The 117,601-nt window shown below is 41.8% G+C and overlaps 4 protein-coding genes across 5 annotated transcripts; 3 read left to right on the top strand and 1 right to left on the bottom strand.

Moving 5' to 3' along the window:
* Positions 1–12,161: 12,161 nt before the first annotated feature.
* On the top strand, positions 12,162–43,544 carry LOC124233817 (DNA replication licensing factor MCM6). Its single transcript, XM_046651041.1, has 17 exons — positions 12,162–12,329; positions 16,240–16,386; positions 18,158–18,268; positions 19,390–19,639; positions 22,090–22,255; positions 22,533–22,678; positions 23,491–23,641; positions 25,865–26,006; positions 29,989–30,130; positions 31,105–31,212; positions 32,240–32,395; positions 34,196–34,324; positions 35,547–35,708; positions 37,326–37,461; positions 38,048–38,203; positions 40,281–40,420; positions 43,119–43,544. The coding sequence occupies exons 1-17, from the start codon at positions 12,223–12,225 to the stop codon at positions 43,233–43,235; spliced, it is 2,466 nt and encodes an 821-aa protein (XP_046506997.1). The 5' UTR covers positions 12,162–12,222; the 3' UTR covers positions 43,236–43,544.
* Positions 43,545–44,157: 613 nt separating this feature from the next.
* Positions 44,158–51,624, top strand: LOC124233811 (protein CDV3 homolog). The gene is given in 3 exon segments (XM_046651031.1): positions 44,158–44,208; positions 48,534–49,322; positions 49,324–51,624. Coding segments are annotated over 3 exon segments (963 nt in total). The 3' UTR covers positions 49,447–51,624.
* Positions 51,625–55,273: 3,649 nt separating this feature from the next.
* LOC124233808 (lactase-phlorizin hydrolase-like) lies at positions 55,274–99,744 on the top strand. 2 transcript variants are annotated; one of them, XM_046651027.1, is made up of 17 exons: positions 55,274–56,056; positions 66,282–66,361; positions 69,165–69,248; positions 72,566–72,668; positions 73,202–73,280; positions 77,273–77,996; positions 80,698–81,343; positions 83,676–85,226; positions 85,918–86,186; positions 88,237–88,527; positions 90,455–90,653; positions 91,382–91,584; positions 93,437–93,546; positions 95,072–95,206; positions 96,751–96,974; positions 98,166–98,393; positions 99,047–99,744. In XM_046651027.1, exons 1-17 carry the CDS (start codon positions 55,417–55,419, stop codon positions 99,265–99,267), a joined length of 5,787 nt encoding a protein of 1,928 aa, XP_046506983.1. In that variant the 5' UTR covers positions 55,274–55,416; the 3' UTR covers positions 99,268–99,744. The 2 variants fall into 2 exon arrangements, with proteins under 2 accessions (XP_046506983.1, XP_046506985.1); XM_046651029.1 differs by lacking the exon at positions 55,274–56,056 and adding an exon at positions 66,059–66,149.
* A 4,541-nt stretch (positions 99,745–104,285) lies between these two features.
* LOC124233813 (UBX domain-containing protein 4-like) lies at positions 104,286–115,092 on the bottom strand (the record flags this gene model as incomplete). The annotated part of the gene is made up of 7 exons (XM_046651033.1): positions 104,286–104,946; positions 107,286–107,488; positions 108,253–108,384; positions 110,162–110,264; positions 112,696–112,823; positions 113,544–113,729; positions 115,042–115,092. Coding segments are annotated over 7 exons (942 nt in total), but the record flags the coding sequence as incomplete, so codon positions are not given.
* Positions 115,093–117,601: the final 2,509 nt, after the last annotated feature.

The following is a 117,601-nucleotide window of genomic DNA, read 5'->3' as shown; positions in this document are numbered from 1 at the left end:
TACATACATTTGTGGGCATTGGTGAATGACTAGGCTGATTAGCCAGAGGCCGGCAAAGCGAAAGATTAGAAATTTGGGAATAAAGAGGCTTATAAAAAAGGCATATGGATGGATCTATGGGAGGAGGTACAAAATGTAAAGATCTTATCACATATTAATGCCCAACAGAGAATATCCACCACAGAAGAGGCACTGGTAGACAGAATGCCTTGGCCACTTGATGTCAGCCAGCCTCTGTCATCAGCCACTACAAGGCTGGCACAACAGGTTCATGAAAGAGTAGCCAGGCGGCAGAGATAGAGGCTAGGGACCCATCATGAGCTTCCACTCACCAAGGCTGATCTAATTACTGTCATTGTTGAATGTCCTATCTGCCAGCAACAGAAATCAATGCTGAGCCCCAGTATGGCACCATCTCTTGAGACCAACCATTCACTTTTTAGCAAGCTGATTACATTGGACCCTTTCACCCTGGAAAAGGTAGCAATTCATCTTGACTTGACTCAAACACATCCTTCAGGAATGGGTTTTTCCTTTCTTGCTGCAAGGCCCCATTCAGAAGCAGTATCCAGGGGCTTACAAAGTTTGATCCACCAACATGGAATCCCATGCTACAACTCAGACTAAAAGTTCCACTTTATAGCAAAGCAGTAGGCACAATACCATGGGATCTACTGATTGAGGAAACTGGCTCCTGGTTAAAAAACCTATGTGTGATGTTTCAGGCCTGAACATAGGCAATTACAAAGGCTTTATCTGGCAGGCCTTATGGGGGAAGCTGCCCTCCCCACACCAGACTTGATGCACAGCCCATGCATTGCAGTCTCTGAAGGGAGGGAAGTCAAGGACTCAGACCCCTTTGGTGGTCATACTCTACACTTATTTACATTCCTAGCCCAGGCATCTTCATGCCTGGTCTCTATCTGAAGCCTTGGGCAGAAGTCTCCTTCAGGCACCTCTGCTGAGACCTCCTTATAGAAGGGAGGAGGGGGAAACCTTGAAGACAATTTTTCCCACTCCAACTGGGAATCCAGTACTTTTCCACTCGTAGCCCTCCCCCTTTACCCTACCCTCCACCTCAGGGTCCATAAAACTACCAGAGGCTTTTGTTTGAGACTTCCTCAACAGTGAGATGACCCCCACATCTGCACTGACCCTCCACCACTCATCATTCCATGTGGGAAAATGGAACAGAGGAGTCTGCTCTCTCTGGTTTTAGCCTCCTGCTTATACCATTGCAGTAATTGACTGAAGGCTTAACTCTTTCATTTTTGGTTTATTGCTTTAATCAGCTACTCACACACTGACAGCTCAGCTCCTTCTCAACTCAGCTGAACTCCTGACACTGATCCTAATACATACTGCACCACCCAGAAACTTCAAGCTTTATAGAATGATAGAGGGGCCTTTTGAAGGCTCAACCAAGGGGCCAGTGAAGATGATGTGCAAGAAGGGGGCCCCACCTCCAGGACATGGTACATACCTTAAATCAACAACCACTATAAGGTACTTGGTGCCCGTTAGATAGAATACCAGCATCCAGGACATAAGAGGTGGAAGGAGTGGCCCTGTTCACTATCTCTTCCAGTGATCCACTTGGGAAATCTGTGCTTCCTTCCCCACAGCTTGAGACTCTATGGATCTACAGGTCCTGGTTCCCAGAGTTAACATTTCTACGAGGAGACGCAGTGGAGCCCCATAAACTTGAAACTACAGCTACAGCTCCGTCATTTTAGGTTCCTCATGCCAGAAACCAGGAGGCAAAAAAGAGTCATGATATTAGCAGGTTTATTTGACCTGATAGGCAGGAGGAGGGAGGGAAGCTGTAATAAAATGCAGCTAGGGAAAAATGTTTGATAGCGGATGATCCAGCAGTGCTTCTCCTCAAACACCCACTAACCAGTTTCAGCCATGGCCTGAGAAACGTATAGTGACCAAAGGCTCAGGCCCCTCAGAGGTCTGTGTCACCCCCACCAGATAAGCCATCTAAACCAGCAAAGGTGCTGGTTGAGAGTGAGGGGAATCTAGAATGAGTGGTAGAGGAGGAAGTCATGATGAGTATCAGTTGTAGGCTCCAGATCAGCTCCAGCTGCAGTGGCTGTAGTCATCTTACTAACCTTTCTCTTGTAAGTCTCCCCAGGCAAAGAGCCAACTAGGATCCTAGAGATGCTGTTCTCAGATGCAGTGGAGTTACTCTGTGAAGGAAGTGGATCTGAGAGGTGCAAGGGTGGGGTACAGTGGATGCTATGTGCCACCCAAATACCCTCTTCAGGACCTCATTTCCCACAAGCCACTGGCAGTGTTGGCTCTTGAAGGGTCACGGCCATATCCCTTTCTGGGAATTGCCCTTGACCAAAAGGAGCTGCTTCACCTAAAGTTACACTTCCTCCCCAAGGGCAGCCTGCATCCAACGACCGATTGATGCTGGGGTCAAACACCCAGTTCCCTTGCCTCTACTGGGGACAACTCTGAGGGGGCATCTGACCTCCAGACCTCCCTGTGGGATTGGCTGAGGTCTTTGTTGCAACCACATCATAGTCCAACTTCTTCCTTTACCCAGTCGTGCTTTCCTTATCTCCACTAGGTACTGATCCTGAGAGCATTCCCCTACAATTCTCCTGCACCCAAATCTCTGTCTCAGATTCCACTTCTGAGGACCAAGACAATGAGGAAGATGCAATCCCAGGGTTAGCACCCTGTGTCAAATGCAACAGGAGAGAGTACCCTTGTATAAGCCACAATGGAACAAAGAAATCCAGGTTTAGTGCAATCCACTGAACTATATTTATTGAAAGCTGGTAAGGTGCCCTAGGACATCATTAGAGTATATGTAAAAACTAAATGTGGTGTCGTTTTTCCCATTTACATTGGCAAGGAGGAAAAAAACTGCAATGGTACTACCATAATGCTGGCAAGACTGTTCAATTTTTCTGGAGGGCAGTTTGGCAACATATATCAAAAGTATTAAAATGTTTTCCCCTTCTACTCATTAATTCTTCATCAAAAAGTTATCTAAAGATTTAAATTAAATTTGTAAAAATATACTACATGGATGGACTTCGTAGTAATCTAGATAGCCATTAAAATAACAATGAAATATATTTATCAACTGAAAAGACATTGATGATATATTGTTGAGTTGTTAAAAAAAATACCTTGTACAATAGTGTGTTTCCCATGGAGAGATGTACATAACCAAGATATTAACAAACAATACTTCTGTGTGATACAATTTGGGGCAGATTTTTGTTTATCTGTATCTCTGCTTTTCCTCAGTGAATGTGTATTACTTGCAATTGTTAAAATTATAATTTACTGGGGCCGGCCCTGTGGCCAAGTTCGCATGCTCTGCTTTGGTGGCCCAGGGTTTCGCCAGTTCGAATCCTGGGCGCGGACATGGCACCGCTCATCAAGCCATGCTGAAGTGGCATCCCACATGCCACAACTAGAAGGACCCACAACTAAAAATACACAACTATGTACCAGGGGTCTTTGGGAGAAAAAGGAAAAATAAAATCTTTAAAAAAAAATTATAATTTATCATAAAATAAGGAATCAATAATTTTTTGCCTCCCAATAGATTATCTCATTTTACAGAAAACATCCTAATTAGAATCCTCTGTTTCTCCTTTCTACTTTTATATCATGTTATACTTTATGTATTTTGGTATACTTGCATATTTCCACAATCTGTAGTTGTATTCATATCCTACCTCCATCATTAGGGAGTAAGTTTCTAAGAGCCCTATCTACAAAGTGGCTGCCCACTGCAGGACACCCAACATGCTGACGACTGAGGACAGAGTGCACACACTGAGCCATAGCACAGAAGGAACCGGGAGCAGCACAAAGCACTCCAGCCCTTTGTTCTTGTTAATTAAAAATCTAATGACAAAACCCACACACGCCACACCACAGACATTCTAGTTGAAGTCATGCCAGGAATCACACTAGCCGTCTTTTTTTTTTTTTTATGTTCCGCAGAATTTTTTTTATTTCATTAATCACCAGCTGTCCTTGCTACCTCCCACATACCGTGCAACCCAATGCTTTCTAAAAGGTTGCTCAGGGGGCCAGCCCGGTGGCGCAGCGGTTAAGTTCGCACGTTCCGCTTCTCGGAGGCCTGGGTTCGCTGGTTCGGATCCTGGGTGCGGACATGGCACAGCTTGGCAGCCATGCTGTGGTAGGCGTCCCACGTATAAAGTAGAGGTAGATGGGCATGGATGTTAGCTCAGAGCCAGGCTTCCTCAGCAAAGAGAGGACTGGCAGTAGTTAGCCAAGGGCTAATCTTCCTCAAAAAGAAAAAAAAAAAGGTTGCTCAGTCACACAGTCCTCTCTGTAACTGCTGAAGGGAGCATGGGCTCATTTTGGTTTTGTGTTTGTTTTTTTGTTTCATTTCATGTAATTACTTCAGAATAACTTGGTAGACTTCCATTTAGATCAGAAAAATGTTTCAGTTGGTTCCATCTGAACTGCTCGTAAGTGCATCTTGTTCTGAGCTGCCTGTCAACCCACCAGTCTGCTATGCCTCAGATGAGTCTGCTGGGGCTGAGAAAAGATGGCTGACTAACCCAGGATGCCTGCGCAGCCTGCTGCAACTGCTCATGAAGAGTACGAATCTCTTTCGTCTTGAAGAATGGGATGTGAAAGTTCCTTTTTCAATTTCAAGCAAAGGAGATGCATTTTATCTCTTTGCAAAATACTGGGTAATTATTGGGCCCTAAACTGTAACAGAAACAGTTTAGCTGGTTGAGTCTCCATGTCAAGAAGTAATGAATTATATCAAGTCTTCAGTGTGCTCCAGCGCTCCTGGCCCTCTAGAATGAAAGCTCCAGACAGGCAGGCACTTTTGTCTGTTTCATTCACTGCAGTATCACTAGTACCTATCCTAGTCCTGACGCATAGTAGGTACTCATTAAATATTTGTTGCCTGATTGAATAAATGAATGAATGTAGCAAAGTTTGGGGATGGCTGAGATTTTAGGGGCACTAGGTAGTTTCTGTTGCCCAAATAATCGTTCCCCATTGGCAGACAGTGACCTCTGATTCTAAGGTCAGAACTTAACCCGTTTGCCTTCAGGTTCTTATTTATCTTAAAATAAAAATGCCGTGTGCTTTGCCAAGAGAATAAATTGCTACAATCTTACTGAAAAGCAATACGGCAGTTTATGAAAATGTACAATGTTCATTCCCTTTCACCTAGGAGCAGCCGTTCAGAAATTTATCCTCCTGGGCTGGCCTGGTGGCGCAGCGGTTAAGTTTGCATGTTCCACTTCTCGGCGACCCGGGGTTTGCCAGTTCAGATCCCGGGTATACCAGACATGGCACCACTTGGCAAAAGCCATGCTGTGGTAGGCGTCCCACATATAAAGTAGAGGAAGATGGGTATGGATGTTAGCTCAGGGCCAGTATTCCTCAGCAAAAAGAGGAGGATTGACAGTAGTTAGCTCAGGGCTAATCTTCCTCAAAAAAGAAAAAAGAAATTTATTCTCCAGAAATGCACACATTCAGAGATGTTTATTGCACTGTTGTTTCTAATGGGGAGCAAGGGGAAGAAGGGAGGGAAAAAAAACCCTAACCTAATCTGAATATCCATTGGTAGGGGATTGGTTAACAGCAAGAAATTTAACCCCTGGCTCTCCTTTTCTGTCGATCAACGATTCTCCGGGCCCCTGACTCCCCCTCTCCTCTGGGGTGCTTCTGAGAGGCAGGAGCTGGTTCCTCAGCGGTTCGTCAGTGGAACCGGAATGAGCAACAGGTGAGCCTGGGAGGATCTGAAGGGGTGCATAAGAACGTCTGATATAGTGAGCATGTTTTTTTAAAGAATGTTTACCTTTTGGAGATACATATTAGAATATTTACCAAATAATTTGGCAGCAGGAGAAGATGGTGGGGTTATAGATCCAAGATTAAACTAAGTGGTAGATACATAATTCTCTTTTCTCTCCTTTTTCATATGTTTGAAATTTTCCATAACAAATTTTTTTTTTTTAAGATTAGCCCTGAGCTAACTACTGCCAATCCTCCTCTTTTTGCTGAGGAAGACTGGCCCTGAGCTAACATCCATGCCCATCTTCCTCTGCTTCATACGTGGGATGCCTACTACAGCATGGCTTTTGCTAAGAGGTGCCATGACCACACCTGGGATCCGAACCGGCAAAGCCCAGGCCACTGAGAAGCGGAACATTCGAACTTAACCCCTGTGCCACCAGGACGGCCCTAAAAAATTTTTTTTAAGAAAATGTGCTCTTTGGTTTCTTAGAAGATTTTAAGTCTTCCCAGATTCCCAGTTTTAATCAATCAATAAAAATGTCTGACATCGAGATAACAACCTGAAAAGAAAACCAACTAAATAAGGCAGAAAACTCCATGTGCCAACCGGGTGATGTAATATTTCCAGAGTTCAGAGAAAGGAAGGAGAACCACAGGCTGGGAGGTCAGAAAGCCTCACAGAGGAGGTGGGACAGTAAGCAGACAGGTTTAAGAATATGGACACGGACCCTGTGTTAGTAAGGGGTCTCTGGGTCCGGGGCATGGGTTCCCAACAAATCAGCCCTATATGCATCCTCACAACACAGGCCTTAGGGAAATGCCTTCCTGGAACATTGGCATTTGCTCTTGGGCCTCCTCAAAAACTCTGAAATTAAGACATGCCTGGGCCATAGTTTCTCCCAGGCACATGTCATACCATTCTTGCTCTCTCCTCCCAGGTGGCACTGATGTTTACAAGGCCTTTCATAACATCCGTCTTCCACCAATCTCCAACTGCTGGTCCTAAGTACAGCTGAGTTGCAGAACACACTCACTTCAGCAGACGGTGATGTGCAGTGTGATGGGCTAACCAACCTTCACTGGTACAGAATACACAGCATAGTGGCCTATAGCGGCTCTCTTTGGCTGAGCACTCATAAAAGTACTCAAAGCAAGGTTATACATGCACACACACACACAGGGTATACCATAATGTACTTATGTTATATAAGTACATCTCTATGGGAAATAATTTAGAAACAAATAGTTACAATGAATCAGCCCTGACTAGGGTTAAATAGAATATAATATCTAATATGTGCCAGGCATATTTACATATATTATGATGCACTTTATATATACAATCTCATTTAATCCTACAACGACAGCCCTATTAGCAGTTACTATTATTATCCCACAGATAAAAATCCATTGCACAGAGAGGTTAAGGAATTTAACCAAAATTTCTTAAGTTGTGGAGCCAGGATTCAAGTCCAGAGTTCAGGTGCTTAACTGTTTAAGCTATGCCATCTACTCGGCATATAAAACGTCCTTCCAGATATGACTGGATTCTGGTGCAAAGTTCTAAGCGAGCACTCCTTTATCGTGTAGAGAAAAAGATTTACCCGTATTTACCTTCTGGGGAGAAGTGGGATTAGCTAAGGCCAAGGTTCTTGGAGAGAGAAGGCCTATACGCAGGAAAGCTGCTAGCCCATCTGGTGCCTTTGTACAATATGGAATAAAGTTCTCCTTACTCCAGGGTGAAGGGCCGGGCTGGTAGAGTTGGACTAGACGTTAGCAGCGCTGACTTTGCCTACTACGGGTGGTGACCCTGGCCATATGAATGAAGGAGGGAGTAGCAGGAGGCCTCCCTGGAGCAGGACACTCACACATTCCATCACAAAAGTTGGGGGCCGTGTAGTCTCCCTTATTCTGGGTTGCCAGCAGGAGGGGGTAACTGCTGACTTGGCTGGCTGTCTTTCTCCCTTCACCTTTGCTCCAACAGCCAATGGTTTCAAAAGCACCAAAGCTTGTGTCAAGGGCCTCTCAATCCAGATAGAGCAGAGCAGGTCCCTTACAATCCACTCTCTCTTTGCAGCCCAGCTTAGTAAAGAGTGGCCGCCAGTTACTTACTCTGCTTCCTCACCTTCACTCGCCTTTACTCTCCTGCAATCCAACTTCTGCCCCTTCCACGTTCCTAAAACACCTTCCACCATGTTCAGTCTCTAGCCTCCTTGACCACTGTGCAGCGTTCACCACTGACAACGATTAGTTCTAGAATCTTCTCTTTTGGCTTTTCAGATTCTCCTCCTATTTCTCTGGCTGTTCTTTCCCAGTCTCTCCCATGGCATGTTCCTCCTCAGCCTCCCCTTAAATGTTGGTATTCCCCAGGGTTTCATACTTGAACCTACCTTCTCTTTCTTCAGAGGTTCTCTGGTGATCACATCTACTCCAAGGCTTTCCCACCATCTCTTCTGAGGATTCCTCAATCCGTTTCTGCTGCCCAAATCTTTCTGAAACTTGAGAAGAAGAGAAAAAAACGTTAATTTCACCAAAACCTGGCTTATATAATTTTTTAAATAAAGTGCTTTCAATTTATAATGTTCTTTAAATATATTTTGGTCAAAACTTTGGAGCTAAAGACTTAGGTCATTCAATGTCCAGGAAGGTCCACCCCATAACTCACTTAGCAAAGTCCATCCTCACTGTAAATCAATCAGGTAAATCATACTTACTGTTTTGTTAGAAAAAAAATCCAACTTTGTTTTTCACTTCAAACAAACATATTAATACTTGTTTCCAAGAATAGTCTAACAACCACTGGGAGACAAAATATGGAACACATTTTGTAAAACAGATGATTAAAAGCTGTCAAATCAATATTAAAATAATATAGATATACTATAACTTATCCATTTTTCATAATAGCTATAAAAATATGAGTAAATTTATATACAGTTTCTCATTTCTTAACTTATAATAAGTAAGGTATAGTTAAAATGATGTTATTATGATTTGAGAAGTATGAAAGTTTTACATTTTTTTTAGTAACTGCGTATGTGTGTGTGTGCCCACATAATTCTGGTATTCAGCTTTGGGGAAAAATTAAATAAGTGTTATATAAAAATAGGTAAAAACTGCCATCATTTCCACTGCCCTCACTCCTACTTTTCATAGACATCATGATCAAACTTCTCACATGGAAGTAACTAAAAAAGAAGGCAAATGACTAAAAAGGCTAAAAGCTCACTGGTCAGCAGCTAGCATATAATTTTCTTATTTTGTTCATAAGAGGTAGGATATATTAAATATTTTATAAGATGAGGATTGACTGTATTTGGAAGAAAATATTTCATAATATGATTTGATAGATATCTTACTGAATATTGCACACCCCCTAAAATAAAGCACATAAAAATTTAATCTGCTGGCTTTATTCAAACTAAGTCGAAGTCTTGGTAATCCAGGAAAATATTACAATTAGATTAAAAAGAATCAGCATCATTAACCTGTACTGCTACAGCTGTTTGAAGGAAGGCTCCTACCTGGCCAAAGATATGTCTCAGGAAAAAGAGCCCTTACCTTTTAAAACTTCATTCTGAAATATCTGCATATGAAATCATATGATATCTAGGATTCACTTCAAAATCCTAAGGGAATGGTGAGAATTGTACTTTACCTCTATGGTCTTCTTCCTGAAACCCTAACCACAGTCTAATCATGAGAAAAACATCAGACAAATCCCAGTTGAGGGATATTTTGCACAATATCTGAGCAATACACCCAAAACTATCAATGTCATTGAAACCAAGGAAAGTCTGAGAAATCATCACAGACCAAAGGAGACCAAGGAGATGTGACAACTCAGTGTAATGTGGTATCTGGATGGGATCCTGGAAGAGAAAAAGGACCCAATTAGAAGAAAACTAGTGAAATCCAAATAAAGTATGGAGTTTAGTTAATAGTACTGTACTGAAGCTGGGTCTTTAGTTGTGACAAATGAACTACAGTAATGTAAGATGTAACAGTAGGGAAAAATGGGCAGAGAATACACAAAAACTCTGTACTATCTTTGCAATTTTTAGTAAATCTAAGACTATTCTAAAATAAATTAAGATGATAATAATGGAGACGGGAAAGCAGATGGGGTGTGTGGCTGGGACAGGATTGGCCACACGTTGATGGTTACTGGGGCTCTATAATGGAAGTTCATTATACTATTCTGTCTACATTTGTGCATGTTTGAAATTTTCTATTATAAGAAGGTAAAAAAATATATACATTGTGTTGAGGGTCGTCAAAACCATCCTCAGGTTCAGTGATTTGCTAGGAGGACTTGCAGGACTCAGCAGATAATTGTACTCACAGCTATGATTTATTACTGTGAAAGGGTAGAAAATAAAATCAGCAAGGAAAAAAGGCACGTGGGGAGTCCAGAGACCAAGCACAAGCTTCCTCGAGTCCTCCCTCTATGGAGTCATACAGAATGTGCTTAATTCCTCACCTGCAACAAATTGTGGCAACACACATGTCACCTTGTCTATCAGGGAAGCTCATTAGAGAAGCCCAGCAATTTTTACTGGGGGCTGGTCCCCATAGGCACCCTCTACTTAGCACATGCCAAGATTCCAGACTCTCAGGAGATATTCAGCATAAACCACACTGTTTGTACAAACATTTTAGACACTGTGAGCCACCTTTATCATTTAGAGAAAGTGTCTTATCAGTGTAGGGAACTGTTTACCAGTCAGGTTCCCAAAGGCCAAGCTTGCAAGCAGGCCTTTCTAAGGATAGCAGTCTCAGGCCTAAACACACACACACACCCCCCCCCCCCCCCCCCCCCGCAAGGAATATAACTCTCTGGGACACAGCACAGAGAGGTTTCATAACTCACACCCTTCTCCTGCTATGGAAGGTATCCCTACTTTGAGACCTCATCTCCTATTCTGGTCCAGAGGTGCATGTCTGAAGGAGGAAGGCAGGACCTGTAAGGTGCAGAGGGCTGAGAATAGGAAGTCCCAATTTTCTCAGTGGGCAAAGCTGCAAATTAGCCTGGCGCTCTGCACTCTTGTTCTTTGATTTTTTTTCCTTCTGTACATGGTACTTTAGTTCTGAAAAATCTACCCTGAGGAAAGAAGAGGAAGAGAAGGGAGGAAAGGAAAAATAGGAAAGAAAAGAATGAGGCCTTTTGAGAGGATGAGGCAGAATCTGGTTAGCAAACTGCTCCTGGATATCTCCTGGACCCATTCTTAGGGCAAGAGTTTGTGAATATCATGAAGCTTGTTGAGTCTGAGGTTCCTAACACACATACAAGCGGTGATGTACAGCAGGCAGGCAGACTGTGAAGCTGGGAAAGGGCTGAGGGATACAGGGCCACAAATGAGGTACTACACCAGAGTACACCAGCAATGAGTATTTTTGTTAAACCTTGTAAATATCTTGTGAATAGTGTATTTGTATGTGTGTGTGTGTGTTAAAAGAATTACTATAATTTCTGTCACCCTGTTTGGCATTAAAAAAAATTTTTTTTTTAATAGGCTAGAGGCCTCAAAAAATGGAAGTGGTCCAGGCTTCTCTTAATCTCTTGGAGGCCCAGGAAAGAGTACTGGTTGGTGATACACACTGAGAAGTCATCAGCACCGAGACGTGAGCGGAAGCCAAAGGAGTGAAGGGGGTCGCCCAAGAGAGCTCCTTTATGGGAAACGAGGGCTCTAGGACCAGAACATTTAAGGGACTCGCTGAAGGAGAGGGGTGCACAAAGCAGGCTCACCAGGAATGCCAACGAGATAGGAGAAAAATCAAGCGAGTGAAGTCGGGAAACGGCCAAAGAGTGGGGGAAGGAAGATCAGGGGCGCGCAAGAGTGCGTTTAAAAGAGGAATTATCAACAGTGTCAAATATTTCGCTGATTTTCCCCGGTCAACACCAATGAGAATAACTGCCAACTCCCCATCTCCCCGGTACTGTTTCTACATCTCTTGAGGCTCTTTTAGAGGTTTACCCGGTGGTTTACAGTTTACTTCCTCCAGTTAGACCACTCAAACAGGAAGTCTAAATCTTATCATTTTTCTCTCCCATAGAGCCTTACGCCTACTGCTCAATTAATATCAGTGGAATGATTTGAAGAACATTTGAGAAAACACACAACAAAGATCCGACCTTTTCACTTGCTCCAGATGCCAAACTCCCCAAAACACGACCACACTGCGCAGGCGCAAAGGCAGAACCCCGGCCTTTCTCCATATCTTTGCATTTGGCGCGAAATCCCCGCTCCGTGGGCGGGGCTGAGGGGGAAGCCGAGCTCATTGGGCAGGTTTGGCGCGAAATCTCCCCGGCTCCTGCGCCACGATTGGCTCCGGCGGGCCCGGTGGGAGCGAGGGGGCGGGGCGGCGGCGACGCGCGCAAAGCGACGGCGTCCGGGGGGAAGCGACTCGTGGCGGTCGAGCGTGGTGGCCCCTCCGCGCTCGGCAGCCATGGACCTCGCGGCGGCAGCGGAGCCGGGCGCCGGCAGCCAGCACCTGGAGGTCCGCGACGAGGTGGCCGAGAAGTGCCAGAAACTGTTCCTGGACTTCTTGGAGGAGTAAGTCTGCGGGCGCCCCTTCCTCGCGGAACTGCTCCTCCCCTCTCTACCCCTCCCCACTTCCGGAGCCCGGGGGCCCTGAACCCGAGGGCCCGTGCGTCTTCTGGAACCGAGGGGTCGCGCGCCTTGGAGAGCGGCCCACGCCCCACTTGGGGCTTAGCCCTGCCGCCGCGAGGAGCCAAGGACGGCGGGGCTGGTTTCCAGGGGTAGAATCCATCTCGAGGCCTTCTGCACACTCCCGCTGCGCCCAGTGTCCTGTGCTAAGCGCTTTAGTCCCATCATTCCGTCCTCGCTGCCTGTAAGGCCAGTGGTCGTGTAGCCCCTGGTGACCTGCGCGGACACTGAGGCTCGGCGACGATCAGTAACGAGTCCGGTTAGGCCACACGTCGGCAGGGTGGAGTGGGAGGCCGAACTGGCCTTGGGATCCTCGCAGAGCCCGGATTGGACAGCTAGCGACGCCCGTGGTGCTGGGGGCTCGTGGAGATGAAAGTACAAGGGCGAACCCTGCGGTTTGACGGATGCTGGGTGAGGGCGAGCCCCGCCCTGCTGAAAAGTAGCTGAACAGACGCCCTCCATCCCCTGCTTGCTTCCTTTCCTTCCAGCCCCCATCCCCACTTTTTTTTTCAGTTGCCTTCTAGGCTCCTGGCCTCTCGGAACCCCCTCCCTGGCATTCCTCCACTGCCACCAGTTATTTCTCTTAGATGGTGCAGATACATCACTGCTTTCCCTAAGATAGACTCTCCTGCCTTTGGGATGAAGTGTAAACACTTTGGAATGTCTTAGGAAATTCTTCTTTTTAATTGTAGTAAAATATACATAACATAAAACTTAGTGTTTTCACCTTTTTCAAGCGTAGAGTTCGGTGGCGTTAAGTATATTCACTGTTGATGCAACCATCACCCCCTTCCATCTCCAGAACTTGTCTTCCCAAACTGAAACTCTGCACCTGCTAAACGATAACTCCGCATTCCTCCCACCCCAGCACCTGGCAACCATCAATCTACTTTCTGTCTATGAATTTGACTACTTTAGGTATTTCACATACTTGGAGTCATATGATATTTGTCCTTTTGTGACCAGCTTATTACTTAGCATAAAGGCTTCAAGAGTCATTCATGTTGTAGCATGTGCCAGAATTTCCTTCTTAAGGCTGAATAATACTTCATCGTGTGTATATACCACATTTTGTTTGTTCATCCTTCCATGGACACTTGAGTTGCCTCCACACTTTTACGATTGTGAATAATTCTGCTGTCTTATGAAATTCTGATATACATAAAACCATCATTTAATTTATATTTCCCCACCTTTGGCAATGTTATTCCCTGCCTGATAGCTGTTCATCCTAAAGACTCATACCTCCTTTGTGAATCGCTATAAACCTTTCAGGTAGCGCCAGTCCTTTCTTCCCTTGTGCTCCCAAGATGCCATTTTCCATTATCTCTGGTAATACGACATTATGTCTTTACCTGTCAGTCACTTCACCTTGAATGTGAATCCCACCCTTAACCCCACCTGGGCACCGCACCATGTTACAAAGATCCTCAACTAATGTTTCATTTTGACAAATTATATAATTGCCCTCGCTACCTTGCAGTTTACCATGCAGCTAGATGCTGGGGATAATGATGAGCAAGACGAATAATCCCTGTACTTTGTTGGGAAAATAATGTTAACTCCCTCTCAAAATAACCAACTTTGATTTGCCATTGCGTATGGAATAATGTCCAAATTCTTCACAACTCCTCTTTCCAGTTTCATCTTCCATAGCTGGCCTGTCATCATCCACACTCCTCCCATGCCTTTTCTGACTTTGCCACATACTTGCAAACATCTGTAGCCTGTCTATCCACCACTTGTTCTTTCAATTTTTTTTTTTTTTCCTCCTCAAAGCCCCAGTACATAGTTGTATAAGTCTGTCTAGTTCTTCTATGTGGGATGCCACCATGGCATGGCTTGATGTGTGCTGTGTAGGTCCACACCCAGGACCCGAACTGGTGAATCCCAGGCTGCTGAAGCGAAGTGCACGAACTTAACCACCACACCACTGGGCCAGCCCCTTCTTTCAAATTTTAAAAGTCTTTCAAGGCTGAACTCCAGTGCCACCTTTTATATGCAAGAAGCCTTTCTAGATGTTCCTGTTAGGCACAATTAGTTTATATTCCCTTATCACATTTCTTTACCTCCTCCTTTTTTTCCTTTTCTCTCTTTTTCTTTTTTTTATTTTATTATGGAAAGAACACTTAACATGAGATCTGCCCTCCTAACAGATATATTTTTTTAGTTTCATTTATTTTATTACTTTTTTCTTCTTCTCTCCAAAGCCCCCCAGTATATAGTTGTATATTCTAGTTGTAGGTCCTTCTGGTTGTGCTATGTGGGACGCCGCCTCAGCGTGGCTTGATGAGCACTGCTAGGTCCGCGCCCAGGATCCAAACTGGTGAAACCCTGGGCCACTGAAGTGGAGTGCACGAACTTAACCCCTCGGCCAAGGGGCCAGCCCATCATTTATTTATCTTTATTATTTTTTTTGGGTGAGGAAGATTCGCCCTGAGCTAACGTCCACTGCCAGTCTTCCTTTTTGTGTGTGTGAGCCACCGCCACAGCATGGCCACTGACAGATGAGTGGTATAGGTCTGTGCCCAGGAACTGAACCCAGGCTGCCGAAGTGGAGTGTGCCAAACTTAACCATTGGGCCACCGCGGCTGGCCCTTAACAGATTTTTAACTGTACAGTATGTTATTGTTGACTATAGTTACACTGTTGTGCAGTAGATCTCTTAGAGCTTATGCATCTTGCTTGATTGAAACTTTATGCCCGTTGATTAGTACCTTCCTCCAGCCCCTGGCAACCACCATTGTACTCTTTGATTCTATGAATTTGACTATTTTAGATACTTCATATATAAGTAGAATCACACAGTATTTGCCTTTCTGTGATTGGCTTATTTCACTTAGCTTAGTGTCAAGTTTCATCCATGGTGTCACATATTGCAGAATTTCCTTTTTTAAGGCTGAATGGTATTCCGTTGTATGTGTCTACCACATTTTCTTTATTCATTTGTCCTGGACATTTAGGTTGTCTTGTACCCCTCTTTAGTAGGAATGTCTCCTAGAGAGTGTCAACCCTAGGGCAGGAACAACATTGTCATTTTCAGGTTCAGGTACCTCTGGCCTAGTGCTTTGTAGGTAGATGTTGTTCAATAAATATAAGAGTCAGAATATGCTGTAACGAAAGAAGGAGTTGATTTTGCCTCAAAACTAATTTGCATGTTGTGTTAAAAGAAGAAAAAGCAAATATGTTTGTATAATACTGCTTTTGGAAACAAACACACCAGCTTTATTTTGTGTATGTGTATCTTTCTGTTTTCCTGAGATACTGGGCAGTGAAGCACCTCATTTCTGTATTTATTTTTATTCTGGTTCTTAAATCAGCAACTCATCTGTCAGTTTTCCCTATAAAAATTGAATCTTTGGATTTTTAACCTGAATGTCTTGATTTAATATTTTCCAATCTTAATTATACATAAGAATAATAAAGAAATAGTGTTTGTTGATTAGAAAATATTAAATCAAGACATTCAGGTTAAAATCGGAAGACCCAGTTTTTCTGTGTTCCAGGGTCTGCACAAAGCACTTTGCAGGAGTTCCCTCATTTAACCTCCACAGTAAACTTATGAAATAAGGTGATGTCCTCATCTGTTTTGTTTTTTTTAGAATTTTGTTCCAAAAAGGAGAGGGGCAGCTTTAGAGGGCATAAGTAACTTGCCTTGAGTTACAGAAATACTAAAATGGGCCTGTCTGATCCTAAAGCTGATGATCTTTAGCCAATACACAGAATTATTCAGGCCTCCAGATTCTTCTTTTTACTGCCAATTCTTCACTTTAATCTGACTTGCATGTGTCTGCAGGTTCCAGAACAGTGATGGCGAAATTAAGTACCTGCAGTTAGCAGAGGAGCTAATTCGTCCCGAGAGAAACACATTGGTTGTGAGTTTTGTGGACCTGGAACAATTTAACCAGCAACTTTCCACCACCATTCAAGAGGAGTTCTACAGGTATGGGTGTATTCATCTTCTTTGCTTTAAATAGGCATTGAGCCTGGGAGGCCAGCAGTTCATGTACTGGAAATGTTCATTTGTGAGGCAGACGGGCGGCTGTCACAGAGGCCTTTGATAAGCCAGTGATCATTTTAGTACTGCTCTGAGCTAATTAGGCCTTTGTGGAGCTGAATATTTTTCACATGCTACTGTTGAAAACCTTTGCTTTCTATATAGTTTTCTCAGGTTTTAAGAGGAGAGCTCACCTTGTATCAGGCATTCAGTGCTGTTGCTGTGTCATTCGTTTGGTTCTCCTCCTCCCCAGGAATAGGTGTTTTGAGAAAGTGTGCATGTGGGTCCTCTTCTGCATCAGGGATGTCTTTACAGCAACGACGTTGTTGTTGTTCTCTTAAAGTTTGAGATTTTTTCCCGATTATAAAAGTAATACGTGTATATTACAGAAAATAGAGAAAAGTAGGGAGAACAGAATCATCTGTACGTTGTAATGCCACCACCTGTAGATAACCACAATTACAGATGTGTTGCAACAGAGTTCCAAGAGCCTTCCAAGTCTGCAAGAGCAGAGTTTCCTAGAGATCTCCTGGCCCATTCTGATGTATTTCTGTGTGTATGTAATTATTGGGATCAGACTGTAGGTAGAGCATCCTGCCCTTTTCACTTAACAGTATAACATATTTTTCCATGTCATATAAAATCTGTTGAAAACATTTTAGTAGCTGAATAGTATTTTTTTGGGCAGAAATTAGACATTATATTTAATAATTTAGGCTTTCATTTTGTTTTTAATTGCTATATAAAGCAAGAAACAACCTTTTACACAGATCTTTGTCTGCATTTGAATTAAATAAACAATAAATGTGACAATCTCTGTAAATAAAATCAGGTTAAAATAAACATGGTGGACAGCTGTGAAAGAAATGTTCCAGGACTAAGGAGACGTAGTCCTGTTCCTTTGCTTGGTGGACTGGGAGATGGAGGACTTGTCTCAATGTTCCTAGTCCTAGCTGACCGTCAAGAATAGTTGGAGAAATAAGCAGCAGCATTTACTGTGAAAGTACACGACAGGAAAAGTTGTACTGAGAAGTGAGAGGGAGGTAGAAAATCAGGGCTGGTGGTAGAAACACCTACTCCCATACCTCATGCACAGGCCATACAGCAGTTCTGTCTCCTGAAAGCAGCCAGTTTTTCAGAGGACTTCCAGATCCCACTGCTGAAACAAACGAACCTACAACAGCTATTGGGCACTTATATCAAGAGGACATGCACGCTTCAGTCAACCAGTTAAATGGAGCATTTCTGCCCATTTGCTCTTATATCAGTAGACAAGTTCCTTCTCTGCCCTCATCTGTTTCTTACCAATCAAGAATTAAACCTAGAAAGATAGACTAGGCCTTGACACCAAATGGGATGCTGCCTTTCATTGTAAACCGCCCAGATTATCCAGGTAGGGTCATTTTGGACAGAGGAGTGGCCTGCAGTGTGAGTGTTAAATGATTATTTAAAGATAGAAGATATTTGGGTACAGCATTTTGTCTTTCATGTTTCTGTTGTCTTAGATCTGTTTGTGATGGGATAGGAGAGGTTTGAAAGAGGCTCCTAAACCTGGGCTAGATGATCGAAGTGTCCTGCATAGTTAAATTTTAAGACTTGGTTGTAACCAGATGAAATTTCTTAGTCTCAGCTGTTGGCAAGCATGAGAGGGGAAGGAGGCCTTGGTAAGCCTCTTGAAGATGTCAGTTGATGTGTGTTTTTTTTGTTTGCTTTTCAGAGTTTACCCTTACCTATGTCGGGCCTTGAAAACTTTCGTCAAAGATCGTAAAGAGATCCCTCTTGCTAAGGATTTTTATGTTGCGTTCCAAGACCTACCTACCAGACACAAGTAAGAAACCCTTCTTTGGAAGAAGAGGAATTCACCAAATAGTATAGCCATCACTTAATTGTCAGAAAACTCAAGAGGTTGCAGTCTTAGATCTGTAAAGAGTTATACCCAATTATCCAGAAAGTTTCGTTTTGGAGAAATATATTTTTCTAGGGAAATGGGATGAGAAGTGAAGCAATTTCTGGGGATTGTCATATTTTAGGGCACCTTGTAGGGGACGTTTGGGGAAAAAGTTAGGCGAGAAAACACAAAAACTGAGAACAGTCAGAGAAATTCATGAGTCTATGGAAATTTTTGCCAGACTTAAATGGCATAACTATTAAATAGTTTTTCCCGTTAGCAGTTATCTAAAGAATAAATTTACTGGAAGAAACTGAAGTGATATTTTGAAAACTTAAACTTTCTGAAATTACTTATAAAATTACCAAGTTATTTATATAAAATGAGTTTGTGAAGTAAAGGAAGTGTTTCTGAACTTCTGAGTATAAAATTTTTTCCCATGATAACTTTACTATGAAAGTAATACATGCTTATTTAGAAATTATACGTAAGCAAAAAATCTATTTGCGTATAAAACAAAAATGGAATCATCTTATTTTCTGATTGTGATTTCATTTGTTTGGTGTCCTTTATTTAGTTTTTCATGTTCGTCTGTGTGTTTTGTTGTGAATAGCATATATATTGTGTGATTTAGGAATGGGCACATTGACTGAATCAGTCCTGTAGGAGATTCCAAAGAGTACCTTGTCTCTTTTGTTTTCTGTTTGTTTGTCTGTTTGTTTTGAGGACGATTAACCCTGAGCTAACATCTGCTGCCAATCCTCCTCTTTTTTGCTGAGGAAGCCTGGCCCTGAGCTAACATCTGTGCCCATCTTCCTCTACTTTATATGTGGGACGCCTACCACAGCATAGCTTGCCAAGTGGTGCCATGTCCGCACCCGGGATCCGAACCAGCGAACCCCGGGCCACCAAAGCGGAACGTGAGCACTTAACTGCTGCGCCACCGGGCCGGCCTCTGTTTTTTTAAGCATAAATTATCATTGAATAGTCTCTCATTAAAACAGAAAAACTTCTTAGTTTGGCAATGAACATTTGCTAATGAAACATGTGTCTTTAAACAGAATTCGAGAACTCACCTCATCCAGAATTGGTTTGCTCACTCGCATCAGTGGGCAAGTGGTGCGGACTCACCCAGTTCACCCGGAGCTCGTGAGTGGAACTTTCCTGTGCCTGGACTGTCAGACGGTGATCAAGGATGTAGAACAGCAGTTCAAATACACACAGCCGAACATCTGCCGAAATCCGGTTTGTGCCAACAGAAGGCGATTCCTCCTGGATACAAATAAATCGAGATTTGTTGATTTTCAAAAGGTATTTATTAACTTCTATTTAGGTCACATTCAGCCTATGCTAATAATTCATTTCTAGGCCCTTGCAATAGCTTACGTAGACAATGTTAAACTCAGTTTTTATGTAAGTCAAGTCAAATGTGACTACAGATTTAAGCCAAAAACTCTTAATGCAAATTTCAGTTACCAATATATAAATGTGTTTTAACCTATAATAACTTGGATTGGAAGCTCCTTCTGACTATGACAAAATGTATTTGTCAGAGAATAAACAGTAACCATTATTGTGATGATGATGATGAACTAGAGTTAAGAAAACTTTGGAGAAGTAGAGACTTGTTTTATAAGACTTCAAGTTGGTGGTTAGGAGGGAGGAAGGCATGAGTAAGTGGAGGGGCAAAAATGGACATGTGTGTCAATAGCAATAAGGATTGTCAAGATTGAAGTAGAGGAGCCAAATTGGAGATACTCTGAGAGATGATTTGGGATGAGGCATGGGGGACTTGGAGCCTTAAATCTCTGGTTGAGAAATTTGGACCTGTCTTAATAAGCAAGGGGAATATATTTTCAGGGGATTTTTCTTTTTTAATGGAAGATTAATGAGTGTAGTATTTAACAAGAGGCTAATAATTACGCACTCATAGTTACCTGGGCAAGAGGTGGATGGTAGCAGTTAAGAAAGAAGGAGAGGGGGCTGGCCCCGTGGCCGAGTGGTTAAGTTCGCGCGCTCCGCTGCAGGCGGCCCAGTGTTTCGTCGGTTCGAATCCTGGGCGCGGACATGGCACTGCTCGTCAGACCACGCTGAGGCAGCGTCCCACATGCCACAACTAGAGGAACCCACAACGAAGAATACACAACTATGTACCGGGGGGCTTTGGGGAGAAAAAGGAAAAAATAAAATCTTTAAAAAAAAAAAAAGAAAAGAAAGAAGGAGAGGGGACCGGCCTGGTGGTATAGTGGTCAAGTTCATACCCTCTACTTCAGCCTGGGGTTCACAGGTTCAGATCCTGGGCACAGACCTACACACTGCTCATTAAGCCATGCTGTGGCAGCATCCCACATACAAAATAGAGGAAGATCAGCATACATCTTAGCTCAGCGACAGTTTTCCTCAAAGCAAAAAGAGGAAGATTGGCAGTAGATGTTAGATGAGGGCCAATTTTACTCACCCAAAAAAAAGGAATGAAGGAGGGGGAGCCAGCCCTGATGGCCCAGTGGTTAAACTTTGTCATGCTGTACTTCAGTGGCCCAGGTTGGCTTCCTGGGCGCAGAACCGCACCACTTGTCTGTCATGCTGTGGCAGCAGCTCACATAGAAGAACTAGAAGGACCTACTGCTATGTACTGGGGCTTTGGGGAAGGAGGAAAAAAAAAAGAGAGGAAGATTGGCAACAGATGTTAGCTCAGGGCAAATCTTCCCTGGCAAAAAAGAATAAAGGAGGGGGCATCTCAAATCTCAGCAGGATTTAGTAATTCCAGGATTTGCAAAGAGGAAAGAAAAGTTGCCACAGCTCAAGCACACAAGCATGAGGGAATGCGTACCAGACTGAAAGAATTAATATTAAGTTCACTTGTTAATCCTTACTTTGTTTTCTTATATTAATCCACTTAGTTTATAAGAAGTATATACTCCCAACAATTTTGGGTAAGAGATGCTTTATATTTGAAAAAGAACATGATATAAAAACCAAATACAAAGTATGAATCTAGATTGGGTCTTCATTTGGAGAAAAAGAAAAAAACAGCTGTAATAAAGTACATTCTTGACAGCTTGGGAAATTTGAAGATGGACTAGCTAATAGAAAACATTATGGAATTAAATATTACTTAATTCTCCTGGTATGCTAATGGTCGTTACATAGAAGATTGTATTCTCAGAAGATGAGTGGTAAAAAATTTAGGGGTGAAATATCTTGCTGTTTACAACTTCTTTCAAATGATAGAGTAGACATATGTGTGTGTCGATGTAAGTAATGTTAATGGTTGCATTGAGGTAGGGGGTATAAAGTATATGAAATTTTTCATAAAATTTCCCTACAAATTTAGAGGAAGATGGAACACAGAACAGATATTTAACTACATAGTCAATTTGAACAAAGAGAGAAAAAAGAAACTTTTTTTTTTGAGGTAATGTTGATTTGTAAGATTATATAAATTTCAGGTGTACATCATTATGTTTCAGCTTCTGTGTAGACTACATCGTGTTCACCACCAAAAGTCTAGTTTCCATCTGGATGGATGAATGCTTAAAGAAACAACATTGTTTAATCAGTAAAAGTGCACCATTAGTAAATAGTTAAATAGATTAGATGTAATCTTTTGCCTATTTGAAAGGAGTTTGAGGGTAGAGAGTTGTTAAGATGAAGGTTGGCACGTGTTGAATATGTCCGTATTTGTGGCATTTAACTTAGAGTGTATGGCATTTGAAAGATAACTCCTCTCATTCTTGGCCATCTCTTTGTCTTGATTATAGGTTCGAATTCAGGAGACTCAAGCTGAGCTTCCTCGAGGGAGTATCCCCCGCAGTTTAGAAGTGATCTTGAGGGCTGAGGCTGTGGAGTCAGCTCAAGCTGGTGACAAGTGTGACTTTACAGGGACACTGATTGTTGTACCTGATGTCTCTAAGCTTAGCACACCAGGTCAGTAATCTATGGGTGAAATTTAACAAATTCCCAGTTGCCTGAACTGCAGAAGAGCTAGCTTCTTGAATCTCCCTTGTCTTATTTTTGGCTACCAATCAGGGTGAGCAAGTATGGTGAGAGTAAAAACAACTTGATTTTGCTACAGAAAGTACGGTACTGAAAAATTTCAAAGGCTAAATTAAATCGTTGGATTTATGGGTTTTATTTGAGCAATTTTGGTTCTCAGCACCTTCAGTATTTGAGCTGTGAAACAACCTATCATTCGATCTTTTAGGAGCACGTGCAGAAACTAATTCCCGTGTCAGTGGTGTTGATGGATATGAGACAGAAGGCATTCGAGGACTCCGGGCCCTTGGTGTCAGGGACCTCTCATACAGGCTGGTCTTTCTGGCCTGCTTTGTTGCACCAACCAACCCAAGGGTGAGTCTTCTTAATGCAATGGCAAAGCTTAAGAAAGTCCTCCCCTGAGGCTGCCACAAGTTACAGGCTTCTGAACATCTGAGTTATCCAGTCAGTGTTAAAGGCAGAGGTTTGGGTTGAGATTTGATTCTTTAGTTTTAAAACCACATCTTTCCATGTCTGTCTTTCTGACCTTGAGGAAAAGTCTTATTTTCATACATAAGAGCTCAATGCTTTAAGAGCATTGGTACAAATCATCCAGAGTGTTTTGTTTTGCTTTATTTTTTAATTATCATAGTTCCTCTGTCATGCTCCTGGAGAAAGCACAGACAGAAGGATTTAGTAATCTGGGAAGTAAAGTAAATGGCTGTTTCTGAGAGTGGTGGACTGTTAGTATTACAGTTGTTCCGAACTTGATTCTGTGTCCTGAATGGGAAAGCGGTGAGAAGGGGTTTGGAAAATTGTCCAGTATTGGGAAAAGGAGGGGTGAAGGTAATACTCTGTTACTTCATTTTCATCTTCATATCAATGATTACTATTTTATTGTGGCTCATCTCTTGAGTATTCAAATTCATTTAGATAGCAATACAAAACAGTGGTGATACCTTTTTGGTTGTTGTTTTTAATTCACTGGACAAACGACAAACTCTTTGGCATCTTAATTAACTGAGGCCTTAATAATTTGGGGTTTTTTTTTTTTTTTTTAAACCTTTATAGTCAACGGATTCTGAAGTTGACTTCCCAGGCTATGTTTTGTTTGTAATGAAGTTCCTTCTCCTGTCACATTATTTGGCTGTATTCTAATACTTTTTTCTTTCTTCTCCACCTCTCAGTTTGGAGGGAAAGAGCTCCGAGATGAGGAACAGACAGCTGAGAGCATTAAGAATCAAATGACTGTGAAGGAGTGGGAGAAAGTGTTTGAAATGAGTCAAGATAAAAATCTGTACCACAATCTTTGTACCAGCCTGTTCCCTACTATACATGGTAAGGGTTCTGTCCATTTGTGACACTAACTTGAAAGCAAAATAATGAATATAAAACAGCAACAAGTGATTTCTTAAAGCATACAAATCAGATCATGAAAGCTTTTTAGTGGGTTTAGAAGGGATCTTAAAAAGTCATTTACAGAAGGACAAATATATGATTCCACTTATAATACCTAGAATAGGCAAATTTGTAGAGACAGAAAATAGAAAGAGGTTACCTGATGGGGAGGTGAATGGGGGTTATTGTTTAATGGATAGTCTCTCTTTGGGATCAAGAAAAGTTCTGAAAATGAGTAGGAGTGATGGTTGTAAAACATAGTGAGTGTACTTAATTCCACTAAACTGTACACTTAAAAATAATTGAAATGGTAAATTTTATGTTGTGTATATTTTACCACAATTTTTTAAAAAGAAAAAAAAGGTCATTTAGTCTTCTTTTCCTGGTTTCAGGGCAGAACTGCACTTAAGTATTTTCCGATATGCTAGATTAATGTCCTGATCTTATTTTTCTTTTTAGTTTTCAGAGATGGAGATTTCATGGTGCTTCTTGGTTACATGTTCCTTTTGTGGTTTCCTCTTTCATGTTTTCTTGGCTCTTGGTTGCTAGCTGCTCACTGTCATTAAAATCCTCTTGTATTGAAGGATATGACTAAATTTTCATGCCTTGTGCTTTACCCTTGTTTTTTTCCATGCTTATCTTCCATATTCAGTTGGAGTTATGGTAAGAACTCAGGAGATAAGTGTATTTCTCTTAGGTATATATTTTTAATCATTGAAAATTAACCTTTTTTTTCTGTCTAAATATTTGGTCAATGAAATTGAACTAAAATCCTTTATGTTAGTAATCCTTTATAGATTTTATTGTGTCCTTCCTTATAGTAACTAGGTGTCAACATTTTTATGCTGCTCCACTCCCCCCCATAAATTAATCCGTTGCTGTGTAACAGATTACCCCAAAACTTAATGGCTTGAAACAACAAACATTATCTCATACAGTTTGTGGGACAGGAATTTGAGAGAGGCTTAGCTGGGTGGTTCTGGCTCAGTCTTTGATGAGGTTGTAGCCAACACGTCAGCCTGGACTGCAGTCAGCTAAAGGCTTAACTGGAGCTGGAGAATCCACTTACAAGGGGGCTGACTCACACAGCTTACCTGTTAGAGCTAGTTGTTAGCCGGAAGTCTCAATTCCTTGCCTCATGAATCTCTTCCTTAGGGCTGTATGATTGTCCTCACAACACAGCAGCTGGCTTCCCCAAGAGCATGTGATGCCAGAGAGCCAAGCAAGGAGGAAGCAAAATACTTCTTGGGACCTAGTCTCAGAAGTTATACACCCTCACTTTCACCATATGCTAGTCGTTAGTAGCAAGTCTCTAAGTCGAGCCACACTTAAGGAGAGGAGAAATAAGCTCCATCTTGAAAAAAGGAGTATCCAAGAATTTGTGGACTATTTAGAAACTACCACACCTCTGACACATTTGTTTCATAGGTCATGAGTCAGAGAAATATTGTTTGTGGAATGGATTTTTGATCTTCTACTTTCAAAGAGTAGTTTGTGTAAATGTGCCTAGCACTTTGTTGATGGAGTTCACAGAAAGTCATAATAATTAACACAGAAAATTGTTTCTTTTAATAGCACATTTCTAAAGATCCAGTGTTTCTGTTTTTGTTAATTGTGCATTTTCTTCTTGTATTGCATTTGTAAACAGTCTTTAGAAGCAGCTGCAAATCACACTCGGCATCTTATTTAATCCATATCCTTTCAGTTAGCATGTATTTACATTCAGCACTGGTCACTGTTGGTGATACAAAAGATGTAAGTCATGGACCATACTCTTGATAGAACTACAAGACCTGCCATTAGGAAGAACTAGCAAATGTGGTAGGCTGTGGTGGACATAGTTTATTTATGGGGAGAGTTGAGGACAACGACATCGGGAAAGGCCTTGTGTAGGAAGTAGGACTTATGGACAAGGAAAGACTCGTAGAATGGTGAACTTTCAGCAGCTGTGACATCTGTGGTATAGGTGAAGACACTGGGATGGTGGTTATGTGACTTTAAGTTCACAGAGCAAGAAACAAGATTAGAAGGCAGGTTATTTTTATTCCAGTCTTAGGCCTTGCTTCAGCTGTCTCTGCTCTTTTGATTGGTAAACATGCCTTTGTAGTTTCCTGTGAAACGGTTTAACTTCATGTTGAAAAATACCTTAAATTTTCGTTTCAGGCAATGATGAAGTAAAACGGGGTGTCCTTCTGATGCTCTTTGGTGGTGTTCCAAAGACAACAGGGGAAGGGACCTCTCTTCGAGGGGACATAAATGTTTGCATTGTTGGTGACCCAAGTACAGCTAAGAGCCAGTTTCTCAAGTAAGTGTTTGCTTGAGGTAATATAGCAGGAAAACCAAAGTGCATCGTTCCAGGCCTTCTGTGCTCCCAAGAATACAGTCGCTGTGCCTTTACTAGAGCAGGAGTATATATTATGACTATGTCAAATACATAACTCTCTTATATTACATACAACTTAATTTGTTTAATAGAATGTAACATTTTACAATGTTTTGGAATAGGGAAAAATTGCCTGTAATCCCAATCCCACATAGACTTCTTTTATTCTTTGTATAATCCTTGTATAAAAGTCTTTGAATACAGGAATATTTTTGGGTTTTTTGGTGAGGAAGATTGGCCCTGAGCTAACATCTGTGCCACTCTTCCTCTATTTTGTATGTGGGACACCACCACAGCATGGCTTGATGAGCAGTGTGTAGGTCCATGCCCGAGATCTGAATCCACAAACCCTGGGCTGCTGAAGCAGAGCATGTGAATTTAACCACTATGCCACCAGGCCACCCCCAGGAATGTGTATTTTCATGGTTGTAAATCATAGCATACATATTTTAAATTTTCACTTAACCTAAGTATTTTTTCATGTTTATTTATGTTCACAATTGTTTTTTATTGGTGCGCTGTAACTTACAAAATCATTTCCCTAGCCTGTTAGTAGACAATTTAACAGAGTAGTTCATTTTAATAATTATAGATATTGATACAGTGAACATCATAATGTGTATAAATTTTTTTCCCCCTTTGGGTAAATTCCTAGGCATAGGATTGCAGAGACTAAGAATACAAACATCTTTCATGGTCTTAAACAGGATGTGCTTTCCAACAGCGGTGGTACAAGGATGAGACAGTTTATGCTAACCTTATCAGCATGAGTACCTCTTTAGCAATTTTTGCTTATTTTTAGAAGCTATAATAGTTACTTGCTTACCTTTCAAACTTTTATGAAACTTAAGAGGTCAAAATAATAGCAACCAGTTTTTGAGGACTTTCTGTGTGTGTGTGTGTGTGTGTGTGTGTGTGTGTGTTATGTCTTATCCTAGCAGCACCCAGACAGGCATGTGGTATTATCTTTTTTTAGGCAGGCCAACAAAACTTCTCTTAGCCTCAGTAACTTGCCTGACTTTTCATACCTGATAATTGATGCTGAGCCATGAATATTAGAACTCAGATATATTTGACTGCAAAGCATGTGTTCTTTATACTATATCAAGCTACCTTTCCTTTATTTGTTTGGGAAATTGTTAACATGGGACTGTTCTAGAATATAGAATATTTTTCTTTGGAATTTTATAAATAAATACTGTTTCCTTCAAGTATGTCAGGGACTGAGTTCCAGATTTGAAGATCTGTGAATAGTCCTATGTTAAAAGGAATTCTTTTTTTTCTCATTTCCTCTGCTCCCGCCTCCCCCTACCACCACCACAAAAAGATGTACTACAGTGTTGCTTCTGTTAACAGTATTGTATCGTGCATGGTTATCTTAGACAAACATAACCTTTTGTATCTAGTGGGGTTTCTAGTATCTTTATTGCAATATAATTTACATATCATAAAGTTTACCCCTTTAAAGTGTACGGTTCAGTGGTTTTAGTATATTAACAGAGTTGTACACCAAACTAAGTTTAAAACTTTTTCATCACTCAAAAAGGAATTCTGTACACACTAGCAGCCCCTCTTCATTCTCTCCCCCAGCCATAGGCAACTGCTACTCTACTTCAGTGTCTCTATCTGGACATTTCGTATAAACGGAATCATATACTATGTTGTTTTTGTGACTGCCTTCTTCCATTTAGCTTAATGTTTTCAAGATTCATTCTTGTTCAGCATGCATCAGTACTTCAGTTCCTTTTATTCCCAGTGATATTGTCATACGTATATTACCATGTGTAATTCATCAGTTAATGGACATTTGAATGTTTCTACTTTGGCTTTTATAAGTAATGCTGCTATGAACACTGGTGAATAAGTTTTTACCATTTTTTTGTGTGTGTGTGGTACAATATATATCAAATTTACCATTTAAACATTTTTATACGTACATTTCAGTGGCATTAAGTACATTCAAGTTGTGCAGCCATCACCAACATCCGTCTTCAGAACTTTCTCATCTTCCCAAACTGACACTCTATTCTCATTAAACAATAACTCCCCCTTCTCCGTCCCCTAGAAATCACCATTCTACTTTCTGTCTCTGAATTTGATTATTCTAGGTCCCTCATATAGGTGGAATCATACAGTATTTGTCCTTTTATGACTGGCTCATTTCACTAGCATAGTGTATTCAAGGGTCATTTACGTTGTAAAATCTCTCAGAATTTCCTTTTTAAGACTGAATAATGCATTCTTCATTGTATGTATTTATCATATTTTGTTTATCCATTCATCCATCAATGAACATTTGGGTTGTTTCCATCTTTGAGCTATCGTAAATAATGCTGCTGTGAACATTGGCTTACAAGTATCTGTTTAGGTACTTGCTTTTGATTCTTCTATACTTTAAATTCAGTTCTCTTAAGTTTGGGTCCTTGATCCATTTTGAGTTAATTTTTGTATATGGTGTGAAGTCGGGGACCAGCTTTATTCTTTTGTATGTGGATATCCAGTTATCTCAAAATCAAGACTGTTCTTTTGCCCCATTGAATTGTTTTAGTACTCTTGTCGAAAATCAGTTGACCATAAATATGAGGGGTTATTTCTGGATTCTCAGTTATATTTCATTTATCTTTATGTCTGTCCTTAGGCCAGTACCGCACTGTCTTGATTACTATAGCTTTGTAGTAAGTTTTTAAATCAGGAAGTGTGGGTCATGCAACTCTTCTTTTCTTCCCCCCAGATTGTTTTAGCTATTCTGAGTCCCTTGACTTTCCATAGGAATTTTAGAATCAGCTTGTAAGTTTCTACAAAGAACCCAGCTATGATATTAAGAGGAATTGCATTGAATCTGTAGATCAGTTTAAGGTGTATTGGCTTTTTCACATTAAGTCTTCTGATCTGTGAACATGGAATATCTTTCCATTTATTTAGGTCTTTCATTTCTTTCAGCAGTGTTTTGTAGTTTTCAGGGTATAGGCTTTCACTTCTTTTGTTAAATTTGTTTCTAAGTATTTTATTCTTTTTGATGCTATTGTAAGTGGAACTGGTTTCTTATTTTCATTTTTGGGTTGTTCATTGCAAGTGTATAGAGATACAATTGATGATCTTTGATCTTGCAGAACTCATTTATTCGTTCTGTTTTAGTGAATTCCATAGGATTTTCTTATAAGATCATGTCATCTGCAAATAGTGATAGTTGTTTTTCTTTTCAAATCTGGGTGCTTTTTTCTTTTTCTTGCTTACTTGCCCTGCCTAGACCATTCTGTATAATGTTGAACAGGAGTGGTGAGAGCAGGCATCTGTGTCTTGTTCCTGATCTTAGGGGGAAAGCATTCAGCCTTTTACCATTAAGTATGATGTTAGCTATGGGTTTTCATAGATGCCCTTTATCAGGTTGAGGGAAAGTCTCTTCTATTTCTAGTTTGTTAAGCTTTTATCATGAAAAGGTGTTGGCTTTTGTCACATGCTTTTTCTACATCCATTGAGACAGCTCTTTTACAATCTTAACATGGCATATTACTGATTTTTAGATGTTAAATCAACATTGCATTTTTGGAATAAATCTCACATTCAGCTTTTTCTTGTTTTGTTTTTTAAGCTCATGGCCTTCTAATAGATTGTTGTTGCTAAACTATTTACTATTAAAGACTTCTTTTAAAATTGATGTTTTTGTCATGTATGAACTTCATCTTCCATTTGACAGGAATGGATTTAAATCTATATCAAAGGCCAGAGGAGATAAGGCTTTCTACTTGATGTATGGCATCGGTCTTTATGAATTGCTTAAGCTTAATGCCTGTCTCAAATGTTTTTTAAGAAACTTAAATTCTTAATTGATATAAATCCTGTCAGCTGACATTCCTGGAAAGGAGGCTTGTAGTCACATATTAATGAATATGATAACCTTGAACAGGCACGTGGAGGAATTCAGTCCCAGAGCTGTCTACACCAGTGGGAAAGCATCCAGTGCTGCTGGCCTAACAGCAGCTGTTGTGAGAGATGAAGAATCTCATGAGTTTGTCATTGAGGCTGGAGCTTTGATGCTGGCCGATAACGTAAGAACATTTTACACTCTTGGATATAAAGAAAGCAGAATAGCCCCTATCAGTAAAGGCGTATAAGTTTCTGTTAAAAAGATGTCCTTAAAAAAAAGTATTTTTAGTAAATCATAGTCTGATTAATCTAGAATTTAATTGGGATTGTCATCATTAATCAGCACTTTTGAACCTGTCTAGATTGTATTGCTTGCCCTGAGCATGTGTAGTTGCTGTGACTTGTACTTCCCAGCAATTTTTCCTTTCTAGACTCTGACACCCCTTTGAGTATGTCTGTTGCATTTTACATGTATTTGACATAGATCAATTAGCTCTGTGAATTTATACAAGTTGTAGTTATACATGCTTGTAAACATTATGTTCCAACTTCACCCTTCACTTTCCAAGCCTAAAATCAATGCTGAGGTGACCCAGAATATTTTGACCTTGAGATTTACACAGTGTTTTGTTTTGGTTTGGTTTGGGTTTTGGTGAGGAAGATTGGCCCTGAGCTAACATCTGTTGCCAATCCTCTTTTTCCTTGAGGAAGATTGTCCCTGAGCCAACATCTGTGCCAATCTTCCTCTATTTTGTATGTGGGATGCCAACACAGCATGGTTTGATGAGTGGTGTCTCGGGCTGCACCTAGGATCTGAACCCGCAAACCTCGAGTCGCCAAACCAGTGTGTGCGAACTTAACCACTACACCACTGGGCCAGCCCCTACACAATGTTTTGATGTTGAGTAAAAGTGCAATGAGTGACTTTCTGTTTTTCAGTCTTGCTGTTAGTTTAAAATGAGTCAAAGCGGGTAGTTCCTTCTACCTCGGAGATCTATTGAACTATCTTACTCTAGTAGAGAGAATTGGGATTGTTTACTTGCCTATCTTCCAGTCGTTTAGAGAATGGAAAGGTCTCTGTAGTAGCAAACTTTAAGCTTACTTGCCATTTGACATCTGAAAGACAATTTCTTAGGCTAGATTTGTTTGGTTACAGGGTGTGTGTTGTATTGATGAATTTGATAAGATGGATGTGCGGGATCAAGTTGCTATTCATGAAGCTATGGAACAGCAGACCATCTCCATTACGAAAGCAGGAGTGAAGGTAGGTGTGTTCTTCTGTTCACTGTACTGTGCCTTAGCCTTGTAGATTAATGCAGCTCCAGAGACATTCACTGGCTGAAATGCATTACTTCAATATGAAACCTGTTCTTTGAAATAGAAAACACAGCCCTGAGGATTATTAATCCAAATTATAGGTGCTACTTAGGGTACTGTGAAAACGTATTGCTGTGACAGAGAGTAGAGGTGAAGTTTTTAGCACTTCTCTTCTCAAAATTTCCACAGAGCTTCTGTGTTCTTTAATAAAGCATGCTTCCAATTGTAACAAAAATAATCAAACTTGACAAATTATTTAATGAAAATAATAAGTACAACATTGTAACCAGCATTAGAGAGAAACAAAAATTTTTAAATAAAATTAATATATTCAAGTAATTAAGGAAAATTTAAGCAGTATACTAAAATATAAATTAAAAAGAGAAATCTTCCCCTGCAACTCCCGGCACCAATAGATGCTCAGAAGTACCTGCTGAGTTTATGCCCCTTTCAGGAATATCTTATACATAAATAAGCATAATATGTACAGTTTTATTTCTTGGTCATTTAACTTCATAGTCTTATTTTGGCGAGCTTTCTATATCAGTACATATTAGATCCACTGTGGTTTTTTATTACTCCATGGTTTTCAAGTGTAGGTACCCCAATTTGGCTTATTAGACTCTTACAGAGTGACATTTGGGTCCTTTCCAGCCTTTGTATTACGAACAATCTTCTAGTAAACATCCTTGAATACATATCTTCCTGTACCTAGCTGCAAGATAAATTCCTAATAAGAAATGGCTGGCTTAAAGGGTATGCACATCATACCACCACCATCCTGTGGGAGTGCCTGTTAGCATGCTATGTATTATCACACTTTAATTTTGATGGTTCAATAGATGAAAAATGATATCTTATTATTTTGGTTTGCATTTAGTTAATTATGAGTGAGATTGAGTATTTTGTCATGTGTTTATTAGATATTCCAGATGTCTTTTTAAACCTGTCATGATTCTTTCTTTTGTGGTCAGGCTACTCTGAATGCCAGGACGTCCATTTTGGCAGCAGCAAACCCAATCAGTGGACATTATGACAGATCAAAATCATTGAAACAGAATATAAATTTGTCAGCTCCCATCATGTCCCGATTTGATCTCTTCTTTATACTTGTGGATGAATGTAATGAGGTAACCACGTGAGCTGTCGCTCTTAGCTTCTTTGTTATTTCCAATTTGAGTAATTGAGTGAGACAAGGCTGGAAGTTGTATTCCTGAACAGCTGGTGCATGTATTTGCATTGACCTTTCATTTCTCTCAGAGTGGCCCAAGATTGGGCAAAGGATTTTTATTAAGCAATTCAAAATAAAGTCACTTGAATTACTGGTGTGTGTGTGTGCACACGTGCGAGTGTGAGGAAGATTGGCCCTGAGTTAGCTGACATCTGTTGCCAATCTTCCTCTTCTTGCTTGAGGAGGACTGTCACCGAGCTAACTCTGTGCCAGTCTTCTATTTTTTCCATGTGGGACACTGCCATAGCGAGGCTTGACAAGTGATGCTAGGTCCATCCATATCCGGGATCCAAACCTGCAAACCTAACCACCATGCCACCGGGTTGGCCCCTGTTTTTTAATTCACGAAAGAAAAAAGAAAACATATTACAATTAATTCCCAGCTATACTTTTTTAAGATTTTTATAAGAATTTTTTTCTTTCATTGGGTGTGGTGGTTTTTGGGGTGTTTTTGGTTTTTGTTCAAATCATGAGTCATTTGTCCTCCTGTATCTTCCCATCAAGTTGTTGAATATGTATCACATTTTTTTTCTTAATTATGTAACTTTTAAGATTGAATGTAAAATTGTGGATTTGCTTGAATTCTAACATGTTAGTATTAGAGATATTTATACTTAGACTTAAATATTTAACAACATTGCACAGCTCAGATGTGCGCAGAATTACAGAATGACATTCTGTAGAAGCTAGTATCATAGGCTCTACTTTTAATTGTTGAGCATGCATTAGGCACAATGCCTACCTCTTGCTTACAGTGAAACTTTAAATGTTAGCTAAATAAATAAGAGTTGCCTTCCATTATGTGAATGTTTGGAAAGTTAGTCTTTTATGTTTTGGTTTGTTTTTTCTTCACAAATCCATATAACTATTTGACCCAAACTCCCCCATCCCCCATAGTTGAAACTTGTCTGATTTTCATATCTTCCTGTTTGTACATGATTCATTAAATTAATTTTTAACCTTTTGTTGGAAATAATTTCAAACTTACAGAAAAGTTGCAAGAAGTAGAGTAGTGCATATAGCACCCATATACTCTTTATTCCGTTCACATATTAACATTTGGCCCTATTTGCTTTATCATTTGCTGTCTATATCTCTATGTTTTTTCTGTACCATTTGAGAGTAAATTGCATATTTTTAGTATGATTTTATTTTTTTCAATGTTAATAACAATTCTATGATGATTATCTTCATATATTCATAAGCTGCAATATAATGTAGTGGCTCAGAGCCTGGACTCTGAAGGTAGACTGTTCAAATCCTGGCTCCATCACTTACTAATTACTATGTTGGACAAGTTACTTAACCTCTCTGGGCCTCACTTTGCTCATCTGTAAAATGAGGATAATATTACCTACCTAATAAGGCTTTTGTGAGGGTTGCATGAGTTAATGCTTCTAGATACAAGGCAACAGTGCCTGGCATACACTGGTGGCCCTAGAAATCTTAATTCTGCTATTATGATTAAAGTCAGTTAATTCCTTCAGGAATATTCTTAGAGTAGAGCAAAGGTATGCATCTAAAATTTTGATTTTAAATGAAACTGGTACCAAACTTTCCTCAGAAACTTGATACCCATTAACACATCTTTCAGTGACATTACAGCTTGTTTTTAGCTGTAAATAATTTCTTAATGCCTGGGATAGTCTGAAGTGGATATTGCTGTGACTGATCAAAGTGATTTTCTTATTTGAATTAGGTTACAGATTATGCTATTGCCAGACGTATAGTAGACCTGCATTCAAGAATTGAGGATTCGATTGATCGTGTCTACTCCCTTGATGATATCAGGAGGTATCTTCTTTTTGCAAGACAGTTTAAACCCAAGGTAACCTGGGCTTTTGTACTGTAATAGGGCATGGTGGGCATATGAAAGTGGCATTTTCACAAAAAGCTTATGTGGAAATTAGCTGAACCTGTACTTGGTTGGGTTTTTTGTTTGTATGTGTTAAGAACAGCTTGTTTCTTCAGAGAGAGCTGAGAAAAGGGAATTTTAAAAAACTGAATAATTCTATTGCTTTTACTTGTTAGGTGCTAATAGAAAGATTTTTATGGGTAAAGAGTTTTGAATAACCAAATAACATAGGACGTCCTTTTATTTCAACCATTATTCCTAAGAATCTTAAAACTGTGTATGTGCTTAAATCCATAGTCTACCGAATGCTCTCCAGTCTGTGTGAGGAAAAGCTTGGATCCCTCCGGGTCATTGTGAGGAATGTGAATTACTGTTTTACAGTAATTGATGTAGTTCATTGGGTTGAATCTGCACTGGACCCAGGATACTCCCTTGGGCATTTATTTTTGGAATAAACCTCCGTAATGCATCTGTTTTGTTTGGCATTTTTCTGAAATAGAATATGAAAAGAAAAGATTCTGGTTGAGTTTTTTGGACTATGGTCTAGCTTGACTTTTGGGAGTTACCTTAGATTTTAATTATCCCTCACCTTCACTTGATTATCCGTAATATTGGGATTGACCCTCACTGTCCCCAAAGAAGCTCAGTCATTAAAAACTAAGGGTGATGGGTCCCTTCTCTGTGAGAGGCATTTGTTTCCCGTATGTACTGTTCCCTCTGTGACTTTGGCATCCTTCCTTGATGTATTGAGTTCCTTGCTCTGAAAAACTGAGGGTTTTTTCCTATGCCTCACTTTGTTGTTATTATTCAACAAATAATAAAATTTACTGAAATAGGTGGTGTATATATATATTGACTTTTTCTCAGAGACAGCATGGGTTAATTAACTGAGCCTCAAGAATAGCCTGAGCATTAATTTGTTTAATGAGCTTTGGCATTTTTTAGAAATGGCCATTTGCTTAAATACTAACCCTGCTGTCTTCCTATTCATAAAATTGACACATGGAATTCACAGGCCCCTTTAGTGTTAATTTATTTTTGAAAGGCATTTCAGTCTTATTTCTTTGTCATTGACTTCAGAGTTTTGACTCTCTCAGTTCCCCAAAGTGTCTCCACCTGGAAGGCTCTTAAACTTATGTTTAACGCAGCTCTCATTAAGTGGAAGTGCTCTCACTTGAGTGATGTTCTGAAACAGATTTCTAAAGAGTCAGAGGACTTCATCGTGGAACAGTATAAACGTCTCCGTCAGAGGGATGGTTCTGGAGTAACCAAGTCTTCATGGAGGATTACAGTGCGACAGCTCGAGAGCATGATCCGCCTCTCTGAAGCAATGGCTCGGATGCACTGCTGTGATGAGGTCTCAAAGTCACTTTAACATAAGGAGGAGGAGAAACTGACTTGTTGGCTTATAAGCATGTATTTAATCTTTGGTATAGGACATACCGGCTTTCGCTGCAGATGTATTTTTGTATAACTATTGAGTGCTCATAGGATGCGTGACTCTGGGATTTCTCCCTTTGAGAAGGTTGCTGTCGATCATTTATTGAGTGCAGTAGTTAGATTAATAGTAATGAGATAATGATGTCAAGGATTATGAGTACGTATAGAAGTGATTTACCATTCATGCCATTCATTCAAGAAAAATTAGTTTAAACTCTACAATGTGCTAGGCCTCTGGGCTGGGGATACAGATAGGATAAGGTAGCCCCCAGCCTCAAAGGGAACTCTCCCCTTAGGTTTGTATAGTGTTTGGTTATTAAACTGTCCATGTCATTGGGTATTTAGAGAGCAAATGCGGAGCAGGGTAGAAGGGCATTCAAGCCCTCATCTCTGCTTCAAGCAAAGCAGCCCTGCTTTTACTTAGCTTTATATATTAAATAGTGTAAGATTTTATTTGAAGAAAGAGTTGGCTATTTTTCTTTTGATAGTATGATTGAGGTATAATTTACATCAAAGAAAATGTGTAGCTTTGACTTTTAACATATACCCTTGTGACCACCGAGCTCAAGATAAAGAACGTTTCTATCATCCCAGAAAGTTCCTTTGTGCCCTTTTTCAATCTTAGCCCCCTTCCCAGAAGTAACCAGTGTTCTGATTTCAATCACCATTTCTATCCCTATAGATTCAGTTTTTGTCTTTTTTTCTTTTTATTTAATTTTTCAAGTTCTCTGATATGGTGCTTTGCTCTTTACAAAGTACTTTCACGCTGTCTTATTTGATATTTTTTGATTCACCTGACATTTAATGGACATCTTTGTGGGATAAGAGATGAATAAGAGAGCCCCTGCCTTCCATTGCTGATAATCTGGTGGGAGCAAGACATACATTTAATTAAGCATGTGAAATACCAGAGGGAGGATATTATTATGGAGTGTCACCAGCAAAGAGTGCAGAGATTAATTCTTTCCTAACGAAGGGGAAGGGTTTAGGGAGGTGCCAACATTTAAACTTGATCACTGCAGGGTATGTAGAATTTTGATAGGCTTTTTTAGAGTGAAGGTCGAAAGTTTTGCAAGAGTGAAGGGTATCTGGAGGAATATAGTGGGATCTGCAGAGAAGGAATAGGTCATGGTGGAGGGGAATTCGTAAAAATCAGGCTTCTTTAAAATTCTTTAAAAACCATGGTTCTATTCAAAATATATTACGATACACATCTAAAAAAATAAATAAATAAAACAAACCATGGTTCTTCATTTCTGCCATTTGTACCCTTTTTTTCATTGTGATGTTTCCTAAGTTGTGTTTTATAGAACTAACCTGTGTGAGAGGAATCTCTAATAGATTTTTCTTTCTTTTTGTCACTCTTTTTCACCATTCTGGTGAATTTATGGTGCTATCTCATATCTTATGTGTGTGTGTGTGAGAGCAGAGGGTGTGAGAAAACCAAAATACCACTATGACTCTGTATGGAGAAAATCTGTTTGGTCTGTCAAGGAGAGTGACTTACTGATTTGCCGCTTCTTGGTTGGTTTAGGTCCAGCCTAAACACGTGAAGGAAGCTTTCAGGTTACTGAACAAATCAATCATTCGTGTAGAAACACCTGATGTCAATCTGGACCAAGAAGAAGAGGCCCAGATGGAGGTAGATGAGGGCCCAGATGGCATCAATGGTGAGTCGTTTGTTCATGACTGTTCTGGAGTTAGGGACCAGAATGTCCTCTGAGACATCACAGTAAAAGTGCACTCTTTGGTGGTTATGAAGTCTGTCTAGCAAAGGGAAAAATGGATCTTGAATTTTATTAACTGTTTACAAGTTAAAATACAATTAAATAGCTGATATAAAATATATATGCTTAAAAGACTGAAAGAAAATATACCAAAATGATGATAGTGGACTTAATTCCTTTGGGCTTATTTGTATTGTTATTTTGCTTTTGAATTAAAAACTTTCTCAAGTACGTTAGAACAGACACATAGCAGAAATTTAAGTTTTGTCTATAATGTTGCAAATGCACTTTTAGATTATGAAATCTTTCTGTCTCCCATCATTCCCATTCCTTCCTAATTATTTTTTGGTTTCACTAGTAGCATTTACAAATTTGCTTCTAATTTATTTGTAAAACTACTAAACACGGAGTATGACTATATGCTTGTTTTGAAATTAGTATTAAAATATAACTAGTACATTTATAAACATTTGATAGGGGAGTGTTGGAGGCACAAAACTAATATTCAGAAGGTTAATATTTCATCTAGGTCACGCTGACAGCCCTGCTCCTGTGAATGGAATCAACGGCCATGGTGAAGACATAAACCAAGATTCTATTCCGAAGGCCTCCTTAAGGCTGAGCTTCTCTGAATACTGCCGAATCTCTAACCTTATTGTGCTTCACCTCAGAAAGGTGGAAGAAGGTGAGTGTGCTAATGCTGCTCACATGCTCAGCCCTTTGCATAAAGTCTGTTGGCACAAACCACTTCTGATTGCTACAGATTGTATTGTTGTGTCAGAAGAAATGATAAATTGTTAGACAAGGTCACTTTAGCAAAGGGTATCTACAGAGTATGCCAGCCTGGACGTTTCCCCACAAGTTCATCGTCAGGCAAAGGTTTATGGATAATTCTTGTTAATGTCCTTGGCCTATTTTAATTTGGGATTATTTGGGATAATACTGCAGAATTTGGGATCTGATAATGTATAAAGAAACACTGAAAAAATGGCTTTTTGTTTTGTTTTGTTTTGGTGAGGAAGATCAGCCCTGAGCTAACATCTATGCCGATCTTCCCCTATTTTGTATGTGGGACACTGCCACAGCATGGCTTGATGAGTGGTGTGTAGGTCTGTGCCCAGGATCCAACCTGTGAACTCCAGGCCACCTAAGCGGAGCACACGAACGTAACCGCTATGCCACTGGGCTGGCCCCTAACAAGTGTTTTTACAGATGCAAAATCACTGCTCCTTACAATGGCTTTGTTTAAAATGGATAGACTCCTAGAGTATTTATATTTCATAGGCAAGTAGTTGAACTCAAAAGCCTATATTAGCCAAGTATATTCCAATCTAGAAATTGAAATAAAGATCCTCATTTCTCCATAGGAAAGTGTAATATCTAGGCATTAGTGTGCTTCCTGCCCTTAACTGCTTTACCATGCTATTCCAAGTTTTATCAACCTGTAGTTAGCCAGAAAGCAGAAGGAAAATGATGAATTCAAGGAGTCGAACTTGAATTTCAGTTTGGTGGTTAACCATCGGGTAATTCTTATTTAAAAGTTCCAATATGCTGGCTTCCGGACATTCTGTTTCATCACAGTGTCTAATCTGCAATGGAAGAAGAGAACACCAGAGGTTGTCTTAGCTTCATAAAGATTTGAGCTCTTTACTTTCTGCCCTCACTCCCTTGGGAACTGTGGGTCAGTGGGAAGGAGAGAAGGCAGTAAAGGGGCCACTAGGACAGATGAGTTTTAGCCCCACTCCCTTCTAAAAAGATTCGGGAGCTCACATGTTCTTGTGTTCACGTTACGTCATTAGTCTCTTTCTCTCTGGTGCAACTAAGTTTTAAACATGGCAAACAGCTGATGGAGCAAGGATATGATTAGCACCCAGACGCTGTCTGCATTCCACGGATAAATTCTGCTAGGTCTTCTTCCTTGCCTTAAAAAAAGAAAAACACTGTTCACCCAGCCAAGTAAGTTATTAATTCTCAGCTGTTCTTTAGTCCAGCACAGGGAGCACAACTTTAAACCAAGGACGTCACTTCCCCAGGAACATTTGAACAAACCACTGAAGTGTAGCCCATAAAAAAAATTTTTCAAAGGCATTATCATTGTAAAACTAAAGTTTTCCTATTTTGAATTCTCATTTTATTAGCAATTCCTAAAATCAAGACTAAGTAGAGTTTTCTTTTATTATACTTTATTTCTGTGATAGTTATATTATCTAGGTTCCACCATTTCTTGTGAATTTAGAGTTCTGCTTTAGACTCTAGGCAGACAGGAGTAAATTAGTAACTTTTTGTTTTGAGTGACCACTCATGGATTTCAATTCTTGATTGACCTCAATTTCATAGTCTTCCCTTTTCCAAAGAGGAAAAGTTATATTTAAACAGTTTTTCGTGCTGTTGCTTAATTCCTAATTTATGCTTTCAGTTGCTGTTGACAAACATTCTCATAGGTGATGAAGGATAAGAAGATGAAGGAAACACCTTCTTCCTTTGAAATCTTAATAGCTTTAAGAAACTTGTTTCTTATAGTGTCTATTTTATTAGATTTTTCTCTTCGGGATAAAATAAGGCATACTTTAATACAAGTAATATGACAGGTTATTTCAGGCTTGTGCTGGAACATTGCAAATCTTATTTCAGGAGATGTGGTTTCTGACAGGTTGATGGTTATCTAATCTGTACCTTATCTTGTGTATGCAAACTCCAAGAATTGGCAATACAGTTTGCTAGGAGGATAATTTAATCCTTTTAAAATGTATTTTTTGTTGCAGAAGAGGATGAGTCGGCATTAAAGAGGAGTGAGCTTGTTAACTGGTACTTGAAGGAAATCGAATCAGAAATAGATTCTGAAGAGGAACTTATAAATAAAAAGAGAATCATAGAGAAAGTCATTCATCGACTCACCCACTACGTACGTACAGAGCTGCACTTGCTCGAGTATTAATGAGGGAGGGAGTTCACGCCTGCTATCTGTAGGTTCATTAGGTGTTCATTTATTTTGAATCAGTAGCGTCTAGTCAGAATTAGGAGCTATAAAACAAGAGAGAATTAACAGCAATTAATTGATTTATTTCCTCTGCTAAAATAAAGAGAACTTAAGTTAAATCTGGGAAGGTGGTTTTAGGGTCTTACTACTGGAGTGTTTTTAACCTTTTGTTTTCCACTCCCATTACCATAAATCTTTAAGCATCCTGACCACTCACCTATTTTCTACGTTTCGTCTTCCTCATACCCTTACCTCCCACGTTACCCAGCTTACAGTCTATGGTCCATCTCATAATAACCCTTTGACCCTCAACTTGATTCTCTCTCTGTTTTACTTGCTTGGCAATACCCCAGCCTTGGTTAGTCTAATTCTTTTTCTATACCTATATCCAAGCAGTTTAAGTATCTGGAGAAAAGCGTACAACCACGTGTCCATTCTTATCGTAAATTCATGACCACAGTTCTCAAGTGGACAGTTCTTTACTTCTGTCTTAGTGACCTCACAGTTGCACTCCCCAATGCTGTTACTTTCCCCTAGTTAGTTCATTGTCCCACTCCCTTAAAGGACCACTACATGCATACTTTCTCTCTGCTCAAATCAATTGGTCGTTCTCCATATTCAACCTGTCAGCAGCATTTGTCACAGTTGATCACTCCTAGAAATACTTTGTTCACTTGGCTTCTGAGTCACCGTATTCTCCTGGGTTTACTCCTGTCTCCTTGGTTTTTCCTCTTGATCTCTTCCTGAGTCTTTCTCTTGTCACTTTTTGGAGTACTGTGCTCAGTCCTCAGACTTCTTTTCTATTACATTTATTACCTAAGTGATCTCATTTCATTCTATGAATTTAAACCCACCTGCTGATGACTCCCAGATTTATGTCTCCAGCTCTCACCTCTCCTCTAAATTCCAGGTGTATGTAGCCAGCTGCCTACCTGCAAATTAATAGGCATCTCACACTTAACGTGTTCAAGACAGTTCTCTCCCCCTTCCAGTGTTCCCATTTACTCAGCGGCTGTAGGCCACATGCCTTAGAAGTTTCCTTGATTCCATTTTCCCCTCACAACTTTTCCTTCTAGCAGCAAACCCTGTGAGCCCTGCCTTCACTGTGCGTATTCTCACCACCTTCACATCCACGCATGCTTGGACTTCCATAGGAGCCTCCAACTGCCCGCCCTTGTATTGGCTCTCTGCCCAGCAGCCAGACAGATATTTTAACAAATCAAATTGTTTTAGTGCCCTTCCTTCCAGTTCTTCCCTCACGTTTAGGATAAAACCAGTCTCCATACTGTGGCTTGCAGAACCCTCCACAGTCAGCCCCGGGTCACCTTGCTCACCTCATTTCCTAGCACTCTTCCCCTTGGCCATCTTTGTTGAAGAATTGAATTTTTCTGTTCAAATGGCAGAGATTCAACCATCCTACAGTTCTCTTCACAGTACTCAATATATAAATTTTATAGGTGTCACATATCAGGGTTTGTCACCTGTGGGAATCAATGAGTGTATGATTAGTTGTGTGTTGGGGGGTGGTGACAACAGCTACTCAGGTCAGAATTTAATAAGTGATATGTATGAAAATAAAGCTGAACTGGGATGGTGCGTGCCCAGAGTTGTCTTCCTAGTGGTGGGCACTGTGTTGAACCAGGCCAGCTCTTCCCTCCATAGTGCCTCCCAGGATCAGTGTAAGATAAAATGACTAACACACAAAATTCACATTGGGACACATTCTAAAATCAACTGATCTAAACTGGGGTTACCTTTTTCAGTTTGACTCACCACCTGAGCTAACTCGCTACTAAAGACTAGCGAACTTGTACTGTGCTGATCAAATGTGCTGCCTTTGAGGGTGTGTTAGTACATAGAGTGAGTGCTTGAATGTGTCCAGTGCCTCTTAGTGGCATTAGTGCTCATACTGTGGGACTTCCCTACCTTCTTAGGATCAAATCACTATTCTCTGAGTTTCTCAGTATGGGTTTGGCTAGGAGTCCTTCTCATTTGTGAACATTTGAGACTGACTGATAAGAACATTGTGGCTTGAACTCTGTTATCAAGATTTCTAAGACACTTGGCATGTTCTACTTTTTTATTAGCTAATAGCTCAGAGTGAAAATCTTCCTATGTTAATTATCTTTAGATTCTACATCTAACTGAGTTATGAATGAATGGTACATGAAAGAGTTCAGTGGCCAGTAATTTAAACTTAACATATTATTAAGTGAAAGTGAACACTTTTATCAGTGATAAACATATTTAACAGAGGATTTTACACAATTTCATAATCTTAAAATTCATGCATTATGTTCATTCTTTTTTGAAATTATAGTTACAAGTACTAGGTGTAATATGCCAAGAAACCTTATTAAAGTCACAGTGTCTGTTGAGTTTACTTATATATTTCTTAATTTTTCAAAAGAGGTTTATGGTATGAAGAGGTGTATATTCTAAGGAGAAGGATTTAGCAGAACCTTGTTAATGATTTTAAGGTATCGTCCTTTTTCTAGGAGTTTCTAGTGGGGAAATGAAAGAAAATGTTAGTAGCATACATTTAGAAAAAAACTCAAGTCCTGTGTATCTGGGCACTTCTGTAATACTGCTGGAGACCTGAGGACAAATCTTTCTTTCATAGGATCATGTTCTAATTGAGCTCACACAAGCTGGATTGAAAGGCTCGACAGAAGGAAGTGAGAGCTATGAAGAAGATCCCTACCTGGTGGTTAACCCTAACTACCTGCTTGAAGATTGAGGTATTGAAAGTAGCTAACCCGAGAAACTGCAGCCTGCTGCCTCCTGGCCTGAGTCTGCATGGAGCTCTCCTAGAGAGAGGAATGCTTCTGGGAGTGATGCTTCAGGAATAAGAACAGAATTTGGATGGTTGTGTCATGTTTCTGTCATACGCTTTTATACCAACACAGGCTTTAGCCCTTTGTTTACTGTGCTGCTTTTCATGTGTAGGAGAGGGTCTGTTACTTATGATGTGTGTATCTTCCTGGGAAAATAACTTTTCAATTACCAACTGCTGCTTTTTAATCAAAATAAAATAACTGGTTCTGCAGTTGTCTATTGGATTTATTTATACTCTACCTTAATTATTGCTTTCATCTTCTTGTGAATATGAGTCTTTCCCTTTTTACTTAATCTGGGACAAGGGGGTGGAAGTATGCCATTGTGATGAGCCTTTAGGATAGGTTCCTGTGAGGAGGAGTCCTTATTAGAATTGGTATGAAGGGTAAGGGGCCTTGGAGATGACTTTCCAAGGTTAATTCCAGTTCTGTTTTATTTTCTTTAGGATAGTTTAAAAATAAGTTTATTGAAAATTTTTTAAATAATTTCCTTAACTCATGTGTCCTAAGAGTAATTTCTCAGAATTATTTTCTAACTGCTTTTTTAAGAGAAAATATGTCATTGTCTATATTACAAACCATCCCCAAATATTATGGCTTTCTTCCAGGAAAAAACTGTCACTGTTTATGATAGTAACAGCCACTGAGACTTAGCTATAATCAGCATGTTCATGACACAGCAGTTCCTATTGTTGCAGGTTTTAACAACAGATGGCATCCTGGGGCTGCAGAGCCAGTTACGGAATGTTGTTTGTGGCATGTGAGTTCACTAATGGTAACTTCACTCCACTGGCTTAAAAACAGTAAGAGTGAGGGGGACTGGAAATGGATAAAGTTGCACACTTGGCAGATGCAGGGTATAAGCTCCTGTCAAAAGTATGTTCCTAATTAATGAGACTAGGAGAGGCTGTCGGGTCGAGGAAACCACGGGTGTAGGGTCTCAGGTTTCCTGTTGAGGCAGTTAGAAGATGCTAGTAAAAGGCATAGACAAATAAGCAGGACATTCAGGAACAGGTGACAGAACATTCTAGTGAAAACCCAGGAGACAGCAAGAAAGAGCCCCTCCCTGCACTTACTCCCAGCTTGTTAAATGGGGCGAAAATGTCCTGTAAAGAGAGAACTAGCATGACAGGAATTTGAACTTTAATTTGATCCAATATTTATGAAGGAGAATGTGAAGCCCAGGAAATAGGAGTCCCTTTCTGGTGAATCTGTCCTCCCCTCCCCAATTCTGTCGTTGGTGAGTGGGGGCTCCAGAGCGGGGGGGGGGGGGGAGGGTCATTAATATAAATGAAGTCAGATTTTGTACATGTGAATAAGTGGGCTTACATTTCCACACACCCCCTTCCTCCACATATTACTTCTCAGAGAGGTGAAGTGGCTAATGGATGATGGAGCATGTCCCAGATCATTATAGAGAAAATTAGACAAATGTTCAGTAAGTGGATAGACATAACATGTTCCTGAATGGGAAGTCTTGAATATTGTAAGTTGTCAACAGATCTATGAATTTAATGTATTTTCAACCAAATCCCAACAGATGTCCATCAGTAAGGAAATGACTAAATAAATTGTGATATAGCTATGCTGTGGGATATACAAACAAAAATGAGATAAACATAGACCTTTGAAATGGAAATATCTCTAGGACACATGGAAAAGAAAATGTGCAAATATAGTCATAGGAGCACCTAAATATATAAAGCAAATATTAACAGACCTAAAGGAGAATAGACAGCAACACAATAATGGTAGGGGATTTTAATACCCCACTTTTCATCACTGGATAGTGCATCCAGACAGAATATCAGTAAGGAAACATTCACCTTAAACAACATGTTAGATCAGATGGACTTAACATATACACTACGTTTCATCCAAAAGCAACAGAATACACCTCCTCAAGTGCACATGGAACATTCTCCAGGACAGATTATATGTTAGGTCACAAAACAGGTCTTAATAAATTTAAGAAGATTGAAATCATATCAAGCATCTTTTCCAACCATAATGATATGAAACTAGAAATCAATTACAAGAAGAAAACTGGAAATTAAACAAATATGTGGAGATTAAACAACATGCTACTGAACAACCAATGGGTCAAAAGGAAAAAAAAATACCTTGATGCCAATGAAAATGGAAATACAACATACCAAAACTTGTGGGATGCAGCAAAAGCACTTAGAAGAAAGTTCATAGAGAAATACCTACATCAACAAACAAGAAAGATCTCAAACAACCTAACTTTTCACCTCAAGGAACTAGAAAAAGAAGAATAAATGGAACCCAAAGCTAGTAGAAGAAATAACAAAGATCAGAGTGGAAATAAATGAAATAGAGACTAAAAAACTTAGTTCAATGAAAGTAAGAGCTGATTTTTTGAAAAGATAAAGATGACAAAGCTCTAGCTAGACTCACTAAGAAAAAGAGAGGACTCAAATCGGAAAGGAAAGAGATAGTAAAAGTGATATGGATATACAAAGAATCATAAGCTACTGCTATGAACAATTATATGTCAACAAATTGGACAACCTAGAAAAAATGGATAAATTCTTAGAAACATATAACCTACCAAGACTGAATCATGAAGAAATAGAAAATGTGAACAGATCAATTACTAGTAAGGAGATTGACTCAATAATCAACGTCCCAACAAAAGTCCAGGACCAGATGGCTTCACTGGTAAATTCTACCAAACATTTAAAGAAGAATTAATACCATTCTTTCTCAAACTCTTCCAAAAATAGAAGGAACACTTCCAAACTCATTTTACAAGGCCAGCATTACCCTAATACGTAAACCAGACAGGGGTGCCAAAAGAAAAGAAAATTACAGGCCAATATCACTGATGAACATAGATGCAAAAATCCTCAACAAAATATTAGCAAACCAAATTCAGCAACACATTAAGAGGAGCAAACACCATGATCAAGTGGGATTTATTCCAGGGGTGCAAGGCTGGTTCAACATCCATAAATGAATGTGATACCCCACATTAACAAAATGAGAAATAAAAATTATATGATCTTCTCAAGAGAAGGAGAAAAAAGCATTTGACAAAATGAACATCCATTTATGATAAAAACTCTCAACGAAGTAGGTATAGAAGGAACATACCTCAACATAATAATGTATGACAAGCCTACAGCCAACATCACTCAATAATGAAAGGTGAAAGCTTTTCCTCTAAGATCAGGAACAAGACAAGGATGCCAACTCTCACCACTTTTATTTAATATAGTATTGGAAGTCCTAGCCAGAGCAATTAGCCAGAAAAAGAAAGAAAAGGCGTCCAAGTCGGAAAGGAAGAAAAACACTATTTGCAGATGACATGATATTATATATGCAAAACTCTAAAGACTCCACCAAAAAGCTGTTAGAACTAACTAACAGATTCGGTGACGCTGCAGGATACAAAATCAATATGCAAAAATCTGTTGTGTTTATATACACTAATAACAAACTATCAGATAGAGGAATTAAGAAAACAATCTCATTTACAATTACATCAAAAAGAATTTGTAGGAATAAATTTAACCTAGGAGGTGAAAGACCTATAAACTGAAAACTATAAGACACTGATGAAATAAATTAAGGAAGACATAAATAAACGGAAAGATATTCCATGCTCATGAATTGGAAGAATTAATATGTTGAAATGTCCATAATACCCAAAGCAATCTACAAATTCAATGCAATCCCTATCAGAATTTCAATGGCATTTTTCACAGAAAGAGAACAATCCTAAAATTTGTGTGGAACAACAAAGACACTGAATAGCCAAAGCAGTCTTGAGAAAAAAGAACAAAGCTGGAGGAATCACACTCTCTGATTTCAAACTATATTGCAAAGCTGTAGTATTCAAAACAGTACAGTATTGGCATAAAAACAGACACACAGATCAATGGAACAGAATAGAGAGCCCAGAAATAAGCCCAGGCATATGTGGGCATAAATTTACAACAAAGAAGCCAAAAATATACAGTAGGGAAAGGACAATTGCTCCAATAAATGGTGCTGGGGAAACTGGACAGCCACATGCAAAAGAATGAAACTAAACCACTATCTTAAACCATACCCAAAAATTAACTCAAGATGGTTAAAGACTTGAACACAAGACCTGAAACCATAAACCTAGAAGAAAACATGAGCAGTAAGCTCCTTGACATCAGTCTTGGTGATGATTTTTTGGATTTGACACCAAACACAAAGGCAAAAAAAGTAAAGGGGCTGGACCGGTGGTGCAGCGGTTAAGTGCAAATGTTCTGCTTCGGCGGCCCGGGGTTCGCCAGTTTGGATCCCTGGTGCATACACGGCACCACTTGGCACGCCATGCTGTGGTAGGCGTCCCACATATAAAGTAGGGGAAGATGGGCACCGATGTTAGCTCAGGGCCAGTCTTCCTCAGCAAAAAGAGGAGGATTGGCAGCAGATGTTAGCTGACGGCTGATCTTCCTCAAAAGAAAAAAAGAAAAAATAGGGGCTGCCCCTGGCCAAGTGGTTAAGTTCCCGTACTCTGTTTTGGCCACCCAGGGTTTCCCCGGTTCGAATCCTGGCTACAGACATGGCACTGCTGGTCAAGCCATACTGAGGCGGCAACCCACATGCCACAACTAGAAGGACCCACAACTAAAAATACGCAACTATGTATGGGGGAGCTTTGGGAGAAAAAGGAAAAATAAAATCTTAAAAAAAAAAAAAGCAAAAATAAATGAGACTACGTCAAACTAAAAAGCTTTTGCACAGAAAGGAAAATAAGAAAATGAAAAGGCAAACTACTGAAGGGAGAATATATTTGCAAACCGTTTATTTGATAAGGGGTTAATATCCAAAGTATATAAAGAACTCATACACCTCAATTAAAAAATCCGATTAAAAAACTGGCAGAGGATCTGAGTAGACATTTTTCCAAAGGAGACGTAGAGAAACCCAACAGGTACTTAAAAAGGTGCTCAACATCACTAATCTTAGGGGAAATGCAAATCAAACTACACTAAGATATCACCTTACACCTGTTAGAAAGGCTATCATTAAAATGACAAGAAATAAGTGTTGGCAATAATATGGAGCAAAAGGAACCCTTGTGCACCATCGGTGAAAATGTAAATTGGTGCAGCCACTATGGAAAACAGTATGGAGGTTCCTCAAAAAACTAAAAATAGAACTACCAGGCTCCCTCCTGCACGCGCCCCCGCTAGAGCACTGTCGCCGGAGCCTCTGGCCTGCGCGATCCTCTGTCCCTCCGGCTGCAGGGCGGGCGGGATCCTGCCCCGCGGGGGCGGCGGCGGCCGCCGCAGCGCGCGAGGCCCCTGCAAACCGCACCACTGCCCGCCCCGCCGCCCGCCTCCACCCCAAGCTCCGAGCCCCGGGGGCCGTGCCCGCCGCCCGCCCCACCCAGGCGGCCCGAGGAGGCTGCAGCCGTGGCCGAGACGGAGGAGCGGAGCCTGGACGATTTCTTCACCAAAAGGGACAAAAAGAAGGAGCGGAGCAGCCCGGCGGCGCCGGGGGAGCAGCGGAGCCGCGAGGCGCGGCGGGCGGCGGGAGCTGTGGGCTGCGGGGCCTCCACCAAGGCCGTAACGAAGGAGGAAGATGAGTGGAAAGAATTTGAGCAAAAAGAAGTTGATTACAGCCGCCTGAGAGTTCAGGCAATGCCAATATGTGAAAAGGAAGAAGAGGATAATGAAAAGAGAGAAGGCCCAGGTGATAAGTGGGAAGGAGGTGGAGGTGGTGGTGTAGAAAAATCTTCAGGTCCCTGCAATAAAACAGCTCCAGGGCAAGCACCTCTTGCTCCAGGAACTGTTACAGAAACCCCCGAACCGGCAACAACTAGTGATGTGTATAGGCATCCCGGGGCGAGATTAACCACAACAAGGGAAAAAACACAAGGACCACCAGAAATAGACAGCGACACACAGTTCCCATCCCTGCAACCCACTGCCAAGCATGTGGGGAGCTGGAAGGATAAAGAGATGGAGAAGAGCTCTGAAAGTAGTCAGACACGGAATGAGACGTAGGGATGAGCTTTCAAAAAGCCAGGCCCTTAAACTGCAGCTAGACAACCGATGTGCTGTGCTGGAAGGTCAGAGAAGCGGCCGCGCACAGTCCAGTTAAGGAATGGCCTGTGCTAACCCTGCTAAGATAACCGGACCACGGCTAACCACCAGGAACAGCCGTCCTCAGCCCATCTCTGCTGGCTCTACACCTGAGGCAGACCACTCACTGTAAGTGACTGGCCCTTCTGTGCTGGAAGTTTACTGCTCTCTATGTGTATCGGATTTAGGGGGATTTTCCTCGCTATAGAAATGTGTGACCTAGATTCAACAGTGTTCTTTCATAATTACTCTGCAAATACAAAACAAAAACTGCAGCCACTGGTCATTGCAAAATCTTTTTGTGTTCGGATACAGAGCCTTGGTAAGCGCTGACTCCCTAGGTTTGCTGGCACTCGTGGACTTTGTGTGGATCACAACTTCTGGATGCGAAGGTTACAGCTATTAAGTGTCGATGTGAAACTTGAAACCAGCTCTACTGGATTCGTATCAGAAATCCTGCAGAAAGTCAGCCATTGGGCTTCTGATCTGCTGTAAAAGAGGAAGATTTAAGTGACCTTAATTAACCTGTGCCCCACCCTCCAGGAGCGTTCTGTCGTGGGCTCTGGCTGTATTAGACTTCCGGAACGTACGGCTTGCAAAAGAACCAAGGTGTTCAGATAATCTGTATAGGGTTGTAATTTATAATTTAAACTTTGAGTTGTATTCTGAGGTAACCACAAATTAAATGCAACCAAACTTGGGTCCACCAAGTGGGAAAGGGCAGAATCTTGTTTCTTTTAGTAATTTTTTATTTGGGTAGTGCTTTTTCTGTGTTCCACATAAAGGCCTTGTTTTTGCTTTGACTTGGAATGAGTCCTTTGACAGAGCATGTTGCTTGGTTAGGTAAGTAACCTGAAATATGCATTAGAATTGTGAAATGTTTCGTGAATTTGCCCCCTAGAGTGGAACCAAATAGCCTTTGGTATAAAGGGCAGTGGATGCAGCGGGCTCTACTTCAGGTGCTGCCAAAGCCTTCGTGATCAGGTCAAAATGGTAGAGTGGACTGCTGTGGAACAAGCGTGGCTTCACGCCGGCCGAGGGATTCACTGCCCTGTCCTTAAAAATTCAGAGCAACGCAAGCAGAATCTCAACCTAAACCCCACTTAAGTGTCATGGATCTTGTCTGATCTTTGCCAAGAATTCCAGATACTTGTGCCCAGATTTTTCAGGTGTTGAACATTCCGTACGTGCAGTGATTGTCCCACCTTAGCTCTGTTATCAGCCTTCTGGTGTGTCTTTACGTTGTTCATTTGGAGAGTCAGGGACAAAAGACAGGTGAGGTAGCACTTCTGTTTTTCATAATTACAGCTTAAACTATCCAGTAGTTTTTAGCCCTTGAAAGGGACTGCAGGAAGCTACCCAGGATTCCTGAAAGGTCTTTCCATCTAATGAGTTAGTCTGGTCATTTCCTAGTTTTGTGTCTTTGGTTCAATAGAAGTATTTCAAAGTGCTGTGTGACCACTTGGTGCAGAGTCGGGGTTTCTCTATGATAAATCCCTTTGCCAAATGCCAGAGTTGCAGACTTGCTACTGGTGAGAGTGAAGCGAATGGGTGAGTAAAACTCTCCTGCTGGGGGAGCATTTCCCTGTAGGAGTTCAGTCTTGATGAAAGTGTCCATGCGGGACTAGGCCTCCTCGGAGGGTCACAGTATCTCCTGGCGGGACCTGCCACCCATAGCTGGGCAGTCATGGTGGTGTTCTCTGAGGTGACAGGAAGACGGCTGCCCTCCGACATGGGTGAGCAGCTGAACCAGCCAAGGAGAGGTTGGCTGAGTAAGTGAGAAGTGAGCGATTCTTGGTTAAAGTGAAGACTTCATTTGGGAACCAAAATCTTAAACAATCTCTTGGACCTTGAGCCATGTGTTTCCCCAGAAAAGTATGTATTTTTTTCTAGCGAAATTTTGTTAGGGGTTGTGTTATTGAAGAATGAACTGAGTTCAATATGTGGAACTGGTATTTAACGGTATACTGTTCCAGAAATCTGAAGACCTTCAGGAGATTTAAAATTCTAACTCGTTATAACTTTTTAAAAGATTGTGAAATTATCAAAATGCACATGAATCAAGTTTTAATATACTGTATGATGGGTGGATGAGGCTGTCCATTGTACCATTTCTTTCTTTGAATTCTCAGGCATGGTTTGGCAGTGCAAGAACTCTGTAACATTAACGAATTCAATAAAAAATAAATATATGGAAAGAAGAAAAAAGAACTGCCATATCATCTAGCAATTCCACTTTGGGTTATTTATCTGAAGAAAATGAAAACACTAACTCAGAAAGATATCTGCACCCCATGTTCATTGCAGCATTATTTACAAGAGCCAAGACATGGAAACAACCTAAGCTTCCATCAATGGATGAATGGATAAAGAAAAGGTGATACATATACAATGGAATATGATTCACCCATAAAAAAGAAAGAAATCTTGCCATTTGCAACAACATAGATGGACCTTGAGGGCATTAAGCTAAGTGAAATAAGTCAGAGAGAGAAAGACAAGTACTGTATGATCTCACTTATATGTGGGAACAGAAAAAACAAACCCAGGTACAGAGAGCAGACTGGTGGTTGTCAGAGGCAGGGGTGGGGCATTGGTGAAGTGGATGAAGGTGGTCAAAAGTACAAATTCCAGTTATAAATAAATAAGTCATGGAGAGGTAATGTACGGCACGGTGACTGCAGTTAATAATATATTGTATATTTGAAAGTTACTAAGAGAGTATATCTTAAAAGTTCTCACCACAAGAAAAAAAATTTGTAATTATGTGTGGTGATGGATGTTAACTAGACTTGTGTGGTGATCTTTTCACAATATATACAAACATCAAATCATTATGATGTACACTTGAAAGTAATATAATGTTATATGTCAATTATATCTCAATTTTTAAAAATTAATTTAAAAAAGAAGCTATGCTTTATAACTTTGGGATTGAAGGGGCTTTTTAAAACAATATGTGGGGCTGGCCCCGTGGCTGAGTGGTTAAGTTCCCTCACTCCGCTGCAGGCGGCCCAGTGTTTCGTTGGTTCGAATCCTGGGCGCGGACATGGCACTGCTCATCGAACCACGCTGAGGCGGCATCCCACATGCCACACCTAGAAGGACCCACAACGAAGAATATACAACTATGTACTGGGGGGCTTTGGGGAGAAAAAGGAAAAAAAATTTAAAAAATCTAAAACAATATGTAAACACAGAAATCGTAAAGAAAAAATTAATAAATTTAATTTATTGAATTTATAAAATTTAAAACTTTAAAAATTAGAAAGCAAAGCTACAAATTGAGAAAATATATTGTCAAGCTACACAACAGAGAAGGGATTAATATCCAGAAAAGACAAGCTACACATGAGAAGAATATATTTCCAGTATATATATATATTGAATTTAAATATATATATATCTTTTCAATTTATAATGGGAAAAAGATTATTTTCCCAAAATAGATACAGAGCACATACAAATCAATTTAAAAATCATGGAAAATTCTAAAAACACTTTAAAGTTTGATACGATTATGCATTGGTGGGTTTGAGGGGAATTTGATATTGTCGTACGCTACTGGTAGGACTGTAAATTGGGACACTCCTTTTAGGGGAAAATTTTTCAGTACCATTAGAAGTTAAAATATGACTACCTTACCACCCAGGAATTGTAGTCTTCAATATCTTCCCTAAAAAAAATCTACAAGTGTATAGGAAGACACATATACAATGACATTCATTGTGACGTCTGGGACACTGAAAGTGAAAAACAACCTAAAACCTGATCAACAAAAGAAGGATTATGTAAAGTCATAAAATGCAGCTCTTGAAAAGAATAAGATATATTAATATTTACACAATGTGGAAAGATCTCCAAGGTGTAGTATAAGGTGAAAATTCCAGTTGTAGACCAATATTCACATTGTACTACCATTTATTTTATAAACTAGTTACACAAAACTATGTTCTTCATGTACATATATATGTAATAAATATATAGAAAAATTAATAATGGTGGATAGTTCTTAGGAAGTAGCTGGAATTAGGTACAAGGCAAATGGAACTATTATTTTATCTGAATTTTAAAAAATATGTATGAGAATGCATTATTTAATACTGGTATAATTAAAATATATAATTTTAAAGAAATCACAATGATTATAAACACAGGAATCTGAAAATGGTATATTGATATGAAGCTGTCAGGGCCATCTTGAAAGTTCCACTAAGTGAAATAAACCTATTTCTATTTAGAATATATATTTATATCTCCAAGAAAATTCCAGGAAAAAGAATGATAGGAGAGGCCACGTCCTGTCATAAAGTGGAAAGTACTGCCTATGTGGTATTGCACAGGAATAGATAGTTAAGCAGTAGAAAGTCCAGAAACGTCTACATCTATGTAGATATTTCGTTTCTGATAAGGCGGCATTTCAAATAGTGGGGGAAAACGGCCTATTCAACAACATCTTAGAAATTGATAAGCCCTGCCACGCAACATACACAAAGTGAAAATTCAAGGTGGGCTAAGGATCTAAAGGTTAGAAACAAAAATAAGGAAATAATAAGTTTGACATTAGATTTTAAAACCATGGTACCACATACTGTACCTTGAAAGACTCCATAAACCAAATTAAAAGACTGGGGGAAAATTTTCTTTCTATCATATTTTAATACGTGATATCCAAACTCGATTAAGAGTTTTCATGTCGGTAATAAGTTAAAATAATAAAAATGTACAAAGGATATGATCATAAATCTCAGAAGGAAAACAAGTAGCCCGTTAACATGAAGAGCTATCCTTCTAAGCAGAAAAATGAGAAATCAACAAGGAGATAATATTTTCATTCTTCAAAGTGTCAAAAATGTTTTATGACAGGTGTGAGCAAAGCAGAGAAATTTAGGCACGCTTCTAACTGTAGGTAGGATTTAGATTTGAAGAAGCCTGTTTTGGAAGTCTATTTGGATCTCAGTCAGAATTCTAAATGGATCTGCCATTGAGTCAGCAACTTAATTGCTAAGAATCTTAGTTTAAAGAAACGGTCATCACACATGTGGACAAAGATGTACAGATACAGATATTCATTTGTAACACATTAAAATTAAGAACCAACCAGTGTTCAATATGCAAGAGGTTAAATTATGGTACATCCTTACTGTGGAATGCTATGCATTCGTTAAAAAGAGGTGGGTCTATATATTGTGATATAGACAGAGCTGCAAGAACTATCAAGTGAAAAAAGAAGGCTGAGGAACAATACATAAAGCATAATCCCATATATGTTAGATTATATTATATATTTTAAATGTTATATGCTTACATGTGTTTGCATTTGTATATGTGTAATAATAGCTATCATTGAGTTGCCTTGTTCTAAACGTGCTAAAGAATGACTTCATTTAATACTCACAACCTCCCATCCCCATTCTACAGATGAGGAAACAGAAGCACAGAGAAATTAAGTAACTTTCACCAGACGAGATTTAAACCCGGGCATTCCAACTCCTGAATAACCATTAAGCTACAGAGAAAGAAAACTGGAGGAAACCGTGTTGACAGCACTTACGCTAGGAAGGGGAGGAGGGGGAAGAGGAATTCGGAAGTTTTTCCCATGTTTCCATATCGTTTGAATCTTTTACAAAATGTGTTCATCATTTACTTACACATTTTTAAGGAGGAAAAAATGTTTGTCAAGGGACTCACTTGTTCTGTTGTGTAAACAAATTTTAAAATAATTTGTAAGTAAGACAAAAATGTGGAGAACTCTTTCGCTTCGGGCATGTTCCAGGTTCTTCTGCTTGAACTGTGAGCCGCTTGAGCTGTCTGTGTTCTCTTTTACGAGCTTTAAATTTTTCGATGTTAGATTAGTGAACCATGTACTCATTTCATTATCTTAGACAATCCAGTTAAATATTAAGTGTTAAAAATCACTTAATATTTTACAACCTCAGCTGTAGTTATAAAGGAAGGATTCCACGTACTTCCTATCAGTTCCTTGAAAATGGACCCGGCTTGGAGCTCCGTCTTTATCGTCCTCCTAAGTTTTTCATGCTGGGGGTTAGACTGGGAATCTGATCCAAATTTCATTTCAGCTGCCGGTCCTTTAACGAATGACTTGCTGCACGACCTGAACGGTCCACCAGGAAACCGGGATTCTAACTTTGTAGCAGAAGATAAAAATATTTATGTTTGTCCCCAGCCACTGCCCGCTTTCCTGCCAGAGTACTTTAGCAGTGTTTATGCCAGTCAGATCACTCATTATAAAGTATTTCTGCCATGGGAACGACTTCTCCCAGCAGGAAGCTCCAAGAACCCAGACGAGAAAACAGTGCAGTGCTACCGGCAGCTCCTTGAGGCTCTCAAGGCTGCCCAGCTTCAGCCCCTGGTCGTCCTGCACCACCAGACCCTCCCAGGCAGCACCGTCCAGAAAAGTGAAGTCTTCGCTGACCTCTTCGCTGACTATGCCACGTTTGCCTTCCACTCCTTTGGGGACCTTGTTGAGATGTGGTTTACTTTTAGCGACTTGGAGGAGGTGATCAGGGAGCTTCCCCACCAGGAATCAAGAGCCTCGCGTCTCCGGACCCTCACTGACGCCCACAGAAAAGCCTATGAGATTTACCACGAAAAATACGCTTCAAAAGGTGAGTATACCTGACCCCGACGGCTGACCCGGGCAGCCTTCCTCAGCCACCTTTCCCCATCCTCCTTAAAGCAGGACTCGGCATTTCCTGCCCACTCACCTTCAATAATCCTATCATATCTATTCGTTAGTGAGAAATTAATATTGCATTGAAGATTTCCAGATGGAGAGAGGCATGGGTGGCTTATATTGCATCATGCTCAGCATTTCCTTTGAAAAATATCTTTTAAGCACCCCTTCCCCACCGCCACTGGCTATCTTTGTGTCCCCCTTCCTTCTCCAGTCCTGCCTCCCTGACTCTGCCAGGGCTTCAGGATTGTCCGTCCTCCCTCAGCCTCCCCCTTTTCTTATGCGAGGCACCTTATCGGTTCTAGTTGCAGCTTACATTCCAGCAGGGAAGACAGACAATTACAAAGATAAAATAATGATATTCTGATAGATAGTGAGAAGCACGTAATTGCAATTGTCCATATTCCTGCTTCACAGCTAATTGAGGTTCTGATTTAGTAGGTTTGGGCAGGACCAGGACATTTGTGATTTTAATAAATTACCTAGGGGCCAGCCCCGTGGCCGAGTGGTTAAGTTCACGTGCTCCGCTTTGGTGGCCCAGGGTTTCACCGGTTCAGATCCTGGGCACGGACATGGCACCACTCATCAGGCCATGTTGAGGCGGTGTCCCACATAGCACAACCAGAGGCGCTCACAACTAGAATACACAACTATGTATGGGGTGGAAGCAGGGGATTTTGGGGAGAAGAAGGACAAAAAAAAGATTGGCAACAGATGTTAGTGTTTAAAAAACAAAAAAAAGTTTAAAAAAATAAATAAATTCCCTAAGTGAATCTGAGGTACGCTAATTGTGAGAACTATTGGATTATATACGATTTCTTGTTTTTATTATATATTGTATGTATATTTGTATAGATAGCATATAATACATATATGCATACTTGTATATTCTACTTCTTAAAGATATTTTATGAGTATATTTTCATTTTATTAAAAAACTGAAAGCATAGTTTTCAATGGACTTATTCGTTCCCATCATATGAATGGATCATAGAGTTTTCAATATTTTTCTCTTTTTTATATACGTTTATTTAATTTTCACTATTACAAATTATGTTGCAATGAACATGAATATAAATCCTTGCCTACCTTCTGATAAATTCTTTCTGATAGATTCTTAGAATTCAACTTACTGGGTCCAAAAATGTGCATTCTTTAAGACTTTAAAGCATGTTGCTAAATTATCTTCCTGAAAAGTTGTAATAGTATATACCAACAGTTATAAAATTGTTCTTCTGACCCCACACAGCCTGTTTTCAATAATGTAATTATTTTTGTCATTGGTAATTTGACAGCTGAAAACTATTATCTCCTTAGATGCTTCATTTGCATGTGTTTGATTATAGAGAGATTAAACATTTTTTCTATGTTAAAAATAAAAGCAGGAGGGGCTGGCCCCATGGCCGAGTGGTTAAGTTCTAGTGCTCTGCTTCGGCGGCCCAGGGTTTCACCAGTTCAGGTCCTGGGCACGGATATGGCACGGCTCATCAGGCCACGCTGAGGCGGCATCCCACATAGCACAACCAGAGGCACTCACAACTAGAATCTACACCTATGTACTGGGGGGCTTTGGGGAGAAGAATAAATAAATTAATTAATTAATTAATTAATTAAATTAAAGCAGAGCAAGAGAAGGAGTGTGAGTGGGGATGGGGGCCATTTCACATAAGGCTGTCAGGGAGGCTGTCCTCGCCCATCATTTGAGCAGACTGGAATGAAGGGAGGGACAAGCCGTGAGATCCAGAGAAAAGCATTCAGGCCAAGGGAAGTGTGTGAAACCCCTTCAGTGGGAGCAGGGGACGCCCAGCAGGCAGGTTAGTGAACCAGGAGTAGACCATAGGAGATGAGAGGATGCTGGTTTTGAAACTCGATTCTTTGGAAAGCCAGTCTTGGGGTCAGTGAGCAAATAAATATGTGTTGGCTGTTAATTCTACCAAAGAAGCACTGAGTAAATGAACTTTGAAAGAAAGCAAGACTGAACTTGGATCATCTCAAATAAAGGAAAATCTGTCTTATTTTGAGGGTAGATTCCACAGAATTATTTAAATTATAAAAGTATACATACATGTTTATTAAAATGTTTTGCATATTTCATTTTCAATCTTCACCAGGTTACTAAAGACGTTTCTTTTTTAAACTCATGTTTTCCTTCATTTCTTCATCTGCTCATTCCTCCTGTCCTTCATTTTGTGTTTCATCAAGATCACTAGCTTGCCGCCAATATAATACAGGATACAAAATAAATTCTCCTTTCAGTCTCCGTACTATTCCAAAAGACAGTTTTTCTTCTTTCTGTCCGTCTCTCATTCTCCCCTGCTTTTTTAGTCCAATCTCATAGCTTTGTTGTTCTTTTTAAAATATATCATTTAATATACACACAAAAGTTATATAACATATGTTGGTTAAAAGCAAAATAATAGAATAAATACCCACAGAGTGACCATTCAATCCAACAACTAAGATACAAGAGGAAATCACCTCTCATCAACTAGGATGTCTGTAATAAAAAAGACGGACCGTAACAAGCGTTGGCAATGGTGTGGAGGAGGTGGAACCCTCATACACTGCTGGTGGGAACGAACGATGGTGCAGCCCCTTTGGAAAACAGTCTGGCACTTCCTAAAACAGTTAAACTTTAGACTTACCGTATGACTCAACAATTCCTCTCCTAGGTATATATCCAAGAGAAATGAAAACGAATGTCCAGAGGAAAACTCATCACAAACTTGCATAGCAGCATTATTCATAACAACCCAAAGTGGAAACAACCCTAATGTCCATCAATTGATGGATAAACAAAATGTAGTACATACATACAATGCAATATGATTCAGCCACAAAGAGGAATGAATACCACAACATGGATGAATCTCGAAGACATTATGCTAAGTGAAAGCAGCCGGTCACAAAAGATCACATATTATATGATTTTATTTATATTAAATGAACAGAATAGGAGATTTCTAAAGTAATTAGCGATGTCTAGGGCTAGAAGAGAGAAATGAGGAGTGATGGCTAATGGGTACAGAATTTCTTTTTGGGTGATTAAAATGTTCTGGAATTAGATAGTGAAGATAGTTGCACAGTTTTGTGAATATACTAAAAAACACTAAACTGGGGGCCGGCCCCGTGGCCGAGTGGTTAAGTTCGTGTGCTCCACTAGGGCGACCCAGGGTTTCCCTGGTTCAGATCCTGGGCGTGGACATGGCACCGCTTGTCAGCCATGCTGAGGAAGCGTCCCACATAGCACAACCAGAGGGACCTACAACTAGAATATACAACTGTGTACTGGGGGGACTTTGGGGAGGAGAAGAAAAATAAATAAATAAAGATTGGCAGCAGGTATTAGCTCAGGTGCCAATCTTTAAAAAAAAAACCAAACCACTAAACTGTAAATTTTAAAGGGATGAATTTTATGGTATATGAATTATATCTCAATAAAAAATGTAAGAAAAAATATGAGAGGGTTGACAGTTTATAAAACAAAACAGGGGCCGGGCCGGCTCCGTGGCCGAGTGGTTAAGTTCGGGCGCTTCGCTGCGGTGGCCCAGGGTTTGGATCCTGGGCGTGGATATGGCACCACTCATCAGGCCACGTTGAGGCGGCGTCCCACATCCCACAGCTAGAAGGACCTGCAACTAGGATGTACAACTGTGTACAGGGGTGAGTTGGGGAGATAGAGCAGAAAAAAAAAAAAAGATTGGCAACAGTTGTTAGTCCAGGTGCCAATCCTTAGAACAAAACAGGGCCTGCCTGGTGGCGCAGCGATTGAGTGCGCACGTTCTGATTCAGCGGCCTGGGGTTCGCTGGTTCAGATCTCGGGTGAGGACATGGCACTGCTTGTCAAGCCATGCTGTGGCAGGTGTCCCACGTATAAAGTAGAGGAAGTGGGCATGGATGTTAGCTCAGGGCCAGTCTTCCTCAGCAAAAAGAGGAGGATTGGCAGCAGATGTTAGCTCAGGGCTAATCTTCCTCAAATAAATAAATTAATTAATTAAATAAATAAAACAAAACAAACTACAGCTTACATCTACCTATATATTCCTTCCTATCCCACCTCCCATTCTTCTCCCCTGCACCGCCCCAGGCCACCACTATGTTAAATATTCTGTTTATCATTGCATGGCTTTTTCTTCTCATTTGGTGTCCACCATGACTTAAAGGTCAAAGCCAAACATTTGAAATAATATTGTTTTTAATTATATAAGAGGTGGCATTTTAGCAAATAAAGCATATTCACTATGCTTTTTTAAAAATATGTTAAAGAACTAAGTTCCCATTTACTGCCAGTTAGAAAATAAGCAATATGAAATGCAGTTCTGATTTTTTTCATAGGCATTTTTAGGGGCCAGCCCCGTGGCCAAGTGGTTAAGTTCTTGCACTCGGCTTTGGTGGCCCAGGGTTTTTAACTGCTTCAGATCCTGGGCGCGGACCTAGCAGTGCTCATCAAGCCACGCTGAGGTGGCGTCCCACATAGCACAACCAGAAGGACCTACAACTAGAATATACAACTATTTACTGGGGGGACTTTGGAGAGAAGAAGAAAAACAAAACGAAACAAAAAAAAGAAGATTGGCGACAGATGTTAGGCTCAGCTGCTAATCTTAAAAAAGAAAAAAAAAGAATTTTTATCAGGGTATGAGTTACATATAGTGAAATGCATAGATCTTAATTTTACAATGTGAGTAGTTTTGACAAAGATATACACCCATGTAACTCATACCCTTATTAGGATATAAGATATTAACCAAAACCTCAGAAAATTTCCTTCCTGATCAACTGTACCCTTTCTTAATCAATCTTTACCCCCAGGAGCAACGGCTGATCTGATTTCTATCAGCAAAGATATGAATGGAATCATACAGTATGTCATTTTTTGAGTCTGTCTTCTTTCATTCAGCATAATGTTTGTGAGATTCATTCATTTTGTTGTTGTATTAGCAATTTGCTCCCTTTTTCTTTTAAGTAGCATTCACCCCAAAACAGTTGAGGGGCATTTGGGCTATTTCTAGTTTATCCATTATGAATAAGGCTGCCATGAACAGTCTTGTACAAGTTTTTGTGTGGATAGGTTTCATTTCTCTTGGATAAATACCTAGGAGTGGAATTCCTGGGTCATAGACTAGAGCTGTATTTGCCTTTTTAAGAAACTGCCCGTTTTCCAAAGCAGCTGTTCCATTTTACACTCCCACTAGCAGAGTATGAGGGTTTCAGTGGCCCCACATCCTCGCCAACATTTGGCGTGGTCACCTTTTCTATGTTAGCCATTCTGATTGTATCTCACTGTAATTTCCATTACTTTTTAAAAATATGATTTCTATCCCAAGTGCATATGTTCTTAAACAATATAGTATTCAATTTTGCTTAGTTTGCTTTTGAGCACCATAGAAGAGTACTGTCTTATGCTTTTTGTGTTCCTATAAGACTTTCTTTTTTTCAGACAAAATTGTTTCCAAGACTTATCCATGTTATTGAATATATCTATAGTATATTCTTTTTCACTGCTATATAATATTGCACTGTGTGACTAAACCACATTTTATTAATTCGTTCTCCTGCTTATGGACCTTTGAATTGTTTTCAAGTTTTGCTGTTATGAACATAGCTGCTATGAACATTCTTGTACACATTTCTTTCTGTGCACATGCAACAGTTTCGCTTGTGTCTATACACAGGTGATAGCTAATTGTGGGGGATACAAATATTTAGCTCTGAGAAGTAATGTAAGATGGTTTTCACCTGTGGTTGTACTAATTTACAATCCCATTAGCAATGTGTAAGAGTTCTTGTTGATCCTCTCCAACACTTGTAATTGCCAGAATTATAAATTTTTGCCAGTCGAATGGATTTAAAAATATTTCTTTATGATCTCATTTACCTGATTACAGAATAAAGTACCACTTTCATCATATCATATCAAAGTTACATACTATCAACATGATTTATACTGTTGATGTTAACCTTGATCATCTGGCTGACGTAGTGTTTGTCAGATATCTCCCTGGTAAAGTTACTCTTTTTTCCTCCTTCCCATACTGTACTCTTTGGAAGGAAGTCACCACACACAGCTCACACTTAAGGAGTGGGGAGTTATGCTCCCTCTAATAAATAACTTTTAAAAGTTTGTTTCTAAACTTAACCAAGGAGGCAAAAGACTTGTGCACTGAAAACTTTAAAACATTGCTGAAACAAATTAAACAAAAATAAATGGAAAGACATATCTTGTTCATGGATTGGAAGACTTGTTGTTGAGATTTCAATACACCCTAAGGCAATCTATAGATTCAATGATATCCCTATCAAAATCCCAATGACAATTTATACAAAAATAGAGAAATCCAACCTTAAATACATATGGAATCTCAAGGGACCCCAAACAGCCAAAACAATCTTGAAAAAGAAGAACAAAGTTAGAGGACGCACACTTCCTGATTTCAAAACTAACTACAAAGCTACAGCAATCAAAACAATGTGGTACTAGCATAATGACAGACATAGAGACCAATGAAACAGAGCAGAAAGCCCAGAAATAAATCCTCACCTATATAGTCAAATGATTTTTGACAACAGTGCCAAGAACAATCAATGGGGGAAAAGACAGTCTTTCTGACAAGTGATGCTGGGAAAACTGAATATCCACACGCAAAAGAATGGAGTTGGACCATTACCTTACACCATATACAAAAATTAAATGGGTCAAAGACCTGAACATAAGAGCTAAAACTAAAACTTTTAGAAGAAAACATAGGGGAAAAAACTTTGTGACACTGGATTTGGCAATAATTTTTTAGCTATGACACTAACAGTACAGACAACAAAAGATAAAATAGATAAATTAGACTTCGTCAAAATTAAAAACTTTGTACATCAAAGGACACTATCAATAGAGGGGAAAAGAGACCTACAGAATGGGAGAGAACATTTGCAAATCATATATTTGATAAGGGATTAATGTCCAGACTATATAAAGAACTCCTTCCTCAATAACAAAAAAAACAAACAACCTCATTAAAAAATGGGCAAAGGACTTGACATTTTTCCAAAGAAGGTATGCAGATGGCCAATAATTACATGAAAATATGCTCTAAATCAACAGTCATTAGGGAATGCAAATCAAAACCACAATGAGATACCACTTCATACCCATTAGGATGGCTACAATTTAGAAAAAGCAGGAAATCACAAGTGTTGGTGAAGATATAAAGAAATTGTGATCCTTGTGCATTGCTGACAGGAGTGTAAAATGATGTAGCCATTATGGAAAACCATTTGACATTTCCTTAAGAAACTAAACATAGAATTACCATATGATCTAGCACTTGTGGGTATATACCCAAAATAATTGAAAGCAGGGACTTGAACAGATACTCATACACCCATTTTCATACCAGCATTTTTCACAATAGCCAAAACGTGGAAATAACCCAAATGCCCATAGATGGATGGATGGATAAACAAAATGTGATATATACATACAAAGGGATATTATTCAGCCTTAAAAAGAAATGAAATTCTGACATGCTACAACATGGATGAACCTTGAAGGCATTATGCTGAGTAAAATAAGCCAGACACGAAAGGACAAATATTGTATGATTCCACCTATATGAGAGACCTAGAATAATCAAATTCAAAGAGACAGAAAATAGAATAGTGGTTACCAGGGACTGGGAGAAAGGGGAGATGGGGAGTTGATGGTTCAATGGATGCAAAATTTCAGTTTGGGTTGATGAGAAGTTTTGGAGATGGATAGTGGTGACAGTTACACAGTATGAATGTACTTAATGCCATTGAACTGTACACTTAAAAAATGTTAATGGTAAATTGTATGTATATTTTACCACGATTTTCGAAAAGTTCTTTTCTAATCTTTCTATATGTGTTATTATAAACCTCCTATTGGTATGTTCAATGTGTTGCCACTATGAAGGATACAAAAGAAGAGAGGATTCTCGGCAGAGAGTTGGAGGAGAGTGACCATCCCTCTCATGGGAAGAGTAGAATTGCGCACAGCATCCATCTTTGTACAACACTGGGACACAATCCAGAACAGTAGTAATCCCCGCCCCACCCTTGGCAATAGTGGCTTGAAGCATTGATATTGGCACTTCAATATTGGCTAGATTACTTCTATTGAAGCATTTGGGGCAAAGGGAAAGGATCAATGAAAAGGGGCTATTTTGTGTAGATGAATTTACGGAGGAACGACTTCCCTTTGTGGTGGAAACAGAAATGAGCTTATCCTTTAGAAAGGCCTACTAATGCCTCCGAGGGACGTGAACTTACACAGTGCTTTGCAGTGATTTTCTCCACAAGCTTACAACAGTTAGTTCTCACCCCACAGCAAATGCTGGTTTTGAGTTCTATAGACATGAATAACTGTCTTTAACCATATCCAGCAAAAATTACAAGATGTTTTAAACCATAGTAATCACGCCCCTTCCAGTCCCTCAGGAGACATGAACTGCAAGCTGAAAGTGAGAATCTAATTTTGAGTAATCTGCATTTGACATTATTTTAAAAAGTATAGGGGCTGGCCCGGTGGCACAGTGGTTAAGTTCGCACGTTCCACTTCAGTGGCCTGAGGTTTGCCAGTTCAGATCCTGGGTGTGGACCTACACACTGCTTGTCAAGCCATGCTGTGGCAGGCACCCCACCTATAAAGTAGAGGAAGCTGGGCACAGATGTTAGCTCAGGGCCAGTCTTCCTCAAAAAAAAGAAGAGGATTGGTGGCAGATGTTAGCTCAGGGCTAATCTTCCTCAAAAAAAAAAAAAGTATTGTTTATGCTCGCACTGGGAACAGGTTGGGATCCACCTTGGAGAAGTTTGATAATTTTGTATGATATGAGAATTTCTGGAATTCCAGGTACATTTGTTCCACTCTAATTCTAAAAACAGCTTGCAGAGTCAGATAGAAATGATTTGTGAGCTAATTGTGCTTAGGGATTAACTGTACTCTTGTTTCATTGCATTGATCTAGAGATGATACTAAATTGCACATTTTAAAATGTTCAGCACCAGCTGACAACATATGTTCTATGTGTGCTGACGTGGTGATAGACCAAAGCATGGAAATGTGTGAAAGGTGAAATGGAACCATTGGGCACAATCATTGAATAACCGGAAAACAGCGATATCTTATCAGAACGAGGACTAAATGTCTCTGTGATAGCCCCTGCTCAGATTTCAAAGTTCCATTACACTTTCAAAATAAGCACTTTTGCAGTTGGCAGTGGCGTGGTTTCACTGGCTGGGGCTATCTTCCTCTTGCATAGAATCTGGATAAAGAGAGAAATGAGGCCGAGAGTCTTAGAGTTCAAGTCTCAAACTCTGGTTTTCTACTATTTTTGTTTAGCGTTTCCCAATCACAGGTCTGAGCACCTGCTCTGCACTCCTAGGCTTGATATTTGCAGGGAGTCAAGAAATGCTTAAGTTTCCTCCTCAAGGTGCATACAATCCAGTGAGAAAGAAAAAGACTCATGTGCATCCAAGAGTTAGACACCGATACAAACAACTGAGGACTCCCAAGGGTTTCTCAAATTGTGGCCTGAGGACCACGGCATCAGAAGCACTGGGCAGCTTGTTAAAATGTGCTCTTTCTTGGGCCCACCCCGGGCTGCTGCCAAGCACGGCAGGTGGTTCTCATGCACGCAAGCGGGAGCACAAGTGTCAGGTAATCAAACGTCAGCACAAGTGAGCACAAGCTGCGCACATTTGTATTTCCTTCGTTCCCCTCTCAATGTGCACTAGGGACTGAACTGATGTTTGTGCAGTGAAATAGGACAGGTGACAGCAGCTGCCTGAGAGCATACTTGCCTTTAAAAAGAAGTTGAGGAAAGCGTTCTCCCCTTACAGCCTTTCACATTGCGGGAGGCGGGGCAGCAGAACTGCTTTTCTTCTTCTAAAAGACTTTTTTACAAGTGCCCTGCCTTTCAGAGTCCTGACTTACATGAAACATCCTCTCAAGGGATCTATTTTTTTAAGCCGTCTTGTTTTCTTAATTCTTTCAGCTGGGCTAAAGTCATGTGAGTGATTTCTTCAGAAATCTTTTTTAAAGTCGGTGAAGTGGAATAGGAAATGATAGGAAATGAGGCCCCAGGTGGCCTCCGCGGTCACAGCCTCGCTCACCTGCGGCTCGTTCCTCTGGTTGGTTTCAGGCGGCCGGCTCTCCGTGGTCCTGCGAGCTGAAGCGGTCTCGGAGCTCCTGCTGGAACCGTCCACGTCTGCGCTTGCTAAGGTGATGACAGCCCACAGAAATAGCATCTGTAACATCTGAGGAAAGTTGTGATTTTAATTTTAAAAAACAAGAGAGTTTTTGTCTCTTGGTCCGACGTCGTTTATAAATGCCTCTTCTGGGTGGTGTACATTCTCTAGATTCATAATTACTTTGAAACAGAATCTCATTTGTTGTAGCCCCAGCTCTTGCTTGGTCAAATGTCAGCTTTTGTCCACACAAAGAAGTCAAATGCCTCTGCTTGGTCTGATTTTTTTTAGCAAAAGTGTCCAAAATAGATTATTAGAAGAGATGTCAGTTTGTAGCAAAAAAAAGATCCTAGGGTAAAGGGTTTTTTTTTTTTTTTTAAGATTGGCACCTGGGCTAACAACTGTTGCCAATCTTCCTTTTTTTTTTAAGGATTGGCACCTGGGCTAACAACTGTTGCCACTTTTTTTTTCTCCCTGCTTTATTTCCCAAACCGCCCCCCACCCCCCGCCCCCGGTACATAGTTGTATATCTTAGTTGCAGGTCCTTCTAGTTGTGGGATGTGGGACGCAGCCTCGCTACCTCAACGTGGCCTGACGAGCGGTGCCATGTCCGCGCCCAGGATCCGAACCCTGGGCCGCCGCAGCAGAGCGCGCGAACTTAACCACTCGGCCACGGAGCCGGCCCCAAGGGTTTTTTTTTAAATAACGTACTCTCTAGAGTACCCATCATGGTTTCTACCTCCTCTAAATATAACTTTTTAACTATAATTTTTACAAGAAAAGTGAAATCCTCTGAGAATTAAACAGCCTTGGCCTTTGTAACATTGGCTGCCGAGCAGCGTGGAAAGTCATCAGAAAAAACAGCTGGTTTCTGTAGTTTTGTGGCCTTGACAGGGTGTTGTCCAGATACCAGTGCTGTACAACAGATCTGCTTTCGGTGCTGACGGGGCCCCACATGTCAGGGTCCAGTCTTCAGATTTATCACCTCAGGAACTTAAAATCCAGACGCGATAAGGTTCTAACCAGCTCCAAGGCTGATAGGAGGGCGAAAATGCCGTCTAAATTAGTTTACAAGTGGCGGGAGATAACTGCTATCGGTTATGGACTCAGGAGACCAAAGTGCTGATCACGAAAGTGCTTTTCAAGCAATAGCCTTTGAACTGGTTTCTCTGCCCGAGTCCATGCCATGCAACGCTTCTGGATCATCTTCCAAAAGCACAGTTTTGCTCAACTGCCTGCTGGGGAGCTACACTCCCTTGAATGGGTGCAAATTCCTCAGAGACTTCCAGAGCGCAGCTCGCTCTGCCTCTCTTGCTCTCTCTCTGGCCTCACCTCCTATTTGTCCCAGTGCATATGCTGTGCTTTCTTTCTACTCTCCTGCGTTCCCAGTCAGTGTCCTTCCTATCCTCCTAGGCTTCCTCAAACCTCTTCCAACAAAATTCTACCCATTCTAATGTCCACACGAATGTGCTCTCCTTCAGGAGGGCTCGCGTTAGAATACTCCTTTGCTCGACCTGATGTGGTCTCTCCCCAACCGGAACCCTTAGCCATTTGTTTAGACCAGAGCTTCCCAACCTTTGCTGTGTATCAGAACCCCTGGAGAGCTAGTGATGAACGCAGAGGCCAAGGCTTATTGTGAGGGACAATCCTGGGTAATCATAGGCTTCCCAAGTTCCCAGGTGAGTCAAATCCCCACTGGTTTGAGGACCACTGGTGTGGGCTTCTTTCCTAGCACTTGTTACTTTCTGCCTTTTCTTCACACAATCGGTGCATTTACTAACACTGTTTATTAAGCTTCTGGGGACATTACTCATCTTTAAACATGAATCCCCACCCACTATGCCCAGCACAGTGAGTTTCAAGAGTGGAACTCAATGACTACGTGTCGTATGGAATTGACAAACAAAAGCCAGAGCTGAGAGGGCAGGTAGGGGAAGGTTCAAGGGGTTCTTGTCAAAGTGGAACAATGTGTGGCATGTTTAGTAAACACGATAACTTGATTGGGAAAGCCAGCGGTGAGTCAGTTATTGAAGGTCCACAGTGCACTTGGTTGTCACCAGATGCCGTTATCCACAGTCTTTGTCCTGAGGGAAGAGGTGATCTGTGAGGGGGAAGAGACAGGTGATGACCTAGGGATGACAAGGATAGACATGGCTTGCTGAGAAGGGTGGGGAGAGTTTCACAGCAGTATCTTTATTTGTTTAGACTCTGTGACCCTGAAGTTCTTAGAGCATATGCAGGTCAAAGGGCAGAGGGGTCTGTCCAGGACCGTGAGAGGTGTGTTCTCAGATAATAGTATGGGGCAGGCTAAGGCCAACTGGGATGGACTTTAAACTGTAGTCTGAAAGTAGCCAGTAACTATAGCCTACAACTAAAACAAAACACTAAACACCAGTAGTGTCATGGAGGGGCCCACGGGTAGCTGAGGGCTCCGTTGCCTCCATTCTGGCAAAGTTCAAGGGCCATGAGGAGGGTGCTGCCCGGGACAGGTCTGGCCTCTGACTCCTTTCCTTAGTGCTCACCCACTTGCTAGGAACCCACCATTTCTGGCATACACTACTTCATTCATTCATGCACTCATTCATTTAATCATACACGTGTATTGAGCACTCATTGTGTGCTGAGTACACATGATGTATTCCCAACACCACGCAGGCACACCGCACACACACACATTCTCACTCCGTCCCTGGCTTCTCCTCTGCCTGCTTTTCCTTTGCAAAATCCCACTTTGGAATATTCAGTTTAGTGATAGGGGCAGAAACAAAGAATACTTTTGAGCAGTTCTTTGTCTTGAAATTGTTTATGCATTAATGACCCTATGTATTTATTTCTAGGAGGCTGTCGATTTCCTTTCTCTGGATTTGTCTTATGAATGCCAAAACGAAGCAAGTTTACTGCAGACGCTGAGTAAATTGCAGGTAATTGAGCCATTCCCCAAACCGATGATGAATAGCAAAGGTTTCTGAGAGCATTTTAGACATTTAATGCTTCGGCTGGTGTGTAAACTGAACTTCCACCAACATTCAGCAGACCTACCGAGTTGCATCTGGGGAGATTGCCACTGAAAACCTCACTAGAGGGGCCGGCCCCATGGTCGAGTGGTTAAGTCCGTGCGCTCTGCTTCGGCGGCCCAGGGTTTCCCTGGTTCAGATCCTGGGCGCGGACATGGCACACTCATCAGGCCATGCTGAGGCGGCATCCCACATACCACAACCAGAAGGACCCACAACTAAAATATACAACTATGTACCAGGGGGCTTTAGGGAGAAAAAGGAAAAATAAAATCTTAAAAAAAAAAAAAGAAAGAGAAGACAAACCTCACTAGAGAACATTGGGAGGTTAGGCAGCCTTCCCTGGACAGGATAATGAGGGTTAGCTTGTTCAGGTAAACATTTACATGGCTCTTCTGCTCTCCCGTGTGGAAATCTACTGAGACTCAAATCTCCTGCATTCATTCTGAGATTAAAAAAGACATTTTATGGATGGTGGTCATGGTTGTACACAATGTGAATGTACTTAACGCCACTAAACTCTACACTTAAAAATGTTTAAGATGGTAAATTTTATGTTGTATGTATTTTATGACAATTTTTTTAAAAGGACATTTCACACCCAGGTCTACTGAATCACATGCCAGCTATTGGGACTTTCCTGTAAACTCAGGCCCCCTCTTCCTGTGGCCAGTATTGTTCTTCTCAAATCTAATGACTCTGACTCATTAGAGAAAATATGTTAGGCGCCTCCTACCCAACTACTAGCTTTCTCTCCTGTGCTTGGTCACCGCTGTTGACGGACGAACTAGGATCCAGCCCATCCCTAAGTCTGTGTGTTTCCAGTGATCTGTGTAGGCACTGCTGCTTTTGCTGTCTACAAATAAGAAGATGATCTAATCAAAGACAGCAGATGCATTCACAAGACATTTGAGTAGAGCTGCCATGATTTTAGTGCCCGCTCGACACCAGGCGCCGTGCGGGGCACTGTATCCTCACATTATCTCTATGCCACACAGCACGAGATAAGAAACTTAACCAAGGTCAGACAATAGATGGTGAGCGTCAGAGCTGGAATGGGAACCAGGGCTTTCTCATGACACCACACTGCCCTTCCAAAACAAAGTCCAAGGTGTTGGGAACATTATAACGAGAGTGGCATTTTTGAAAATCACGTATGATTTTAGTTGTTTTTGTAAATACCTTCTCACCCGAACACGAACTGACTTGACCCAGAGCCTGCACTTTTGGGCTTGCTACCCAGATTTCTGGGTCTTAAACAGCACGGCAGTGTCTTCAAGGCCTGCTGATGCCTGTGACGACTAAATCTGTCTTTGTCTTCCTCGAGGCATTCAAATAGAGCTCATGGCTAAGCTAATGGGTTCAGACACCACTGACATTTTAAAACTGTCTGGCTTATGCAGATGTGGCCTGCCTCAGAGAGGCAGCCAATAGAGCATTGCCTCGATTTCTGCTTGAGGATGTGGTTTACAGTATTTCGCTTTTTACCTCAAAATATTTTCAAGAAGATCTGCTCCCGTCCATGTCTGATAAAGCTGTGAATCCTCAGTCCGTCGCCGGCCAGCCAAAGAGTAAAAGTTTCCCTGGACAAGCCTAGCAGCCATTTATTACACCCTGCAGCAGTTCTTTATTCCTTTTATTTCCTTAGGTAGGAATTAAATTCCAAATGTTGCACTTGACAGCTCATGCAGGATGACCACTGTCATCTTGCAGTGGTGAGGAGAGAACTGAGCCGGAGAGGAGACTGGGAGACTGTCCCTCTGGGGCATCCTTAGTTACACGCCTGGTAGCATTTCCCACACAGTTACCACACCTGAGTTCTCCCTGAGGAGAGGGCTGACTTGTGTCCACAGGAACCCGAATTGCGCTGCCCACAGCTTCCTTCCAAATACGCCATCCCTCCTCAACCCAGGTCCCCCGCTCTCCTCTTGAAGCCTTCCCCCGTGGGCTGCAAGGGAGGAGGGTGAGGGCAGGACAGGGAGGAGCGGGGCCCTCTCCCATTCCCCTTTCCCTGCACGCTCCCCAGAGCACCTGCGTGCCCCTCTCTGAGCCTCAAGGACTCCTGGCTGCCGCTCCCTTCCAGCACACAGGTGTCTTAGGGCCGGAGGACACCCTCAGGCCCAGCTCATCCACAGGTTCTGAATTCTACAGGACGCGGATGAGGGGGTCCCACATCCACTTATCAGAAGGGGCTCTGCTCACCCAGCAGAAGGCCCCTCCAGCTCTCCAGTCCTGTGATAGCACACCCGCCCTCGCTGCACACTGATCTTGCCGAGGGAGAAAGCCTCGGTTCCCTTAGTAGTCTGGCTGTCCTGCGTTGACCAGCACGCAGAAAGAACAAGGCTGTGGGAATCTCAGCTCCGCTAACCGTGGTCCTGCATGACTGACTTGGATTCTCAGAGCTCTCAGCACCTCATCTGTAAAGAAGGGACATTGTTACTCTAAGAAAATAAAGAACATGCCTGCCTACTTTTGAAGTAATTGCTATTGGTATCTCTCAGTGGCCTTGAACTCCTCAGAGGAGGACAAAGTTATTGTGTGAAAAATAATCAAACCAACCATGCCAAGAAAGGAATTTAAAGTGAAGTCAAGCAACGTGTCAACCTAGAGATGTTTTCTTTGACAGTGAAATGGCTAGACATGAAAGAAAAAATTACATTTTCTCCAGTTTTACTGAAGACAGCTCCTTTTATCTTTTTATTATGGAAAATGTCAAACATATCCAAAGGTAGAAAGAAAAGTATAATGAAGCCACCCCAGCTTCAAAAGCTGTCAACTGGTGGCTGATCTTGTTTCGTCTATACCCTGCCTTCCTGCTCCCAAACCAAATTGTTTTGAAGCAAACCCCAGACACCCATAAATATTATGATGGTGGCACCTCACTTCTTATAGTAACACAGGCCCCTGACGTGAATGGGTGGCCTTGCTCCTGGTCATAACACAGTGCCTGGTTCTAGGAGGTGCCTCATAGGCCTGAGATGAAGGCATGGATGAACCTGTCTCTTTGGTGGGGGTCAATGGGGAAGGTGGCTACGTTGTTGAAAGGTGTAGATCTTTGTCCCTCAGAATCTATAGGCAGTTCCCTTTTATTAACTGAGATGGCTAGAGGTCATTTCCAAAACCAGATTGAGTGTTCATAGTTTCTTATCTTGAAAATCCCTCCCGGTCATCAAAAGACTTATCTAGGCAGCTTTGGTTCACTTGCTGGCCTTTATCTTTTTCAGACTATTGAGCCAAAAGTGAAAGTTTTCATCTTCAACCTGAAACTCCAGGACTGCCCCTCCACCAGGAAGAACCTAGCCGGGCTGCTCTTCAGCCTTTTCAAAGGTAAGTGGACCATTGCTGGAGAGGTTTTGAGTGACACTGGGTGCACTGGCTTGGGGGATAACAGTCTTGAAAGTCTGGGGTTCCAATGGAAGGAAGGACCAGAGGAGGGCTAGTCTGAGAGCCAATCCCAGGTGGGTTTAGTGTCCCTTGCATTCCTATTATTGATCTCTTATATCCCATTGACCTGAGAAAGAAGAGAGGTTCTGTACAAGAATGCCAAGGATGCCTTGGTCTTATGGAAATAAAGACCATCAGGCCTCAGATGTCACGTGTAAGCATGGGAACTGCTCTGTGCCTGTCCTGTCCCTTTTCATTGCCCCTCCCTCCAAGATCTTCATCTCCCCCAAGACAGCCATCTCTGCTTACCCTTGTTCATTTCCCCATTACCTCAGCTTGCACGTCACCGTGGTGGCACCTGACCAAAACCTTCAGTTCTAGGGCCCACAGCTCATGGACCATTTCCTTGGTGTTTCTTAATTCAAATCCTTGAGAGTGGACTTCAGGTAGAGTTAATTAAACTTCTTCTCTTGCAGCCATAAATAAAGACCAAGTGCTCACCATTGGGTTTGATGTTAATACTTTCCTGAGCTGTTCATCAAGTTCCAAGGAAAGGTAATGTTGGATTTCCTGTTGCACTCTCAATAACTGAGATTTACAGAATACTCTGCTGTTCTTCCACATGTGTAACCTCACAAGACTGTTGTCGTCTGCATCTCGGGCCAGTGAGCTTATTGTGGCCATCCTGCAGATGAGAGATGAAGGCTCAGAGGGGACAGCAGGGAGAACCTGTCTCCCCCGAGTCTTCCTCTGGGCCCCACACGGTCTGCATTCTCACCGGTCGTTCAGCCACTTTGCAGTTCACCCAAGTGCACACAACTAGCAGAGCTGGGATTTGAACCCCTGCCTTCTAGTTTAAGATCTTGTTGGAAGCAGCATGAGCTTGTGGAAGAGCAGGCTGGGTTAAAGATAGATCTGACCACATGAAGCTGGGTGATCTGAGTAAGTGAGGTGAGTTCTCTGCATCCATTTCCCCGTGCCAAATGTGAAACATCTTCCCCATGAGAAGACAGCCACGTCTCGTGTCCTAAAAAAGAAAAGCCAGCTGTTGCAGTGGGACAGAAGCCTAACTCTGTGGTGTTCTCAGGAGAGAGATTTTAATCTATGGTGAGATTGGAAATAATTTCTTACCAAATGACTAAAGTACCAAAATTTGTAAATGACATACTTAAAAAAAAATAGAGCAGATTTGAGGTTACCTCCATAATTACATCACTCTCACGCACTCACAGTCCAATGGGCTTCTCGAGCGAGTGAGGAAAGAATGGTGTGGAAACCAGCACTGGGAGAGCCCCAGAACCCTCAGCACTCCATGAGAGTGTGTTATGCGTGTGAGCTTCACGCAGCATGCATTAAAGTGGAACAAAGGCTGGAGGCAGCCATTTGGCTTCCTACAGCTTCAGCTGGAGCTCTCGTTGTCGTTCACCACAGACATTTCTAGCACAGCTCTGTCCAGGGCCAGAAACTTGGGTCGCCACCACCTTTTTGTACTTTTCCTCTCCCAACAATTGGCTCTCTTGAGCTGTATCTTCTTCTCTTCGTCTATACCCTGCTCCCAACTCACTTCAAATCAGCAGTTCAGATCAACAGACCCCGAGCAGTGGCTACATAGCAGGCTCTGTGCTGGGAGTATGAACAGCACAATGAGCAAACAGGTCAGAACTGCTGCCTGGCCATACTTGGAGTCAGCCGACGAGTCTGGGCTATGTCTTCTCAGAAAATAAAACCTCAGGTCATAATAACAGGGGTACCCTGAAAGCTCAATAATTATGAAACCGTGAGATGACATGTGACACAGCTCCAAGGTTCTTAACACCTTGACCTCCTGGTACTTTGCCTGAAACAAAGGTCCAAGGTTGGCTAATGTTAAGCTGACAGCCGGGGGTCCTCACTCAGGTGGATGGTGATGGAGAGCCTGCTGGGGGCAGGGGCGGGTGGAGGGGAGTTCCCAGAGGACCAACGTCATTTTCTTGCCTGAGAATTTTAGACCTCCAAGGTGAGAGAGAGAGGCCCACAAATGACTCTAACACTGGACTGTGGTAGGAGACACAGCACTCTTCCCAGAGGAGGGTGAAAAGAGCATTATCTGGGATGCTCTGAGGTGGCTTAGAGTGGGGAGGCAGGGCGCAGCTGAAGGACGGGTGCCTGGAAGGGCTGGGCATGGAGAATGAGGCTTCACATGCTAAATCTCTTCCCAGGCTAGGCAAACCCAGGACTCCTGGCTCCAAGGCCTGTACAGCAAGTCCTTTTTTTTTTGAGGAAGATTAGCCCTGAGCTAACATCTGCTGCCAATCTGCCTCTTTTTGCTGAGGAAGATTGGCCCTGAGCTAACATCCGTGCCCATCTTCTCCTACTTTATATGTGGGACGCCTGACACAGCATGGCTTGATAAGTGGTGTCTCGGTCCATGCCCAGGATCTGAACCAGCGAACCCCGGGCCACCAAAGCAGAACGCACAAACCTAACCACTGTACCACCAGACCGGCCCCCAAGTCCTAATTTATCCAGGGGCAGTTTATTTTTTTCTTCAAGACCTCATTTCCTCTAAGTCAGGAGGACAGTCAGGGTCGGAAGGTTGGGTCAGAGCAGCTGAGGCTGTGCACCGAGTGGGTGTCACCCGTGTCTCTGCTTGTGCTCCAGGGTTGTGAATGTGTTTTGGATAATCCACAACTATGGGTCATCAGTACCCCTCTCCACTGTTCTAGCAAATGTGCGTGAGTTGATGTTTTATAAAACAGGAGATGCTTAGGTTTGGAAGGCCCAGGCTTCATTCCATGGGAGGGAGGTCCCTCTGCAGTGTCCCTGTCACTTCTACCAGTTCTGTACTCTGGACCAACCCAGTAGAAGCATCGTCCCCTCTCCACGTGGTGGCCTTGGACTGGGGGATGCTCCTGTACTGCAGCCCCTTTCCCCATGTGTGTTCTTTTCTCCACACCAAACACACCCACTGTGCCAACCTTTCCTCAAGGTTGCCCTCTGCTGGTGTAACTGCCACGCGCTATGGTGCCAGCTTTCAAGCCTGCAGTTGACAAGACTCCTAGATTGAGAAGTCAATTTAGGTTGACTAGGAAATCAGTTTTGGTATGCAAAAGAAACCAAGCTCACTCACAACTGGAATATACAACTATGTACTGGAGGGTTTGGGGGAGAAGAAGAAGGAAAAAAAAAAAAGAAAGAAACCAACCTAGAATATTACAATACATTCTCAAGTGAGGAGTCATGGGACGGAAAATGTAAATGACAAATATTTTAGAAGTCAAGATAGGGCCTTACCTGTGTGATGGTGTTTCCTGGTTTTCTGGATCCATGTAAGCAGATTGGGCCAAAAAAAAAAGTCGAAAGAAAAAAAAGGAAGAAGGGGCTATATTAAAAGGAAGGATCTGGGAAGTTAAACTAAATGCTCATACATTAGGTAATATTGTATACTGTACTATTAAAGTGTCTTACTACATATTAAAAAAGTACTTTTTTGCAACGAATGTTTTCAAAAAGAAGGAAGGAAAGAAAAAACGAGCAAGCAGGAGAGAAATGGACTAGAATAAAATAGAAAATATCAGACTGCATTACATATAAGGATTGCATTACATATAAGGAGTGCATTTTTATGTTAGGTTTAATTTCAGATATACACACACACATAAATGTCCACATAGCTACACACATACCTAGTGATATAGTGGTTAAAAGCACTCTGTGATCCTCCGCTTGCAAGCTATGTGATCAAGGAGAAGTTCTCTCTAAAAAAAAAACCAACAAGATATGAGCTCATTTACATGAATAAAGCCTGGAGGGGGACAGTCTAGAGTGGGTATAATCATCGAGAATCCAAGCTCCTCATATCGTTGTTTTGTCATTCTTAAGAAGGCTTCTACCTCATGGTCCAGGATGGATGCTTGAGTTCCTGCCATTAGGTCCGCAATCCAGGCAGCATGAAGCAAAAAGGAAGTTGTACCTGGGGTTGATAGTTAGCTGTCAGTAGAGGTGGACCAGTAGTTCAATTATTGAAATCCTTCTGTCCCAGCTGGTACATGCTGCTAGCCCCTGAGGCCCAGAGGTACTTATTTCCTGAAGTCTCAGTTTCCTCCTCTGTAGGATGAAGATGAATAATTGCACCTATCTCATAAGTTTACTGTGAAAATTAAGTGAGATAATATACATACATTCTTATCGCAGTAGCCAGCACAGGATTAAGGCTCAATACATTGAAATCATCACTATTATTAGCTATGTTTTATAACAATAAGTTATAAGACGAAAAATATGGCATCAGAACGGAAGACAGTATTCAAGGGAAATCTAAGGCAGAGAGCAGTGGCATTAGTACAGTGTTTTTACTCATGCAGGAGCAATAATAACTCACCTAAGAAGGGGTAATAGTAATAATTTTCCCATCAACCGGTCACTTCCTGCCCATGACTTTGTGGCTGTGGCTTTTGACTCAGTGTTTCTGGAATCTTTACTGATTAAACCCGTTGTCACCGTTCATCAGTCTGGGGCATTTGTAGCTCAGAGTCAATACTTACGATGTCACATCAATCCCACTGCAGGTCTTGTTCTCTGACTGATGGCCTGACCCTTCAGACGGCCCGTGAGCGGGACCTCGAGACAGCAGGAGACTCCTCAGCCCCCAGCTCGGCCTATCAGAGAGTCTGGGGGACGTTTGCTAACCAGTCCCGGGCAGAAAGGGATGCTTTCCTGCAGGACGTCTTCCCTGAGGGCTTCCTCTGGGGCGTCTCCACGGGGGCCTTTAATGTGGAAGGGGGTTGGGCTGAGGACGGAAGGGGGGCAAGCATCTGGGACCGACTCGGGCGCCAGAACGCTGCCAAGGGCCAAGCAACGCCGGAGGTGGCCAGTGACAGTTACCACAAGGTGGCCTCGGATGTCGCCCTGCTGCGTGGCCTCCGGGCTCAGGTCTATAAGTTCTCCATCTCCTGGTCTCGCATCTTCCCTACTGGACAGGGACGCAGCCCCAGCCTGCGGGGTGTCGCCTACTACAACAAGCTGATTGACAGCCTCCTGGACTCACACATCGAGCCCATGGCCACGCTGTTCCACTGGGATCTGCCTCAGGCGCTGCAGGATCTCGGCGGATGGCAGAATGAGAGTGTGGTGGAGGCCTTCCTGGACTACGCAGCCTTCTGCTTCTCCACTTTTGGGGACCGTGTGAAGCTGTGGGTGACCTTCCACGAGCCGTGGGTGATGAGCTACGCAGGCTACGGCACTGGCCAACACGCGCCGGGCATCTCCGACCCAGGGGTGGCCTCTTTTAAGGTACTTCCCACCCTTGCAGCTCTTACTCATTAGAGGAGAAAGGCCATTTGCCTGGAAGAAACTTATTTTATCTTCCCATAAGTATGTCTTTGCTTTGTGTCCTTTAAAGGAAATCAAAGAGAGGGAAGGAACCATAAATTGTTAATCACCTTATTTTGTCCAGGCACTGCGCTGGCACTTTAAAAATAGTTATTACATCCTCAGAACAGCGCTGACGGATGAGGGAATTGGGACTCAGGGAGGAGGAAGCAACTCAGTCACAATGACCTTGCGAGTGGGTTAGCACTTTGAAGCCGGCACTTGAGGCCAAGTCTACTTGACTCCAAAGCAAGTTTTCCATGTCAGCCAGCACTCTTAATTACAGACAGAAAACCCAACCCAAACTGACTTAGGCAAGGAGGGGATTTATGAGCTCAGGAAACTGAAAGTCTTGGTTTTAGCTGATCAGGGTGGACCTCGATCAGAATGCAAATGTTGTCACCAGGACCCAATTTTTCTTCTTTCTCTTGCTCCCCTCATTGGCTTTATTCTTGTGCTACTGGGTAGCTAGATGACAGCAGCCCTGTCCTCATATTTCAAGACCAGCAGGAAAGAAAACTTGCCTCTGTTCTGGCATTCCTAGCAAAAGTGTCCCTGTGTCTCATGGTCTCTCTGTGTGGGTGGCATGCCCATCCTTGAACCAATCACTGGATCTAGGATAGGGGACTGTAGTGCGCCGACTGGTTTGGGTCCAGGTCCCCACTCTACCCCTCAACACGCTGGCTGAGAGGTGGGGAGGTGGGGCAGGAGAAAGGGCTTGGCTTTCCAGAGGGCAATCAGGAAATCATTTCAACGAGAAGAGGATGTAGGTACTAGAGAAACATTTTAAATGGCTTAATGTGGCTTCTTTGCATCATTTCCCTTTTTCTTCAAAATTTCCCAGAAAACCTACCAGCTTTCTTTGGCAACATTCTTTAGGATAGACATGTCAGTATGGCTTTCCCTGCCATACTCTGGGTTCTGTTCTGAAATAGGAGTATTTACTGTGCCCCATGCTGGATGTTAAGGAGGATGCACGCCCATGCCCCCAAGATGTGAAAGTGTTTTAGGGGAGATGATACTAACACACATAAGAAACTTAGAGAGTAATTCAAAGAATCCACAATTAGAATGAGCTGGAATAGTGTGCATAAATGACTCATTGAAATCCCCAAAGTAGATGACTTTATTTTTTAGAGCAGTTTTAGGTTCACAAAAAATTGAATGGAAGGTACAGAGATTTCCCATATACCTCCTACCCCCACACACGCACAGCTTCGCCCATTATCAACATCCCCCACCAGTGTGGTACATTTGTTACAATAGATGAACCTACACTGACACATCATTATCACCCTAGTGCCCATTATTACTTGACATGTCATTAACACTTCTCCATGTCACTACACAGTCACAGTGATTCTTTCTGATGCTTGTCTAATATTCCATTGAGCACCTGCCTGGCACTGCCTAGTTTAGAAGGGAAGCATTCCTGCCTTTTGGAAAGGAGCACAGTTTGCCAGTGGAGTTTGGGACCCAGTTAAGGACTAATATTTGGGACATGAGAAGCAGCCACGAGTTTCACTTCCTAGGGCATAATTTGATATGAAATTCTTCAAAAGTAAGTATCATTATCTTCAGATGATAAAAAGAAAAGGTAGCTAAGGTATAGCAAACTCCCTCCTGCACCCCAAGTTTCTGGTCAGTGCTTACGTACACTATGTCATTTACTCCTCCTGGATGGATCCATAATAATCCGGTTCTTGTACATGAGGAAGCTGAAGTTGAGAAAGAAGGTTGTTTGAATTTACTGAGCAAGTTAGTGAGAGTCAAGATTTAAATCTAGGCTTGTTATACTTGACACACCCTGCTTTTGCCCCTGCTTTCCCACAGTGCTCCACCAAGGAAAGCTGTTGACTTTTGTAAGACCCTGAGTTAAGTCTGCAAAGAGATTCCTGGTTGTGGTCTTTCTCCCTAGATATCATTAAGTAGAAAGGAAAACAGGCTAGAAAGAATTGTCCCCTCCTTTGTGTGTTAGCTAAAATGCCCCGTCTTCCCCAATTAGTTGTTAATTAATTAGTCAATAAGTACTTAGTGAGGACCGAGGCAGAATAGCATTGTGGGTGACAGTACAGGCCTGGAGTCTGACTGCCTGTGTTCTACACTTCTCTGGATCTTCTTTTCCTCATCTGTGTAGTGGTAATAATAATTGTACTTGCCACATAAAGCTGTTGTGAGGACTACATGAGAGAATTCATTAATAATTGTTGTTGTTAACGTGGTTGTTGATGCTGTTGCTATTGACCTGTTGACAGTAGTGTTGACTTGTTGACATTGTTGTCCACATTGGTGATATTGCTGGCACTGATGTTGTGGTTGTTGATGTCAACATTGTCCCTGTTGTTGATTTGTTGATATTGTTGGCATCAGTCTTAACTTCTTGTTGATGTTGTTGACTTCTTGATGTTTTTGTTGACCTTGTTAATTTGTTGATGATGTTGTTGACATTAGTCTTGATGTTATTGATGTTGACATTTTCAGTGTTGTTGTTCCTGACATTATTGGCGTTGGCATCAACTTGTTGACATTGTTGTTGTTGACTTGTGATTGGCTTGTTGGTGCTGTTGTTGACATTGCTGTTGTTGTTACTAAGCACTGTATTTCCTTCCTTCTTCATCATCAGGTGGCTCACTTGGTCCTCAAGGCTCATGCCAGAGCTTGGCACCACTACAATAACCACCATCGCCCACAGCAGCAGGGACGCGTGGGCATCGTGCTGAACTCAGATTGGGCAGAACCCCTGTCTCCAGAGAGGCCCGAGGACCTGAGAGCCTCTGAGCGCTTCTTGCAGTTCATGCTGGGCTGGTTTGCACACCCTATCTTTGTGGATGGAGACTATCCAGCTGCCCTGAGGGCTCAGATTCAACAGATAAACAAACAGTGCCCCAGTCCTGTGGCCCAGCTCCCTGAGTTCACTGAGGCAGAGAAGCAGCTCCTGAAAGGCTCTGCTGATTTTCTAGGTCTGTCACATTACACTTCCCGCCTCATCAGCAAGGCCCAACAAGATACCTGCATCCCCAGCTATGATACCATCGGAGGCTTCTCACAACACGTGGACCCTGCGTGGCCTCAGACCTCATCTCCTTGGATTCGTGTGGTGCCCTGGGGTATTAGGAGGCTATTGCTCTTTGTATCCTTGGAATACACAAGAGGAAAAGTTCCGATCTACCTGGCTGGGAACGGCATGCCCATAGGGGAAAGTGAAGATCTCTTTGATGATTCCTTCAGAGTAAACTACTTCAATCAATATATCAATGAGGTGCTCAAGGGTAAGAACAGTGGATATACTGGTGATTGGAAGGTGGGTGGTACTTCTCCAAGTCTTCAGAGTTTTGTTTAATAGGACAGAGACAGTCACCCAAGGAAACAAAGCCAAAAAGTAGTATTAGTAGCAATAGCATGAGTCTTTCACATCAGCCTCCTAACTCTCTCCCCTAAAAGCCTCAAGTCTTTACTCCTATGTTCTTATTCCCTAGAATGCCTCCCTTCTACATTTTGCCCACCATGAATCCTATCCATTGATAAAGCCTCATCATCTTTTAATGCATTTATTCAACAAATATTTGAGCTCCTGTTATGTGCCACACATTGTACAAGACAGTAGGGATACAATATTGAACAAACAGCTTCTTTTCCCATCGGGGGCTCATAGTCTACAGAGGGACACAGACAGAAAATTGCAATATAGGATGGTAATGGCGTTACAGGATGGCATGAGGACGCTTAAGATGGGATTCCAACTTATTAAATCTTCTCTCATTGCTCCAGCCACGTTGATCTTCATCTCCTTTAACTAGCTGTAAAATCTACATTCCACGTCATTCACTTTGATCCACTTGACCCATATCTACAGTCTTATTCTTACCTACCATATTGTTTCATATGTCTTATTATTCCAAGTAAAAAGGAGTAGCAAAGTTTCATCCCATATGTCAGTCCAAATTAATTGATAGTAGCTAGTTGTCCACCTAGAGGACTGTGTTGAGAAGATTCCAAGGCCCTATCTAGATTCAGAGAGAGAGAGTTGATTAGCGATACCTGCCCTGGCCACTAGAGTAAAGAATGGAGACACACCACTGTTTGTGAGGTTAGACACCCTCTCTTCTACTTTGCTTGTTCTATTCACAGCATCAAGGTTACAATTCTGCAATCTTCATAATCTTGGAAGCCCTTTAAGACATTATCTCAAGTGATCCTTGAAACAGCCTCACACAGTAAACAGGGGCGGATATTATCCTCATAAGATGACTGTGAAAACTGATGCTCTGAGAGATTAAATGAAGGGCCCAAACAGCCAGTGAGTGGAAACATAGGCCTTTCTATTTCTGGCTCAGCTCTTCACTCCACCCTCTAACCTATGAGGCTTTTGTTCATCTTTACTTTCCCCAGATCCTAGCATAGCCTGGGACAAAGTAGATGCTTACTAAATTATTTATAGAATGAATGAGCAACTTTACCTACCTCTTCTACAATCAATGTTTGCTGATAGGCTGTGTAATCTGATAAAAATAGGCCTTAATACTTTGCTGGCTCCCTGTAGGAGCCTGCAGCCGTTGCCTTACTTTGGCTTTGGTCCTTGGTTGACTCAATAGACTGTTTCTTATTCTCTCACAGTTCTGGAGGCCAAACGTCCGAAATTGAGATGTCAGTAGGGCCTCTCTCCCTCCAAAGGCTCCAGGGGAGAATCTTTCCTTGCCTCTTCCAGCTTCTGGTGGTGCCAGGCATTCGTTGGTTTCTGGCTGCATCACTCAATCTCTGCCTCTATCTTCATGTGGCCCTCTCATCTGAGTCTCTTATAAGGATGCTGATCATTGGAGTTAGGGCCCACCCAGTTACTCCAGGATGATCTCGTCTTGAACTCCTTAGCTTAATTACATCTGCAAAGAAGAAACTTTGTCCAAATAAGGTTACATTCACTGGTGGGGGCCATGGTTAGGACTTGGACATATCTTTTTGGGGACACCATTCAACCTACTGCACCAAGGAGTACCTTTGTTTAGGTTTTCTTTGTCTTTTTTTAACATGGAATGTTTGACCATTTTACGTCAGTATTGCTAAATGTAAACAAGGAAAAACAAAAGCACATTTTTAAAGAGTAAATGATTTTATGTGTTCTGTATAAAACCAAGGAATCCTGATACTAGCAGATGGGGCACAGTCTCTCTATTATTCATTTTAAGACAGGCTTGATCATTTAGATTGAGATTTATAGCCATAGATATTTTGTGGGGGTTTTGTGGGTTTTCCTTTTGCTCATTCTGAGGAGGAAAAAGGGTTAACTTTTTTTGCATAGCCCAAGTCACCTACAAAATTTTTATGTCAAAAGAAAAACTTTTTTTTTGGTGAGGAAGATTGGCCCTGAGCTAACATCCGTGTCAATCTTCCTCTATTTTGTATGTGGGACACTGCCACAGCATGGCTTGATGAGTAGTGTGTAGGTCTGCACCCGGGATCCAAACCCACGAACTCTGGGCTGCCAAAGTGAAATGTGTGAACTTAACCACTTTGCCACCAGGCTGCCCCTTCTAAAGGAAAACTTTTAAAAAGCAACATCAGTAACAGAGGCTTTAACATAATCTCTATTTTTGTTCTTCTCCACAGCTGTCAAGGAGGACTCAGTGGATGTTCGATCTTATATTGCTCGTTCCCTCATCGATGGCTTCGAAGGCCCCTCCGGTTACAGCCAGAGGTTTGGGCTACACCATGTCAACTTCAACGACAGCAGCAAGCCAAGGACTCCCAGGAAATCTGCCTACTTTTTCACCAGCATCATTGAAAAGAATGGTTTCCTCACCAAGGCAGTCAAAAGACTGGCGCCACCCAGTACAGCAAACATCTCCCCTAAAATCAGAGCCTTCACTTTTCCATCCGAGGTGCCCTCCAAGGCTAAAGTAGTTTGGGAAAAGTTCTCCAACCAACCCCAGTTTGAAAGGGATTTGTTCTACCATGGCACGTTCCGAGATGACTTTCTGTGGGGTGTGTCTTCATCAGCCTATCAGATTGAAGGAGCTTGGGATGCTGACGGCAAAGGTCCCAGCATTTGGGATAATTTTACCCACACACCAGGGAGCCATGTGAAAGACAATGCCACTGGAGACATAGCCTGTGACAGCTATAACCAATTGGATGCTGATCTGAACATGCTTCGAGCTCTGAAAGTGAACGCCTATCGCTTCTCTATCTCCTGGTCTCGGATTTTCCCAACTGGGAGAAACACTTCTATCAACAGACTTGGCGTTGATTATTACAATAGGCTGATCGATGCCTTGATAGCAAGCAACATCTCTCCCATGGTGACACTGTTCCACTGGGACCTGCCCCAGGCTCTCCAGGATATTGGAGGCTGGGAGAATCCTTCCTTGATTGAGTTGTTTAACAGCTATGCAGACTTTTGTTTCCAGACCTTTGGTGACAGAGTCAAGTTCTGGATGACCTTTAATGAGCCCATGCACCAGGCGTGGTTGGGTTACGGCTCAGGGGAATTTCCCCCAAACATCCAGGACCCAGGCTCGGCACCTTACAGGATTGGCCATGCAGTCATCAAAGCTCATGCTACAGTCTATCACACCTATGATGAGAAATACAGGCAGGAGCAGAAGGGAGTCATCTCTCTGAGCCTTAGTGCATTCTGGGCAGAGCCCAAGTCACCAGAGGTCCCCAGGGATGTGGAGGCAGCTGACCGAATGCTGCAGTTCTCACTGGGCTGGTTCGCCCACCCCATTTTCCGAAATGGAGATTATCCCGAGGTCATGAAGTGGAAAGTGGGGAACAGGAGTGAACTAGAGCACTTAGCCACCTCCCGCCTGCCGAGCTTCACTGAGGAGGAGAAGCGGTACATCAGCGCTACAGCTGACGTGTTCTGCCTCAACACCTACTCCTCCAGAATCGTGCAGCATACCACACCCAATTTAAACCCACCCTCCTACGAATATGACCAGGAGATGACCGCGGAAGAGGATCCTTCATGGCCGTCCACAGCACTAAACAGAGCTGCGCCCTGGGGGATGCGAAGACTGCTCAACTGGATCAAAGAAGAGTATGGTGACATCCCCATTTACATCACTGAAAATGGGGCGGGGCTGACAAATCCGGAAGTGGAAGATACTGATAGGATGTTCTATCACAAAACCTACATCAATGAAGCTTTGAAAGGTATATGAGGGTTCATGTTCCTCTTGCAAAATCTTCCAGCACCCATTTGGCATGTGCTGGAAATGGTTTGCCAGAGCAGATAATGAACCATCAACGAGCCTCTGTCTTATGCCCTAACTGCATAATCCTTTCCCTGTCTGGGGTTACATATCCCTTTGGGGATCTGAAAAAAGCTATGGGTATCTCCCCAAACATACACACACAGAGTCCCCACAAGAATATTTTCGTGGGTCCGTTCATTCATTATTGAGCCGCTACTATGCGATAAGTTCTGTTCTAAGTGCTAGGGATCCAGCAGTGAACAAAACAGATAATCTTCTGCTGACATGGAGCTTAGATTCTTGTGGGTTCCATGCAGCCCGGAGCAAGAAACTCTTCTCTAATTCACATTTCTGTGTTTAACTTATAAAGTGGGCTGAGACTTTTGAATTTGAGACATGTCCCTTTACTCCAACAAAAGAATTTGATTTTGCAAAGATCAGTCATTAGTACTTGCTGTGGGAGTATCAGTGCTGGCAAAAAGAAAGACAAGGTGATCTGTCTGTCTATCTGGGCACATATTACTTGTGTGTGCAAGTTGATGGTTTAGGAGGACTGGCTTGAGTTGAGGAGCCAGCACTTGGCTGGGCTTCTTGGGGTCCCTGACCTCCTGATGTAAAGCTCTCCTCTGCTCTCTTTGGAATGTTCCCAGCCTACAGGCTCGATGGTGTCGACCTTCGAGGGTATGCTGCGTGGTCTCTGATGGACAACTTTGAGTGGGTGCATGGCTACACAATCAAGTTTGGACTATATCATGTTGATTTCAATAATGCGAACAGGCCTCGTACAGCAAGAACCTCAGCCGGGTACTACACAGAGGTCATTACCAACAACGGCATGCCAGCGGCCAAGGAAGATGAGTTTCTCTACGGACAGTTCCCCGAGGGCTTCGCCTGGAGTGCAGCTACCGCTGCATATCAGGTGAGGCATCCAGGGCAGCTCCACAGCATCCATTGCATACCTACCAGGCACCAGGCTCTGGGCTCAGTGCCAGGGAGGGCAGGCACGTGAGCAGGGAATTTTCACAGACTCGTGGGAGGAAGTAGGAAGTGCAGGATGATGCAGGGGAAGTCTGAGAGATCCTCTTCCTGGAGAGCCTGGCTTCTTCACATTCCTGAATTCAGGCAGATAAGCACAGTTACGAGGGCTGTGCAGAGATGGGTGTTTGCAGGCACGATGGAGCGGGTGGAGCCTGGGCAGAAACACTTGGGCAAAGGCATGCGGATATGAAGCTTCTCTGCTGGATGCTTTTATTTCTCACCGGATCTCTTCCAAGCAGGTAATTCACTCAAAATGGCTTTCACGTGGCCCTGGGCTTTCTCAGGTATCCCAAAAACATCACAGTGTTGCCTCATTCAGGCCAAATGAACTCACTAATACAGAAATATGAGGGTTTTGCTTTTCCCAGGAAAATAAGATAAACAGCAAAGAGTGGCTTGCCCGGGCAGTTAGTGGTGGGTCCCTGCTTTACGTCTTCTCCCTCCGTTCGTTTTCTCTGACACAGGAGGGGGCTCTGTAAGCTCGTTGTGGAACCCGGGCAGGGTCAGTGGTATGGGCTCACCTGACTCTGGGTGTGCTCAGCCCTTAGGTTTTTTCTGGATAACCATAGTTGCTGAAAACATTTTTGAGGTAGGTGAAGGTTAGCTACTCCCAGACGACCACACTACCAGGTTAAAATGAAATCTCAGACCAAGTTCTGCCATATGCAGACATTTATTAACTAAACGCACAAACACGAAAACTGTTCACGAGGCTTGTTCTGTGGACTGGAGAAAACCCAGTTCTTGGTCCTTTTAGGTGCTCTGGCCAATACCTCACATGAAAGATTCACTTGAGGAAATGCCAAGAGTTCACGGACAGGATGCTGTTACTTTTATTAGGGGCAAACAGCATCCTCTGTAGCAGGGTTTCTCTAGCCTGGTCCGATTGACTTTGGCTGGATAATTCTTTGTTATCCAGAACAGGGACTGTCCTGTTCACTGTGGGATGCTTGGCAGCATCCCTGGCCTCTACCCACTAGGTGCCAGCAGCCTCCTCCCTCAGTTGTAACCATCAAAAATGTCTCCAGACATTGCTAAGGGACAAAATAGCCCCTGGGTGAGAACCACTGCCCCACAGGTTTACAGCTGGATGCAGGAAGTGTTGGGGATTTATTCTAGAGCCCAGGCTGTAGGCCTTGCTGGATTCTTCAGCCTTGTCCATGCAAGGGCAGGGAGTGTGTTGAAAACATCTTGAGTGATTAAATAGGCATCAGTGTGTACCCATTTCTATTCATCGTGGCAAACTTGTGACTACAAGTCTCACCCTTTGTGACATTGAATATTCCAATTAGCCAAGCCTGGATATGCGTTCTTGGTTAAAATGCCAGCACCAACTTAGCTGCATCCAGTCACATAATATCACACCATATTTGCTAAAGTGTTTTAAAGTAAATTACAGAAATTGTACCTGTCAGACTAAGCCTGTAGGTAAGCATTTGCCCAGTGGCTTGTGGTCAGCTTCCCCATAGGATAGGTGGGAGGAGAAAAAGGAAGCACAGAAACAGTAATACATGTCCTGAGTAGAAATTCTGCCTCCTTGCCTGGCACCACTGGGATTTATTTGGCTGTGATTGGAGTTGGGACACATGGAATTGTTCACTCAAACTTTTAGTGAGCACCCACCATACACCAGACACTGCTGCGTTAACTGCTGGGACACCAAGAGGAAGGTCACAATGCCTAGACCTCACGGTCTTGTGGGAAGCCAATCAGCAAGTGCATCATTGTATAATGCCACATGACACTGCCATGATGTACAGAAAGTGTGTACAGAAAGCTAGAGGAGTTCAGAAATTGGAGGGTGGCCAGAGAAGGCTCCCAAAGGAGGTGATGCTTAATTACATCCTGACTCGGGAGTCCCCTGCTGACAGAAAGGAACTTATGAGGGCTTGACTGCATGACTTAATTAGACCATGTCTTGTCATCTTGAGATCGAAGGTGCGTGGAGAGAAGATGGCAAAGGACTCAGTATTTGGGACACGTTCTCTCACACACCACTGAAGGTTGAGAACAGTGACATTGGAGACGTGACCTGTGACAGTTATCACAAGATTGCTGAGGATGTGGTCGCCCTGCAGAACCTGGGCGTGACCCACTATCGCTTATCCATCTCTTGGACTCGCATCCTCCCTGATGGAACCACCAAGTACATCAATGAAGCGGGGCTGAACTACTACGTGCGGCTCATTGATGCACTGCTGGCTGCCAACATCAAGCCCCAGGTGAGATTGGGCCCCGACAACGCCTTGGTCAAGTTCACACGGTAGAGCCAGCCGGGGCAGGGAGCATATTTATTGTGTAAATAAAATGCTTTTTTCAAATTTAAATTTTGAATAAATTCACATGGTGCAGAATTCAAAAAGCATAAAAGAGTCTACAGTGAAGATTTTCCTCCATCCTTGACCCTGAGCGATCCAGTTCCCCTCCTTACAGACAACCAAGTTTGCTAGGTTCTCAACTCCTTCTCTGGGGTATGTAAGCCAGCGGGAGTATATGTGTGTGTGTATATTCCTTTTCCCCTCTTTTTTTATAATGGTAAGATACATGCACTTTGGTAGTTGCTTTTATTTAGCACTATTTCTTGCAGATATTTCCAAATCCACACATAGTTTCCTTTATGTTCTTTCTTTTTTTTAGTTATGTCAAATTCTGCTTATACCTTACTTCTCTAATTACTTCCCTGTTAATAGACACTCTTTCCTGTGATGTTTCCACTCTTTTGCCATTATGACCAACACTATAATGAGTAACGATAGACATCCATGGTTTCGCATGGGTGGAAGCGTATCTGTAGGAGTGGTCCTAGGAGCAGAATTGCAGGGGCAGACGTGCATGTGTTTTTAAGCCATGAGTTGTTATGAATTATAATACAGAAGCTCCCTTGTGGACTTACTTCGCTGTTACCAAAATTTTTACATTTTACTTGGGAGCCTGAGAACACTTTTCCTTTTCCCCTGGGCTGTTTGTGGTATTTATGACAAAGCGCTAGGGGGCACTCGTCCTGTGAAGCACTGCGTTTCCTCTGCTGGAGCGGTTGGAGATCGTGCACTGAGGCCAGAGCATAGTCCCCACGTTACAACCCACCTCTTCCCACCCCAAAAGCAGAGCTTTTCCCACATAAAAGTGCTATCTGGACTTCTCTCCTCACACTGATAACACTGCAGGAACAAACCAGCCAGGCAATGTTTATTCCCACGAGCACTAGGGAGAGAAGATGGCCAAGTGGCTGCCTTGCGTGACCCTATGATCTGGGTGGACAGTGAGATTCATCACACGCAACAGTTCAGAACAACTTCAGAGAGCACACAGCTCTTTCGTAGCCCTTGAGGGCGTTGAGACACCAAAGAGAGGAAAAGTGCTGTGGCCATGAGAGCTTCCGGGAGGTGTGGGTCTTGAAGATAGAGAATTTGGATGGGTGGGCGGGCAGAGGAAGGGCATTTCAGGCAAAAGGAGAGACTGGGTCTGAGCTGAAGATGGCTAGTGGCCCCGTGCAGACTGAGGACAGCAGAGACCCCGGCTTGGCCAAGACGGGGTGTGTCAGGGGTGTCGAGGAGAAGGCCAGGAGAGAGGAAAGACCACCACGTGGATGTGGCCAGAGGCACCCCTCTCCTGGAAAAGGTTCCCAGCTCCACAGGAAAAACCTACAGACACATTAGATGGTGTCCTTGGGGGTGTCCCTTTACAAGCAAAATGCCTCCATCCTCCTGGGACCCTCCTAGCCTCAGACTCTCAGTGCAGTCTATCTGGGCAGGTTCTGAGGCACCAGCATCTCTGACTCCTGACTATAACATAGCTAACACTTACCAAAGAGCTGCCAGGGTGTCAGCCACTTTTCACGTCCTCCGCCATGTGATTTAGGCCTCACGATGATTCGCTGAAGTGGAAGTCTTAGTGCCTGAGTCCGGCATCATATAGCTGGTAGGTGGCAGAGCTGGGACTCAAACCCAGGCTTCTCTGATCCAGATGCATGAACTTCTCACACTTCAATACTGCTGCCCCCCCTCCCCTCCCACCAAAGAACCCGTGAGCCTTTTTCGCCCCATCGTTCATTCTCAGCTTGAGCAGCAGACATTTGTGCTGGCACATATGGCCTCCATGGCTTCCCATGCAAAGCAGGCTGATGGAACTGCTGATCTTGCTTTTCCACAGGTGACCCTTTACCACTGGGACCTGCCCCAGGCGCTCCAGGATGTTGGAGGCTGGGAGAACGAGACCATTGTGCAGCACTTTAAAGAGTATGCAAATGTGCTCTTCCAGAGGCTAGGGGACAAGGTGAAGTTTTGGATCACGCTGAATGAGCCCTTTGTCGTTGTTACCCAGGGCTATGGCTACGGGACAGCAGCTCCAGGTAAAGGCTCCAGACCCAACTTGTCAGCTCTTTGGAGCATGGCATTCTTAGCACCATGAAGACCTGAAATCCAGGTAGCACTGGAGGAGGAGGCCAAGAAAGCCCCGTGGCAGCACCTCAAAGACCCTGCCTCTTGCTCAAGGCTGCCACACTCTTCTGGGTACTTTGCCTGAGCTGTCTGAGCCACTCTTTGCGGGAGAGGGTATAGAAACCAACATTTATCAAGTGCCTCTCTTTGCCAGACACAGTGCTGCTGGGTGCTTCACATACACTATTTCATGTCCTCTCAAGAACTCTCTATTGCTCATTTTGCCGAGGAAGAAATTGAAAGGCTAAATTACTCATCCAAAGTTACACAGCCAGCTTGTAAGAAGCGGGGCCAGGGGGCCAGCCCCGTGGCCGAGTGGTTAAGTTCACGCGTTCCACTTCGGCGGCCCGTGGTTTTGCTGGTTTGGATCCTGGGCATGGACATTGTACTGCTTGTCAGGCCACCCTGAGGTGGTGTCCCACGTGCCACAATCATAAGGACCCACAACTAAAAATATACAACTAGGTACTGGGGGGATTTGGGGAGAAAAAAAAAAATGAAGTGGAGCCAGGATTTGACTTCATTCTTCCTAAAGCCAAAATCTGTACTCTTTCTCCCAAACACATAGACGCCATCTATAGGCAGAGAGTGATATTCTTGGCCACATTTATTCTTCATTGACATCCATGTCTATTTCCAGGAATCTCCTCTAGGCCTGGCACTGCCCCCTACCTTGCTGGCCACAACCTGCTAAAGGCTCACGCCGAGGCCTGGCATCTGTACAATGATGTATACCGCGCCAGTCAAGGCGGCACGATTTCCATCACCCTCAACTGTGAGTGGGCTGAGCCCCGAAACCCCTCCAACCAGGAGGATGTGGAGGCGGCCAGGAGATACGTCGAGGTCTGTTTCTCCTCTGGGTGTTGTTTTCACTCTTGCCCATTTTCCCCTCTTGTCGTGATCTAGCGGAAACTTAGATTGCAAACAAAGATTTAAAATCTAGGCCTTGTTTTGCTATTTCCTGATTTTGTGAACTTGGAGAAATCATCTAACTGTTTTGTACCTCAGTTTTCTCATTTCTGAAATGGAGATGACCTACCCACTTAAGAGGTTTGCTGTGATGGAAGATCTTTGGGCTTGAGTTTTCTTTTAAGTCTTAAAAAATTATTTGCACATGCTGTCCTTACTGGATGCTACACTGGCTTGAAGCTAGCTAGTAGAAAGAAATTCCACCTCTTTGATCTCTGGTTTGGCTGTGGTAGCTAATGGAGCCGAGCTGCAAGGTCACACTTCACCTCTAAGTGTCACCATCTGATTTTAATTACTCCACCTAAGAATTTCTTAAGTTGGGGGCTTTAGAGTCTGTGAAACACATTAGTGCCCCAAATTTCCCAACTCCATGAGTTTAGCATGCATCTTTTGCATCTTTTGGGGCACGTATCTTTTGGTCATGGAATTTTGCTCCTAGGAAGTAGAGACACTAGTGAGCAGGTGCCAACAACATGGCCCACCCTGATTTCAGTCTGGGCCCCTGAGAAGAGGAGAGAGAGGAGAACGGCCCTCGTCATGGCACAGCTTTTCTCTGGCTCCTGCTGGTGTCTCCTAAGAGGCTGGAAGGAACCCTCTCCTGTGTTTCAGCATCAGGAAAGAAAGGCAAGGGTCTCTCTTGATTGGCGCTCCCTTTTGACTCTGTGGAGGAGCCCGCAGACTGTGGCATTCGGAAGGGACACCAAGGCTTTGGTTTGCCAAAGTCTTTACAAAAGAACTTGACAAAGGTGGTCAAATTAATAAATGCGAATAAGAGCTTAATTTTCCCCTTTGCCTGCCAGCCGGGGGAAAAGTCTTGGAACGAAATTCCTGCATCCCTCATTTCAGACCCACAGAACTGGTGAATTGGAGCAATAATTTGTTTTCCGAAACCAAAACAAACCTCAGGAAATGTTAGGCTGTCATCTCATTAGATGGAGCCGCTTGCTGATGAACTGTGATACTGCAGCCAGGGACCAAGAGCCATCCATCCCCTGATAAAACCAGCTCCCACGGAAAGAAACGCTCTGTTACAACTCAGAGGGCACTGAGGCCTCTTTTACCAGAGTGAGTGTGTTCTTTGCCTCATCCCTGACTGAGGATGGAAGGCTGCCCTCACCCCACATTCCAAGCATCAGCCAGCAGAGGAGGGGAGGATGTGGAGAGAGAGAAGGCGGCTCTCAGGACTCACGCGTCATAGCATTTGGGTGCCATGTACCCTCCCTGAGGGTAAGGGTGGCCTAGACCTTACTCAAGAAAATAGATTGAAAAGTTCTCCATTTTAGGGCTGAGAATCCAAAGCCCATGGAGAATCATCCTTTGCCTGGGCAACCAGGAAAGCCTTGCAACTCAGCCCTCCCCAGAAAGTTCTGGTGGATCCTTAGGCATGATGATGGGCAGGACCTGGTCTGTGGTAAGACAGGGCATCCTGTCGTCTCTCCCCCTCTTCTGTGAGATGCTTCTAAGGGCCGCCGGGCAGCGGTTATCAAGTCCAAGGCTGTGCTCAGCTCAGTGCATGTCTCCTTGGGCTGCGGTGTTGAGACCACAGCAAGGTGAAAAGACCTGTGGGCGTTCAAGCTGCAAGGTGCCAACCGCAGCAGAGGAGATGCAGTTTAAGATTGGGGCTTGGGAGAAGGGGCATTCTGAGGTCAGCGACTTCTGAGCAGGGAAGCTGCTGTGTGCTCACCTGTCAATGCTGAGGCTCACTGTCCCCCAACTCCACCTGCAGTTTATGGGAGGCTGGTTTGCACATCCTGTTTTCAAGAATGGAGATTACAGTGAACTGATGAAGACTCGGATCCGTGACCGGAGCCTGGCTGCAGGCCTCAACCAGTCTCGGTAGGTCCTGGTGCCCATGTGCTCAGCCAGGAGAGGTTCAGGAAGAAGTCTGGTCTGTGGGGCCGAGCTGAGGCTCCTGGGCCCACAGTGTCGTGATGAGAGCTTGGCCCTTGGGGTCAGAGAGGCGTGTCTTAGGCAAGTTACTATATCTCTCAGCTTCCTTGCTTGCCAGGAAGATTAAACATAATCATGAATGTGAAGCCGTTAGCCCAGAACCTGGCACTGTTATGTGCTTGACAAAAGGCAGTTGCTATTATTATTATTCTTCAGAAAAGCCAGCAAATCTGTCCCCAGGGCACCCTGTCCCCAGGGCACACTTTTTTGCAACTCACTACTTCACTCCAAGAACAAATTCCCCAGCTCACCCACTCCTATTTCATCTAATAAGTGTGGAGACTAATGAGCGACCCTCATCCACGTGCTTTTTGCCATTTGGCCAGTAGGTGGCGACAGTTTGCATCAAAGCAGTCCTACTTCCTGGCCCAGCCCTCTTCCTGTCAAGGAAGAAGTGGCAACATCAACAGCTAACATTTACCCATCTTCTATGGGTACTTGTATTCCTATTTAAAGATGAGTAAACTGAGGCACAAAGATTAGAGCAAGATCACCCAGCTATTAAGTGATGGAGCTGAGATTTGAAATCAGGCGAGTCCAGAGCCCACACTCAGTTTGAGAGTCATCCAGGGGGCTGGCCCTGTGGCTGAGTGGTTGAGTTTGTGTGCTCCGCTTTGCAGCCTGGGTTCTCAGGTTCGGATCCCGGGTGCGGACATGGCACTGCTTGGCAAGCCATGCTGTGGCAGGCGTGCCACATATAAAGTAGAGGAAGAAGGGCATGGATGTTAGCTCAGGGCCAGTCTTCCTCAGCAAAAAGAGGCAGATTGGCAGCAGATGTTAGCTCAGGGCTAATCTTCCTCCAAAAAAAAAAAAGTGCAGGGAAATCATGTGAGCAGAAAAGTCCAAATCTCAAAAGTTCAATAAATTCAACTTGTAAAAATACTTCCTCTCCTAATAAGGATAGACTTTGGGGAAAAGAGGCACACTTAAACCACAACAAAACCTGTAACTTTTTATAAAGGGCAGATTATGGAAATACAAATTATAAAAGATATTATAACCTTACGAACATAAAGGATTAGTCTCAAAGCATGTACCTCAGACAAGTTCTTGATTTCCAAATCTATCACGGATGGTAAATATCAGAAGTTGCAGGTGCTAATTTTGAAGGAAATAAAAACCGTGTATCCGTGTGCGTGTAGGGAGGTTTATAACAGGGTCACCGGTAGTTTCGTTTTGCGACCAGTTAGAAAAAGGGCCTCGTAACCGCAGGGAAGCCAGGCTTCAGGGCTGGTGGGAGGGGCCGCGGTGCGTCGAGCAGCAGCTGGAGGGGCCTCTCCCTGCTCCTGGCTGCCCCAGTTACCACGAGCCTGCAGTTTAGGGCGCTCCCCCGACACTGCCCCAGGACATCCTCGTCCCAGAGCGCGGCTCCTGCCGAAGCCCCACGCCTTTAACGGCCCCTTCCACCCAGGCTCCCAGAGTTCACGGAGGCTGAGAAGAGGAGGATCAACGGCACCTACGACTTTTTTGGCTTCAATTACTACACCACTGTCCTGGCCTACAACCTCGACTATGACTCTTCCGTCTCTTCCTTTGATGCAGACAGGTAAGTCGGCCAACAGGGCACCGGGAGCAATCTTTGGAAAAGACAGCAGGGCGCCTCTTCGCCCAGCTGTTGCTCACAACACCGCCTCCTGCTGCCGCACATCCTGGGGTTTGCAGGATGAGCCCCACCCTCTGAGACGCCTCATCAAAGCTCTGCCAGTCGGATAGCGACCTGCTAGGATTTCCAAGAGGCTTCCCGTTAAGACAGACGCGCTTGGAGGTTTTTAAAGACGTTTTCAAGAAAAATATTTTTCTTCCTATGGTTTTCTTTTTTTTGTCAAATTTGTTTCACTTAGATGTATTTCAGTCAAAATAACAATAAGGTTTTTTCTTCCTTTTTGGGGTAAAGGTCAAACTATGATTTCTGTATGACACAAATAATATATGTTCACAGTGGAAATATTAGAAAGCAAGAATAGGATATTTTTGTGTCATTTTGGAAGTGTTGGGGTATACCACCTCTCTTTTATATATATATAGTTTATATAGTACATATTATTTATTATTTAGACATAAATATATATGTACTTATTTATTACCCCAAACCATGTATATGTACACACACTATTTGGTTCCTTTTCTGACAAGCATCCTTCCACATCAGTGGCTGCGAATCCGTCCAGGTGCTTTCTTTGAAAACAAACGCGGACACCCCCACCGCATCATGCAAACCGACAGAGCCGGGCTTGCAAGGGGCTGAGGAGACTCCTCTGTTGGTCCCCATCTGAGCACCCACTGCACTTTTGCTGCCTCCTTCATCCCAGGACTGCCCTCCCCAGTGACCTTGCTCAAGCTTACGAAATGCCCTAAGTTCAGGACAGCCGAGCCAGATATATCTAGTTACTAATAAAACTAAAGTTTTTTTCTGAAGGATTCGGATATTAAGAAGTATCCAGTTAACTGATTCTTATTTGAAACGTGTGACTCTCGAGTTGTTCAAGCCTCTGTCTCCCCCAACAGGCATTCCTTTGGCACACCCTGTTGCCCTCTCCTTGTCTGTCACTGGACAGGGAGGCAGAGTCTTGGGTGCTCGAGGCAGGTCCAAGCCTCTCTGCTCCCCGTCATCATACAAATGGGGGCCCCAACAGTTGGTGCCTGCGGCCGCACCTGTGGCCTGCATGTGGCTTTGACTAGACGTAGGTGACTGAGTGGAGACCGTTCTCTGAAGACATAGCACTCGCGTCCCATTGGAGATGGTGGCCAGGAAAGCCTGGAGCCCTTTCACATCTAGCGTGAGGCGTGCTCTGTCAGAGCCAGCCCGACGGAGGTCCACGAGTAAGATCATTTCCTCTGTGCAGGTGGAAAGCTGGAAGGACAGAGAGCTTAAGTGGCCTGTCTGATATTACACCAGCACTGAGTGGTGCAACCAGAACTAGCGGAAAGAGCAGAATTTGACGCAGTTTGACTCTTCTGGGTTTAATTATGTCTCTCAAATCTAGATAAAACCTAAGGCTTTTCCTAGTTTAAATCTCATTTTGTGTTTTGTGCAAAGGGCCTCTTGGGATTTACAAATCGTGACCCAATCTTTGGTGTTTGAACCTGCAGGGGAGTCGCCTCCACCGCAGATCCCTCTTGGCCAGTCTCTGGCTCCTCCTGGCTGAAGATGACCCCTTTTGCCTTCCGGAGGATCCTGAACTGGTTAAAGGAGGAATACAACAACCCTCCAATTTACGTGACAGAGAATGGAGTGTCCAAACGGGGAGAAACAGACCTCAATGACACTGCACGGATCTACTTCCTCCGCACTTACATCAACGAGGCACTCAAAGGTATGCCAGGCCCCCGTCCTCCCCGTGCACTCTCCTCTGTTGGGAACATCTGCTAATGTCCGCAGTTAGGGCAGCGCTGTGTCCACAGACCCCCATAATGAGAGAGATGAGGCTTCTCTCCCCTGTTGGGTTTAAGTCTTTCTTTGGGGCTGTGCTCTGGGTTTTTTCCTTCCTAGATTGAAGCTCAGCAAGCAAACCCAGGTGCCTGGTACAGCTAGACCAAGCTCCTGGCCTGGGTCATTTGCTCTGCTTGCCCCCCTCGCTGTCTGGCGTCCCTGAACAGCCGCGCCCTCCTGAGGACGGTCTGGGCAGGGGCCAGGAGGATCGGGCTGGAGGGTGTCTGTAGGGTCTTTTGTTCCCCAAGCAAAAGTTTGAGACCTTCAGCTCAGCAGAACCACTTGGGATGGGACTACAACAAAGGGACGGTAAGTAGTGCTGAGTAGAAGAGAATGAGAATGCAGCAGCGAAAAGAAATGATTAGAAAATCCTATTCCAGCTAAAATCTTTTCCAAGGGCCCCCTTTTTTCTACAGGGAAGAGCATTAACACTCTAAGGCAGTGACCAAGATCAATATTCTGAGATGTAAAGACAGAGAGGTTTGGGGGTCGGCCCCGTGGCCGAGTGCTTAAGTTCGCGCCCCCTGCTTCGGCGGCCCAGGGTTTCACTGGTTTGGATCCTGGGCGTGGACATGGCACCGCTCATCAGGCCACGCTGAGGCGGCATCCCACATGCCACAACTAGAAGGACCTACAACTAGAGTATACCACTATGTACTGGGGGGCTTTGGGGAGAAGAAGGAAAAAAAAAGATTGGCGGCAGATGTTAGCTCAGGTGCCAATCTTTAAGAAAAAAAAGAACTTCTTCAAGTAACACATCTCACACCTCAAAATAACAATTATAGAAGGAAAAAAAAAAGAGAGGATTGTAGATAACCTAGTAGGATTTACTCTACTCACGTTCCTGACTCCCGCTAAGGGCTGAGCCTTTCTGGAAAAATGCTGGTGGCTCTGCAGCTCCGTCCAGCTAAGAATTACTGCATGTAAAGGATGCGCAGCTGTCTCCCAAAACTAAAGAAATCCTCACCTTGACCTGCGCATGGGGACTGGGGGAGAACTGTGGGCCGGCAGGCCTGGTGGAAAGGTGTCTTAGAAGACCAGGAGAGCTCATGCTGGGGCCTCTGTGTTTGGGCAGCTGTGCAGGATAAGGTGGACCTTCGAGGATACACGGTTTGGACTCTGATGGACAACTTTGAGTGGGCCACAGGCTACTCGGAGAAGTTTGGTCTGTATTTTGTAAACTACAGTGACCCTTCTCTGCCAAGGATCCCCAGAGCATCAGCCAAGTTCTTCGCCTCTATAACCCGGTGCAACGGCTTCCCTGACCCTGCCACAGGGCCACACCCTTGTCTCCAGCAGGAAGGTGAGATGTGGCTCTGGGAGGAACTGAAGCCAGAGGGTGAGGGGTGAGAGGGGCCTTTTTCAGTCTCTTCTCTTCTACTTTATTACCCTCCTCTCTGCCTCTCCATCTCCTTCATTCATTCAACCAGGATTTATTTTCTTTGACTGCTCCAGACATTCTTAGGATGGAGCAAAGGAACTTAGGGTTAATGTTACATCTAGAAACTAGGCTCTGGTCTGGGAACAGCAGGTCTGGATTCTTGTCCCAGCCCTACCATTAACTTGAGATCTTAGGCAAGAAACTAGGCAAATGCTTCTGGGCCAATGCGAAGATCAAATACAATGACTGTGAAAACGCAGTGCCAGGCACAATGTAAGATACCCAGTATTTGTTGAATGACTGAAAAAGTATAAATTACTATACAAAGAAAGAGACAATCACCCGATTTATACTCTAATTGCTGATAGCGATATTTAAAAAATAAAACTAATTAACTTCATTCAGAGGCTCATAGTGACAAGGATACACACCGTCACCTCAATAATGCATTCACTGTGGGTACTTGTGTGATTTCTCTATTCCCAGGATGTAGCTGGGGTTTAACATAGATTAACAGAGATCCGAGAACGACATCTGTACTAGTGCGTAAGCCACCCTTTGTTGTCCTCTCCTAGATGCTGGACCCACCGTCAGCCCTGTGAGAGAGGAGGCAGTTCAGTTCCTGGGGCTCTCGCTAGGTACGACAGAAGCCCGGACAGCTCTGTACGTACTCTTTGCTCTTATGCTTCTTGGAGTCTGTGGTGTGGCATTTCTGTCATATAAATACTGTAAGCGCTCCAAGCGGGGGAAAACACAACCAGGTCAACAGGAATTGAGCCCTGCTTCTTCATTCTGACCCACAAGTTACCACCTCCTCCAGTTCTGCAAAATAAGCCTAGTTTCTTTGTATCTTTGCCACCCACAAAACTCCTTAGCATCTTAGATTCTGCCCATCAGACTTCGTAAAGGCCTTCTGCACTGTTAGAAACTAATCTTGAAGGATTCCCAGTCTCTGATTAAAACAGAAATATCGGCATCGCGCCCCAGTATCAGGAGTTCATCTGGGCATTAGAGGGCCCTGCAAGTGGCTCTTGTGGAAATGTGCAGATACTGAACTCGCCTAGCAGTTCTGTGAGCCACTTAACTGGGCTGTTTTAAATTTCAGAGATTTTAAAGGTGGAAACATGATTAAAAACCACAGCAATCCTTTCTGTAAGAAATCAACTCCCTAGTGTAGATAGACTGCAGTGCCATCTCCTGCCCTCTCCTCACGCTTCCTCCCAGCCTGGTACCTTGTGTTTCTCAGAAAATAAAAATGTTGCTGTGAAATGTGTCCTGTCTCCTATGGGTGCTTTTCCTTGAGAAGTAATGAAGTCACACAAACCATTTGGGGCATCTAAGTTTCCCCACCAGACCAAGGCTTTCCGCTTACATTATATATTCCCTGGGGTAGATACCATAACATACAGAGATGACCTTTGAATGATCGTTTATTCCCTCCACTGCCACCTTTTATGTCCTTCCTGTCTCTCCTCTGTCTAGGATGACTTCTGAGGGCCCAAGTATGGCCTTCAAGACCCATGTGATCTGACCTTGGTTCACTTAGACTGTTTCCTTTCTTTCTCTCTCAATTTGTGGTAGTTTTGAACTGCATGTTAACTCCTCGACTATGATCCCATATTCCTGTGTCTTTGCAAATACTATTCCTTCTGCCTAGGATGCCCTCTCTTCTAAAAATGCCTGTTAAGTCTCAGCTCAGATAATGTACTTTCCCCTTTGGATGGCTTCCCTGAATTCCCCCGGCAGGTGCTCCTTCCTCTACTTTGCTTGTAAATATCCCCTATTAAAGCTTGACCACATTATCGTGGAACTGCGTATTTCCCTATCAGCTTCTTCAGACCAAAGGACCATGTCTCACTGTCTAGCAAGCATTTTGGAGACAGGGTGTAGAAAGCACACCTGCTCCTTTTGTGTGTTTACTCACAAAATATATCTAGAGTAGTGGTGGGTGCAGAGAAAGATGGGGTCTTTATCAATTCCCCTCAAATGTGCTAATGAAACAATCTTAGTGTGGAACACTTAGAAACGTATTTGGTCTATATATTCTTTCTAACTATCTGGGAGAATGTTTTTTAAAAACAGAGCAGTTTTCAACTGGTTTTAAGAGGGTGATCATCCTTAAAATTTCATTTCTCAGAAGCATTCCTTACCTGAATAATTGTATCTATAGAAAATTCCTGTCAAAATGTTCCTCTGGGGGCTGGCCCTGTGGCCAAGTGGCTAAGTTCGCGCGCTCCGCTGCAGGCGGCCCAGTGTTTCATTGGTTCGAATCCTGGGTGCGGACTTGGCACTGCTCATCAAACCATGCTGAGGCAGCGTCCCACATGCCACAACTAGAAGGACCCACAACGAAGAATATGCAACTATGTGCTGGGGGCTTTGGGGAGAAAAAGGAAAAAATAAAATCTTAAAAAAAAAATTGTATTAAAAAAACAATCTTTAAAAAAAAAAAAAAAGAAAAAAAAAATGTTCCTCTGCCGTGGGCCCCAACCTGGCAGTCAGAAACTTGTGGTACACAAGCGTTTGTCTCCATCAGTAGATAGGAAATGTCTGTCAGAGGGGAATGAGGGTGATTCTACAACTGATATTAAAGACATTTCTTGGGCAGAAAGACTCAGTCTTATAAGCTGTCAATTATACCTGAATTAACCTCAAAATTCAGCATAACTTTTTGGGGGGAGGGCATGGACAAAATAATATAAAGTTTCACATTAAACAAACTTGTAAGAAGAGCCAGGATAAATCTGGGGGTGGGGGTGGGGGAAGAATATCAAAACATATTATAAAGCTAGTTGTAAAAAGTAGTTTGGTAGCATAGAATAGAAAGGTCACCAGAGGAAGAGAGCCTAAACACAGACCAACTACCTGTGGGACTAAAGTACATGACAAAGGTTGCATTCAAAATCAGGGGGGAAAGATGGATTATTTCATAAATCATGGTGGGTCAACAGATTAGCTGCTGAGGATGTTAGCCAGAGGCATGGGGAAGGGTGCCAGATCCCTTCCTAGGATACTATATTTAAGTGAAAAAAAATGAAACCATGAGAATACTAGGATAGATGGGTTATCCTAGAATACTAGGATAGGATTTTTTAAATTAATTTCTGAAGTGGGAAAGGTATTTAGAAGCAAGACTTAAGACTCAGAGGCCATAAAGGAAAACACCGATAAATCTGACCACATAAATATTGTGGCAAAAATTACCATCAACATACTCATCGAAAGATAAACAGGGAGAAAATATTTACAGCATATGCAAGATAAAGGACTAATTTTCTTAATATACATGAATTCTTATAAATCCATAAGGAAAAGATGAAACATGAAATAAAAATTGGCAAAGAATACAAACAGGCAGTTCTCAGACAATAAATCAAAATGACAATATTAAAATATCTCAACTTCATAATCAACACAATGCATATAAAATGCATAAAATCATTCATCTTTCATGTTGACAAAGATGAAAAAGTATACTACAGTACTGGCAAGGATGTGGGGCTCCACACTCCACACTGTTGGTGGGGGTGTAAATTCATAGAGCCTTTAGAGGAGACAACTTGGCAGCATCTTTTATAATCCAAACAGCAAACACCCTTTGACTCAGTGAGTTATACAAACATATCCTACAGGGATGTTTTCGCAGCTAAGGAGATACCTTCCCAAAGATGTTCACTAGAGCAGTGTTTGTAACACAAAAACAAAAACAAGCAAAAACATTGTAATAACCAATGAATGCCACCAGAGAATGGATACTAAGTTGGGGTACATTTATCAAGTAAAATGCTATGTAGCCATTAATAAGCATGAGGTAGCTATGTATTGATAGGGAAAGATTTTCAAGCCTGTGTAAGTAAAAAAGTAAGATGCAGAATAGTATATATAATACGATCCCATTTATTTAAAAAATAAAGATTACATATTCGCTTATATATGCATAAAAATTTTCTGAAGATTACAAAAGAAATTGTTAATAGAGGTTACCTGTGGGGATTAGAACTGTGGGGTAACATGCAAGGAGGGAGATTTCATTTTCATTTTATAGCCTTCTATGCTGTTTTGAATTTCTCACCATGTATACTTCTTAAAACATAAAATTGACCTATTCAAAGACTGTGAACCATTCTTTTATGTACGTTTCTTTAAGATCTATATTTCACCTTTTTCAAGGCAAATTGACTTGAGGTACTCCAAGTTTCTGCAAATATAGTTCTATAGTTATTAGCAGGGTCACACCCATTTGACAGGTTTTTAAAAATCACATATTGCTATATATATATATATATTTTTTTTTTTTGAGGAAGATTAGCCCTGAGCTAACATCTGCCGCCAATCCTCCTCTTTTTGCTGAGGAAGACTGGCCCTGAGCTAACATCCATGCCCATCCTCCTCTACTTTATATGTGGGACGCCTGCCACATCATGGCTTCCCAAGTGGTGCCATGTCTGCACCCGGGATCTGAACCGGCGAACCCCGGGCCGCTGAAGCGGAACGTGTAAACTTAACCACTGCGCCACCAGGCCGGCCCCTATTGCTGTATTTTTAAAGATGACAAACATTTACTTAAATAGGATGCTTTGCTGGAGATTCTTCTTTTTCTAACTCACTTTTGAAATTATAGAAGGAATATGATCATTGCAGAAAACTGGGAAAACATGTAAGGGTGCAAAAAAGAGAACTAAAGCCACACACCACCACTCTCACACTGTGAACGTTTGGTGCGTTTTCTTTGCATTACATTAATACATAGTACTATCTGATATAAAATGTGTTTACAAAGCTGAGATCATACTGTACCTACAGCTCTGTATCCTGTTCTTCACCCCCAACACACAGTAGGTACTCAATAAATATGTTAAGTTGAATTGCTGAATTAGTGTTGTACCATTTCTTCTCATCAAAAGTTAATTATTTCTACAGAAGGCATTTAGTTGGTTTCTAGTTCTTAAGTAAAATAAATAAAACTTAATTAATATGTTTATACCTAAACTTTGTCTGCATTTATGATCATTTCTTAGAAAAAATTATCGGATCAAAGAGTATGAAATATTTAAGATTTCTGATAATATTTTTCAGAAAGATCATACCAGTTTTTCACTCCTAGCAACAGCGTAGCCTGTTTCCTTGCCAACGCTATTACCATTTTTAAAAGTCATTGTTACGTCAGGGGTAAAAACCAGAAAGTTTGCTCTGAGAAAATTTCTTCCTCCCATTAGAAAATAAAGTCGGAGTCCTTCTACATGTGTTCACTCAAGAGTGCTATCTTGCAACCAAAAAACAGAGTTAAAGGAGAAACTGTCAAGCTTACTCCCTTTTTCAAACATTATTGGTTTAGTGGTCTTCACTGCCAAAAATATATGGATAAAGTAGCATGTAAGTCAGATTAAGAATCTGTTTAAAATTCTTAATAACAAATGAGCAAATGGCATATCTTTATTGCATACTCCTTGTCCTGCACCACAGGTATTCTAGCTCTTTCAAGCACGATTATGGAGAGCAGAATTTCAGTACTAAGCTGAGAGAGAACTAGTTGTGGACTAGCAGCTGTGTTGCATCTGGTAAGAGCGAAGACCAAACAGGACGCAAAAAAAATGATGACTCGCTGACTTAGGAGAGACAGTAACACAGCGTCAATCTGTGTCAGAAAATTCCTTCCTTCAGTGATGGTTAAGGTAAGGTAGTCAGCGACTTTCCTGAGACAGCTCCAGGGCAGTAGTGGAGGAAACTATCAGAGACACATAACCTCAACAGAGCCCTGTGCAACAAAAAGATGCTAGGATAACACAACTTAAAGCAAAAATAAGATCATTCCGATTTTTGGAAAAGATTTTTTATTCAGTGTTTAAGATTAAAAACTACAAGATTTTGCTTGCAGCTGATGAGCAAAAAGAGAAAAGTTAAACATAAATTGTCATCTGATTGGCTAGTTAAAATGCTCTGACTCAGAGTCCAATTACTCAGTGACAGACCAGTTACTCTGTGTGGGCTTAAGAGTTCTGGAGCAAAATCGCTCTAAACAGAACATATGATCTGAAAGCAAAGGGCTAAGGGGTACATGAAATACTAAGTAAGAAAGCTGACAAAGGAAGGTTGTGGCGGACCTTTTGATTCTTTTAGGCTTCTAGCAGTTGGTTACCATAGGCAAAGACCTACCAGCCAGTTATTTTATCTCTTGACTTGTCTGAGTTAAACAACTTTAACCCACTAAGCAGGAATAAAGAGATGTTCTATAGATCAGTTAGAAAACATTAAAGCAGTCCCACCTCTCCAGTAGAATTTTAGTTGAATTAAATCATAAGAGAAACAATAATTATTGCACATATTGTACTTGTCACACTACATCTGTTGAGTAGAATTTCCATTCCAAGTGTTGTTTTCATCTTCACCATCATCTTGAGTCCTCAATCTATATATCTTCCCCTCCTTTTTAAAGTCTTCCCCCCTTTTCTCCAGCACTCTTTTTCTGACTGGTTCCCTGATATAAAAAAAAGGGAGAAAAGAGAAGGCAATATAAAATGAAGATAGCAGTAATACAAAGCTGTTTCTTTTAAACTTCTACTGATATAGGCAACTATATTTTAAGCAAAGTCCACAGGAGATAATTAAATCTATTAACAGTACTAGACTTATACGTCTTTGGCAGTTTAACTTCATCTGTTTTCCAAGCAAAACCAGCCAAATCATATTTTCCATTTCAATGTACTTCTTGATGACTTACTAAGTTTTAGAAGAGTGGGACCATCTGCCAACTAATCTTTCCTATCTTATTTATGCAAGCTGATATATTCACTGAAACACGTATAACCTACACAGCACCCTAGAGGCTATTCAAAGCTCCATTCATAGCCTAACTTACAGAAATGGTCAATTAGCAATTTTCAATCCTTTCATAATCTTTAAGAATGATTTATTTATATATAAACAATTAATAACAAATAGAACATCTTCGTCTACGGGAAGGAAAAGGGGTGAAATTTAAGTTAATACATTTTCCAACACTAGGGGGAGGAGAGAGAGGAAAAAAAAAACAGAAAACTAACAGTGGAACACAAAGCTTCGACCTTCCAGACACACATTCATCCCATCCTTTGCCCCAACCCAAGACCTCTTCCTTTACTTGAAAAAGTTTTAAAAACCCACACAGCAAGCTATGCTATATTATAGCAATTCAGGATTAAACACTTCCACCCATTGCTCAGTAAGAGTTCTAAAATTCAGCACTAAAGAGGCCTAATTTATATGCTATTCTAAGACTAGAGAATTTCCCTTTGTCCCCACTTGAGTAATGTACTAAACGCATAATTGGTCCTCCTGACTAATAGTTAAGAAAAAAATCAGGATAAAGGCTAAATCAGCCCAATCACAATATTTACACAACTCTTCATCTAGAGAATCAACAGGAGACAAGACTACGGATCTCCTTACTGATGAAAGACAGAGGCAAGGATTTTCATTATTTATCACATAGGATTGCTATGAGGATTTGCTATAATGCCTATTAACAGCCCATTAGAGTTTTTAACAGTATATATTATAATAAATTGTGGTATTATTTAATTATTAGAAAGGGGAATAGAGGCTGGCCCAGTGGTGCAGCGGTTAAGTGCGCACATTCCGCTTCAGGGGCCTGGAGTTCACCAGTTCAGATCCTGGGTGCGGACATGGCACTGCTTGGCACGCCATGCTGTGGTAGGTGTCCCACATATAAAGTAGAGGAAGACTGGCATGGATGTTAGCTCAGAGCCAGTCTTCCTCAGCAAAAAGAGGAGGATTGGCAGCAGTTAGCTCAGGGTTAATCTTCCTCAAAAAAAAAAAACAAAAACAAAAAAGAAAGGGGTATAATCTCACCTTCTAGGAAAATACTTCCTGTTAGCCTGTTTCAAATATGCAGAATCTTAACAGAGGTATGAGCTAAAATCATTAGTGTTGTCTATTAGTATTACCATTCTAACCTTGGCCATCTGCAATAAAAGGCCTCTTGCTTAAAGGACTAGTCCAAAATAACTCTCTGAAAGAGGCACCATTTTCAAGTGAATATCCAATTTCCTTGGTTTGGTTCTTCTCTGAATGACCCAGAGAAGGTGGTCAGCCACCTGATCACAGAACCACCAGGGTTAAAATTATCTAGTGCAGGGGCTGGCCCCATGGCTGAGTGGTTAAGTTCGCGCGCTCCGCTTCGGCGGCCCAGGGTTTCGCCAGTTTGAATCCTGGGTGCAGACATGGCACCGCTCATCAAGCCATGCTGAGGCGGCATACCACATGCCGTATCTAGAAGGACCCATAACTAAGAATACACAACTATGTACCAGGGGGCTTTGGGAGAAAAAGGAAAAATGAAATCTTTAAAAAAAAAAAATTGGTGAATGCTGTTAAATGATACCTCACTAAAGCTGCCTTTAAACAAATATATATTATCTAGTGCACAATGATCCCTCTAAAGAAATTATGCAAGATGACTGTGAGAAATTAATGGAATGAAATATCTTTTCAGACAAAACATGGCTAGCAAGAAAGATATTACTATTTAGACCTGAAAAAAAAACTACCTTACAGTTACAGGATAAAGAGAATAAAATAAATGAAATAAGAGCAACAGAGGTGAAGTTGCTTTCCACAGAACAGCTTTTAGAAAGACGGCTGAGAATACTCAGGTAGTAAGCTTCCCAGGAGAGATGATATAATAAAGCTTCAGAACATTTGGGGTTTGTCCCTTATACAGAAAGAAGGCAAGGTGTCCGTAACAAAATTTTTCATTTTGAATAAGGTATTGGGTGTTACCAACATATTTTGCGAATGGGGAAAACAGACAGATACCTTTTTTCTGAGTTACTAGACGATCCAAGGTTTGAAGGTTCTAATGCTGCTGCTCTCACTGAGGTCTGTGCAGGAGGAGGACTACTAAACAAGAAGTTGCTAATCAGTCTCCAGATGGCAAGGAATGGGTAAAGCACCGTCCCCAACAACGTCCAAAAGTCTCCACTGGAAGAATGTACCATGGATGCAGTTGGTCTTCCTGCCTGAAAATTAAGAAATAAACCAAGATAAAGACTACATCAGCCCAGTCACATCACACTCAAGGTATCTTTTATCTGGACAAGAAAGTCCTAGTGATTTAGTTTACTGCACAAAGGTAAAATTACCATCTTTTGCTGTTTTACAAGTGTTTATAAACTTCTGGGAACTCCTGGAGCTGTTTTTTAAAGGAGTAATCACAACATAGAAATTAGAAAGTAGTTCTCAGTGAAATGAATCAATATTTTTAAGACAACTAAACTTGTGTAATGCAATTAACAACTTTAATAAGAAAAGTAGAGGCCGGCCCCGTGGCCAAGTGGTTAAGTTCACGCGCTCTGCTTCGACGGCCCAGGGTTTCGCTGGTTCGGATCCTGGGTGCAGACATGGCACCACTCATCAGGCCATGCTGAGGTGGCGTCCCACATGCCACAACTAGAGGGACCCACAATTAAAAATATAAAACTACGTAGTGGGGAGCTTTGGGAAGAAAAAGGAAAAATAAAATCTTAAAAAAAAAAAAGTTTTTCTTGATGATTAAAAAAAAGGGAAAGACTTCAAACCTCAGGGAATCCCATTGATCCTGATTATTGGAAGGCTAACTGTTGTAGGTGTGGGGCTCTGGTTTACAGCAGGGAGATCCACACTAACCAAGATACAGAAGACACAGGTACACCTTTCACCTTCTCTTCTGCTCATTACAAGAAACGACTAAGAGTAGAACAAACAGGACTGTAAGAATAGAAACAATTTATATGTCTATACATACTGGCAACAGTACCACTGAAGCACTTGGGGCAAGTTCCAAATCCAGTAACTTCTTTTTATAATCTTCTTTGGTAAATTCCCTCCTGGGAAACATGGTTGCTAATGAAAAATTACCGTAAGTGTTGCCAACAGTCTGTAACATAAGAATAAGTTTTAAAACCTTACAAAGGTGCCTTTTAAAAATTAGGTATTACATATTCATATGCATCCAAAATGACCACTTTAATTAAAATTGCCTTGATTTTAAAAGTTCATTTAAATGTAAACTCAAAAACATTTATAAAACTTTGTGCTTCAAAGAGTAGCTGAAAACTATCAAATCCAAACAGTATTTAAAAGCTTTTATAACTCAAAAATGACCACAAAATAACAAGAATATAGTTCCTAAAAACATACAAATAAACTCAATGAAAAGGAACAAGTATATATCTCTTTTAAGTTATGGCTGGAGTTTGCCGTTAGTTTTCACTATCCTCTGGCAAACTTACATTAATATTACACAAATACACATTTGGATTATAGGTATTCCCTATTAAAAATCTGGAATAGAAAAAAAAAATCTGGAATAGATCAGAATTTCCCTCATATATATATGTAACATCAGGAGTTTTTGCCTCCTCTTTGACTCAAAGAAGAAATGGTTCATAATGAACCCACACTATACATATAATCCCAGATCCAGGAACTTACATTTAGCAGCATCACAATTTGTCACCTATACTTGTAAAATCTTAGACAACTGTTTATTTTTCCCTAGAAGATTCCAAAGAAAGAAAGTAACACTTTTGTCCTTTGTAAATTTTTACGGTAGGTATACATACCTCTCACTGTTCTCACTCTAACATAGGACATACAAAAATACAAAATTAGGTCATTGTACTGAGGTGAAGTTCTAACACGACTGATGCAATTAAAGATCTCTCTCTCTCTCTTTTTTTTTTTTCATTTCCTCATGTGGCTCCCTCTTCAATGACCTGTGGCAGAAGCAATGAGACTCAGGCCAGGGGTACCCTCTTTGGGGAGGCCCAAGATGGAGCTCCAAGTTAAAAGAAGAATGAAAGAGGCTCTTTGGGGTTGGTTCTACATTAAAGCTTAGGTAGAAAGAGTTCTTAAAGTAAGTTTTTATATTGTCCAGCCCAGCTCACAAGTGGAGGAAGGGAGACAGCTTTCGAGGTATCCTTCCTTTGCGACCCATAAGTGAGGTAGCGGGCTGAATGCAGAGAAGAGGCCCAGTGAAAAGATCTGAACACTAATTTTAACCTTCAAGTGATACAGGATAAATACTAGTACATACATGTAATGAGTCTAGACCCTAAAGGACATTTGATGCCTAGAATCCATTTTGAATAAGGAACCAATCAAAGAATCAAAACTAATTGGAGATTACTCCTATCTTATTTTCTAAGATACCAAATTTCACACCCATTCAGATTCTGAGTAAGGTCATGTTCTGGAAGTAAATTCCTGAAGAAGATACTTGTTGCAAAATAAAGATTATTGACCTTTAGGCTTGACCAACTGGCAGATGGTGGGAAAATGACCAACAGAAAATGTGACGAGAGAGGATCAAGAAAAACTGTGTCCTTTTACAGGGGACAACTCCCTCAGATTAGATCTTTAGATAAATCACTTGTTTTTCACTCCTCCACTTGAGTGTACTAAGCAGTGAGAAAAGTTTCCAGAGCTATTGTACAGATCAGCAAATTCCTATTTTTGCACAAGCAGATATGCTGTTCCCATATGGCACTACCACATGATGGAAGCTAAACAACACCCAGAGGTGTGTTTGCCTCACTCTTGAGGATACGTCACGACCTTCACCTTCTTCAAATTCTGCTTGGAAATCTTCCTTTCCCACATTTTAATAACCTATTCATCTACCTTTACTACAACTCAAGACATAAATTTACCTGTGCAGCAAACTGCCTTGCTTCTTCTAGAGGAGCATCAGAAGGGAACTGATTTGTAAAGGAAGAACCATCAGGAAGACGAAATTGAATTCTTGCAACAGTGCTGTGAAAAAAAGAAAATTAAAGTCAGCATCTTTACCTCTAAATAGTCTCAAAGAATATCATTAAAAGTTAGAGAAAATGGAAGCAGGTTTTTTTCACAATGTTGGATCTTTTCATTTATTATTTTTTAATAATAGCTTTATTGAGATAAAATTCAGCCTTTTACAATTCAGTGGTTTTCCAAATAGAGTTGTACAACTATCACCACTATCTAATTCCAGAACATTTTCATCACTCCAAACCCATTAGCAGTTACTCCCCATTCCTCCCTCACCTAGCCCCTGGCAACCACTTATCTTACTGTCTCTATAGATTTGTTTATTTAAGCCATTTCATATAATGGAATCATACAGTGTGTGACTTTTTGGTAACCGGCATCTTCCATGTGGCATTATGTTTTCAAGGTTCATCCATATGGTAGCATGTGGCAGTACTTCATTCTTTTTATTGCTGAATATTCCACTGTATGGGAAATACTACATTTTGTTTGTCCATTCTTCACTTGATGGGCATTTGGGTTATCACCACATTTTAGCTATTATGAAGTATGCTGCTATAAATATTCACGTACAGGTTTTTGTGTGGACATATGTTTTCAATTCTCTTGGATATATACTAAGTGTAGAGTTGCTGGATTATATGGTAACTCCATGTTTAACATTTTGAGAAACTGCTAAGTTGTTTTCCCATAGCAGCTGCACCATTTTATAATCCTATTCACAATGTAGAAAGGTTCTAAACTCTCACATCCTTGCCAAGACTTGTCTCTTTAAATTTAGGCATCCTAAAGGGTATGAAATAGTATCTCACTGTGGTTTTGATTTGATTCCCTAATGGCTAGTGAGGTTGAGCATCTTTTCACATGCTTATTGGCCATTTGTATGTCCTCTCTGGAGAAACAGCTATTCAAATCCCTTCCCCATATTTAAACTAGGTTGTTAGCTTTTTATTGGTGAGTTGTTTAAAATTCCTTTTTATAACCTAGACACAAGTCCTTTATCAAATACACGGTGTACAAATGTTTTCTCCAATTCTATGGGCTGTCTTTTCACTTTCTTGATGAAATCCTTTGAAGCACAAAAGTTCTTAATTTTGATCAAGTACAACTTATCTATTGCTTTCTTTTGTTGCTTGTGCTTTTGGGGTCATATCTAAGAATCCATTGCCCATTCCAAGATCACAAGATGTTCTCATTTGACTATTCTGGGTCCCTTTCGTTTTCATATAATTTTAGCATCAGATTCCTGCAAAAATTTTGGCCAAAAAAAACAGCTGGTATTTTGATAGGGATTGTGTTGAATCTACAGATCAGTTTGGGGAGTACTGACATCTTAACAATATTAAGTCTTCCGATCTATGAACACAGATTGACTTTCCATGTATTTAGGGCTCCTTTAATTCATTTAACAATGTTCTCTAGTTTTCAGTGTACAAGTCTTATGCTTTTGTTAAATATATTCTTAAGTGTTTTATTACTTTTGGAAAATAGTTTCTAAAAAGTATTTTTTCTGATTACAAAAGTAACCCTTGTTAATTTTATAATACGGAAAATACAGAAAAGTACAGAGAAGAAAATAAGTTATTAACCATAATCCAACTAATAGGATATACTGGAAATCTGAATTTTTGTCTTTGCAACATATTTTTGTTTTGGGAACTGCCTTATCCCTGCTTCATGTCCTTCATTCTGATATGATTATCAATAACATTTCCCCCATCTCCTTCACCACAAGGGTGGGTAGGTCAACTACCCCAACCAGAGTCCATACAAGTGAACACCGTGATTGGTTTGGAGGTGGCCACATCACCCAAGCAGGGCCAATCAGAATTCTCCTCAGTGAATGATATGGGCTTTGAGAGAATGGATAGTCTTTCTTCTCTGGTATCAAGAGCTCAAGATCCTGAAGGTGCCAGGAGGCCCTGGGCTCTCCTGACACCATTTGAAGAGTTTCTCTGAGAATAAAGCTAAAACAGAAGAAACCAAGAGATTAAAAAAGAGAAAGAGGAAAAAGTCCTAATAATATCCTTTAGCTCCCCGGATCTAGGTATGCCTAACCAAAGACATCACTGGAACTACAAGTGCAAAGCCAATGGATTCCTTCTTTTGCTTAATCCTATTTGACGTGAAATTCTGACAACTAAAGAACCTGAATACACATGAGATAATCACTATAAGCATTTTGTGGTAGGTGCTTTCTGTCTTTTGAAAAGAGATCTCTTGAGTCCTGTTTTAAAAGTCATTCATTTAGTACAGTTATACTGTACATTCACATTCAATGAGAATACCATTGGCAGCTGCCAAACTGGTCAATATGTCCTACTGAAAGTACTTATTATAGTCACAGCACACATTGGTGTTAAAAAGCAGCCCACAAACACTGTTCTGTTTAGCTGCCACATACACACAGATGGTTCAGCAGGAAATAAAATACCTTCTTTCTCTTGCGGAAGAGTCCCTCTTGACTTCCATTTCTGCCTGTTTGGCCAGCAAGGCAGCAGCTTTAGCAGCTTCTACTTCTTCCTTTGTCTTTGCAAAACGAGCAGCTCTCTCTGCACGGTCCTTTAAAAGAGTTGTTAGACACTAATTATCTCTCACTGCCAGAATGATCTATTCACACATTTCTAAACACAAATGCATGAAATTCCTTAAAGCCGTACAGGAACTTTATCACTATGGATCTGGTATTTTTCAGTTTTATCAACTATCCGGGACCAGAGTTGTTATTAAACAAACAAGGACTTGATTTTGGTCACTACTATATCTCCAGAGCCTAGAACAAGGTCTGGCACATGGACAATCAATAAATATTTGTTGAAAGAACAAATGAACAAACAACGGTAAGGTAGGCATCGTTTTCATATGCATTACAACTGCATAATTTTAAAAGCAATTATTGCAAAACATCCTAAGATTTACTTGATGTGTCTAAATTCTTTGAATGTCTCAAAACAGAATGCTTGTAACTAGAGGAGACTGCTAGGTAACCAATTCTTAACTTATTTTCTAGGGAATCTTTGAAAACTACTTTTCAACCACTGATAAAATTCATAACATGGTGAAAAATTACTTTGAAAAAATCATCTCCATCTTAATCCTATCTGTATTTTAATTCAATATACAATTTCTAGTAAAAGGAAGATGAGAATTGGTACTCTCTGAGTCACCAAAATCTACTATTTTTGTGTGCGCTGTCCGGTAGTAAACCAAAACCATTGTGCATGGAAAAATAATTTCACAAATGTTCCAAATTCAAATATTAAAAATAAACTTAATACTCACCAACGCAATCTGCTGTTTTATACGCTCTCGAGCTGCCCTATCTTCTGCCTTTTCTCTGTTTCTTTCCTCTAACATTCTTTTTGTTAATTCTTCTTCTTGCTTTCTTTTATAATCCAACATCTCTTTTCCAGTTTTTCTCCTCTCAATTTCCTTCTTAATCTCTCTCTGAATTAAGGAGAAAGTAAGCTTTATGAGCCAAAAACAATTTAGTAATCTGCCCTAGATATTATTTTGTATGCAGGAAAAGCTGCTTGTAGGGTACAGCTAAAGAAAACAATTTCAGGGCTGGCGCCATGGCCGAGTGGTTAAGTTCTCGCACTCCGCTTCGGCGGCCCAGGGTTTCGCCAGTTTGAATCCTGGGCACGGACATGGCACCACTCATCAGGCCATGCTGAGTAGGCATCCCACATGCCACAACTAGAAGGACCCACAACTAAAAATACACAACTATGTACTGAGAGGCTTTGGGGAGAAACAGGAAAAATAAAATCTTTAAAAAAAGAAAAAAGAAGAAAGTAACTTCATAAAATGTAAGGGTCTAGTAGAATTTATTAACAACATGGGTTAACGGTCAAATGTCTATCAACTTATAAATCTTTGCCAGTAGTTCTGTTAAGATTATGATGTGGTTGGGGCTGGCCCCGAGGTCAAGTGGTTAAGTTTGGGCGCTCCACTTTGGCGGCCTGGGGTTTCGCCAGTTCGGATCCTGGGCGTGGACATGGCACCGCTTGTCAGGCCACATTGAGGACCGTCCCACATGCCACAACTAGAAAGACCTACAACTAAAAAATATACAACTACATACTGGGGGGATTTGGGGAGAAAATGCAGGAGGGGAAAAAAAAAAGAATTTGGCAAAAATCAATGTAAGAATTCTGGGATAATTAATTGGCTATAAGATATTCACAATAAAGAATTTTGTATATTTTTAAAAAAAAGATTATGATGTGGTCAATGTAATTTGAACACAAGCAGAATTACAGGTCTTTGCTTTCTAAGGTGAATGTGCTCCCCCCACGAACAACAAGCCCATCATTTATCTGGCTTAAAGAAATGATAACCTTTCTATACTAGAACCCCAAAGAGATGATGCAGTTTAGGTGCACATGTTGAGAAAAATGAATGGTGCACTAGAATGCAGCAACACCAGAGGGAAAATTCAGCAAAACGTCTACAAATTTCTTTTTCACAAAAAGGAACTAAAAATGAGACCTGCATCAGACCAAACAATTTTAGTTCAAGTCCCTTTATCCTTAGTGTAAAGACTCATTGCAGAGGGAGAAAAGATGATCCAACTTCTTCCTAGCAACTTACAAAAAGAACACAAAAAAGTGCACACTCTGATCCTACTAGAGAAGACAGATAACTCGCCTCATCCCTCACTGTGCTGCAACATTGAGCCATAACCAGGAAGCCACCCTAGGTCTGCCAAATTGAACAGGGAATCAACATGCCCTCACTTAATGGCAGAGTGAAACAATAGGTACATGAACTCTACCTGCTCTTCCTCTTTCCTTTTCTCTTCTCTCCTTTCTTCAAGTTTTTTGGTTAATCTGTATTTTAAAAGTTAAAAAAAATACATTAACGGAAACACATCATATTAATATAAATTACATTTATAAGATTTATTTAGCTAAAAACAACTGGGGAAATGTAGAAACAAACAAACAAAAAAGCTCCTAAAGGCAAAGCAACAGCTTACCTGCCTGGCCTCCAGCCCCCAGAGAAATCCATGGTGAGTTGGTGGGAGCCACCAGAAGCTCAGCTCCAGCTCTAGGAGCCTTACCTGCTACTTACCATTAGTTCCCTTTTTTCTCCCCTGATTTATCTCATATTGATTTAAAAATATACACATACATCTTCAAACAAATATAAATCAATGACTTACAAATGCTTTACCCCTTACATTGACATAAAAAGCAATATGGCATAAAATTATTAAAAATAAAAGCAAAAAACTGTAGACAAGCATTTATAAAAACTAATAATACCAAAATTTATTTCCAACTGTAAGAACTTCATCATTTAAAAACTAATGATTCTGAAAGGAGATAGTGGTAATGGTTGCACAACCTTGTGAACATATTAAAACCCACAGAATTGTATGCTTTGAATTTTATGGTATGTGAATTATATCTCAATTTTAAAAACTTAATGGCACTTTGAGATGGATTTGGGTTACACAGCTATATGTATTTGCTAAAACTCAGCTGAACAACTTGTGCCAGAAATCAAGGGAGTACTCGAAGAATGATGGGGACGTATGTCAAAATGACAAAATATCCAGCATAATGAGGATTCTACCAGCCAAATTTGGGACAATCTGTGTACCAAAAAGAATCATAAAATAAATGAATTGTAATACATTAGAGAAATAAAAGGATCCATGAAACGTCTTACTGCTGAAGGGAGTTATAAATTGGTATAATCACTTTGGAAAACTGTTTGGCCAGTATCTATGACCCAGAAATTGCCACTCTACAAACATGCCCAAAGATGTGTTCACTAAGACAAGTACAAGAATGTTCAGAGCAGCCCTATTTCTAACAGCTCCAAACTGAAAACAACTGAAATATCCATCAACAGCAGAATGGATAAATAAACCACGGTGAAGTCAAATAAGAGCACACTATACACAGCAATGAGAGAGCAACGATTACTGACACACGCAACAACACAGGAGAGCCTCACCAATACAAGGCTGAGCAAAGGCTACACGTGGTATGATTCCATTATGAAGTTCACAAACAGGCAAAACTCATCTATGGTGTTAAGATTCAAGATAGTGGTTATCTGTGGGAGGGAAGCAGTAATGAAGAAAGGGGCACTAGGCCCCCATGGCATGTAGTACACTGGTAATTTTCTATTTCTTGATCTGGGTGCTGGTGTCCAATAAGAAGTTTACTGAGAAAAACGGGGGATAGAAAGCAGGAGGAGGTAGAGCAAAGCACTTCTCTACAGAAGAATGCTAGCTAATAAATGAAGGAGGAACAGAATTAGGGGGAAAAAATCACCATTTTTAGCTACCATGAAATAACTGATGCAAGCAAAAATCAATGGGTGCCAAAGCCACTGAGTCAAAGTTTTTGAGGAGCAGCATATTCACTGTTTCAAAGAATCACCCCATAGATAACTCATTAATTAGGGAAAAGGGTATCTTTATGATGGAGAAATCTAACAGATACCGTCCTAACCAATGATTAAACTTATCACCAATACTGCAGATATCTGACATTAGGTACCTCCTGTGAGTAATGGGAAGGACAAAAGACTACCTAGGAAATATTCTCATCAAAGTTTAAACTAAATCTAGAATGATGGAACAGGGACCAGACCAAGAAACATTCTAGAAACAACTAGCCTAGACTCTTAAAAAATGTCCAAGTCATGAAAAATGAAAACAAAAACAAAAAAGAAACAAAAGAAATATTTTGGATTAAAAGAGACTAAAGTAGGGGCCAGCCCGGTGGCGCAGCGGTTAAGTGCACACGTTCCGCTTCAGCGGCCTGGGGTTCGCCGGTTCGGATCCCGGGTGCGGACATGGCACCGCTTGGCACGCCATGCTGTGGTAGGCATCCCACATATAAAGTAGGGGAAGATGGGCATGGATGTTAACTCAGGGCCAGTCTTCCTCAGCGAAAAGAGGAGGATTGGCAGCAGTTAGCTCAGGGCTAATCGTCCTCAAATAAATAAATAAATAAAAGGGAAATTAAAAAATAAATAAATAAATAAAAGAGACTAAAGTAAATTTGATGAATGATCCTTGACTGGATCCTGAATCAGGGAAAAAAGTTATAAAAGACATTATTAGGATAATTGGGGAAATCTGAATATGATCACATATTAGATAATCTTACTATATTTATAATTTCTCAAGTGTGATAATACTGTTGTACCGATATCTGAAAATGGCTTTATTCTTTAATTATATTCCACTTGTAGAATTCTCTTCTGAGAAAAACAGATGCAATTTTGTTCTAATCTGGTTGAAAAGTCCACTGCATCTTACTCAGTGACAAATCAACTGTTTTATCACTTTCGAATCCGGGACTCTACTG

The sequence above is a fragment of the Equus quagga genome, unplaced genomic scaffold (genome assembly GCF_021613505.1).
Source record: "Equus quagga isolate Etosha38 unplaced genomic scaffold, UCLA_HA_Equagga_1.0 251_RagTag, whole genome shotgun sequence".
Lineage (NCBI taxonomy): Eukaryota > Metazoa > Chordata > Mammalia > Perissodactyla > Equidae > Equus > Equus quagga.
Note: the sequence above shows the minus strand (reverse complement) of the source record. Positions and strands in the feature narration are given on the sequence as shown.

What these genes read in the sequence shown, in the direction of transcription:
- LOC124233817 (XM_046651041.1), top strand. Translation starts at nt 12,223, where the DNA reads ATGGACCTCGCGGCGGCAGCGGAGCCGGGCGCCGGCAGCCAGCACCTG. An exon ending in GATTTGTTGATTTTCAAAAG is followed by an intron (nt 19,640 to 22,089) that starts GTATTTATTAAC and finishes TCTTGATTATAG; the next exon opens with GTTCGAATTCAGGAGACTCA. An exon ending in CAAGACAGTTTAAACCCAAG is followed by an intron (nt 34,325 to 35,546) that starts GTAACCTGGGCT and finishes GTTCTGAAACAG; the next exon opens with ATTTCTAAAGAGTCAGAGGA.
- LOC124233808 (XM_046651027.1), top strand. Translation starts at nt 55,417, where the DNA reads ATGGACCCGGCTTGGAGCTCCGTCTTTATCGTCCTCCTAAGTTTTTCA. An exon ending in CTACGGGACAGCAGCTCCAG is followed by an intron (nt 90,654 to 91,381) that starts GTAAAGGCTCCA and finishes GTCTATTTCCAG; the next exon opens with GAATCTCCTCTAGGCCTGGC. An exon ending in TCTTCCTTTGATGCAGACAG is followed by an intron (nt 95,207 to 96,750) that starts GTAAGTCGGCCA and finishes TTGAACCTGCAG; the next exon opens with GGGAGTCGCCTCCACCGCAG.